The sequence below is a fragment of the Halichoerus grypus genome, chromosome 1, assembly GCF_964656455.1.
Source record: "Halichoerus grypus chromosome 1, mHalGry1.hap1.1, whole genome shotgun sequence".
NCBI classification, from domain to species: Eukaryota; Metazoa; Chordata; class Mammalia; order Carnivora; family Phocidae; genus Halichoerus; species Halichoerus grypus.
This window is the reverse complement of record NC_135712.1, coordinates 144,050,953-144,195,131: the sequence shown is the minus strand read 5'-3', so window position 1 is coordinate 144,195,131 and position 144,179 is coordinate 144,050,953. Positions and strand designations below refer to the sequence as shown.

Genomic DNA, 144,179 nt, shown 5'->3' with positions numbered 1-144,179 from the left:
ACAACTTATTTATTTTATTTTATTTTTTTTAAAGATTTTATTTATTTATTTCAGACAGAGAGAGAGAGAGAGCATGAGTAGGGGAGGGGGCAGAGAGAGAAGAAGGCTCCCGGCTGAGCAGGGAGCCCGATGCGGGGCTCGATCCCAGGACCCTGGAATCATGACCTGAGCTGAAGGCAGATGCTTAACCAACTGAGCCACCCAGGCTCCCCAACAACTGACTAAATTATAACCACACACACCCCCTTTCCCCCACAGGCACATAGAGATGGAGGAGTGTAGACTGCCTTGCCAAGACCAGCCTGGGTGGCTACTGGGGCTCATCTCCAGCAAGAGACACCACCTGGGACCCTGGGTAACTGGTCAGTGTGGGACCCAGTCAGAGAGTCTGACAGTCTACACAGATGGGGTGTGCCCATGGCTGACTTCAAGCTGCCATCTCAGCAGGATTTTGGGGGGAGTTGGGCTGCCACGTCCCTGAAGGTGATGACACCAGTCCTGGACCCACCCGAGCTCCAGTGGCCTGGAGGGTCCCAGCTGGTCTGGGCAGGCTGATGGCGTGAGTGTTGCCTATGGACAGACCCGCGCATGGGTCAGGCGAGCCAGAGACCTGGCACAGGACAAGGATGCGGTAAGACCAGGTCAAGGGAGTGAACGGGCTGTTGGGGGTACAAGTCCCGTGCCTGAGTCCAAGCGCTGCAGTTCAGCAGGGCACTTGTTCCCCCTGAGGCCCGAGCTGGGAGTCTGGACTCCCTTGCCAGGGTGGGGCTCATTGGCTTGTGGTTGGGGGTTGGAGGTGGGGCGGAAGGGCCCCCAGAATAGCACACACCTGGGGGCCCTGATGGCTGGAGAAGCTGGGACCCCCATGAGTCAGCCAAGCGAAAGGGAAACTGCCTGTTGTCCATTTCACTGGGCCGCCTGGGGCTCACAAAGCACCTGCCTCAGTGGGCTCCCTGTGCCCTGAGTCCAAGCAAGCTGGTTGGGATGCTGCTTCCCCACCACCTCCTCACCCTTGCTTGGAGGCCTCTCGCCCCCTGTGGAACCAGGTGTGGACAGTGCCCTGGCACTTGGCAGCAGGTCAGGAGAGCCAGGGAGCCTGGGAGCTGGAACAGGGCAGCTGTAGGGTGAGGCAGGTTGCCAGGAGCCAGGCCTCTGCGGTGAGCCAGCATCTGCCCAGTTCCAAACCTTGTTTGACACCAGTGTGCGTATGTTACCCCTGAAGGCCAGGCTAGAGGAAAGAGGACTACCTTGCCTGGGTGGGGCCTGGGTGAGTAGTCTGGGCTTCCTGCCACAGGAGACACCTGGGGACTTTGGTTGCTCTAGGAGCCAGGGACCCTATGGGGGAGCTAGCTCACAGAGGCCGACTGGGGCCAGCTTATTATAGCTGTGGTTGCAGAAGGAACTTCAGGGGTGGTTTTTGTCTAGCAGAAGGCTATGCAGGTGCTTTGGGAGCTGCCAGGGGTCCCAGGTCCCAGAGGGCCCAGGCTACTGGAGGGGGCTGCCATGCTGCATGCAGACTTAAGGCAGCCTGGCAAGTTCAGGGGAGCCCAGGACATGTACCCTGGCAGATGTGTGGAGAAGCCCTGTGGTGGGATCTGTGTGTGGGTGGTAAAAGACACCTGCCCACTTCCAAGGGCTAATGTACCCATGCACCCTTCCCCCCATAGGTCAACAGAGGTGGAGGAGTGTGGACAGCCTTGCCAGACCAGCCTGGGTGGCTAGTGGGGCTCACCTCCAGTAAGAGACAACAGCTGGGACCCTGGTCAACTGGTCAGCATGGGACCAGGTGAGACAGCCTAGGCAGATGAGGTGTGCCCATGGCCGACTTCAAGCTGCCACCCCAGCAATTTTTGGCCTAGAGAATGATCAGAAGACGCCATCTGGGAGGGATTCTTTTATAGCCCCCATTTTCCAAAATCACTCCCCAAAATAGTCTGAAAAGCAACAGCCTCTGTAGGACACGTGGTAAGGTTGGTGTAGAGAAAACAGTTTCTGTGTTCTCCCAAGAAAGCGTGTGATGTCTCCAGTTTTAATCTGTGACTCCTGCAACATGGGCTAATGAAATAAGACTTTTCCAGCACTAATCAGCAACCAAGATTAAGAGATTATTGTCCTTTTGGCCTGGGACCTCTTATGACAAACTCCTGAGAGCTGGCATGGCTGGATACAGAGAATTTTGCTTGCAACTGCATGTATTGGACCCTCATCCTTTTAGTCTACTTTACAGACCACCAAAGTGCACCCAGCAGGTGCATCCTGCAGGTGGTTGAGACCAGAGAGAATATTTTACTGTTCACAAAGCCAAGCTCATAGGACATAGAAGAAGATAAAAAGAAAAACCTCAGTTGGTTTTCACATAGGGGAAACACAGCAAAATGCGATAGAGTCCAGTCTGATGAGAACTGCTAACTTACCAGTCTGTGAGGCCAGCTCCAACAGCAGGCCAATAGGGCCTATGCCTATGTTCTTCCCATGTGGCAATTCCTTTTTACGAAAAATGACACAAAAGACAATGACAAAGAAAATGTGAGCATCTCTGGGTAGAACAGGACCAGTCAAGCCAAGAGTACTTTATCAAATTTACCAGAGTCGCTAAGCTCAAGGAACCAGTTCCACAAATTATTTTCTCTTACTGATATAAATTTGGAGCCAAAACACCTCTCACCATTCTTGCTTCTATTAGACCTGCAGGCAGAGAGCCGGGGGAGAGGGGGTGTTAGTTAACAGGGTGAAGATTCTTACTTTCTGCCAGCTTTTGTCAGATGTCACAGGATTTCTCAGATGCAGCGGCATCCAGCCAGTAAAGTTTATCCAGCTGTCTATTCCAACTGCTGGGGAGGAAAAATTTGCCTCTATCCGTCAAGGTTCTTCTAGCTGGTCTGAGAATTAAAGTGATATGAAGCAGATTAACAGAAGACAGAAAACAAAATTTAATTATGTGTGAATGGAGGCCTAATGGTAAATTTGAGAACAAAAAGCAAGCAGCTTTTTCACTTTTTAGCCAAAGAAACAACCTTTGAGGAATTGACAGGTCAAAGAAAACTTATGTTTGCAAGCTTCAATTAGTAAGGAAATCTAACAGAATTTGGGCTGGAGAAGCTTTTACTTTTTATGTCCTGGGATGGAGCCCCTCATCAGGCTCCCTGCTCAGCAGAGAGTCTGCTTCTCCCTCTCCCTCTGCCGTGCTTGTTCATGCTCGTTCTCTCTCAAATATATAAATAAAATCTTTTTTAAAAAAAAAGAACTACTAGAAATAATAAGGATCAAAGAAAAGGGCCGTGTATGAAAAGTAAGGAAAATAGGATGTTTTGTTTTGGATAAGGCATGGTATGAAGGACACCAGTGTGTGTGTGTGTGTGTGTGTGTGTGTGCGTGTGTGTGTATCTTTGGGAGGGAGGGGAATAAAAAAAGTAATTTTGTCCTAAAGTAAATTCATTGTTCCAGAATAAGAAGAAAGATAGGACAAACCTAAATAGACATAGAAAGTTGTAGAAGTTTTATGGAAAAAGTATCTTGAGAAAAGAATTTTATATACGGTCAAGTTGGCTAAAAATTATAAGGGTTTTAAAGTTAAGCCTTACTACCAATAATGTACTTATGTAAAACTAAAAATTATCACTTATCTGTTAAAAGAACGAAGTTTTCTTGGACTATTGGTTTGCTTTTGATAAAATATTGTGAAGGGTTTTACCTTTTATTTTTTTTTTAAAGATTTTATTTACTTATTTGACAGAGAGAGACACAGCGAGAGAGGGAACACAAGCAGGGGGAGTGGGAGAGGGAGAAGCAGGCTCCCCGCTGAGCAGGGAGCCCGATGTGGGACTTGATCCCAGGACGCTGGGATCATGACCTGAGCCGAAGGCAGACGCTTAACCAACTGAGCCACCCAGGCACCCAGGTTTTACCTTTTAAAATAATCTAATTAGAAAGCAAATATTTTGTGTTCTATCAAAATAATTTCTTGTACTTCATGTTAATCTTTATCATCATGTCTTTGATTCTCAAGCAAATGAAGTCTTCTGATATTAAGAGAGCTAAGTTTACCTACAATGATGTAACAACCCATTATATTTGCTTTTGAAATCTTTTATTGTCACATTATCAAATAGACAAGTAAATATTGTTTCAAATGGTCTGTGATCCTACTTGGGCAAGTGTCCAAAACCTTTTGATATTTTTGACAAACTTCCCAAAATCAAATTCTAAAATAAAGTCTTTTTGACCTGAAAGTAAATTGGAGAATATAAAAGGGGGATGTTACACTAATTAACATTATTTGGTATGTTATATTACATGGGCAGCATTGTTAAATAAGAACACTAAGCCTCCTCTCTCTCTTTCTCTTACTCTCTCTCAAATAAATAAATCTTTTAAAAAATAAAATTTAAAAAAAGGGGCACCTGAGTGGCTCACTTGGTTGAGTGTCTGAATCTTGGTTTTGGCTCTGGTCATGATCTCATGGATCATGGGATCTGGCCTGTATCAGGCTCCACACTCAGCAGGGAGTCTGCTTGAAGATTCTCTCCCTCTGCCCCTCCCCCCCACTTGTGCACATGCTGTCTCTGTCTCTGTCTCTCTCTCTCTAAAATAAATGAATAAATCTTTAAAATAAAGAATACTAAGACTTCTTTATGTGGTATTTATATATGCATGTATTTTAGAAATTATATCAAATTCCAAAATTTCTAATTTCCTCGTATAATGTTATCAGTCATAATTCTAGTGTTCTTGAGATGTGTGTCACAGAAATAACAAAATTTCTTTGTCAGTGACATAATGAACTCCCCTCAAGTCTCTAACCATTGCTCTTTGCAAGTATCTTGTCAGCGACAAACAATTGTTTCAAGTGCTTCATCTTCAGAGAAATTTGTGAGGAAGACTTTGATCAATTGAAGATCATAGTTTTGGATCAATTGAAGATCACAACACTGAACTCATAAGAATTTCTGAAACTGTAATGGAAAACTGCTTTCATATGCTGTTTCCCAGGGTTAAAGGACCCCTATTCTCCTCTCCTTTAAGCTATCTGTAGCTTAGGGCAATTTGGTAAAGCGGACCTTTACAACAAAGATTGAGACATTTATCTTTTTCTCCCTACCTGAGCCCTCCGTAACTCTGAAACTCTTCTCCACTCTTCTCATTCTTCATGACAATGTATGTATTTGCATCGGTTCTATAAGAATCTGTTCTCCTTGTAACAGAACTCACACTGCACCTGGCCTCTTTTTCTTTGACCCACGGTTGGTAAAAGGAGATACACCTCAATACTGTAAAGGCCTAATTGCTTGTTAAAATAACCATGCTTTGCTTAGAGCAGTCGCCTCACAGCTGCTCCAAGGATATGAAGACCTTCAACATCACACCTTGCAACCCGGGAACTTCATCTACTGGAAAAGACATCTCCAGAAAGACTCTTCAACTCCGCTGGAAAGACCCATCTCAGCTACTCTTAACCAATGCTCGTGCCACCACACTTCAAGGAATAGACACTTGGATTCACTTGTCATATCTAAAGAAAGCACCAAACCCTAACTGGACCTGCACCCCAACTGGTGACCTGAAAGGAAAGATTTCTAAAATTTGAAGTCAATGAAGGAGACAGCTTTCCCAAGACGGCCAGGCCAGACACTGCTGTTTCTTTTTTTTCCCTTCTCACTGTTGAAAACACAGTGCTCTTCTCCACATTTCTCCATCTGGTGCAAAAGAAAGAAACCTCTCTGAATGTTGGATCTGTCACTGGGAACTCCAATCTGTTTATGATGTCGGAGGCCCCTTGGCCTTACCTGTAATTATTTTCTCTTCAGTCCCCAGTGTCACTGCTGATTTACCTGCAAGCCTCTGGAGGTTACCTAGCAGGTTAGGTTGTTAAAACCAGGAGTTCATGCTTGTTTCAACCTTTCCCCAGGCATAACCGTACCAGCTCAGCTAAACACCTCCGCCTCTGGCAATCCTGCTTCCCTCGCTTCCCACCCCCCCTTTCCTTACCTGCATGTAGTCTGTTTCCCTGTACCCAAGGGAAAGACAAACAGGTCTATGCTCCTTTGTGAGGTTTTCAGAAAAGACTCCTTTTGGAAGGGATAATCTCTGCTAGAATGTCACCTCAATGCATCTGACCCATAACTTCAAAGGGTCCGTTAGGACATTCCGCTGATGAATCTATCAGTAACCTTAACTGGAGTCCTCCAGGCTTCACTTGGTTTCGTTTGTGTTTGTGGTAGACAGCATTTCCCAGGGGGGCATACAAATGTTGACAGCTGGCCAACTGGAGGTCAATGCTTACTGGAATATTTCACTGTCCTCGTAACGTGTAATAAATCAAAAGCCCCCGACCGGTCCGCTCCATTGAGCCTCCATGGCTGTCTTAAGTGGGACTTCCGGGAGGCATATATGACTCTGAGTTTTCCTCCCTAGGTAGAGATTTCTCTCATGGATTGGAGTAAATGCCAACAAAGGCAAGATCGGAAATCTCTCCCCAACATTAAGAGAGCTAGCTGACTCCACAGCTAAAACACTAACAACCCAACAACGATCACTTGACTCACTGGCTACAGAAATTCTGGATAATTGCATAGCTCCTGCTTATCTCCTGGCTGAACAAGGAGGCGTTTGTACAGTAGTGAGTGGCACCTGCTTCACATGGGTAAACTCCTCTGGGGAAGTAAATACCTATCTGCATAACATCAGTGAATAAGCACTTTGGCTACAAAGAATTCCACTTCATGATCTGTGAGCCTTGATCTATTTAGCTGGCTACCTTCAGGTTTGGGCTCTTGGTTTAGGACTAGTATGCAAACTGGGTCATAATTCTGCTTTTTGTCTTATTTTGTATAATCAGTTTTAAACTTTGTACCTGTTGTCTGCCAAATCCCTGCATAGCTAATGTACCAAATAGGGAGATGCCGGCTCAGTGCTTCAAGGTATCTCCAATACTTACAACCTCAATAAGACACAGATTTTAGGGATGCCTGGGTGGCTCAGTTGGTTAAGCATCTGCCTTCGGCTCAGGTCATGATCCCAGGGTCCTGGGATTGAGCTCTACGTCGGACTCCCTGCTCATGGGAATCCTGCTTCTCCCTTTCCCTCTGTCCCTGCGCCCCCCACTCATGCTCATGCTCTCTCTCTCTCTCAAATAAATAAAATCTTAAAAAAAAAAAAAAAGACACAGACTTTAGGTGGAAGATGCCTGAGAGTTCTCTCTTCTTCCCTTCCTCGTTACTCAAACGTGGCCTCAGTGGTTTCCAATCAGTGCACTTTCCCCCCAACAGGTGACATGACAACCAGGACAAAACCACTAAATGCACAAAACCTTACTCTGGATCAGCGTTGCTTTTGAGAAAAGCTCTTGATCAAGGGGGGCAAGTGTGAAAATGGGGCAAGGAACTCTCATAAAAAATGGAGTCAGGAAGCCCTGAAGGGGGAGCTCTCGTGTACGAAGCACTCACTGCAGCCTGCACAACTAGGAGGAAGAACGAGGGAGGACACTTTTCCCATAGGAATTGCACATGGGCATACGCACTTCGTGCCCTTTGCCTGACCTGAGCAGCCCGGGCAGTCCAAGGGGCTGATGCCACCGCCAGGCACCAACTCATGCATCGGCTGCGTGTGGAGGGGGCCCACCCCTGCAAATCACTCTTAGGTGGCAGCTGCAGATTGGCCAATCTCAGTCTCCATTTGGACTCGCTGTCTGCAGGGGTCCCAGGCTTCTCCAGGAACCAGGACTCCCGGGTTCCTCTTAACAGGATTATACCCCAGCCAACCCCACCTGGCCAGCATCCGCCAGCCCTGTCTTTGAAGGGAATATGCACACTTTTATAATTTAGAGCTTAAATTGAGGCAGATAATGTCACTGGCAGGACCCCCTGCACTCAGGCCTCACTATCAATTTTATCTTTCAGAAACTAGCAAATTTCTGGAACAGAAAAAGAAAGAAGCTCCACCTGGCCTAGATAAATTGGAGCTCACCCACCAGGGGGCGCCTGCGCAGCTGAGCCATAAGGAGCCGGACAGTTACATGACTTCATGATAATTTTAGGATCCCCGCCCTGTTAGGAACATAAGCCTCATTAACATAACGATGCATGTACCAGTATGTTTTCTAGGCGCCCATGCACAAACCTATGCTTGCCTTTTATGTATAATGATGAAACTCCACCTCTGAAATATTCATCCCAAGCTCCTGATTAACAGAATCCTGTTCATCCCTGCTGAGAGAGTCGTGGCTTGGGAAGTGATTCCCTTAGTTGGTGCAAATGAAGTTTCCTGTGTGTAACAACTCCACCTGGTGTAGTCCATATCTGCAACTTACCATTTTATTTCGGTCACAGATTTTGGCAACCCGGATGGGACACTCATCCTTCTGAGGCTCCATCCTCTGGTTACCTGGTTTCCAAAGAACAGAGCAGTGGGCAGCAGTAGCTCATCCCAGGCTAACCTGTTCATGCTATCAAGGCTGGAACGGATTCCTTGGAGGACTTTCCCTTCTTGGTGCCTGTAATCTCCGCCCCCCTGAATCCGGATGCCTTGTTCCTTGACTGGGAGTCAAACCTGACTTTGGCAGTGAAATCACTGGACCCCTGTAAACCTCTTGGGAGGGGGGAGGGAGTTGGAAGGAAACCCTAAGGAAAAATCCAGAATATGGGGGTAAGGACAGGTTCATCCCCAAGGAGAGCCCCCTGGACTGTATCCTCCATAACTGGAAGGCTTTCCCCCTTAACTTGAAAGCAGACAATCTTCTTCTGTAACACAGCCTGGCCACAATATACCTTAGAAGATGAAGAGAAATGGCTGGAGAATGAAACTTTAAATTTTAATACCATATTGCAATTGGACTTGTTTTGTAGAAGAGCAAGGAAATGGGAAGTGTTATGTTCAGTGCTTTATGACACTAGATCAGAATAAGGGTCTACAGAGGAAAGGTCACATATATAAAATTAAGGTTGAACCTAAAACCCCAAAAATGCTTCCCATATTAAAGGATCCATCTGAGGAAGAACTACTTTAAGCTAGAGAAAACCTAGACCCCTTTCCCCATCTCTAAGTCAGTCACAAGTTCTAAGGGGCCCTTACCTTACTCCCCTGATACTCAGACCCAACTCCTTTGGTCCCATCTGTACCAACTCCTAATCCTTTATTAATGCCCCCACACACACCAACAGTCTCTGATTTCTCCTATATCCCTTTATCCTCCCTTTCCAGATAGCACCACTAGATTAGGGACCAGTTTGAAGCCTGGGACTGGAATATTTCCATGAAGGCAAGTACCTTATGGTGATGGACATCTCATTAATGTGCATGTCTGGTTTACAACTTCAGACTTACACAATTGGGAGGCATCGAAGGGCTGTGGGCTGACCTGGTTGAGGTTGTGAATCTGATGCACGGCATCTTTTCTACACATAATCCAACTTGGGAAGACATCCAGGCTTTGTTAACCACCCTCCTAATGGCAGAAGAAAAGTCTGCCATATTAACAAAAGCCAGAGAAGAGGCTGATAAGGAGTATGAGCCCAGGTCAGGCTCCAGAAGACCAAGTTGAGGAGACAGTACCAGGGGCTGACCCTGAATGGGATCCTAGAAGGGAAGGAGAACTTAGGACATTTCTGGAGTCTGCTTTTGAAAGCTATTCAAAAAGTAAGTAGACCTCCTATACACTGGTCCAAACTAAGGGAGATTTGGAGAGGACAGGTGAAACCCATCAGCTTTCTTAGAAAGGCTGCAGGATTGCCTGAAATGGAATACAAGTTGGAATCCCAAGGCCCAAGGTAGGCATGTGGTCCTCAACACCTAATTCATATCTCAAAGTGCTCCAGATAGCCGTCTGAAACTTCAAAAATTTGCCATAGGTCCTGACACTAACTCCACTCAGCTTATAGAAGTGGCCTTCAGAGTGTTCAATAACAGGGAAATGATGGAGCTCTCCAATCTACACGTGGTAGCCCAGGGGAGGAAAAGAAGACACTGTGAGTGAGTGCCCCTGGCCCCCGCCATGGTACCAGGAGAGTGCCGACAAAGTTAGGGTCTAACCAATGTGCATACTGTAAGCAAGGGGGCATTGGAAATGGGATTGTCCAAATCACACCCAAAAGAGGAAGGGGATAAGCAAAACCAAGTCATTCCTGTTGCCCCTCACTTGAGATGAGATTGATGGGACCATGGGGCTCCTCCACTGTCTCAGGCAATCAGATCCTCATCTCCCATGAGGAGCTCAGGGGAACCTTAGCAATGGAAGGAAAAGGAGGTTGAATTTTTACGTGATACTGGAGCCACTTTCTCTGTATTGAACACCCAAAAGGGTGGCCTTTGTATGGAAAATGTAACCTAAAAGGAGTCTCAGGAAGAGGAGAGACCAACAGATTTCTGGAGCCTTTGACCTGTGAAATAGGGTCCAAGTTACTAAAGTTCTCTTTTCTTTAGGTACCAGAGTGCCCTGTTCCTCTCTTAGGATGAGACATTTTATCCAAATTAGGGGCCTCGATCAGTTGGGAACAGGACACTATAGAAATCCAAGTGAAATAGGGTCCAAGTTACTAAAGTTCTCTTTTCTTTAGGTACCAGAGTGCCCTGTTCCTCTCTTAGGATGAGACATTTTATCCAAATTAGGGGACTCGATCAGTTGGGAACAGGACACTATAGAAATCTAAGTCCCCAGGTACAAGGAGATGAGATTCCACAAAATGTTTTAAGCCAAGTTAATTGAGAGGACTGGGTGCAAGGACGAGTGGGAAGTGCAGTCAGCGTCATGGCTGTGAAGGTAGAATTAAAGCAGCTAGACCACTGGCCCCGGGTAAAGCAATACCCCCCAAAACCAGAAGCTATAAAAGGAATCCTCCCAGTAGCAAATAGGCTCTTCGAGCGAGGGTTCATCAGGCCACGTGGGTCTCCATGCAACATCCCAATTTTACCTGTTAAAAAAGCCAGGGAGTGAGGAATACAGATTTGTTCAAGACCTCTGCGCTGTTAATGAGGGTGTTCCAGACATACATCCTGTAGTACCCAATCTATATACTCTATTAGTCAATTTGCCAATTAATAATACATAGTACACTATGCTAGATTTAAAAGATGCCTTTTTCTGTATCCCATTAAATCTGCATCTCAAGAATTATTTGCCTTGGAGTGGGAAGACCCTGGCTCCCATCATAAACAGCAATACTGCTGGACTGCTTTATCCCAGGGATTCAAAAGTCTCCCCACTGTCTTTGGGGAAATCTTAGGACAAGATCCAAAAGAGTTAAGTCTAGAAAAGAGCACTGGACTACTGGATGTGGATGATACCTCAACAGCCCGCCCCACTCAGGATATTCCTGACAAAAATACTGTATTTACATTAAATTTCCTAGCCAGAAAGGGATCCAAGGTATCAAAAGAAAGGCCCAGATTTCAAAGGAAGATGTACAATACTTGGGGTTTATTATTTCAAAGAGACCAAGAGGCCTTCCTCAAGAAAGAAAAATGGCAATATTGTGGCTAGCCCCACCAGAGACCCTCAAGCAATTGCATGGGTTTTGGGGAATGGCTAGGTTTTACTCTATCTGGATTCCTAATTTGGGGCTAATTGTCCCAAAACCCTTGTCTGATAAACTTCAGGGAGCTGAGACAGATCTGAGTGGGATAAATCATGTGATCAAGTCTTCAATATGCTTAAAGCCCCACTTATGAAAGCCCCGACTGTAGCATTATCAGACCTTGACAAGCCACTGGATTTGCTTGACAAGCATTACCAGACCTTGCATGAGAGACAAGCAATAGCTATAGAGGTCTTAGCCCAAATGCTAGGGGCCTTAAAAAGAAGGGTAGCTTATTTCCCTAAACAACTGGACACGGTGGCTAGGGGTTGGCCTTCCTGCCTGAGAGCCATAACAGTCCCATGCCTCTTGATGAAAGAGGCCAAAAACCTAACCATGGGTCAGCCTCTGACCGTCTCTGGTTTCCTGGTAACCAAGGGCCATCTGTGGCTGTCCCCACACAGAATATTGCAGTATCAAGCCATGCTGATAGATGCCCTTCAGATGCAGCTGAAGCCGTGTCACACTTTAAACCCAGCCACCCTACTTCCTGACCTTGACCAGGCTACCCATAGTTGCCCAGAAGGAACGGATCAGGTTTACTCTAGTCGCAGAGATCTCCCAACTGAACCTCTGTCCAGTGCAGAAGTCTGGTTAAGCGAGGGCAGCAGTTTCACAGAGAACAGGCAAAGAAAGGCAGGTTATGCAGTGGTGTCCTTGAACACCCTCACAGAGGCTAAGAGGCTGGCCCCAGGCAGCTCAGCCCAAAAGGCAGAAGTAATTGCACTAACCAGAGCCTTGGGATTGGGTGAAAACCAAGCGCTAACGATCCACACTGATTCTAAATATGCCCTCTCTGTCATCCATGCCCAGGGAGCTGTATGGAAAGAAAGGATTATTGCACAGGGGAAATCAAGAAATCAAACACAGCAAAGAAATCCACAGCCCACTAGGAAGCAGTGCACAAGCGTGGTGGCAGTGGTCCACGTTAGGGGCCACGAGAGAGGAAATCCAGAGGGAATAAAGGGAAATAAATTGGCTGACCCAGCCACTACCCCCTCTGTGCCTCTGTGTAAGTTTACTCCATGCACTCCTGTGGAGAGACCACCAACAGTCCCTGAGAATCAGAGGACAGACAATCAGAGGACGGACAGTAAACGACAATGGCAAAGTCTGGGCACCTAAGCAAACTGCTTACGGGCTTCTTAAGAGTACACATGACTCAACTCATTATGGCAAAGCAGCTTTATGCCTATGGTTAACAAAGGTTTTAACACTCTGGGGAATAAAAGGGAGAGACTATCGACAAAATAGCAAACCAGTGGGCCTACTGCCAGACAATGTACAAACCAGGCCTCCGGTACCCGCTCCAGCCAAGGCAGCTCAGACTTGTGGAACACTACCGGGGGAAGACTGGCAAATAGATTTTCCTGTCATGTCAGTGGCCCCCGGGGTTTCGAACACCTCTTGGTATTTGTAGATACCTTCACTGGACGGGTGGAAACCCTTCCCTGCAAGACAGAGAGGGCAAATAAATAACAAGGGCCTTATTAAAAGAGACAATTCCCCGACTTGGGGGACCCAGGTCAGCGCTCCAAAATCACTTCTAAGGTGGCCAAAGTTTTGGACATTAAATGGAGGTTACACGTCACCTGGAGACTTTAGGCCTCCAGAAAGACAGAACAGACTCACACAGAACCCTGAAAGAGACCCTGGCCAGAGAAAATGGCTAAAATTATTACTAATAGCTCTCACCAGGATAAGAGCCTCCCGAAAGGGTAAAGTAAAATGTAGTGTGTTTGAGATGACTTCTGGGAGGCCCTTTCCTGAGTTCTCTGCCTCCTCCTCCCCATCACACCCTGTGGCTTCTCTGGCCATCAAACATGTAACTGATCCCCAACACGGGGCGGAGGTGCTCAGCAAGTATAGAAACTTTGGCCTCCTTCTACCTATTGAAATTAACCTGAAATTAATATGGCCCTGGGGACTGGGTGCCCCTCAAAACTTGGAGGAGTGGGTCACCGCAGGACCAGCACACCCAGTAGGGACAGGACTCTGCTTGCTACTATCAGCCACACATTCTCCTTGAAAACTAGAAGGGGTAGCCCCTTGACCCACCGCTCTAGGGTAAACACGGCACCCACACCAACAGCCCGGGAGGAGACGCTACCAGCACCAGCTGACAACAAATACAAATACAACTATGAGCCTTTCACGGACCTGGAACTTCTGCTACAGAGCACTCGCTCTGCTGTCTTGGTTTCTCCAATCCTATTGTCCATTCTGAAGCCCCGTGAGTGGAGGAAATCATTCCTCTGCAGTTATTAGCAGTCAACACTCCAGCTCATTGTTAGTATATAGGAAAACAGCAACTACAGATAGTTTTCTAGTCCTCTTTGCTCGGCCCCCACCACCAACAGCATGGCAACCTAATTTTTGTTTATATTACTGAGGACATACAAAAAAGGATGGAATTTTACTAATTATTGGATTTTCCCAAGCAGCCTGAGATGAGGCATGGGGCTTACACCTCCCTAAGAGGAATACTTGTTCCTCTGGATGAGGTCTTAAGCAGTAAAGTTCATAAATGAAATCCACAGAGTCCCAACCCATTAACAGGTGTCCAATGTCATCTTCAACCCCATTAGGGCCATAGCAAAGGAAGCCAATAAATCTTTGTTTTAGGGCCATTCACATGGTATACCAACATTCCTCCTCAAATAGATTAATCTGTCACTTTAACTGTGAATCTGGTTTCACTAACTCCATCTTCAAACGGGGACTTTCGGTCCCCACTTGGACCAGTTGCTTGATGGTGACCTGGCTTTCTCCAGCCATCAAGACTCTCCCGGGTGTCTCTCATTCCCAAGAACCCCAACATCTTCCTGTGCAACCCCACCCTGCCAGGGCAGTCCAGATTTCTCTACATCTGCCCTGGGGCGGGGGGGTGGGCAGGGGAAATGTGCCCATTAGTGTCGATTGGCCACACGTCACACACATGCCCAGTACCCTCAAGCACCCCCGTGCCCCAATTTCTCCAGACCCTTGCCTTGTTCCAGGTCCCTGGGTCCCCTGAACTTTGGGGCTGGCACATAGGCATCCCTTCAGCCTGCCAAGGACAGTCCGTCCCCTCCAGGTCAGTATAGCTCTGGTTGGGTCCAGAACCCCCTATGTTTCCCCACCATGGAGGAGGAAGCCCACCTCCCAAAACTTCTCCTGAGGAGGCAGGCTTACCTAGGCGACCGGCAGTCCCCATGTGGGTCTGATGGGTCATCCAGGCTCCCAGGTAGCCCTCCAGGCAGGACCACCCAAAGGCAGTCCACACTCCTCCAGCTTTAGTTTCATACGGGAATTCTTGCACAGTTTGTTTTATTGCACTTAGCTTTATTTTGCTGGGGAGATACTGTTTTCTACAAGTATGTTTTGTGTCTGATATATGTCTATCAAGTCTGTGCCATTTTTCTGGGAGCATGGCTCACTTCGTGTTTCTTATTACATTCTGGTAAATTTGCAACATTTCCAACTTTTTCATTAATATTATATTTGTAATGTGATGTGTCATCAGTGATACTAGAACTGGAAGTTCAGATATAGTAACCTTCTTTTTAAGGAATAAAGATTTAATTAAGGGTACCTACCTTGTTTTTTTTTTTTATTTTTTATTTTTTATTTTATTTTTTAATTTTTTAATTTTTTTATTTTTTTTAAAGATTTTATTTATTTATTTGACAGAGAGAGAGATAGTGAGAGCAGGAACACAAGCAGGGGGAGTGGGAGAGGGAGAAGCAGGCTTCCCGCCGAGCAGGGAGCCCGATGTGGGGACTCGATCCCAGGACCCTGGGATCATGACCTGAGCCGAAGGCAGACGCTTAACGACTGAGCCACCCAGGCGCCCCTTGTTTTTTTTTTTTAAACAATGCCATTGCACACTTAAAACACTTCATATATTACAAACATAACTTTTATATATACCTGGAAGCCAAATATGTCATTAGACATCTTTATTAGGATAATTGCTTTATTGTGGTTTTTCTGGAATTGTACCTGCAATGTCTCTGACATAATCTTGGAGTGCTGAAGCCTTTTCTGGTACCCTATTATTCAAGATTCTTATGGTTGCACCTCCAGTTGGCTTAAGCAAAAGGAGATGTACTGGTGCACTTGATTAAAAGGTGTAGAGGTTGAGGTAACCAGATTTAGTTCCTCAGAAGATGTGGGTGAGGATGTGTCTCTATGTTTTGATTGTTTCTTCTTCCCTATAGGCTTCATTCCCAGGCAGTCTGTTCTTCCCATTGTCTCTAAGTGAACCACATGTACTCCACGTTTCTGTGCTATCAGCAAGGTATCCCCAGCAGAGAGGTGCTCTTTCTCAGTAATTTCAGCAGTCCAAAATGAGGGAGCCTTGTATATTTCTAGATTTGACTATATGCTGACATATACAGATATATTTGACTATGTACTGACATATTAAAAAAAAAACTGTTTCTCTACTTACTACGTTTCTGATACCAGATGTGTGAGTGTTTTCCCTCACATCAACAAATTTTCCAAGTCTCCAGACTCCAACTTGGCGTTTTTAAATTTAATTCTATTCTATCATTTCCTATCCATACTTGAGACTCGCTTCAAATACTGGTCACAAGTAATGGGTTCCCAGGCTATCCACCTTCTGTCCAAGTTGGCTACAAAGTCAGGGGTTGGCTCAATCCCAACCCCTCAGGCTTGCTTATTCGCTGCAATGGGTCACAAAACACAAGAGAACATTTAGTATGTTTACCAGTGTATTGTAAAAGATGTAAAGTATATAGATGAACAGCCAGAGGAAGACATACAAAGGACAAGATCTGGAAGGGTCCTAAGTGCAGGAACGTTTGTCCTCATTTTGGGGTGTACCAACCTCCTCCTATGTGGGTGTATTCAGCAACCTGTAAGCTCTCCAATCCCCATATTTTTATGGAGGCTTCATCACAGAGGCCTGACTGATGAACTCAATCTCCAGCCCCTCTACCCTCCAGAGAGGATAGAGGGGGTGGGGCTGAAAGTTCCAAGCTTCTAATCATGGCTTGGTCTTTCTGGTGACCAGCCCCCATCCTGAAGCTATCTAGGAGCCCACCATGCAAAGCTTCATTAATACAAAATGCTCCCCTATCAGGAAATGCTGCAAGATTAAAGAACTCTGTAAAAGACACTTCAGTCACCCCCATCACTCAGGAAATTATAAGGGTTTTAGGAGCTCTGTGTCAGGAGCCGAAGGCAGAGACTACATATTTATTTTATTATGTCACCATATGTATATTTTTGTACATGTATATTTGAATCCCTCCCTCCACATAGATATAATATTACATACTCTACGCATTTTCCATCTCTCTTTTTTGTGTGTAAAATCATGTTTTAGATATCATTTCATAGCCCTTCTAGAAATCTTTCTCATTCCTTTTTATAGCCACATAGCACTCCATCGTGTGGATTTATCATGCCTTCTCTTATAGACATTGGGTGGTTTCTCATCTTTTGTGTTGCAATGAGTAGCTTCATGCATATGTCTGTTCACATTTTTGCCAGAGTATTCTGAGATAGATTCACAGAAGTTGGATTACTGGGTCACAAAGTAAATTCCTGTGCACTTTTACTGGACAAATTTCCCTCCATATGGACTTTACCAGTGTGCATTTCCACCAGCAAGATCTGAGTGCCTGTTTCAGCATAGCCTGGCCAAGAGACTCTGTTGTTAAACCTTTGGATTTTGTCAATATGGGAGATGAGAAATTGTATGTCAGGATCAGTTTAATAATCTCTTGTTACAAACAAGATTGAGCATCTTTTCATATGGTTAGGGGACACTTGCATTTCCTTTTCTTGTCAACCATCTTTTCAAACTTCTAGTGCATTTTTCTATGAGGTTGTTGGTATTTCTACTCTGTGTGTATTTCTTAGATCTGCCTATTCAAAGGGTGTAGAAACAATTAAATGAGCACCCCTAGCACCCAGAGTGTAGTTTTCAAAGACTATTTCCCACCGAGAAATAAAGGTTCTTTGGGGAAATGGTTGCTTTCAACCGTGGGATAGGAAAATACAATGTACAAAATAAGCCTGGAACATCTTGTCAGATGAGCTAGTAAGGAAGTTATCAGAGATTGACATTAAAAGTGTTCAGAAGCCAGGGGCGCCTGGGTGGCTCAGTTGGTTCGCTTGACCTGCCTGGGATGGAGCCCCACCTCAGGCTCCCTGCTCAGCGGGGAGTCTGCTTCTCCCTCTCCCTCTGCCCCTCCCCCGTTCATTCTCAAGTGCTCTCTCTCTCTCTCTCTCAAATAAATAAATAAAATCTTTAAAAAAAGAGTATTCAGAAGCCAACGTGAAGAGGTTGCACTGGTCGAATAGGAGACCATCTGAGCCTTAAAAATTTCAGTGGATCAAAACACATAAATTAAATCCACAAGTCCATAGCGGTGCTCAAAATATTATTTGGAGACTGTTGCAAGGTGTTAGTAAACAAACTCATTTGGAAACCTTGAAAATAGAGATAAAGAATCAGCTATGTATGCTATCTTTCTAGTACCTCTACTTGGGGAAGTGAGGTACATGAGAGGAAGTGTTCTTTACAGAAGTATTCCAGCTAACACATCAAGAAAAAATGACAAGGGGCTCCTGGGTGGCTCAGTCCATTGAGCATCTGCCTTCGGCTCAGGTCATGATATCAGGGTCCTGGGATCGAGCCCCGCATCAGGCTCCTGGCTCTCAGGGAGGCTGCTTCTCCCCCACCCCCACCCCGACTCGTGCTTTTTCTTGCTATCTCTCTCTCGCTCACCTAATAATAAACTCTTTGCAATGACAGAAATATATTTGCACTGACCAGTACAGCAGCTCTTAGTCAACATATTGTGCAGACCAATCTGTGAACCAAGAATGAGCTTTTTCTTTCTCCAAGGCCGGTCCTAGGAAACTCTCCATGAGGCGATGGGTGTGGATTGACGTAGGAGAGTAATGCAGCAGGAGCAGGTGCTGAAGGAGGAACAGGTGTTGACCAAGTCTGAGCCATCTGCTTATATACCTTGTTGATGCCTTCTAGACCCACTCCAATCTGATCTAGTAGAGACCACTACCATTTGAGGATGGATTGACACTGCACATGACTGACCTATCAGAGAGCATCCAGGTCATAGAGTTACTTGATTTCCCATATTCAAGCATTCAGTTTCTATCAGGGCTTAGTAGCAAACCAGAAACTGTTTCCAGAAAGAATAGTTAATAGCAGAAGAGGGCATGGCTTTGCTCCCAAACTGTACCTATCCATGCTATGATGTTCCTATGGTGGCCACTGGAGGCTTTGTCTGGTACTTTTATTTAGCAAAGGACATTCAAGTGTTACATCAAAAGTACCAAGTGGCAGGGGGGCTTGTACCACAGGCTGGGTTTACTGCATAGTGTTTTATTACTTGAGGAACCCACTCAAAACTGGCTTCTTTATGGTCAGTGGGTTGGGGCAGAGCACTAAAACATTGTATAATTTTGCCTTCAAAATCCAAAGAGACTAAAACTATAAAACTCTTAAGAGAAAACGTAGGCATAAATCTTTGGGACCTTGGATTAGGCAAAGATTTCTTAGAAATGACACTTAAAGCACAGCAGCCAAAGGGGTGTGGGGGGGGAAACAGATGCATTTGACTTCATCAAAACTAAAAACTTTTGGGGTGCCTGGGTGGCTCAGTCATTAAGCGTCTGCCTTTGGCTCAGGTCATGATCCCAGGGTCCTGGGATCGAGTCCGGCATCAGGCTCCCTGCTCGGCGGGAAGCCTGCTTCTCCCTCTCCCACTCCCCTGCTTGTGTTCCCTCTCTCGCTGTGTCTCTCTCTGTCAAATAAATATATAAAATCTTTAAAAAAAAAAAAAACTAAAAACTTTCGTGCATGGAAAGACACTCTCAAGAAAATGAAAAGACCACTCACAGAATGGTAGAAAATATTTGCAATCATTTATCTGGGAAAGGTCTAGTATAAAGTTCTAAGAAGTTCTAAAAAATTCAACAATAAAACAACAATAAAAAGGCAACTCAATTTAAAAATGACAAAGCATCTGAACAGAAATTTCTCCAAAGATATCCAAATCCCCCATAAGCACATGAATCATTAGAGAGAGGCAAACCCAAACCATAATGGGATACCTCTTCTTACCCGCTAGGATGGCTCTCTTAAAAAATGGACAAGACAAATGTTGGGGAGGATATGTGGAAACTGGAATCTACGTTTGGAGTGGAAATGTAAATGTTAAATGGGGTAGCCACTTTCAAAAAGGAAGAAAGTACTGATACTCATGACAACATGGATGAGTCTTGAAAACATGCTAAGTGAAAGAAGCCAGTCACAAAGACCACCTGTTGTATAATTCTGTTCATATGATATGTCCTGAATAGCAAATCCATAGATAAAGGAAGTAGATCAGTGGTTGCCAGGTGCTGGCAAGGAGAGAGGGAGGGTGAATGGGGAGTGATGGCTAAGGGGTTTGGGAGTTTCTTCTTGGGGTGATGAAGATGTTCTGGAATCAGATAGTGGTGGTGATGCTTGCACACCCTTGTGAATATACTAAAAGCCACTCAGTTGTACTTCACTCTTCTTTAATCTGAAAACAGTTCTTCAGTCTTTGTCTTTCATGACATTGACATTTTTGAAGAATAGAGGTCAGTTATTTTGAAAACATCCCCCGATCTGAGTATATCTGAAGTTTCTTCATGATTAGATTATGCATCTTGGGAGAAATGATATTGTCTCACTCAGTGCATTGCTTTAGGAGGCACCCAATGTGTTTTCCTGATGTTGGTTTGTCCCAGTATTGGTGATGTTGACTTGGATCACTTGATAAAGTTGGTGTCTTCCAGGTCTTGCCACTGTCAAGTTACTATTCTCCCTTTTATAATTACTATGTAATTTGCAGGGACAACTCTGATACTATGTAAATAACTTATTCCTCTTCAAAACTTTCACTAGTTTTAGCATCCATTCATGGTTTTCTAAATCCTCTGTGGTTTAAAATGAGTTGTTTCTACTCAGACTATAGGCTGTTTAAATATATTATTGTCTTACTCCTAATGCCAATTCCTCTACAAAAAAAAAAAAAGAAGAAGACTTTTTCAAAAAGTTTTGATCACAAGAGAAGCATCCAGGCTGAGGAAAAGTTTGACACAAAGAATTAAAAAGCAGCAGGATGCTCTCTCTTTTCTGTTCCCTTTTGTTTTCAAATGTGAGCTCTGTGTCTAGACATGGAAATAAACACCCAATTGTTCAGTGTAATTATATCTATTGTTTATGGGGCTGAATCAGGCTGGTGGGGGAGGATTGACTAATGAAGGTTAACACTGTTTCTTTCTTCCCACTCTGGCACAGATTAGAACAAGTACAGCTTTGGAAACGTAAAATTATGTGTTCAATATCTTTGTTAAGCCCATCATTTGATTTCCTTTTATTGTGGTCGTGGTGATGGTGGGTACAGATTTATGGTGAATCAAGCGGCTTAGGAGGGATTCTGGAAATAAACTGCTAGAGGAGCAAGTGATGAGGCTCCTCTGATCTCTCATCAGCTTCCTAGCCACCTTCACTTCTGTCCTCTAAAGCCTTGGTTTCCTCATCTGAAAAATGGGAGTGTGGGTAATAACAGGACCCCACTGATTGTGTAGCTGATTAAATGAGATACTACATGTGAAGCACTTACAGGGTTGGCTCCTTGTAAGCACTCTGTCATGTTTGTTTTTATTATCATTATTATTGAGCAGTCTCCAGAAAGAGAAGGAAGTGACAGGTGCCTAAATGCCCGGGTTTAAATCTTACCTCCCAGGAACTGGCAGTGTGAGTTTCATTATTTATATCACTCCTTGATGCTTCAGTTTATCCATTTTTTTAAAAAAAGTAATATTAATAATAGCATTTTTACATGTTGTCCCGTGGGGAATTTTAAAAAGACAACAGCTTCTAGCTTTGTTAAATTCTCAAGAGTTAGAAGCACACAGTTTTCCCTCCCATCCAAGGAGGGCAGCCAGACTTGACTGCAGGGCACACAGGAAACCAGACTCTTAGCAAAGGCAGGTGCTGCTGGTAGATGTAAAATAGATCTGGGTTAACCTGGACGGAGAAGGAGAAATCCCCAGTGGCCTTGATAAGAATGGCCAGTATTTTTTATAGCTCTTACTAAGTGCCAGGCACTGTTTAAATACTTCACAGTGTTAACTCACGACTCTCCGCCAAAGCCTTATGATGTAGGTTATATTATAATCTCTATTCTACAGATGAGACATCTCGGGCACAGAGAAACCACAGCTGGTAAGAGGTGGAGCCGATTCCAACTCAGGCAAGTTCACACTTTTCATCAACAGGTTGGCTTTTAATATCCAGAAATACAAGAAGGGTAGACCCCAACATCACTAGTTAGATCATCGTAGATGGTATTAAAAAGGAGACAATAGGCCGCAATGGAGTCACTTGTGCTAAGCCCACATCACCAAACTGAGACCTACTGCCCAAATCAATTACAGTTTCAGCCTCTTTCTTCCAGGAGTGGAATGTTCAACTGCCAATCTGGAATTACCTGGTCAGCATTAGTGAGGCAATCCACCTGATGGGCCTCTGTTGTCCCCTAAAGGAAGGTGACCTTGCCGCAAACAATCCACTCTTCTTTAATAACGTCCTTGTCCCATCCTCTTTTGCTTATGAAAGTCTTTCACTTTGTACAGCTCCTTGGAGCTCCTGTTTGCTAGATAGGATGCCACCTGATTCATGAATCAGTGAATAAAGCCAATTAGATCTTTAAAATTTACTCGGTTGAATTTTCTTATTTACCAACAGTCAGCAGGCACTTCTGTCTTGGTTTATGGAAACGAACTTCCTACAAGGTCTTGGCATCCTGGGAATTCACTGACTGCTTGTGGAGCTTGTGTAAGCTGGAGCCTCTGTGCAGACATCACCCATCATTGCTTTCTGTGAAGGCTTGTGCACGCAGCGTGAGAAAAAGCTCCTAGTGCTTTCTTTGAAAACAAAAGCTTTAGAAGTCCACAGCTCTGAGTACATTCTCCCAGATGAAAACAAACTCACCTCCATTTGCTAAATGTGGACACCACAGGCAGCAGCTATCCAGCTCTTCTGTCCCACATTCTCTCCCTTGACCTATCTTCTCTTCCAGCGGTTGCTGCAGAAACCTGCTGTGAGCAAGTGTAACCTCCCACCACCGTGCCTTAGCTGCCCTGCGTCCCTCCTGCTTTCTGCCCCTTCACTGAACATAATCAGTTTTATCAAATTTTTTTTCCTGTGGTATGTACTTCTGAGTTTCACTGAAGTCCTTCTCAACATAGACTGTCTCCCACAATTTTTCATTTTTAACTGTATATATTGATTTTCACATCCATCTGGACTTCACTTGTGTATGTGGTACTGATGCAGGCAGGCCAGTCCAAGGACCCAGAGGGGGTCCTGGTGAACCAGCCAAGAGGGTTGCTGGCTTTGCGCAAATCGAGCCAGCCGGAAGTGAGGGAAGTTTACTGAAGATACAGAGAGAGCAGATACAGATGGAGCATCTGGGAGACTCAAAGAGGAAATGGAGGATGAGTCTCATCTTTGCTTGGGGGTCTGGAGTTTTGTCTTTTTTTTAAAGATTTTATTTATTTAGTTGAGAGAGTGAGCAAGAGAAAGAGAGCATGAGCGGGGGAGGGGGGGCAGAGGGAGAGGGAGAAGCAGACTCCCCACTGAGCAGGGAGCCTGACTTGGAGCTCTATCCCAGACCCCCGGGGATCATGACCTGAGCCAAAGGCAGACACTCAACCAACTGAGCCAGCCAGGCGCCCTGGGGGGTCTGCAGTTTTTACTGAAGACTGTGATCTGGTGCACGTGTCCTCCCTGGCATCCAGGAACTGGTTGAACAAGGATGAGTGCTCAGGTGTCCTCCATAAGTCACTTATGCCCTAGAGCCCGGGGTCTTGGTGTTCAAGGTTTTTGGAGTCAGTGGTCTTGAATGTTCATGACCACCACCCCCCACCTTGTCACTCCTTAGATGGTATCTACTGTGCTAGAAGACTCCAAAAAAATCATTAACTCCTTGACCTTTATAAGGAGGACATACACTAAGGCATATGTAAGGCAGGGGTGTAGGTCCTAGCAAGAATAGAAGCAGGAAAAAGAGCAAAGAAAATTAAAAAACTTTTTTTTTTTTTTTTCCATGGAGTCCCTTCAGCTTCCTTGTCCCAGTATTATGGAGGGATCCGATTTTATTTCTCTCCAAAATGGAAGCCATTTTTTCTAAGACCACTCTTTCTCCATTGCTTTGTGATGCCAGAAGGTGCCATGTTTATCATGACTTGGTAGAGCCTCCTTGAGACTATGGACAAGCCAGAAGAAAGCAGAACTGAGGGGAGAGAGTGAGAGAGAGGGATGCTGCAGTTTGTGTTCCAGATATTTTTAAAGCCAGAAATCTCCCCAATACTTTTGTTTTTGCATGGGTTTTTGTCATTTGCAACTGAAATGACTAATACAATCATGATGCCCTAATATAGCTACTATCTAGAAGTTACTTTCATATCCTGCTAAGATTCAAATGATAGTGAGAATTTCAGTCAGCATAATTTATTCTTACTTGTATCAATTAATTGAATCTGTGATTTGTTTACTTGGATTCTTTTGTTCTCTCTGAACCTGTGGCAGAAGAATGTTATGCAGTTGAAAATGTGGTTTTGCTGTCCATTTAAAATTTAAATTTTTTTCCTACTTCCTGTACCAGAGAATGCATCAAATAAAAATATTTTGTTGAGATACTCAGTAATCAATGTTCACTGTGTCTTAATAAATTTGGTCTTGTAAGGTCAGTGACAGGGCTTAAGATTTGAAGACTTGCACTAAGTTATTTTGATTTCAAGACATCAGAAATCCAATCATTTAGCTCTTTATTTCATTAAAAGGATACCCTCAATTAATAATAGCATAAAGTATTTAACTGGCCACTCATTACTGAGTAAAACAAATAAAAAAGGAGGGGGGGCTGACTTTAGAACACTTTTAAAGAAATATAGCCACCTGAGTACAAGTTAACAACTTCCACAAAACAAATGTAGTTTTGTTCTGAGATAATTGGAAAAGATTTTGAGGAACTGACAGTGAAACAGTTCACCAGGAAAACAGAGGGAAAAAAAATCTTTGCGCTAGGCAGAGACTTCTTAGATACAAAACAGAAAACTTAATCCATAATAAAAAGAAATGGGTAAATGAGAGTACCTCAAAATCAAAACCTTTCCCTCTTTGAAAGATACTACTGGGAGAAAGAAAACCTGGAAGAAAATATTTGCAAAACACTTATTTGATAAAGGACTTGTATCCAGAATACATAAAGAACTCTCAAAATGCAATCATAGGAAAACCACTTCCCCAGTCAAAACAGGAGATTTGAACAGACTTCACTAACGAAGATACACAGATGGCAAATAGGCACATTTGAAAAGATGCTCAACGTCATTAGTCACTAGGGAAATTAAGACCACAATGTGATGCTACTAAACATTCATCAGAAGGGCTAAAATAGGGGCGCCTGGGTGGCTCAGTCGTTAAGCGTCTGCCTTCGGCTCAGGTCATGATCCCAGGGTCCTGGGATCGAGCCCCGCATCGGGCTCCCTGCTCCGCGGGAAGCCTGCTTCTCCCTCTCCCACTCCCCCTGCTTGTGTTCCCTCTCTCGCTGTCTCTCTGTCAAATAAATAAATAAAATCTTTAAAAAAAAAAAAAAAAAAGAAGGGCTAAAATAAAAAGATTGATGATGCCAAGTGCTGGTGAAGATGTGGAGCCATCCCGCTCATCACTCTCATACACTACTGGTGTGAGTGTAAAATCACTCACTGGTAACTGTTCAGCCTAAGTTCCCCAAAAGACATTGTATTTGTTTCCTAGGGTGTTCCGGGGAAAAAAAGTACCACGAACTAGGTGGCTTAAAAGAACAGAAACCTATTCTCTCACAGTTCTGGAAGCTAGAAGTCCTAAATCAAGGTGTAGACAGGGTTGGTTCCTTCTGAGGGCTGTGAGGGAGAATCTGTTCCCTGTCTTTCTCTTAGCTTCTGGTAATGGCCGGCAATCCTTAGCTTTCCTTGGGTCACAGATGTATTACTCTAATCTCTGCCTGTGTCTTTTTCACAGGGCCATCTTTTCCCTGTGTGCTCTCTGTGTCTCTCCTCCTCTTCTTACATCCTAATCAAGTATGACCTCATCTTAACTTTGCAGATTACACCTGCAAAGACTTTATTTCCAAATAGGGTCACATTCACAGGAACCAGGGGTTAGTACTTCACATATCTTTTTGGAGGACACCATTCAATCCATAATATACTTGAGCTAGAATATTCATAAAAGGACTATTTGTAATAGCATAAAACTGAAAACTATTCAACTCCTCATCAACAGTCAAACAAATAAATCATGGTATATTCATGCAATGGGATCCCATAAAGCAATGAAAATTCACAATCTATAACTACAGACAACAAAATGGGTGATTTTACAAACATAATGCTGAGCAAAATAAATAAAAAATGAAACTATATATACTGTATGATTCTATTTATATAAAATATAAAACCAGGCAAACTATTCAGTTAGAAGTTAGGAGAGTGGGTATATTGGTGGGGGGCGTTAGTGACTGGAAGGGAGTTTGAGGAAGGCTTTCTGGAGTGCTAGAAATCGTTTCTTGATTTGGGTGCTGGTTACGTGAGTGAGTTTAGTTTGTGAAAATTCATTGAACTGTAAACACTTATATGTCCTCTTATGTCTGTTATACTTTGAATAAAAGACTTTTAAAAGTCATAGTTATGACTTGAGGTTTGCTCTCATATGTCTAGATTTAATTTCTATGCAAAGACTGTTTTCAAAGAAGCCATCAAGCATTGTTAATAAGTCTACAAGGAATCAAGTGACAAATATTTATTGGCATCAACTATGCTTACTTTGTTAACTTTGAAAATTACTAAGAATTCAAAGAGGGAAGTAAAACTTTTACAATTACTATTTATTTTTTGAACAGATAATTCAGATACATGGTACACAATCCAAATGGTCAAAAGGGTATTAAATAACTTTAAAACTATCCTGGGTTCTCTAACAATAACAATCTTTCTGGTTAAGGTGAAGCCTAGGAAACTACAAGTACTACGATGGGCATAAATTTGGCTCACAAGAAAATAATTCTTTTTCACAAGAATTCTTAAGAGTCCTTTGGAGATCCAGAAAGGCCCAGGCCACCATTTTTTGAGGAGATATATACATACATATTTTTAAATGCCCAAACATGGGGCATCTGGGTGGCACAGTCAGTTAAGCATCTAGCTCTTGATTTTGGCTCAGGTTGTGATCTCAGGGTCCTGGGATTGAGCCCCACATTGGGCTACATGCTCCGCATGGAGTTTGTGTGATATTCTCTCTCTCCCTCTCCCTCTGCCCCTGCCCCCCTCCCGCTCTCAAATAAATAAATCTTTAAAATGCCTAAACAGGGTAACAAATATTGTAAGATATATTTTATAATGTATTTTATGTTTTTGCATTTAACAAATTTAATAATTTTAACACAAAGCAATCCCAAACAATATAACAGTGCAATTCACTATAACGTCAAAAGTCCTAACGTACATCCTCCTGACTATGAAAGTACTATCCTGGATTATGTGGACACATTAGAGAACAGAATAGACAAAAATCCCTGCCCTCACAGAGCTTGCCTTCTAGATGGGAGGAGATAGACAATAAACAGTAAATATAATAAATACACTAACTCTACAGTATGGTAGAGGTGAGAAGTTTTCATGAGAAAAAGAGTTGAGCAAGATGAAAATGTTTAGGGGAGAGTGGGGAGGGACTGCAATTTTAATGGGGTGGGCAAGTTAGGACTCCTTGGGAAGGTGCTGGCTGAGTGAAATCTTGAAGAAGAAAAGAGACTGAGCCATCTGGATGTCTGGGGGGAAATCATCTCAAATAGAGGGCACAGATGCTGCAAAGGCCCTAGCATGTAACCACACTGGCATGTTTTAGGAATATAGCAAAGACCAATGTCTGGAGAGGAGTGTGTGCACGGGAGGGTATTGGGAGATGAAGGAAAGAGGTACGGGGCGGGGGAGGCAGATGATACAGAGCCTCTTGGGCACCATAAGGACTATAGCTTTCACTCAGAGGAACGGGAAGTCATTGGAGGGATTTGAGCAGAAGGGTGACTTTAACACGATCACTCTGGCTGCCATGATGAGAATAGATTTTAAGAGGCAAGAATGAAAGTAGTGAAACCAGAAAGGAGCTAATTAAATAATCCATGTGAGAGATTATGGGGGCTTAGGTCAGAATGAGAGCGGCACAAATGGTTAGAAATGGTTGTAGATGGACATATTCTGAGTGCAGAGCCAGCAGGATTTGCTGGCAGACTGGATGGTGATGGAGGCCATATGAGAGAAAGACAAGAATCAAGGAAGATGCCAAACCAAGGACCGAGAGGTGAAAGGTGGAGGCCTGAGTAGGTTTGGAGTACAAGGTAAGGAGCTTGGTTTGAACTTGATAAGACTAAAATGCACTATCAGTCTCAAATACAGATGTCCAGTGGGCAGTTGGGCACAACAGTCTGGAGCTCAGGAAAGAGGTCTCAGTTAGAGATGCTTGGAGAGTCATCAGCAGGCAGTGGTACTGAAAGCTACGAGAGAGGATGAGTTTGCCATGAGAGTGAGTACAGAAAAGAGGAGCGGTCCAAGATCCAAACCCTGGAACCCTCTATTGTTAAAAGGTTTGGAACGTGAGGAAGAACCAGCAAAGGACCAGGGAGAGAACCAAAGGTTGCTGGGGCGGGGGGGGAACCCTGGGCACTGTGGAGTCACAGAAGCCAAGCGAAACAAGTATTTCCAGGATGTAGGAGCAATCAACTGGATCCAAGAAAGGGAAAGACTGAGAATGGCCATTGGGCTGACAATGTGGAGGTCATTGTGACCTTGACAAAGGCAATGTGGTGGGAACAATAATCTATGGGCTTAAAACAGAGTTTAAGAGGGAATGAGGGGAAGAATTGATATCATGCCCTTCTGTAAAGGGGAGCAGGGAATTGGGACAACAGTTGAAGGGGAAGAGTCCTTGAGAGGGATTTTTAAGATGGAGAAATAAGAGCACATCAAATGGGGCACTAGGGCCCTATCCCTCCCTACCCCTATAAGCCTTGTATTAACCTACATTACAGTAAAGATGAAATACTTAGGGAAACTCCACAAATTTTAGATATTCTTGCTATTCAGGTCAGAATCCAGAAAATCTTATGTATTTCAAGTTTCAAGTTTGTTCAGATGGCCAGATTGGGTTTTGAGGGATTTTCTTTGGTAAAAAGCCAAGTCTTATAAAACTGTAACCATGAATTCTTGCTTCAGAATTGGGACCAATTCTGCATTCTTCTGAGGATTTAGGGGAAGAGCCTAATTTCAGTTTAGAGTAATTATTTTAACAGCATACCTTCTTGATTAAGGCTGCTGGGGTTGGAATCCCAGCTCCACCACAAATTAGCAGTGTTATTTGGTATAAATGACACAATCTCTCTGGGCTTCAGGTTCCCCATCCCCTTGATAAAACCAAGGTAGTAATCATACTTAATCCATAGGATTATCATGAGGATTAAATAAAATAAAACGTTAGAACAGAACAGTGCCCAGAATGTGGTCAATAATAAATGTTCTTCACTTCCCATAATTCTGTATTCCCAATGAGCAGTGAGTGAATCGTGTTTTGGCATATTTTAATTACACCTGAGAGGCCATTTACTAAGATACACTTCTGGCATACAAACAAATGACCTCTTAGTCGATCTGTTTAATTTTTAAAAATCTGTCCTTTTCCACAAGGGCCTTCTTGGGAACTATGACAGTCCCCATCACTAGGTGGCACCTGAGTGGCTCTGGGAGATGAAATAAGGAGTCTTCAAGAGCATCGGACCCAGCATCAGCTTACCAGCCTAAGAATCCTAGGTGGATTCTTAGGTGAGGTTAATTTGTCCAGTAAGGAATTCACGGAATGTTTCAAAATATATTTGCCAATATTCAAAAATCAGGAGATTTCCTAGAAAAAACTGATTCCCACCCTCTCAATAAATTGGAAGATCTGGCAAATCCGGGCCTGCAGTGGTGTCTCCTTTAGGGTGGGCTGGTATTCACCGGTCCAGTACAGACCCCACCACCCCAGCCCACCTGCTTCTCTCCTCTGTCTCTCTTTGGCTCCTCCAAGCATTTGAGTTTGTAACCTCTGATTAGTCCAGTCCTTCCCTTTTCACATGTGGAGGCTGAAGTCCTACAGAGAAGTTGAGGATTGGTACTGGAATCCTTACCCTCAGGCCAGGGATCCTTTTCTAAACCTTGTGTTGTTTCTTTTTACATTGGTTGTTTTCAGAGAAGGACTGGAGCTAAAGACAGGTAAGCCATAGTGGGAGAACTGAAATTTGGGGATATGGGGGCACCACTGAGATGATTAAAATGAGGTGTGGGGAAAAGTAGAGGTCATAGGATTCTTTCCTTTTCCTGGTGAAAAATAACTTCATTATATTTTTGGGAAATAATATATGTTCAGTGCAAAAGATTCAAACAATACAGAAAAAATAAAAAGAAGAGGAAAAAGATTCCCCAAGATTCCACTTTCATTTATAACTTCCATTTACATTTTGGTATATATCCTTCCAGCCCTCTCTCTGTGTATTTATAGATATACTTAATATGGGCACTGTATGGGCCAGGGAAGGCCTGGGAATATGGAGCTTTAGAATTCACATATCATCTTTATCAGCTTCCCTCCAACCAATTCTTTAATGCAGCCAATTGGGAGTTTCTTCAGTCATATGAAAGTGCTATGCAAATGCAGCATCAGGCCTATTTCTTCACCCCAACTCCCTTCCAATCAGATTGTTATTCAGCTCACATATATAGAAATTCTACATGGAAATTCCAAAGCTGCCACCGTGCATGTTTGAGATTTTCCTAAATGAGAACATCCAAGTTGTTCTGTAAATTGTTTTTTTTTCCACTAATAGTATTCCTAGAATATCTGTCCCTAGTTTATAGATACTGATTTGAAAAAATAGATCTCTCACCTTCCAGAACATCCTTAGCATCCTCAAGATAAGCTCATTGGTCTCATAAACAGACTTTGTTCCATCTGACTGGTGACTGGAAAGTGGGGGGCACCTAACTGGAATCTGGAGTGCAAATTCTAAAGTCTATGTGATTGTTCACGGTACGCATTAATAAGAACAATTAGTTTCTCAATGATTCTATGGGTCAGGTTTTGATGCAATAATGTTATATAACAAACAACTCCCAAATGTCAGTGATACATAACAACAGACATTTGTTTTTCTCTTACTGGTCTGTGTGCTGCATGTGGGTTGGCCAGGCTTGCCTTGACCTTAGATTCTATTCTGGTCTGCTCCACTTGATTCCCTTCCAGGAGCCAGGCTGAAGGGGTGATGGCCAGAAATGCAGAAGGTTAAGCCAAATTTCACAAACTCACATACAGACATGTGAATGGTCAGGCATGACATATGTTACAACCACACACATTCTTTAGACTAAGTCCAAAGCGAATGAGGTAGAGAACTGCTCTTTATCTGTAGTAAACCATGGCAAAGGTGGAAAAGGAAGAAAGAATCATGAATAAAAAAATACCACCTATCCCAGGGACGAACCAGGATGAAATGAAATTTAGACTGAGACATACTCTTGAGCCTTATAAATGCAGTTTGAACCCATACTGCTTGAGAATCACAACAGTTTTGTCGAGGCTACCCCTAAACAAAGACCCTTTGTCATCAGAGATCCGTAATGAAGGGTCCTCTCTGATCATACTCACTCTGCCTTTACATTTTATATGCTCTATGCTCTTCTATCTATGCTCTTTATGCTGTTTAGAGTTACACACTTGGGTCTTTAACAAAGAAAAAGATTAAACTGCCCTATCACTTTTTGAATGTGGAGAGAACTATTTTCTCCTTTGTCTTTCCCTGCCAAAGTTGTACCAATCAGCAAAAATAAATCTTCCTGTGAATAAAAACAAAGAGTACTGTTGCCAGGCAACAAATAAGAGCATTTTTTAATGTTTTTTTTTTTTTCTTTTTGGAAGGTATGGCATCTTGCTCCACCATTTCCATAGAGAATCCCAACTGTCAAGATTAATCAAATGCTGGAAAATTGAAATTTATGCAAAGAGACTAGCTTAGTAAGCAATTACCTATGCTAAGGGACGAGCAGGAGAAATATTTAGATTAAACTTCTTACCACAAATGAAGCATTATCCCCTGGCATCAACTGACTCAAGTTAATACTTTCATGAGTGTCAACTGTTTTTCTAAAGGTATTGCAATAATATTTCATTAAAATCACAAATTACATGTATACCATTTCCAGTATAAATCACCATGGATGTTTAGAATGCATCAGAATACTGTAAGAAATATAGAAAGCATAGTTGTAAACCAAGGTTTCTCTATTTTGTTAGCATGTGAGCAATGTGTAAATTTCTAAAGTTCTTCCCAATAAATTGATAAGAGAGAATACCCGAGATCATTCAGAAGAAGTAAATGGAGGAAGGGCAAAGTTCAGAGAGTAGTCTTATTAGATATTAAAACATGAAAAATAAAGAGAGAAATGTGTGGCTCTGATGAAAAAAACAGGCAGCCAAATGGAATGGAATAGGTAAGCACGCTTGATAAAAAAAAAAAAAGACATATAATTAATTGGGTAAAGAAGATATACAAAAGACCAGTAAGTACATGCAAAGATGCTCATCACCGTTGTCCATCAAGAAAATCAAAGTCACAATGAGATACCATTTTACACCCACTAGGAAGTTTATAAAAATAAAGATAATGAGTATTGGCAAGGATGTGGATAAAATCATAACACTGTTGGTGGGAATGTAAATGGTGCAGCCTGTTTAGAAAAGAGTCTGGCAGTTCTTCAAAAGTTGAATATAACTGTTTGACCCAGTAATCCACTCCTGGGTATATCCTCAAACGAACTGAAAACATATGTCCACATAAAAACTTGTACACAAGGGGCGCCTGGGTGGCTCAGCCGTTAAGCGTCTGCCTTCGTCTCAGGTCATGATCCCAGGGTCCTGGGATCGAGCCCCACATCGGGCTCCCTGTTCTGCGGAAGCCTGCTTCTCCCTCTCCCACTCCCCCTGCTTGTGTTCCCTCTCTCACTGTGTCTCTCCCTGTCAAATAAATAAAATCTTTAAAAAAAAAAAAAAAACTTGTACACAAATGTTCATAGCAGCATTATTCATAATAACCCAAATATCCATCAACTAATGAATGGATAAATAAAATGTACCATATGTATACAATGGAGTATTATTGGGCTATAAAAAGGAATAAAGTAAATACACTACTAATGCATGCTACCACATAGATGAGCCTTGAAAACATTATGCTAAGTAGAAGGAGCCAGTTATCAAAAAACCACTTATTGTGTGATTCTTACATGAAATGTTCAGAATACACAAATCTATGGAAACAGAAAGTAGATTAGCAGTTGGTTAAGGCTGGGTGGTTGCTCAAGGATACTCAAGGTTGTTCTGGGGGTAATGAAAATGTTCCAAAATTGTGGTAATTGTTGCACAACTCTGTGAATATACTAAAAACCAATGAATTGTACACTTTAAGTATGTGAAGTATATGGCAGGTGAATTATATCTCCATAAAAGTGCTACAAAATAGTAATTGGGAAAAAGAAAGATGTTGCTTTGGAAATGGATTAGCAACTTGAAAATAAAATTAGCTCAGACCTTTAATTAATATTAAACTTGAAAATCATTTCCAGGGATGCCTGGGTGGCTCAGTTGGTTAGGCATCTGACTTCAGCTCAAGTCATGATCCCAGGGTCCTGGGACTGAGTCCCGCATCGGGCTCCCTGCTCAGTGGGGAGCCTGCTTCTCCCTCTGTTTGCCGCTCCCCCTGCTTGTGCTCTCTCTCTGGCAAATAAATAAAATCTTTTAAAAAAAGAAAAGAAAATCATCTCCAAATAAGCCAAAGTTAAAGAAAAATGTTAAAACAAAAAGATAGTTATGGCATGTAAGCCAGCACTAAGGACAGCAGGAAGGAAGATAAGGAGAAGCCTGGACTCTTTGTGACCACAGAATTGCCACACTAGCCCGGAACTACTTAGCTCTGGACTTTTATGTTTAAGCCACTCTTATTTGAGTTTTCTGTAAAATGTGGCCAAATTCTAATCCCAAGTGATAATAGTGTCTTATATAATTTTTAAACTTTTAATTATCTTCAAAACTTTCTTTCCAGAAATTTACAAGAACTCTTAATAAATTGTATTCTAATTCACAATTTTAAAAAAAAAGGTAGAAAAGAAAAACTGGGTATCCACATGCAAAAGAATGAAGCTAGGTCCTTACCTTAATTAAGTCAAAATGGATCAAAGAGCTAAATGAAAGCACTAAAACTATGAAACTCTTAGAAGAAAACATAGTGGAAAGGCTTCATGAAAATTGGTTATAACATCAAAAGCACAAGCAACAAAAGGAAAAAAATAGATAAACTGGACTTCATTAAATTAAAATTTTCATGTATCAAAGGACACTGTCAACAGAGTGAAAAGGCAACCTAATTGAATGTGAGAAAATATTTGTAAATCATATTTGACAGGGGATTAATATCCAGAATATGTAAAGAACCCTACAACTGAACAACATGAAATCCTGATTGATTGATTTTTAATTTTTTTCTTTTTTGTTTATAACTTCTTCCTTCCTTCCTTCCTTTCTTTCTTCCTTCCTTTCTTTCTTCCTTCCTTCCTTCCTTCCTTCCTTTCTTCCTTCCTTTCTTTCTTTTTCTTTCTTTCTTTCTTTCTTTCTTTCTTTTTCTTTCTTTCTTTCTTTCTCTCTTTCTTTCTCTCTTTCTCTCTTTCTTTCTTTTAAAGATTTTATTTATTTATTTGACACAGAGAGAGGGGGTGGAGAGAGCAAGCACAAGCAGGGGGAGTGGCAGACAGAGGGAGAAGCAGACTCCACACTAAGCAAGGAGCTGGATGCAGGACTCGATCCCAGGACCCTGGGTCACGACCCAAGCTGAAGGCAGCTAACCAACTGAGCCACCCAGGTGCCCTGAAATCCTGATTTTAAAATGGGCAAAGGACTTGAATAAACGTTTCTCTAAAGAACATATATGAGCAATAAGCACATGAAAAGATGCTCAATAATATTAATCATTAGGAAAATGCATATTAAAACTACAATATCATACCACTTCACACTCATTAGGATGGCTATTACCAAAAACAAAACAAAACAAAACAGGTAACAAGTGGTGAAGATAAAGAGAAATTGGAACCCTTGTGCATTGCTGGTGAAAATGTAAAATGGTAGAGCTGCTGTGGAAAACAGTATGGTGGTACCTCAAAAAATTAATCATAGAATTATCATATGATTCAGCAATTTCACTTCTGTGTTATCCAAAAGAAATGAAAACAGAGATTTGAAAAAATATTTGTTCACCCATGTTCATAACAACATTACTCACAATAGCCAAAAAATAAAAACAGCCCAAATGTCCATTGATGAATGAGTGAATAAACAAAATATAGTACATCCATACCATGGAATATTATTCAGCCTTAAAAAGGAAGGAAATTCTGACTCATACTATAGCAGGGATGAACCTTGAGGACATTATGCTAAGTAAAATAGCCGGACACAAGAGAACCTGAATATAATTTTTTAAATCCTAAATGCTGCTACTGTGCTATTGCAATTATTTATTACCATCATGGGCTCTTTTTCTTCTAGAGTCAAATTCTCCCCCTGGCAAGCTGCAGATTTTTCTCTTTTATTGGAGTTAAATAACATTTAGAAGGTGAGGTCAGGTAATTATCTGTTTCAAAATTGGAAGGGGTTATGTTGATTGAGACACAAAATCTAATATATCTACGAGAAATATATGTGAACTGAAAAAACAAAAAGGAATCAAGAAGCTGTGTGAGAATGTTCCTGTTCCTGCAAAATGAAAAGGTGTAGTGGCCAAATACTAGCCATGGTAGCTGGCTATGAACCACCAGTGCTTTTGGAAGGAAGTTGCATGAATAAAACCTCCAACTGCAGGTAGCCCTTCTCACTGCTGGGGAGCCACAAGAAAGGGGAATCTACATCAATGTTTGGGTCCTTCTTATGGGAGTCAGTAAGGGCCAATCACTGACAGCAGGCAACACAAAACGTGTTGATCATTCAGGAAGAATGACTCTGTGTGGGTAACATGGCACAATAGCCCAAAGCAAAAAGTGAAATCTTAGATGTTCAGAGGGATCCCCTGATGAAGTAAAAGGAAAGGCTCAGCACTTGACTAACGCAGGACCAGGAGGAACCAGCTATTGATCCCCTCTAAAATACTCCCAGCCACATGTGATGGGCCAGATTCTGCTCTAAAGAAAAGGAGAAAATCGAGACAGGGTGCTAGGTTGTCTCACAATATATGTACTATAGGTTCATTGGAGAAATTTAATGGAAGACTCAGAGGGACTCAAATGACTTTTTTAGACAATTTGCTATTCTTCCACCTGCTGGATACTTCTTGGGCTAAGAAATAAGCACCAAAAAGCCCACTTCTTGGACTAACAAATACTCAGGGCTAAGTGTTTTGGTGGTGGTAGTGAGTTAGTTGTTGATACCACTTTCTGAGGATCAGTTTAACAATTTGTTTTCCTAAAATCGAGTTGCGGTTCAGTGAAGGAATGGGAGTTTTGAAGGGCAAGAAAAAGAAGGTGGAGCAAGAGACAAGAAAATGAGAGGGAGGACAGAAAGATGTTCAGAGAGGAGCATTTGAGAATAGGGCCAGGAAGGAAAGTAGGAAGAAAAGGCAAGATGGGCTATGGAAAGGGTGGGAGAAAAAAGTATATCCACAAGATTTTTGTTCAAATGGACCTGCCTTACAATCCCTACACAGCAAGAATATTATTCAAACCTAGACTTGTGTCCATCACATTAGGCTTACCATACTGTCCAAAGTTGTATCAATACTATAGAAAAAAGGGGCGCCTGGATGGCTCAGTCATTAAGCATCTGCCTTTGGCTCAGGTCATGATCCCAGGGTCCTGGGATCGAGCCCCGCATCTCCCTGCTTCTCCTCTCCCACTCTCCCTGCTTGTGTTCCCTCTCTCGCTGTGTCTCTCTCTCTCTGTCAAAATAAATAAATAAATAAAATCTTTAAAAAAAAATACTATAGAAAATGGATTTCTGTATCTTCTATTTAGACAAATATTTCAGCCCATAAATGTATCGTTTTCACTTATATGATAAAAAAAAAACCCTAAAACAAAAATCTTGTTTGACCTCATATTTTTCCTCATAAAATAAATGTGATTTTCCAAAGATCCAGGCCCCCATAATGGTCTAGAAACTGTCACAAACCTGGATGAAAGAAATTGGCTTTAGAGTAAAAGGGATACATCTACACCAAATAGCTAAAATAATCTTGAAAAAGAAGTACAAAATTGAAGAATTCAAACTTCCTGATTTCAAAACTTACTACAAAAAATACAGTAATCGGGCGCCTGGGTGGCTCAGTTGTTAAGCGTCTGCCTTCGGCTCAGGTCATGATCCCAGGGTCCTGGGATCGAGCCCCGCATCGGGCTCCCTGCTCGGCGGGAACCCTGCTTCTCCCTCTCCCACTCCCCCTGCTTGTGTTCCCTCTCTTGCTGTCTCTCTCTCTGTCAAAAAATAAATAAAATCTTAAAAAAAATAATCAAAATAGTGTGTTATTGGCATAAGGGTAGACAACAGACCAGTGAAATAGAGAATCCAGAAATAAACCTAAACATTTATGGCTAATTGATTTTCAACGAAGTTGTCAAGACCATTCAATGGGGGTAAAGAATAGTCTCTGTAGACCGAATATCCACATGCAAAAGAATGAATATGGATCCCTGTCTCACACCACATACAAAAGTTAACTCCAGATGGGTCCATGACCTAAATGTAAGAGTTAAAACCATAAAACCCTTAAAAGAAAAAAAGGGGTAAATCTTTGTGACCTGGGATTTGGCGATGGATTCTTAAATATGACACCAAAAGCACCAGCAACAATACACTAGATAAATTGGGCTTCACCAAAATTAAAAAAACTTCTGTGCATCAAAGGACATTATCAAGAAAATGAAGGGGCACCTGGATGGCTCAGTTGTTTAAGTATCTGTCTTTGGCCCAGGTCATGATCCCAGGGTCCTGGGATTGAGTCCCGCATCAGGCTCCCTGCTCAGCGGGGAGTCTGCTTCTCCCTCTACCCCTCCCTCCTGCTTGTGCTCTCTCTTGCTCTCTCTCACACTCTCTCTGTTTCTCAAATAAATAAATAAACTCTTTAAAAAATAAAATAAAATAAAATGCTGTGACCTAAGGTGTGATATATCAGGTTGAACCAAGAAAAACTGCAGATATTCAAGTTTTTGTCCTATGAATTTGGCTATTTCATATTGTTAAACCTAGTAACTATATGCATTAGCTTTGATCTACAACACATGGAGGGAGTCAGTAGCCTTAGTCATACCTCAGAAAGGCATTCAATCACTTAATCAGAAAGTCCACACTTACTGAGTTTAGTTTTATATATGTTGGGATGAAAGTACCTGCAGAATATCCAAGTGGATGTTCAGGAGGCCATTGGGTATAAGGCTCTGGAGCTAAGAGAAAGATTTAGGCTGAAGAATAAGTTCTAGAGAAATCAGCGCAGATTTAGTAACTGGAGCTGTGGGATTAGATGAGCTTTTTCAGAGAGAGCCTTCACATGACCCTGTTGAAAAAGAAGGTGAAAAAAAAAACAAACAACCGATTGTCTCTAGATACGCAAATCACCAATTTGGCAAGGCAGTAAACATGATGAGTGACTCATATTTTCTTTGAAATGTTCTTATGCTTTTAATTTCCAATAAACCTAATTGCCTAGGCTACCAAATGGTCCATGTGATAAATTACACATATGTTATTCCGAGTTACCCAAGTGTTAACAGTGACTGTGGCAGAGATTGTTAGGAGCTTCCTGCAATCTTTCTCTTCTTCCTTAGAAATAGGAACCCTGATGTTTAGCTTGGCACATTGGTGCCCAAATTACTAATTCAGTCCTAGTAGAACTATATTATTAGAGTTTTATTCAGATTTTCTATTTCTTCTAGAGCTAGCTTCAATAGTTTGTGTCTTTCCAGGAATTTTTCCATTTCATCTAGGTTATCTTATTTGTTGGATACAATTGTCCATAGAATTTCCAATACTTTTTATTTGTGTTAGGTCTGTAGTAATGTCCTCTCTTTTATTTCTGATTTTAGTAATCTGAGTCTTCTCTTTTTTTCTTAGTCTAAAGAATTGTCAATTTTGTTGATCTTTTCAAAAAACCAACTTTTAGTTTTGGTTATTTTCTATATTATTTTTCTATTCTATTTTTCTAATCTATATTATTTCTGTTTTAATTCTTATTATTTCCCTCCTCCTGCTTGCTTTGGGTTTAATTTGCTCTTCTTTTTCTAGTTTCATAAGATAAGAGGATAGGCAACAGATTTGTTATCTTTCCTTTTTGAAAATGTAAGCATTTACAAGCTATAAATTTCCCTAAGAGCACTGCTTTATCTGAATCATGTAAGTTTTAGAATATTGTGTTTTCATTTTCATTTATCTCAAAGTATTTTCTATTTTCACTAGTGATTTCTTCTTTGATCCTTTATTTATGTTTTTTAATTTCCACATATTTGTGAATTCCACAAGTTCTTCTGTCATTAGATTTAATTTCATTCCATTGTGGTTAGAGAAGATACTTTGTATGATGTCAGACCTTTAAAATTTATTGAGACGTGTTTTATGGCTTAATATATGTTCTATCCTGGAGAATGGTGCATGTGCACTTGAGAAGAATGTGTATTGTGTTGTGGTTGGACAGAGTGTTCTATAGATGTCTATTAGGCCTAGTTGGTTTATAGTGTTAAGTCTTTTACTTTTTTTCCCGACCTTAAGTCTTCTATTTTCTTGTTGATCTTCTGTCTAGTTGTTTTATTCATTATTGAAAGTAAGGTGTTGAAGTCTCCAGCTATTATTGTTAAATTGTCTATTTTCCCCCTTCAATTCTGTCAGTTTTTGGTTCATTTATTTTTTTTGGCCCTGTTGTAAGATGAATACATTTTTATAACCACTACATCTTGAGGGATTGATTCTTTGATCTTTAGAAAATGTCCTTCCTCATTTCTAGTAACAATTTTTATCTTAAAGTCCATTTTGTCTGATATTAGTATAGCCATTGTAGCTTTCTTTTGGTTACTCTGCATGGTGTATCTTTTCCCATCCTTTTGCTTTCAACCTATTTGAGTCTTTGAGTCTAAATTGTCTCTTGCAGATACAACATAGTTGGATCTTTTTCTAAACCATTCTGCCAATCTCTGCCTTTGATTGGAGTATTTAAACCATTTACATTTAATGAAATTATTAGTAAGATAGAATTTAGGTCTGTCATTTTGCCGTTTGTTTCTGATTTGTCTCATGTATTTTTGTTTATTCCTCCTATTGTCTTATCTTGTGCTAAATATTTTTACTGTACCATTTTTATTCCCTTGTAGTTTTTTTTTTTTTAGTATATATATATATATATATATATATATATATATATATATTTAGTTGTTTTATTAGTGGTTGCCTTGGAAACATCTAAACTTCTAATAATCTAGTTTGTACTAGTACCAACTTGATTTCAATGGTATACAGAAACTTTTCTCCATTATAAGTCCATTCCTTCCCTCCTCCTTTGTGCTATTATTGACATACAAAGTACCTTGTTATACATTATATTCCCAATGACACATATTTATAAGTATTGCTTTATGCAGTTGTCTTTTAAATCAGATGGGAGAAGAAAAGGGTTTCAAACAAAACTTACATTTATAGTCTTTTATATTTACCTATGTGTTACCTTCACCAGTGATCTTTATTTCCTCATGTGGGAAGAGGGAAATGTAAATAGGGTAAGTTAAAGTGCCACAAAGCTCATTGTTCTTACCATGATTCAGTGACTTTTCTTGGATAAATGTTTCTTGGATTATTGCAAGTCTTGCATTTATATCCAGCATTCTGAAAAGGACTTTGACAATTTTTGCCTGTGTTCCCATTACTTTTATGGAGGAATGGATTTTTGGAGATCTTTATTTTGCCATTCCCACTGAAGTCACTCTAGTGCCTAGCTAAAAGTTCCCTATCTTTCCTGGTAACTATTGTGACTGTGTGACTAAGTTTTGGCCAATGAGTTATAAAAGGTATTGTGTGGCAGCTTCTGAGGAAACCAACTTAAAAGACAGCTGTCGGGGCACCTGGGTGGTGCAGCCAGTTGAGCCTTCGCCTCTTGGTTTCGGCTCAGGTCATGATCTCAGGGTCTTGGGATCAAGCTCTGCATTGGGCTCCACACTCAGCGCAAAAGTCTGCTAAAGTTTCTCTCTTCCTGTCTCAGCCTCTCCCCCTGCTCTCTTTCTAATAAATAAATCTTAAAAACAAACAAAAAAACAAAAAACAGCTGTCATGTGCCCTTTGCTCCCTTCCTATTCCCTTCCTCCAATCTGCTACCTGGAATAGGAATTTAAGATTAGAGGTCTGGCAGCTATCTTGGACCCTGAGAATGAGGACCACACCTTAAGAAGGGAGAGCTATAAATAGAGACCTCATGATGATTTTGGAGCTACCATACAAGCTCTAGACAGCCTGTTTCCAGATATATTAGATAAATATTTTTCTGTCTTATTATTTTTAATATTTTCCCCTCTGATAATTGCAGCTGAAATTAATTTTGACTCATACAGTACTTACCATTGGATTGTAGAAATATTAGTTGCTTTTACTTTTTAAAATATTTTTTGTATTATCTGGTTTTTCCTTATTAACATTTATTATTTTATGTGAGAAAAAGCTATTTACATGTAAATATATATAGTATATTAATGTATATACTAAAACATACATATATTAATTTAATACATAAATATAGATATAAAAATACATATATGTCACATTTGTGTGTATATCATATATATTAATGGACATACACAAACATACATTTCCATCTTTTTATGTTTTAGAGGGTTGAAAACTGTCTTCTTTTACATGGTCATATATCAGAATGACGCATTTCCAAAATAATTGGAACACAATCAAAACTAGTCAATCAAGTCATCAAGAATTCAATCCCAAGACTTTGTTTCGGTTGTTAGGATTGGGGGGAGGTGAAGATGAGTTAGAGGTGGGGGAGGAGATTACAGTGTGTGGGAGATGGGGGTGGATGGAGACTGGGGAAAGACATGCTAGTAAAATAAGGAACACTGACACACAGCAGCATAGCAAGGTCTGAAACAGCCCCTTCTCCCCCACTCCTGTTTTTGGAGGGAGACAATCCATTAGGATCTAAAGCCTCTAGTGTTATTTCAATGTTCATATAATCTTTACAATAGTGTTTTTCCTGTCTCCTCTGACTACTACATAATTAAAACCAGGTAAGCCAGTTCTCCACCCAGAACCATTACAGAGGAGGCAGCCTGGAGTCACCTTGAAAAAAAAAAAAATATATATATATATATATGATTTAAGCTTAGGTGACTGCCACACTACTTAAAATATAAGGGAAATGGTTTAGATGAGATTAGAAACAAAAGATCAGAATAAGCACTTCTTTAATCTCTTATGAAAACAAGAATTTAAGCTTCTCTCTGGAACTTTCTATGTGATAATATAATGGCTGAGTCTTCCATGTTCTCTTTTCCTGTATTGTTTTTAATCGGCTATATATACATAAATTTTAAAAATAAAATAATATTAAAAAGTTCAAAATCACCACTCCTTGCCCTCCAATCCTACTCTCTAGAACGAACTGCATTCAATACTTTTGTTTATTCTTTTATTAGTTGCCTATTTCTAAACACTATGTTTATTACATTAATATTTATCATATTTAGACATCGTTTATAGCTTTTAGCTTTCTGAATCAATTAGTTTCAAGTTAGAAAAATAAAACCCTCATCAGATTATTTAGTAAAGAAAATGGGATGCAGCTATAAAGGGATTGGAACTGTCATTCTCAATTTGGGGTGATTCTGCCCCCCAGGGAACATTTGACAATGTTCTGACAATGTCTGGAGACATTCTGTTGTCACAGCTGGGTTGAGGCTACTGGTATCTAGTGAACAGTCAGAACATGGATGCTGCTAATCATCTTATAACACACAGGACAGCCCCCACAACAAAGAATCATCCAGCCCAAAATATAAATAGTGTTAAGGTTGAGAAGAAACCTTAGAAGAACTGGAAAGAACTGGGGGAAGGGAGGGCAACCCTAGGATCAGCAACTGCAGAAAGCCACTATCACTTCCAGAGCCAATGGGTCAGTGTGAGAAGGCAGTGCTAACAAAGGCCATCACAGGAAGCAACAAACCTGGTAGGATGGCCTGGCAGTATCAGGAAATGTTCAGAGGAAACTGAGGACATAAAGGAGAAGGAGCTACTACCAGAGATGTTGCCCAAAGCAGAGAGAATGGGAAAGAGAAATACCCTGGCTTCTCCTTGACTCCCACCCTCCAATCTCCTGGCACTTCCCTTGGCTGAACTTAGCAGAAGCCAGTCATCCAGGTCTGGGAAGCATAGCCCTTGCAATAGGAGCCCACGAGGGGAAGGCAGGGTATGAATTAGAGAGCAAATAGGCCAATTCTCAGCACACCTTTCCATTATGGAAGATGGGGATCAAACTCTACTTAATGGCCACTTCCCTCACTACTCTCCTTTCTTCAAATGCATTAGAAAGTCTATCCATTTCCTTTTTTTCTTTTCAGTGATCTCCTTCTTGTAATCCTCTTTCCTTATATATATCCTTTGAATATATTCATAAGTTTCCATATCTTTTCCTTTTAAAGAAATTTTACCTCTTCTTACACTGTCTGTTAGTATTTGTTAATTACATTATTTTCCCTAGTGAGACAGCCACACAATAAATAATCAATCTCTTTCATCTGACCTGTCCCAGAATTAGTGGTAGTCCCAGAATGCTTGTGCCAGTCTAGAGATGAGAAGCCCTGGACTTAGCAAAGCAAATCCAAATATCTTGCCTGTCTTACTGTGGTAGTAGTCGCCATTGTTGGTGTCCTGCCCTGATCCCTTGTACTGTGCTAGTGCCCCATCCTCAGCTATTGTAGTGTTGCTGCTAATGGCTCAAACATATGCCCTTCCCTAGAGAACTATTCTTGGCCAATGAGAGCCACCTTACAGGGAAATGCCTGGGAGGCTATATCTCGCCTCCAGGCAATGTGCAGCCAGTGACTAACTGATATGAGGATACAAAACCCGAGCCCCCTTGCCTCAAAGAGGACAACTCTGTGGTGTCATTCACACTCCAAAACTACCCATGGGATCAGGCTTAAGTTAGACTTCAACTGAAACCTCATCTTTGTTTAGCTACTTCCCCTGCTCTATCTTGCTTCCCTTATGTTCCAAGTTTCTCCTGAAAGCACAATTTCAATGTGTCTCTTGAATAAGAACCCAGCTTCAGTCTCTGTTTCTAGAAACCCAACTGAAGACAATGGTGAACATGAGACATTTTTTGGCTTCCCAGCATGCATTCTCCCTTCCTAATAGCACCAGAGTTTCCTTTGGGAAATGATCTCCCCACCCCTTTTGAACAGTCTTGATGTGACCGAATCTGGGTACATGCTCTGCTGTCATGGAAGCTGCAGAAGCCTGTGAAGGTCCCTTCCATTAAACCCTTCCTCTCACTGCTTTGGTATAGCAGGCCCAGGCATGTGACCTAAATTCAGCCAATTTGACATTCTGTCCTGGGATTATGAATCTTAAGTGAGTAATACAAAGATAGAATGGTTCTTTGGGGTTCATTTATTCCATTACAGACTTCTGCTAGCCTGTTTCTCCTTCTCAACCTTTCTGGGCCTTTTAGTGTCCAAAGCCTTGATTCCTGCCCATTTTCAAGCTACTTGGCTAGCCTTTTGTGAGTGCTCCAAATCCTTCCAGCAATTTCCCTCTTGTGTAAAGTCTCTCACCCAGGTTCTCTTGCCTAACACCAAAAGAATAATAAGTAATGCAGTTATATTACTGTCTTTTGTCTAAGTGCAGAGTGAAAACAGATCTGGGACAGGACCACTGATTCAGAAGAGGACAAACAGAGGGCTTCTGAGCTTGGTGAGGAACAGCCTACCTGGACAACTCTCCTGGCTTCATGAAGAGGTAGGCGTAAACAAAGCATTTCTCAACTGGGTAAATTATACTTTGATCCTATGTGAGATGCTGAATTAGTCTCTTGTCTTAGAAAGCCATTGTCTGGCTTTCAACATCCAAATATACATACACCCCAATCTGAAACCTCCCCTAGTTGACATTTTTCCTTTTCTTATATGTTGATGCATTTTTTCCATTTCTTTTCTTATATGTTCAATCCTGAAAATAGAAGAATTCAATGGTATGAAGACAGCTGTACCCCCTAATAAAAATATCTCCTGGAGGAAAAGTTTTTCTTATGAGTGGAATTTTCCCCCAAAATTGTTCGGGTTTTGGATTATAGGGAAGGAAATGAGCTCAACAGAAAAACCAAAATAGACACACATGATTCCAGAGGAATCTAAAGACAACCCTCTGGTCTGAGTTACCAGGCAACTGTCTCTCCAAGATTGCTATCATTTTGATTTTATAGAATAATCAGGTACTGAATTTCTGATTCAAGAGATCTTGGGATCATAATAAATTTATCTTCGTGATTTTAAAAAAGTATAAGCAGAAACCTCTCTCTTTCTTGGCACACATGTTCTACTGTTGTGTTTTTTTTTTCTTTCACAGTTTCTTTGTTGTGTGCCTTCAAAGTTGTGTGTTAACAGGTTTTCATCTGTTTGGGATGCTTTTGTTGGATCCTGGTGAGAGTAGGGATGAATGGGAGCCCACTCAAGATACTGATTTCTAGTTGCTTCAGATTCTGATCTTATGGTCAGTAACATGTTTTATCCATAAGAAACAAAAGAAAAAATTGCACATAAACATCACCTAAAACAACTATCCTGGGAAACTCAGCTTTATGCCTAGAAACAGGGTCCCTGCACAAAGGTAAACAAACTATTATTGGTTAAAGAGCTAGACAGACACAGGCACATGGAAGAGTGTTTCGTCAGTATTTGAAAGAAATCCTTGCAATGTCACAGTTGTCTGTTCAAGGACGTGCGTATAAAATCTCAGAATTGAGTTTTATTTTTTTTTTAAGATTTCATTTATTATTTGACAGAGAGAGACACAGCAAGAGAGGGAACACAAGCAGGGGGAGTGGGAGAGGGAGAAGCAGGCTTCCCGCTGAGCAGGGAGCCCGATGCGGGCTCCATCCCAGGACCCTGGGACCATGACCTGAGCTGAAGGCAGATGCTTAACAACTGAGCCAACCAGGTACCCCTCAGAATTGAGTTTTAGAAAAAATTCCATACTAATTTTCCATTTTCTTTTTGTCTGTACTATGATATGCTACCTTTTACTCATTTTCTTATTACTAAAAGCCTAATTTGTGCAAGGGTTTCTGCTAGATATGAGTCCACTCCAGTGGAATAGTCCATAGTCCTAGCCTTCAAGGTGTTTCCCTTCTAGAGAAGGAGAGAGACATGTCAACAACTCTTGACCTCCATGATACAGGAGTGATATAGTAGAATCTACTGTGTGTGCCATTACAGTGGCCTGCTCCCTAAGGCCTTTCAGAGCTATGAAATATATGATTCATAATGTGAGCCTGTTGTGTTTTCTCAGGGTTCTTGGCTGCAAACAGTGGAAACTAACTAAAAAGAAAAAGAATGTAGGAGAGGGTGTCAGGGAATCAAGTCTGCATGGCCAGGCATGGAAAAAGTGCAGCCTCAGGGGCTCCAGGGGGCTAGACATCAAGAACCCAGGTGGAGGCCATATGCAGAAGAGTATAGTCAGTAAACACTGCTGCCTGCAAGAAATGACCTCCAAACCATCTACACCTCCAGGTGTCACTGACTCCAAATTCCAAACTCAGGAGAGGGTACCCAGGTGATCTAGAATGTTCAGGCCCTCTGCCTGTATTGGGCCTGATGGGGGAGGGGGGACTGGGCGCTTTGGGAAGCTGCCTTATTTTCTACCAAGACCACACACGTGGGGGAATTCCTTCAAATAGTGATCGGTGAATAGGAAAGTAAGATTCGATTGCTTCAGATTCTGATCTTACAGTCAATAACATGTTTTATCCTTAAACAAAAGAAAAAATTGCACATAAACATCTAGAAACAAAGAAAAAAAGCCAAGTGTCCACTACATGTATTATTTACCATTGACTCTCAAAATCTAGGTACAGTCTAGCCACAATGAGGACAATTCTTAGTTATTAGGGGAGAAAGTATTTATGGAAGATTGGAGGTGAAATCATCTACCTCAAACATTTTATTTTATAGTTAAGGAAACTTATGCCTTAGGTGACTGTGGCCTTCTACTGTCACTCAGCTAGTTCTCCTGGTTCTCAGGTCTTCAGACATGGACTAGAACTACACCACTGGCTTTTCTGAGTCTCTAGCTTGCAGACAACACATCACGGTACTTTTCAGCCTCCAAAATCATGTGAACCAATTCCTTATAATACATTTCTAACTTCAGATATGTATATTGATTCTGTGTCTCTTCACTGTGTTTCTAACTTCAGATATATATCTATAGATAGATATATCTAGATCAATAGATAGATAGATAGATCTAGATAGATAGATAGATAGATAGATAGATAGATAGATAGATAGATGATAGATTCTGTGTCTCTAGAAAACCTTGACTAATACAGCATCCTTGTTTGGCTTCCTCTCCTTCCCTGTCCTGCTTCATTCACTTTCTAAATGGCTTTCCCTGGAAACATTTCCTTAATAAATCACTTCTACATGAATACATACCTCAAAGTCTGCTCTAGGGCACCTGACCATCTAGGATAATTCCCCCAATATCCCCCTTTTCAAGGCCACTCCAGCCCCTCCCATAGGATGTCCCACATCTCCCCATGATCTAGTAACTACAGGGTTAATGCTTGATCCAGCAGGGGTCCTCCTGGACCCTGTTGTTTTTGCTCTGCATAATCATTGCCTGGGCCACAGCAGTAGTTAAGTATTTTGAATACCAACCCCAGAGCCTCTTTAAGTGTGAGGGCTATAAAACATAAAAACTAACCAGAGTGTCTGCTCCATTCGTAACATCTCCTAGTTTTCAGATAGACTTAATATATAGGGGAGGTCCTCCTGGCCATGTTTGAGCCACATGAGCCCGCCATTCTGGCCATGATTGATCAGGCCAAGGATAGACACCTCACCCAAGCTGGGCTAATCAGGTTCTCTCCCCCAGAAACTTGAAACTTGAACTGAGGGACAAAGGGTTGGTATTTGTTGGGGCTGAGTCACCGTAACGGCATCATCACCCTAAGGGGAAGGTCCATGAACACCTGGTCTTGCCCTATCCAAGACTTGAATGCTGAACTCTTCCAGGAGTAGCTTTCCAATACATTTTTGCTAGGGTAGCTTTTTGATTCTTGGAACCAGAAAACTCTTACCTAATATCCTATATTAACATCTGGAATGAGCACTGCTTGTTTGTCTTGTGTATCCAGCACTTAGTGCCTCCAGCACTTAGCATAGTGCCAGCATGGATTAAGCACCAACCTAATACATATTTGCTGCCTCCACACACAGTTCTCTGTTTGGTTATGTATTTTATTATTATTTCTGTAGGAAAGAGAAGAGCACCTTATGTACATGTAAATATACAGGCTTGAAAATGGGAAAATTTCACCATATCCCTTGAGTGTGTGTGATCTCTGGAGGAAAAAACAAATTTAGAGGCGCCTGGGTGGCTCAGTTGGTTAAGCCACTGCCTTCGGCTCAGGTCATGATCCCAGGGTCCTGGGATCGAGCCCCACGTTGGGCTGCCTGCTCAGCAGAGAGCCTGCTTCTCCCTCTCCCTCTGCCACTCCCCCTGCTTGTGCTCTTTCAAATGAATAAATAAAATCTTAAAAAAAAATAAAAATTTAAATAAATAAAAATTTAAAAATAAAAAAAATTTAAATGCTTCCTGCTTGTGTTCGTACTTTTTCTTTGTCAAGTTTTCCTCCAACGAGTTAGCCTATCTCATGGCCTACCTTTGTTTCTTAAATATAACATAGTTAATAAGCTGATCAGTTTTAAAAAGCTTTAAGGTTAAAAATCTTAACTTGAATTTAGGAGGTCTCTGAAATCCCTATCAGGTTGGTGAACATGTACTCACTGCTCTGAAGTAAACCATGCGGGCCCTATCTCTGATTTCCCCAAGTCACTATTCAACCTTACTCCATTTATTTTCTTTCTTTGCTCACTCTATATTCTATACCTCCTGCTTCTCCATTTTCATCTCTGAAGTTAGAAATTGTAGCAACTGCAGGTTAGGAATTTAGAGAAAACAACTGTGCTCAAGATACAGTCTTTTTCACTCTGCTAACATGAACTAGTCCTGCAAGGAAGGAGAAGTAAATTTGGGAATATAAGTTAACAAGTTAACAAGTTAACCATCCATGCTGTTGCTATTCGCATCTTGAGAGAGAAAACCAGAAGTCTCACCTCCAGAAATCAGGTTGTTGTCATCATCATTGCCAAAGAATCAGGCCAGCAAGAGGGTGCTCTCAGGCAGAAAACAACTGGTTTTGCTCCTGGTGGCTTCTGCTGAATCATCAGTAACAGCCAGACAACATGTGGGTGTCGACAGCAGCCATAAAAACAGGCAGAAATATACAGAGGGAAAAAGTTGAGTTCTACCTCTTGCTTGTCAGCAGACCCAGTCTGTCATTAGTTTGAAGGGATTTGAAAGTTCAAGCAAACAGAACTTTAAAAGGATTTGCAGGTATTGTTGGCTTAACTAGGAAGTCTGTGCAAGCCAGAGACTTAGGAATGGAGCACATGGACCCAAAGAAAATGCTTTTTGTGTGTATAGGGCAAGAAAATGGACTTGAACCCATAGGACCTATGAAATATTTTCATTTTCCGCCACTTGAGAAAGATCTGTGACAAAGGTGTCACATGAACCTAGTAACAGAAAAGTCTATGAAATATACCTTAACATCTGAGGGTGTGACAGCTAATAAGAAAGAGGCCTTCTCATCACGATTCCAAAGCATTACTTCACTTTGCCCTAGGGTGACTCAAGTGTATCCATCAAAGCAGAGAAACTGTCTGAACATGGGAGCACACCCACTAAACTGCTGTTTATTAACTTTGGGCCCGTGAAAACAAAGCCAAGTCCTCACCTTGAATATAGAAAAGCTGAAGACAGCAGGCTCTTGTTCAGGTATCTTGGTTCCATCCTTGCAACAGTGAGACATGACACCATTTACGGAAGGCCTACATGTGCCAGGCATTCTGCTAGGCCATCAAACACATTGTGTCACAGAGTCTCCTGGACAACTCAGTAAGGCACGTATTACCTCCACTCTCTGTTTTTCCAAAGAGGAAACTGAGTCTCAGAGAGACTAAATGACTTGCCCATGACCACCTGGTGGGTGGAAAGCAAAGATCAGAATAGAGCTTTGTCTGTTCCAAAAGCCCAGGCTTTTTACTGCGAGGAAATACCTGGAAAAACCCATAGTTGTTTCCTGCCCCTCTGAGCTGCAGAAAGATGTCCATAGCCTGTCCCCCTCCTTCCTTTCAACTTAAGTAGCATTTCCGTGCTAAGTGTGGTCTCCAGACCAGCCTATCAGCTCAGTATCTTCTGGAAGCATCTTAGACATACAGAAACTCAGGCCCTACCCCAGCCCTACTAAGCCAGAATCCACTCTCTAAAGTGGGAAGAGAACTGATCACCTTCCTCACTGGCACCTTTATTACAGGCCTTTAATAACAGACTAATTATTCTGTGGCAAAGAGCAACTCCGAGAAACAGTTTCCGTGCCCTTCATTAAACCTCTGACTTTTGAAATGTGTTCCTTCCGCTGAAAAGGGGGTGTCACTTCTACTGACCCCTTGCCATAGCAGAAATCTCCATCAGACAAGCACAGGAAAGAAGCAAGGGAAGCATTTCAGCAGGTTTTGCTGATAAGGCTGTGGACAGCTGCATTCCCTGGCACCTGTGTAGTACAAGGTAATGCTAAATATTAACACCTAAGAAGATTAGTGGGGATTGCAGGAGGAGAGTCTCACTGGGTTAAAGGTCATTTGCTCACAAATCTCCTCAGTACAAGGGAGCCTCAAATAGTCCTTAGGGAGGAGCCTCACAGTTAAAGCAACAAGGCAGGAGGCCAGGAGGAAGGTCCCTGTTCTAGGGGCCTCCTGCAGGGTATGAATTCTGTTTCTGCAGCGTGGGTGGTAACCAGTTATAGCGACTAGGCTTAAAGGGACTTCTCTTCTATAGAGGAGAGTGGACCTAAGTGAAATAAGTCAGACACAGAAAGACAAATACGGTACGATTTCACTTACATGTAGAATCTGAAAAACAAAGCAAATGAACAAACAAATGGGAAGGGCTTCTTGAGGCTCCAGGGTTTGGATAGAACAAAGGGTTACTAGGCAGAGGAAATTAGTAAGAGAGACAAAAAAAGAAAGAGTTAACTTGAAATAGAGTGAAGAGGTTGGTAAATAAAAGAAGGTAACTCAAGATGGAAGAGAGAGAAGAAATTCTTCACTCCTAGAACCATAAAATAATATCTATTTTTTCACTGAGATCACCTTTTTTTTTTTTTTTGAGGTTTAAATGCCATTAGCTCCAACTCTTGGATCCTCGGAAACCTAAAGCCCTCCCAAAGGTGTCTTCGGGTTACCAGGAGCTCATTTTCTTGTGGGTCCATTAGGTTTACAGTTGCACATCTTTTTTTTTTTTTAAATAATGAATGTGTTTTTATTTCTCTCCTAATTTTTAAAATGTGAACATTCTGGAATTCAGTCACGGCCTTTACTTCCAGGTGACTCCTTCACAGCGTCTCAGTTCCCTCTTAAACAACACACTCTTGTTCCAGAAGGCAGTTAGCTTTTCAGCATTCTTTCTGTCTAGATAATATCCAAGGACAAATCCCACAGGCACGAGTATATGTAACTGGTGGTCACGAGCAATCTGAATTACGTTCATTATGAGTGCTGCAGCCTTGGTGCCAAAAACGACCCCACAACCAGTTTGCACATCTTTCTAATGCTCAAGTCCCTTCTATGAAACACCATAGCAATGATTGCACCCAGCACAATAGTTGGTTATCTTATTCAGTGCATAGAATGATTCTGCCCAGGTAGAATTAAATGCTAATTATTTTATTGATAAGGAAGGATATGGTGGCTCAGAGACATTAAGAAATTAGGCTAAGGATCTTAGCAATATTTTTCTAGATATCTCTCCTCAGGCAAGGGAAACAAAAACAAAATAAACTATTGGGACTACACTAAAATAAAAAGCTTTTGCACAGCAAAGGAAATCAGAAACAAAATGAAAAGGCAACCTACTGAATTGGAGAAGATATTTGCTAATGATATATCTGATAAGGGTTAATATCCAAAATATATAAAGAACTTATAAATCCAACACCCAAAAAACAAATAATCCAATTAACAAATGGTAGACATTTTTCCAAGGAAGACCTACAGATGGCTAATGGACACATGAAAAGCTGCTCAACATCACTCATATCAAAGAAATACAAATCAAAACCACATGAGATATTACCTTACACCTGTCAGAATAGCTAGTATCAAAAAGACAAGAAATAACAAGTGTTGGTAAGGTTGTGGAGAAAAAGGAACTTTCATGATTTGTTGGTGGGAATGTAAATTGGTGCAGCCACTGTGGAAAACAGTATGGAGACTCCTCAAAAACTTGAAAAATAGAAATACCATATGATCCACTAATTCCACTATTGAGTATTCACCCAAAGAAAATGAAAGCACTAATTCAAAAAGATATGTGCAGCCTTATGTTTATTGCAACATTATTTAAAACAGCCTAGACATGGAAGCAACCCAAGTGTCCATCCACAGATGAATGGGTAAAGATGTGGTACACACACACACACACACACACACACACACACACACACACACAGAGGAATAGTACTCTGTCATAAAAAAGAATGAAATCTTGGGGCGCCTGAGTGGCTCAGTCGTTAAGCGTCTGCCTTCGGCTCGGGTCATGATCTCAGGGTCCTGGGATCGAGCCCCGCATTGGGCTCCCTGCTCCGCGGGAAGCCTGCTTCTCCCTCTCCCACTCCCCTTGCTTGTGTTCCTTCTCTCGCTGTGTCTCTCTCTGTCAAATAAATAAATAAAATCTTAAAAAAAAAAAAGAATGAAATCTTGCCATTTGCGACAACATGGATGGACCTAAGTGAAATAAGTCAGATAGAGAAAGACAAATACCATATGATTTCACTTCCATGGGGAATCTGAAAAAAAAAAAAAAGCAAATGAACAAACAAAGCAGAAACACACTATAAACAGAGAAAACAAACTGGTATTTGCTAGAGGGGAGGTAGGTGGGAAGATGGGCAAAAAGGGGTGAGGGGAGTGGGAGATACAGGCTTCCAGTTATAAAGGAATAAGTCACAAGGATAAAAGATACAGGATAGGGAATATAGTCAACGGTATTGTAATAGTGCTGTATGGTGACAGATGGGGAGCTACATGTGTGGCGAGCACAGGATAACATCGAGTTCTCAAATCACTATGTCATACACCTGAAATGAATGTAACATTGTGTGTCAAAACTATATTTCAAAATAAATAAATAAACAAACAAATAAATAAATAAATACAATGTTAGGTGATTAATTTTGAGAATTGTACTTGCTCATATTAAGCTCCTTTGGAAGGTTTGTTTATAGATTCAACTGCCTGTAGCTCAAATATTGATCTGTTTCCTGGATCCTGAATTGGATGGGACAGGACTGTAGTGTTTGGGTTTACAATAGTTAACCTAAAAGCCTTTTTAAAGGTAGCCTGAGAAATTGTTGAGTGGTAAATATCAAGAGCCCTTTAACCATGGAAATGTTTTCATACCTAGTATTGTATGTGTGTGTGTGTGTGTGTGTGTGTGTGTGTGTGTATCATTTGAAATTTGTTATCAATGCCTCTATATTTCAAAATCCAAGAGAGGGGCTAATGCTAAAAAAAAACATAGTGGCCGGGTGCCTGGGTGGCTCAGTTGGTTAAGCAACTGCCTTTGGCTCAGGTCATGATCCCAGAGTCCCCAGGATCGAGTCCCGAGTCGGGCTCCCTGCTCAGCAAGGAGTCTGCTTCTCCCTCTGACCCTACCCCCTCTTGGGCTCTCTCTCTCACTCTCTCTCTCTCTCAAATAAATAAAATCTTAAAAAAAAAAAAAAAAAAGACTGTTCCCTCTTTAAGAAAAAAAGCATAGTGGTAAAATAGAAAAAATGCATAATGATGATGTTGATTTTATTTTTGTATGTTTATTAATATAAGTCCTAGGAAAGGGGAGTGGGGAAGTCTGTCTTTTGTGTCAACTTGAAGCTACTGGACTTGATTTATTTTACAGTTTATAAGATTAAAAAGTAATGCTCACTTGACTTTACAGTCAATGTTTAAATTTAATAAATGTTTTCATATTCAAAATTAAAAAAAGAAAGAAAGAAATGCGGCGCCTGGGTGGCTCAGTCGTTAAGCGTCTGCCTTCGGCTCAGGTCATGACCCCGGGGTCCTGGGATCAAGTCCCACATCAGGCTCCCTGTTCGGCAGGAAGCCTGCTTCTCCCTCTCCCACTCCCCCCTGCTTATATTCCCTCTCTTCTCTGTGTCTCTGTCAAATAAATAAAATCTTAAAAAAAAAAGAAAAGAAAGAAAGAAATCAGGCCAAGGAAATATGGTTAGCAAGCCAAGCAGCCAGGATTTGAACTCACATCCACCTGACTCAGTGGTAATCTGTTACACTGGTGGCCCCAGTGACCCATGCCTTCTGGTATTCATGTCCTGTGTGCTCCCTTCCCTTTGAATCTGGATTGGGCCTGTGACTTGCTTCAGCCAACAGAATGCAGGTAGAGCTCTAGGTCCAAGTTCCTGGGAGCCCTGAGCTGCCATGCAAGAGGGCTGACTGTGCCCCTGAGAGACCACGCAGAGAGGGAAAAGCTCTGACACCACATGGAGAAGCTAAGCACCCAGCAGCCAGAGTTAAGGTGAAACCCCAGACATATGATCCCAATTAAACCATTCCCATCAGCACTCACCCCCCACCCTTGACAGTGATCCTAGTGGAGGCATCAGACATGATGGACACTATGCCCCAGCAGACATCATGTGGAACAGAGATGACAGGGCTTTGCTTTGTTCAAATTCCTGATCAATAGAACTGTGCAAAATGATAAAAATGGTGGTTATTTATTTTTTAGAAGATTTTATTTATTTATTTGACAGAGAGAGACACAGCGAGAGAGGGAACACAAGCAGGGGGAGTGGGAGAGGGAGAAGCAGGCTTCCCGCAGAGCAGGGAGCCCGATGCAGTGCTCGATCCCAGGACCCCGGGATCATGACCCAAGCCAAAGGCAGATGCTTAACGACTGAGCCACACAGGCGCCCCCAAAATGGTGGTTATTTTAAGTCACTAAGTTTTGAGTAGTTTGTTATGTAGCAATAGGTAACCAAGACACACCTCTGCCCTGTGGCTGAGGAGAAAGAGACAGTGATGAACTTATGAAGTCCTTGAACAAGAGAGAAAGATGGGCTGGGAAAGAGTGGGTACAACACAATTGCCAGGGTGGAAAGAAAAAAGACAAAAAGGGCATAATTATGTAGACCCCTAAGTAGGGGAAACAAGAAGTAACAGAATCTTCAGGTCACATACCTTTGCCAGGCAGCATTTCTGCCCCAGAGCAATCCTCACAATAGAATTAATGCAAGGAAAATAAAAAGGCAAGATCCAGAACCGCCTGTTTTCAACAAGAAGGTTATAGACCAAAATGTTCATAGCAGCTTTCTCTGGGTGGTGGTATCACAAAAAAAGCCTTAATAAGTTAGCTTTTTGCTCTCTTCCAGTTCTTCCATATTCCCTACAATGATTGTTTTCAACTTAATTTTTTCAAAATCTTAATATCAAAGAGATAAAAGTACATGAATTTTAAAAATCCCCCCCTCAACTGCCACAGAAAAGCACTTAACTATCCATCCCCTACTTCTCCCCATCTTGCACCCCACAGGCAACCCCTTTAACTATTTCTAGTTTTAGTTCTTTGAGTGGTTAGGTTCACATCCTTAAATAATATGCTTATACTTCCATTACTTGGTTTATTAACCTGAGGCATCTATAGGTTCCCTGTTACCAAAGTCTTATTATTTTATTGAACAAATGCATTGAATACCTACTATGTACTAACACCATTCAGGTACTGGTGACAGGGAAGAGAATAATAAAGAGAGGGTTCCTGCCCTTTTATGGCACATATTCTAGTAAAGGGAGATGGCCAATCAAAAGCAAAGAAATAATATCCAACAATAAAAAGTACTATGGAGAAAACCACATAGAGTATAGGACAGTATGGTTGAATATATTTTCCAAAAATTGGCCACAATGGTATCTTCCATCCCACATGTTCATCTAGAATCTTACCATTCACTTATCAAGAAGTAGAGCATATTTTCCTTACCTTTAAATCTGGGTGGTTTGGTGAGTTACTTGTAACCAGTAGAACACAGTAGAAGCAATGCTTGTGATTTCCAAGGCTAGTTCATAAAAGGTGATCAAATTTCTCCTGTTTGCTGGAATACTCTCTTGAAACTTTCGTTGCCATAGAAAACAGTCCAGCTGCCCTGCAATTGCCATGCTGTGAGGAAACTCAAACTAGCACACAGAAAGGAACCACATAGAGAGGCCCTAAAACTACAAGAAGAGAGAGGGGTAACTAGCCAGCTCCCAAGTGTTCCAGCCCCCAGCCTGCCCCCTTAAGCCTCCACCTCACAGCTGAGTCTTGAATGGTGAGAGAGCCAGCCTTGCAAAAATCTGGAGGCAAAGTAGTCCAGGTAGAGGAAACTGCAAGTAAAAATAACCTGAGTCTTCATTATGGGGATGCCTGGCTGGCTTAGTCAGTGGAGCATGTGACTCTTGATCTCAGGGTTGTGAGTTCAAGCCCCACATTGGGCATAGAGCTTATTTTTAAAAAATTAAAAATTAAAAGAGAAAGAGAGAGAGAGCACAAGCAGGGGGAGAGGCAGAGGGAGAAGCAGGCTCACTGCTGAGCAGGGAGCCCGACACGGGACTCGATCCCAGGACCCTGGGATCATGACCTGAGCCGAAGGCAGACACTTAACCAACTGAACCACCCAGGTACCCCTCCCTGTATGTATTTTATACCTCAATTTAAAAAAATCAACTTCTTATACTGGAAGAACAGGAAGGAGGTAATGTTCATTTAGTTCAGCTTTTCTACCTCTTCCTCATCACTGATTACCTTTGCAACTTTAAATAATATACTTAAACCTCTGGTTTTTGTTCCACCAACTTCTATCAGTAGTTCTTGCTTCTACAAGTAAGATGAACATATTGGGGCTACTATGTTTACTCACCCCTCTTTCTCCTCCCAGTTGTTTTCAGCTGTCCTTTACATTCCTCAGATCAGTAAGAGTTACATTCTGTTCTGTAACCATAATGTAGTCTTCTGGGTTTTAAGTTATTCCTAAATGTTGAAGTTCAAAAAACAAAGTTTACATTATTGTGATGACATAAATATTGTTCCTGGCTGAGTCAAGTGGGATGAATAGAAATACATTTTCTTGACAACAGCGCCAATGTCATGCCCTCTTTATCACTTGAAGAAGAATACTCTTAACATCTAAGGCAAATAAATACTCTTTTATTTATGTATTAGTTAGCTATTGCTGCATAACAAATCACTCCTAAACTTAGTCTTTTAAAACAATAATGATCCCTTATTTCTTATGAGAGTATAGGTCAGTTAAGTGGTTCTGTTCATCTGACTGGACTTGGCCAATCTACAGTGGACTCACTGTCATGGCTGTATTTGGTTGCTGGATTAGGCTGTGAGCTGGTTGGTCTAGAATTGCCTTGGCTTTAACAACTTAGTTTTCTTCTATGTGTTTTTCATATCCTTCTAACAGATTAACCCATGTTTGTTCTCATGGTCGTGGCAGGGTTTCAAGAGAGAGAGCTAAAACATGCAGTACTTTTTCATGTTTTCTTCTTGGATCATTTGCTACTGTGCTATTAGCTAAATCAAGTCCTGTGTCCCAGAATCAGGGTGTTGGTAGGGAGTCTACAGAAAGTGTGGATACAGGATAGCCATTATTAATTGGCCATTAATGCAAGTCACTAAGTCTGCTACACTTACATCATCAGTGCCTCAAAATTATACCACATTTTCCTTTGCTTCATTTGTACATTTATTTTCTAGTGTTTCCAATTGGTTCTTTTTTTGCTATTGGAAGAAGAAACATATGCTTTCTTCACCACATGACTAATATTATTTAACTTCTTATTCCTTTTTCCTATTATTCCATGCTTCTTAAAAACATTCTTGTGAAAGCTCACTGAGTTTTTAGTCTAATGTGAACTGATTGTGTTTAGGCTGGTTAAACAGTTGATATGCTAGAATGTCTTTTTACAGCACTCCTTGGGGATTTCCACTGTGTCATATATACCACATCTTCTTTCTGCAGAAAGGATACTTGAGATACAAAGTGTCTAAGCCCTTTCATGTCTGATAATAAGTTTGATGCCTTAATCTTGTTCCTTTATTGAGGACCTGCTGTTTCTTACCCTCCTAGGAAACTTGTAGGTTCTTTTCTTAATCCATGAAATTCTAAAGTTTCATTCTAGACATGGGTCTTTTTAAAACACTTATTATACCAGGCACTCAGAAGGCCCTTTCAAACTAAGGACTTCTATTTTTATAGAAAATGTTGTTCCATATTTCTTTAATAACTTCCTTCCTTTGGTTTCCAAATTCTTTCTTCACTGACCTCCTATTATTTAGAGATTAAACCTTGTAGAGTGGTTTTCTATGTTCACTAACTCTTCTATTTTCCATTTCTTTGATTTTGTTCCATTTCCTAGATTATTTCCTTTCTCCCTCCCAAGCTCTCTATTGATTTTTTTTGTAACTGCCATTATGCTTCCAAAGATTTTCCTTGTGCTCCTGTTTTCCCCGACAGTATTCTGTTCTTGTTTTATAAATGTAATAGCTTCTCAAATCTCTTTGAAGTCACTTAAGTTTTGTTGTTGTTTTGTTGTTGTTTATGTATTTGATCCTGCTTCCTTCCGTTCTTTGATTTATCTCCATTTCCTCTGGGGTTAATTTTTCCTTTGATTTGGTATTTCTTTTTCATGATTCAAATTTTCTTAATATTTTTGATAGTCCTTTGTTAACTGTACATACCTAAGATTAAGAGACTGGATAGGTTTTTTCAAGATAGTTGATACTGATTTTCTCTGGTAGTGTATGTAGTGGTGTCTTTCTTTTGGCCTATCAACTGAGAGTTCTGCTTAGGTGGCCAGGGCTTATTTATGAGCAGACTTTGCTTTAGAACGAATAAGAAGGGAGTAGGTTTGAGGTTATAAGATCCAAAGATGCCAGAATGGGGAAGGCTTCATTTCTGGAGCCCTCCAGGCAGTTTGTTTAGTTTCTTTAGAGAGTTTATGGTAGATTGTTAAAAGTATGGTTCCCAATGAATCACATCTCCCTGTGCCCATGCCCCTTTAACAATGGCTTTGCAGAAACCCCATCAAAGGTGAAGTCTATTTCTCATCTCTTAAATCTGGTCTGGCCTGTGACTTGCTTTGGCTGATGGAATGCTGGAGAAGTGACAATATGCAAGTTCTAGAGCCTTGGTTTCAAGAGGCCTTGCAGCTTCTTCCTTCCTTGTCTTAGAATATTCCCACCACAATATAAGAAAGACTGAGCTGGATGACTGAATGATGAGAGACCATGTGGAGAGGGGCTCAGATGATAGTCAGAACTAAGGCCCCAGGACATCTTAGACTCTCCAGACCCAATGAAGCTGCCAATTGACTGCAGCTGCATATGTGACTCTAGGTGAGAGCCCAGCCAACCTATAAAGTTGCGAGAAATAATAAACAATTTTTTAATTTTCAGCCACTAAAATCTGGAGTGGTTTGTCATGCATTGTGATAACTGATGCAGAGCTTTTAAAATTCTGTTTTTGTTTTTGTCTGGATTGCCTGTGTTCTGCATGTGTGAGGTACATGCAAAGTAGAGATCTAATTGGTTCAGTTATTTCAAAAACGTAAATTCAACTAACCCCTGTTTTCTGTCCTTCTCATTCCACCCCTCACACCAAATATCTCTAACCCTTGAATCTTTCTTGGTAAGGTAGAGATTGCTGGTCACCTGACCCAACAGCCATTCTCCCCTACCTACTTAGTAACACAACTCTGATTTTAGCAATGCATCCAGCTAAGACAGTATATTCCTTTATTTTTAAAGATTTTATTTATTTATTTGAGAAAGAGAGAGAGAGAGCATGAATGGGGGGAGGTGCAGCAGGAGAGGGAGAAGCAGACTCCCTGCTGAGTGTGAGGCTCATTCCTAGGACACTGAGATCATGACCTGAGCCAAAGTCAGACATTTAACTGACTGAGGCACCCAGGCACCCCAAGACAGTATATTTCTAAGCCTTGCAGCTAGGGGCTCCCACATGAAGAAGTTCTAAGCAATGAGATCTAAGTGGTAGAGTTCTGTAGGATTTCCAGACACATTGCTTAAATGGAATTAACCTGCTAGGAAGGGTCCCTTTTTGCTCTTCTGTTCTTCCTTCTGTGTGCTGCCTGGAATGTGGATGTAATGGCTGGAGCTCTAGCTGCCACCTTGGCGACTCTAGCTGCCACCTATGAACTTAGAGGCTGAAAGTTATACACAAAGAGTAGTACAGCTGAAGAGGAGACTGAATCTCTGATGACAGAGTGGAGCTGCCCTTTCAGCTATGCACTGCCTATCTCCAGATTTCTTTTGCATGAGACAAGAATAAGCTTTTCTCTTGTTTAAGGTACTGCTAATTACCCCCACCCCCCGACACACACACCCTGTTTTATGTATCTGAACTTAATCTTAACTACAATAATATAGCCTCTGCCTGTCACCCTGGGATCCTCCTCCACTGCATCCATCACCCATGTGTATCTTGGGTTGCTTCTATTTCTAGAAGCTCCACTGGGCTTTAGAGTATCTTCCATGTCTCATCTTAATGTGTTCAATTTTTCCTCTATCTTTTTGAAAATATAGAATACAGTTATAATAATGGTTTTAACGTCCTTGTCTGCTAATTCTAATATCTGTATCAGTTTGTGTCTACTCCACTAACTGAAGTTTCCCTTTTTAGGATTTCCTACAATTAATTCTGAAAGGGCTACATTGCCTTAGGTTGGGCTCCCCTAGAAGCAGACACTGATACAAGGATTTGAGTTGGGGGTGATGCCAGACTGGGAGGGGAGTAGGAAAGTGAGACAGGGAAGGAAAATGAACTCAGTACAGAATGTGATAATGAGCAGGTTATTGCCGTGGGCATCTGGGACCTAATTCCACTGGGAACCTGGTGAGATGGTATAGAACAAAGATGTCCTACCCAAGGGACAAGGAAATAGGGATATTTAAACACTGACTCCCATAGATCATTGGTTGAGCATTGCTTCAGAAGGTATCTTCTTGCTCTTCTAGGCTGCCTGTCCAGATGGGCCTGAACAAGGCTCCTTTAGCCAGTGAAAGCCCTCAGGGAAAACTTCTCAGGTGCGTGCAGTAGGAAGCGGTTGACATATCTGGGAATGCTATGTGCTGAGGGAATATGAGCAGGACTCTGACAATGTCTGTAATATACATCATTCCTGGAGCCCCAGTATCCATTCAACAAACAAGGAAAGAACTATCCGCTCTCTCAAAAGTGCTTTGCCTTTCCCAGTGTGGGTTTCATTGACTTGTTCTGATTCAATGGACTGTGTTCCTTCCGGTTTATTTTTGTTCGTAGGCACTTCACCAACCCTTGTGGTTCTTCCAAATGTAGGAAGAGATATTTTATCCTATTATGTGTAATCAGCTGATGGGGAAGGCAGTGCTCTTTCAGGCTCCCAAGCACCAGAAGAACATAGCCTCACTTCTGGCTGGGCAGCTAGCCGTCTGGCCATTCCATTTTCAGTGCCATGATGTAATTTAATTTCTAAAAACAACCCAAGTCTGGAGCCTGATGGCCTGGCCAAATCTAGCAAATCTTTGCGACTCAGTTTCCTTATCTGAAAAACAACAAAGAGGGTGTGGGCGGAGGTTATCTCTAGGGTTCCTGCAAGCTTAAGGACTCTGATCTGTATGTTGGCAGGCCTGGTCTGCAACTCCACAGCCAAGGAAAGTCATCTTCATATGTCACAGATTTCCACCAGGGACTGCTGTTAGGAAGCTTCCCCTCAACTCTGTCCTTAGACTTCTGGTCTCATTCCCATTTGACTCTATAATCCCACACCTGAGAGAATACCCCAAAGAAATACCCAGAGGTCAAGTGGTCAGCACAAAGGTGTTCACCACAAATTCATAGAAGAATGGCCAATGGTTTATAGCCTATCCAGGTGATGGAATATAATTCAGATGACAGAAACATTTTGAAGAATTATCAGTGACATACAGAATCATACAGCCCATGATACACTGTATGAAAAACAGATACCAAATCATATACGTAGAAGGATCCCAACCGGTTCCAATATATGATTATATTATAAAAGGTCTGGATTGTAATTACATTTTTATAAGTTAATCCATTTTGTTTACTTATTTGTAAAAGATTGGAACATGGAATTACAGTAGATTTTTCTCTTCTTTACCTTTTCCTGTATTTTCTAAGTTTTCTACAATTACCAGAAGTATATATTATTTTTATGAACAAAAAGAAAACAAAAGTGTTTTCTCTCTTCAGAAGAATTAAAACAACATATTTGAGCCTTCTTCTTTGTCTGCAAGAGCTCTAATATGGGCACTGGCACTCTGTTGGGCATCCTTTCCTCACTGGATTTAATTGTCATGGCCATCATAGGTATTTAACACGGTTACAAGCATTGTCTACATATAGATGATGGAGTCTGAGCCCCTGTTCTTTCCTGTGTCTTGCAAATGCTGCTGTCTCAGTTTTCAGCTGAGTGTCAACGGCATCATCTTCTGCCCAGACTTGTGCTGACTCTACAGGGAGAGGGTGACCTCATTTGCTCTGGGTACAGTTGTAGAAGGGGGTTGGGAATTGCAAATGGTGAAGGCTTCAGTTCCAATTTGTTTTTTTTTTTTTTAAGATTTTATTTATTTATTTGACAGAGAGAGACACAGCGAGAGAGGGAACACAAGCAGGGGGAGTGGGAGAGGGAGAAGCAGGTTTCCCTCAGAGCAGGGAGCCCGATGCGGGGCTCAATCCCAGGACCCTGGGATCATGACCTGAGCCGAAGGCAGATGCTTAACGACTGAGCCACCCAGGCGCCCCTCCAATTTGCTTTTGCTTCACAGCCAATGGCTACAGCTGGATTTTCTGCTACTTTACTTTAAAGGCAAACAGATCCTGCAAGGCAAAAAATGGGTCTTTCAAAAGACTATATTGTATATTTTAAGTAAGGAACACACAGCCCATTTATGAATCTGACTCTGACTCTTGTAGCAGAGTCTGTCAGTGCCCCACCCCTCTGTCCTTTGCCTCCCTGGAGGACTGCCCATGTCTGTTCGAGGACATTTTCTGACCTTGGGGAGTGGGCATTGTTGGGACCACGCTAGGACAGGCCAGAAGTGTCAGAGAGCTAACACCCTGGAGCAACCTAAGACACTGAGGGATAAATGTATAAATACCCCCACTCTATCACCGTCAGTGGGACAGTTTGGAGGCACGTCCCAGCACACTCTCAGATAGGCCTGGGCAGGATTAAGCCCCAGCTGCTGACAACAGAAATCTGCTGATTAACATCTGTCTTATGGCCTCTCCACCCTTTCCTTCTTCCTTCCCTCACTATGGTCCTGAATAAACTACTTGCACCAGAATCCTTGCCTCGGGGTCCGCTTTTGGCGGAATCCAAACTAAGGAAAATTCACCCTTTGTGTACCTGACAATGCTCTGGGCCATTTGGAACAAAAGACACCATTCTGATCCCCCCCAAAACCAAAGTGGAATTAAGGATATAAGTTTATCTACTGCATAGGCTATAAAGCATAAGGGTGCCCTAAATTCCTACAGTCTGAAGGTCTCTAAGTTGGCTATGTTTAGGTGCCAGTAAGCAGTGCACTGTTTCCTTTTACTACAAAGAAAGAACTCATTCTGGACGCTGGCTGCAAAAGAAAAGACAGAACCCACTTCGTTTCCCTAAAGCATTGAAGACATTTCCCCCCAGGCCAGCAAGAGCTTTTAAATTACTGTGCCCTAAAAATAACATTCTCACTCCTGCATGGGTTATAAAAACTGAAATGGTGGGTTATTTCCATCCACCTCCAGAGCAGCTGTTCAGGAGCTCTGAGTGTTGAGAGGGATTATGTAATGACTTTGTGCTATCTTCGACTGGGCAAAGCAAATCACTCTTCTGTGATGGGCCTTCAAGGTAATACAACAGGACATTTGCGGATCTACACAGCAGGGAAGGAAATGGGTGAAGAGGGAAGAGAGGAGTAGAAAGTCTGGATCACAGAAGGGCCTGCCTACCTCCCTGCTTGCGTTGGAGAGCCTCCTGCACTCCCCACCAGCACCATGCTCCAGAAGGCCCTGATCCTCTCTGTCTGGTTCTTCCTGGCTGGGAATTTCCCCACACTATGTCTGGAACTGACTGCTGACCTAGACTTAACCACTGACCTGGAGTTCACCACTGACCTAGAGTCAACTGCTGATAAGTATCTGAACACACAGGCTTTCAAAATGTCTACTGATAGGGAATCACTCTCAACTTTGTGGAAGAAGCCAGAGGCCACAGGTGATTCCAATTCAATTCATACCAAGAGTTTTTTGAGTGTCAGTTATATAGCTGTCACTGCTGTTTATCATGACTGGAGCACCAGACCAGACCAGCATCTCCATAGGAAGTAAGGCCTTCTCGGTACTTGTTTAAAATGAAACACATTGCCAGGACACCTGGGTGGCTCAGTCGTTAAGCGTCTGCCTTCGGCTCAGGTCATGATCCCAGGGTCCTGGGATCGAGTCCCACATCAGCCTCCCTGCTCAGCGGGAAGCCTGCTTCTCCCTCTCCCACTCCCCCTGCTTGTGTTCCCTCTCTCGCTGTCTCTCTGTTGAAAAATAAATAAAATCTTAAAAAAAAAAAAATTTTAATGAAACACATTGCCATTAGCTGTGACCATCACTCTGCTATCCATCACTTTCTAAAAAGATTCTGAGCTTCTGAACAAGACTGCCATTACATTTTAAGACTACACAATTACAGGCTGCATAACTGTAGAAAACTAGGGGACATACGATGTACCCAACTGAGGAGAAACAGCAGGGTGAAGGGAATTGTACACAGATGGAGGAGGGGCACTTATAACCACGTCCCATTTAATATGGGCTTGATAAATGTTCGTTTGAATTAAAAAGAAAAAAGAAAAAAGAAAATCTAGATAGAACTACAGCTTTCTGAGTCCCTGAGAATACGATGACCCAAGATTGAGCAAATTTACACCTGTCATCCCAGTGTAACTTTTAAAAGCATCCCCTTTCACTCTCAAAAGTGTCCTGGTTTGGAATAAATTGTATGGACACTCAACCTAAGAATGATAGTTCAAAGAGGCAACTGACTTATTTGGTGCTATCCATATATGTATCTCTGGGATAGCTTCTATTGCTCATTGCCCAACTCTGTGAACCATCCAGAAATTGCTCATCCTTCTTATTCCTGGTGCCTTGCAAATGATGGATAAAGATGTTGGTTGAAGGAATGAATGAATGGAAGGAGGCCCTACCTGCTGATGGTAATTGGGACCTGGAATCACTGAGTTAGAATGGGAAGAGACCTTCAAACTCATCTTATTTTGTAGGTGAGGAAGCTCAGTCTTAGAACTGGAAAGTAGCAGATGCCTGGGTAGCTCAGTTGGTTAAGGGTCTGCCTTGGGCTCAGGTCATGGTCCTAGGGTCCTGGGATCGAGTCCCATATCAGGCTCCCCGCTCAGCAGGGAGCCTGCTTCTCCCTCTACCTGCCGTTCCCCCTGCTTGCTTGCTCTCTCACTCTCACTCACTGACAAATAAATAAAATCTTAAAAAAAAAACAAAAAAACCCAACAACAACCTGTAAAGTAGCTTGCTGACTTGAAATCTCAAGATTATTACTATTCAAAGTGTAGTGGGTAGACTAGTAGCAACAGAAGTACCTTATCAGAAAGGCAGAATCTCAGGTCCCACCCAAAACTCCTATCAAGGTCTGTGAAGGATTGGAGGTTTTACCCTACTCTCAAGCTAATAAATGAGTTTGTTACTGTCTCATGGAAACTGACAGAGGACACAAGACTCCTGAGTCAAAGGATTTTATTACTCACAGCATAGCCAGCAGCATGAGCATGCTGTTGGTTTGCATCGGTTCTCCTTGCCCCTCCAAGGCCCACAGGGGAGACATGGAGAGGCCCACGTGACACTGTTTGCATGATAGCTAAGGAATACTTAGCTTAGGGAATTCTCTGCTTTTAGAGTGAACAGTAAGCAAGCCTGCTTTTTGTTCTTTTGGGGGTTTCCGGAGGAGTGTTACCTTATCCCTCGCTATAAAAACAACCTTAAGAAATGGCCCAGGTAACAAGGAGTCAAGGCCCTTGCATTTTTAGCATACCCAGCAAGAACACGCAGGGGCACTCAGGGCCCATGGCACCTTACTTGTCCCAACAACCTATTGAATCGAACACTGCATTTGAACCAGAGCCCTTGGTGATTTATTTGTATATTAAAATTTGAGAAGTGTTTCTCTAGACTGCTTGTCCAGAGCATCTGGAGTTTCCTAATCAAGCCACTCTTATAAGTGCAATCAGCCTAAGACTCATCACCATTGTTAGAATCTGTGGCTCTTCCTCTCTTGCCATTTGGTTACTAATTCCTCAGTTATGTCTGCCTTCATCATATGGTTTCATCAGGACTGATCTTATAGTATAACAATATTGGGTAAGGTAGAGGGGGAAAGAGTAAAGAATGGAGAAGAAAAAGTGGAGCTCAAAGAGTAAGTCCCAAATAAGGAATTATTTTTCTCAAATATCAGGAAGTCCAAAGGTAGGTAGTTCAAGCCTAATATGACAAATCTACAATGCTATTAGGAACCCAGATCTCTTTCAACTTTCTGCCCTTCCAACCCTGGCATTTGACTTTTATACTCTTGATGGCAAAATGACTATTATACCACCAGGCCAGCACATCAGTATTCAAAGAAGGAAACTAGAAGGCAAAATCCACATGCCAGATGAGTCTCTCTCTTTCTATCATTAAAATAATAATATTCCTGAAGCCCCATCCAGCAGACTTCTTTCCAAATCCTATTAGCCAGGAATGGGTCACATGGCCTATCTCAAGTGTAAGGGAGACTGGGAGACTACATATTTTAACTGGCATGTTGATCCTCAGGCAAAATTGCAGTTTTGTTGGTGAGGAAGAAGAGAGGCCTGGACAGAGGATCATAGGGGAAGAGAGGAAAAAATGAAACAAGATGAAACCAGAGAGGGAGACAAACCATAAGAGACTCTTAATCTCAGGAAACAAACTGAGGGTTGCTGGAGTGGTGGGGGATGGGAGGGATCGGGTGGCTGGGTGATAGACATTGGGGAGGGCATGTGCTATGGTGAGCCCTGTGAATTGTGTAAGATGGATGAATCACAGACCTGTACCTCTGAAACAAATAATACATTATATGTTAATAAAAAAAAAAAAAGAAGAAGAAGAGAGGCCTGGATATCTAATAGACAATTAGTAACTCATGCCACAGAGCCCACCTAAGCACACTGGGAATGGGGAGGGAGGGTGGGTATCTGGCCCCAAAGCTGCCCAAGGCTTATCATAAGGAGCAACAAGGGCCACTGGCTTTGGCCTCACAGTCACAAGGGGCCTCAACTTTTGTCTTTTGACCTCATATATGTTCAATCATTGCATTTTGTATACAATTGACCCTTGAACAACATGGGTTTGAACTGTGCAGGTCCACTCATATGGTGATTATCTACAGTACAATAAATGTACTTTCTCTTATGATTTTTTTAACCCTTTCTAGTCTCTAGTTTACTTTGTTGAAAGAATACAACATATAATACACATAACATACAAAATATGTGTTAATCAACTGTTTATGTTATTGGTAAGTCTTCCTATCAACAGTAAGCTATTAATAGTTAAGTTTTTGGGGAGTCAAAAGTTATACGTGTTTTTTCAACTGTGTGTGGGGGGGTCAGTGCCTCTAACCCTTATGTTGTTCAAGGGTTAACTATGTTAAAAATCTGACTTTATTAAAAATAAATAAGATAAATAGTATATTTTTTACAATTCTCTTTTGAGTTTTCTTCACACACAAAAAAGTGTTGCCAGGAGTTTAAAATATAGAATTATTCCTGATGTCTCACATTTTCTGGCTCTGTTGCATTGGCTTAACTAGTAATAATGGGCAGTTGATCGAGATATGGGCCCCCACATATAACAGAAAGAACTACCTTATGTGATCTGGAGAAGTCTGTTTGGGCTAAGTGGGAGAAAGGCAGAGCAAGGGATATTTGATGTTGTAGTTTTGGTCTCTCCCATGGGTGGTGAAATGTGGATATTCATTTTGATGGCCTTGACCCTATCCAAGGGACTTCCATAGACACTTCCCAAGGCAGTGCAAAATTAAATTCCTGCTTTGGTCTAGCCATGGTCTGTTCTCTTAGGCAGGCAATAGATAATAAGCTGAATTCTGAGTCAAGACCATGACATCCAGGGTGCCCACTTTCCCCCAACAGCTCTCTCCCCTCCATCTTCCTCAGTTCTTTCCTTTAGGGAATTTCAATCTGTCTGCTTACAGGGCAGATGCTCTGAATGTAAAAGTCACTGTAGTAGGTTCAGTTAAAGCAAACTGTGCATTCAGCTTTAGCCAGTTCTTACTCCAAATCCGGACACCAAAATCACCCTAGCTGATGGATCCCCATGTAATACCCTGGTTGCATCAGCTGTTGTCCTCCAATTGTTAGAGAAAACACCAACAATTTTAGGAACAATGCTTTAGGCTCTTCTACCCAAAGTGTGGGCCATAGACCAGCATCATCTGGGAGCTTACTAGAAATGCAGAATTTCCATCCTGACCTCTAATATTCTGAATAAGAATCTGAATTTTAACAAGATCCCTGGTGATCCAAGTTCACAGTGAAGTTTGAGAAGCCCAGCCTTAAATGTTAGCACCTTAAATCACAGGTCATAAATCTAGCCTCTCTGCTCATTCATTCAGCCACCTTATAATTACAATTTGGCTGCTGCAGTGGAGATGTCTGCCCAAACATCATTTTTCTTGCCTCTTTAATAAAAGAACTTCAATTTTACTTGGGGAAGCAATGTGCCTTCCTAAAAGACCATACTTCCCAACTGCTCTTGCAGCTAGAGGAGGCCATGAAACTAGATTCTCACCAATGACATGCAAGGGGAAATGTTTCTGGGCCTAATGGGAAGTCTAAAAAACAGGTGATATATGATTCTTTCTTCTTTCCTCCTAACTGCTGCTGGCACATGGACATCATGATTGGCCTTTAGCAGTCCTTTGGGGCGTGAGGTGATCTTGAGCATGGAAGGCACAGGCTGAGGAAGGCAGAATAAAAAGATAAAAGCTTACATCCCAGATGACACACTGAAACTACCATGTCAACCTAGAGTTGCATATGTGCAGACTTCTTTTATGGGAAAGAGAAACTCTATCTTGTTTAAGTCACTGTACTTTAGGATTTTCTGTTGCTGTTACTTGTGTAAGTGTCTAGAACTTACTGCCAAAGAGAGAAGGAAAAAAAAAAAAGGCAAATGTTCGGCCCCTCAGCAGTTAGCTCTCTCCTTGTAAATTAATACAATGAGATTCTGCTTTATATACCAGTCTCTCTGAACTCTGACAATGTGACTTTGTCCCTGAGAAATCATCTGGTGACTGAGAGTTGAGGGCAGGGCCATAAGGGTGCCAGTCGAGGAGGAGCACCAGGTGGCCAGCTGGTCCTCTTCCAGATAGCACCCCTCTCTCTCGCCTTCATTTTCCTCTAATTTTAATAGGTACTATTAGCAAGAAAAAGAAGGAGAAATAAAAGGCCTAAATAATTCCAGACTGAAAAATCCACTATTTAAGAATCCATGTATTTATAAACTGTTTTCTGGGTTATGAAGAGTTAATTGGTTTTTGTATATACCTCGGTGTTCTAGACAGAACTACTGCTCTATTCTTATTATTAATCCTGGAGAATTTCACTGTAATTTTGATATCTTATTTTCCAAACTACAGTGATGATAATATTTGTTTTATGCTTTCTACCTTACAAAGCCCATTCACATACTTAGTTTTACTTAATCTTCAACAGCTCTGTAAGAAGGTATTTGATCCACACATTTATAGGCGAGGAAACTAAGACTCAGAGAGGTAAAGTAATGTGCCCAAAGATACACAGCTAGGAAGTGATAGTTATCTCATCAGGCTCCTTGCCACAGTGCCTTGTACTCTAATCCTATGCAGGGACTCGGTGAGGCCAGAGGATAGGGGCAGGAGATATACTGGGAAAGTGGAGAAAGGCTCCTCTTCAATAACCCCATATAGACTTTGCATATTTATATACACTGTATACTATATACCACCGGCTGCAAGCTGGTTTAATTTTTCCTTTCTTCCGGAGTTGGAAGGGACATGAGATTATCTATTACACAACTCATTCCTCAGATGGAGACTCCAAAGCCCAGAAAAATGAAAATAATTTACCTTAGATCTTAGAGGTAGTTAGATACAGGTCCTAACTATGACACAAAACTCCTTACCTCCAGGAAAGTGAATGCTCCTCCAAAAACATCCCCATGATGCTCGGTAAATTCTGCGGAGATCATGTTATCACAGCAATGTTTTGGCCAAAATAAAGAAGTGTGCTTGGTTTAGTTTATCAAGATGCAACTCTGGTTGCTTGCTAAATCTGGCCCAGACTTGGACTGATTAACACCAAAATGAATCATTCGCTGTTCTGGGACACGCATATTAGTATGGGAATTAGTCCACTTGGAAGCCGCAGCTTGCACAGCAGCTATGGTCTTAAATCAGCACATGATTACCTTTGTTTTGTTTTGTTTTTAAAGATTTTATTTATTTATTTTTGAGAGAGAGAGTTTACGAGCAGGGAATAGGGTCAGAGGAAGAAGCAGGCTTCCCGCCGAGCAGGGAGACCAATGCGGGCCTTGACACCAGGATCCTGGGATCATGACCTGAGCTGAAGGCAGATGCTTAACCGTCTGAGCCACCCAGGCACCCACATGATCACCTTTGAACTACCTTGAGTTTATATTTGAAAAATGCCTAAAACCAATCACTACATAGCTTTAGTCATAAATATTGCTTTAGGGGTGCCTAGGTGGCTCAGTTATTAGGCGTCTGCCTTCAACTTGGGTCGTGATCCCAGGGTCCTGGGATTGAGCCCTGCATCAGGCTCCCTGCTCGGCGGGAAGCCTGCTTCTCCCTCTCCCACTCCCCCTGCTTGTGTTCCCTCTCTCACTGTATCTCTCTCTGTCAAAGAAATAAAATCTTTAAAAAATAATAAATATTTCTCTACAGAGATATAGATACAAAACCAGTTTTCTATGTAAGCCCCCAAACAGCCAACTTTTCTTGCAGTGTAGGAACATCCAGCTGTTTCTTCAACCGAACACCAGATGAGGAAGCTGACTTGCAATTAGGCTTCACATTGCAGGAAAAGAAATCCATACCTTTAGATACCGGAAGCATCTTCAGTGTGGCCAGATGTCCCCACTATAAGAGGCAGGTTAAGTAGTGATGTGCTGGTCAGCCAGCTATCTAAAATAAAGCATCCCCAGGGCACCTGAGTGGCTCAGTCGGTTAAGCGTCTGCCTTCAGTTCAGGTCATGATCTCTGGGTCCTAAGATCGAGCCCCTGCGCATCGGGCTTCCTGCTTAGCAAGGGGTCTGCTTCTCTCTCTCTCTCTCCCTCTGCCCCTCCTCACCGCTCATTCTCTCTCTCTCTCAAATAAATAAAATCTTTTTTAAAAAAATAAAAAATAAATCATCCCCATTTGTAGCATTTGCTGAGATACAGCCAGTTTCAAGCTACTAACATAATATCACTGAACACCAAGTTGGGAAGAGGTGCGCACATTTGCTCCAGCACCGAGAGGGAAGGACCAAGACAGACTGGGAAATCAGTCACTTCTCTCTCATTCCAGGGCATATGTTCCATGGCCAGATTATCAGACACAATTGGCTACACTATTTAACATATTTGTTCTTTTTGTGTTTTGTTTTTTGGTCAAATTCATTTAATTGAGTCAATGCAAGTGAAATGTACTTCTGATCTTTCTCTCCCTTAGTTGAGTACAGGTAAAATCCTTTACACTCTCATGCTCAAAGTTGACCACTTAGATGATATTCACCCAGGTCACTGGGGGACCGAAGGCCCCTTAATGGCCAGGCTGAACTTACGAAACACAGAAGAATGTGCTCTCCCATCTCCACCTCAACCTCTGCAATACTCCTAGATTCCTTACTACCTTGGTCTCTGCAGGTAAACAGAATATGGAGTCAGGTTCATGATGGCAGCAATTTTAGTATTCCCTACCTGTGCAAATGTGTGGATGTTAAAACTATTTTCCATCACTTTTTATTATGTTGGTGGATATTATTTATGCAAGGCAATAAAAAGAAATATTAGCTGAGTGACTGGGTACGTTTTTATTTGCAGGTTACTGTGTGCAGTAACTTCTCACATTTGCTTTTTAAGAATGCCTTAATGGAGGAGGGGCAAGATGGCGGAGGAGTAGGAGACCTAAATTTTGTCTGGTCCCAGGAATTCAGCTAGATAGGGATCAAACCATTCTGAACACCTACGAACTCAATACGAGATCGAAGAAAAGAATAGCAACAACTCTCTGAACAGAAAAGCGACCACTTTCTGGAAGGTAGGACGTGCGGAGAAGTGAATCCGAGGTGATATTAGGGAGGATAGACGGCGGGGGAGGGGGCCTCTGTCAGCCGCTTCTGGCAAGTGATAGAGCCTCTGAGCACAAAATCGGAACTTTTAGAAGTTGGCTCCACTGAGGGACGTCGCTCCAGTGGCTAAGCAGGGGGTGGAACCCTCATGGGGACAGTGTGGTCTCAGGACCCTCGGGGTCACAGAAAGACCGGGGGTGCGTGAGTGCGGCAGAGCTCTCAGGTATCGGAGCGGGGAAGCCGGCTGCAGAGACAGAGCGGAGGCGTGGGCTCTCAGCTCGGGGTTGCCATAAACCGTGATCCGCAGCACAGTTGGGCCACTGCTCCTCCAGCAGGGACCCAACAAGCGGCAGATCCGGGGAGACTCCCCTTCCTCCCCTGGGAGGAGCGGCATGGGAGTGCACCGCAGGGATCTGTGGGGTTTGGAGACTCAACACAGGGTCGGGTGCCAGAGATAGAAACACTCGGTCACAGGCCGGGAGAGCACGGAGTGCAGCCGGAGACCAGGGAGATGGGAGTGACTGACTGCTTTTCTCTGGGGGCACACTGAGGAGCGGGGCCCCGAGTTCTCGGCTCCTCCGGGGTGGAGATTGGGAAGCCGCCATTTTCACTCTCATCCTCCAAAGCTTTACGGAAAGCTTGCAGGGAACAAAAGCTCCCGAGAGCAAACCCAAGCAGATTACTTATCCCGGACCGGGCAAGGGCGGGGTAATTCCGCCTCTGGCAAAGACATTTGGGAACCACGGCAACAGGCCCCTCCCCCAGAAGATCAGCAAAAACAGCCAGCCAAGACCAAGTTTACCGATCAATGAGAACAGCAGAACTCCAGTGCCAGGGGAATACTGCACATGGAATTCATGGCTTTTTCCCCATGATTCTTTAGTCTTTGAAAGTTAATTTTTTAAATTTTCTTTTTTTTTCTATTTTTTTTTTTTTTAATTTTTCTTTTTCCCTTTTTCAACCAACATCTCATCAATCCCTTTTCTAAAAATCTTTTTCAGGGGCGCCTGGGTGGCTCAGTCGTTAAGCGTCTGCCTTCGGCTCAGGTCATGATCCCAGTGTCCTGGGATCGTGCCCCGCATCAGGCTCCCTGCTCAGCGGGAAGCCTGCTTCTCCCTCTCCCACTCCCCCTGCTGTGTTCCCTCTCTCGTTGTCTCTCTCTCTGTGTCAAATAAATAAATAAAATCTTTTTTAAAAAATCTTTTTTATTTTTCATTTTTAGAGTCATATTCTATCCCTTCATTGTAGTTAACCTTATTTTTGGTATATATATAAGTTGTTCTCTATTTAAAATTTTGGGATACAGTTTCTTCTAACAGACCAAAATATATCCTAAATCTCTAGTGTATGGCTTTGTTCTAGTCTCCTGCCTGATCACATTCTCTCCCCCCCCTTTTTTTTTAATTTCTCTTCTTTCTTTTTTCAACCAACTTCTTATCTTATCAATTCCTTTAAAATCTTTTATAATTTTCATCTTTACAGTCATATTCCATCCCTTCATCATATTTACCCTTATTTTTGTATATATATAAGTTTTTCTTTCTTTAAACTTTTGGGAGGCAGTTTCTTCTAACAGACCCAAATACGCCCAAAATCTAGTGTGTGGCACTGATCTATTCACCAGCCTGATCATATTTGATCATATTCTTTTTTTTTTCCTTTTCCTTTTTTTTTTTTAATCTTTTCTTTCTCTCCTCTCTTTTCCCCCAGTTTTAGGTCTCTTCTGATTTGTTTAGTGTATATTTTTCTGGGGTCGTTGTTACCCTTTTAGCATTTTGTTCTCTCATTCATCTCTTCTCCTCTGGACAAAATGACAAGACGGAAAAACTCACCTCAAAAAAAGGAACAAGAGGCAGTACCGACTGCCAGGGACCTAATCAATACGGACATTAGTAAGATGTCAGAACTAGAGTTCAGAATGACGATTATGAAGAAACTAGCTGGGCTTGAAAAAAGCATGGAAGATACTAGAGAAATCCTTTCTGGAGAAATAAAAGAACTAAAATCTAACCAAGTCGAAATAAAAAAGGCTATTAATGAGGTGCAATAAAAAATGGGGGCTCTAACTGCTAGGATAAATGAGGCAGAAGAGAGAATTAGCGATATAGAAGACCAAATGATGGAAAATAAAGAAGCTGAGAAAAAGAGAGATAAACAACTACTGGATCACGAGGGCAGAATTCGAGAGATAAGCGATACCATAAGACGAAACAGCATTAGAATAATTGGGATCCCAGGAGAAGAAGAAAGAGAGAGGGGGGCAGAAGGTATATTGGAGCAAATTATAGCAGAGAACTTCCCTAATTTGGCGAAAGAAACAGGCATCAAAATCCAGGAGGCACAGAGAACCCTCCTCAAAATCAATAAAAATAGGTCAACACCCCGACATCTAATAGTAAAACTTACAAGTTCAGAGACAAAGAATAAGTCCTAAAAGCAGCTTGGGACAAGAGGTCTGTAACCTACCATGGGAGAAACATTAGACTGGCAACAGACCTATCCACAGAGACCTGGCAGGCCAGAAAGGACTGGCGTGATATATTCAGAGCATTAAACAAGAAAAATATGCAGCCAAGAATACTATATCCAGCCAGGCTGTCATTGAAAATAGAAGGAGAGATAAAAAGCTTCCAGGACAAACAAAAACTAAAAGAATTTGCAAACACGAAACCAGCCCTACAAGAAATATTGAAAGGGGTCCTTTAAGCAAAGAGAGAGCCTAAAAGTAACATAGACTAGAAAGGAACAGAGACAATATACAGTAACAGTCACCTTACAGGCAATACAATGGCACTAAATTCATATCTTTCAATAGTTACCCTGAATGTAAATGGGCTAAATGCCCCAATCAAAAGACACAGGGTATCACATTGGATAAAGAAACAAGATCCATCAGTATACTGTCTGCAAGAGACTCATTTTTGACCCAAAGACACCTCCAGATTGAAAGTGAGGAGGTGGAAAACCATTTACCATGCTAATGGACATCAAAAGAAAGCTGGGGTGGCAATCCTTATATCAGACAAATTAGATTTTAAACCAAAGACTATGATAAGAGATGAGGAGGGGCACTATATCCTACTTAAAGGGTCTAACCTACCAGAAGATCTAACAATTGTAAATATCTATGCCCCTAACATGGGAGCAGCCAATTATATAAGCCAATTAATAACAAAAGCAAAGAAACACATCGACAACAATACAATAATAGTGGGGGACTTTAACACCCCCCTCACTGAAATGGACAGATCGTCTAAGCAAAAGATCAACAAGGAAATAAAGACTTTAAATGACACACTGGACCAAATGGACTTCACAGATATATTCAGAACATTCCATCCCAAAGCAACGGAATACACATTCTTCTCTAGTGCCCATGGAACATTCTCCAGAATAGATCACATCCTAGGTCACAAATCGGGTCTCAACTGGTACCAAAAGATTGGGATCATTCCCTGCATATTTTTGGACCACAGTGCTTTGAAACTAGAACTCAATCACAAGAGGAAAATCAGAAAGAACTCAAATACATGGAGGCTAAAGAGCATCCTACTAAAGAATGAATGGCTCAACCAGGAAATTAAAGAAGAATTTAAAAAATTCATGGAAACCAATGAAAATGAAAACACAACTGCTCAAAATCTTTGGGATGCAGCAAAGGCAGTCCTAAGAGGAAAGTATATAGCCATACAAGCCTTTCTCAAGAAACAAGAAAGGTCTCAAATATACAACCTAACCCTACACCTAAAGGAGCTCGAGAAAGAACAGCAAATAAAGCCTAAACCCAGCAGGAGAAGAGAAATAGTAAAGATCAGAGCAGAAATCAATGAAATAGAAACCAAAAGAACAGTAGAACAGATCAACAAAACTAAACCCAGCAGGAGAAGAAAAATAGTAAAGATCAGAGCAGAAATCAATAAAATAGAAACCAAAAGAACAGTAGAACAGATCAACAAAAGTAAGAGCTGGTTCTTTGAAAGAATAAGGTTGATAAACCCCTGGCCAGACTTATCAAAAAGAAAAGAGAAATGACCCAAATAAATAAAATAATGAATGAAAGAAGAGAGATCACAACCAACACCAAAGAAACACAAACAATTATAAGAACATATTATGAGCAACTCCATGCCAGCAAATTAGATGATCTGGAAGAAATGGATGCATTCCTAGAGATATATAAACTACCAAAACTGAACCAGAAAGAAATAGAAAACCTGAACAGACCTATAACCACTAAGGAAATTGAAGCAGTCATCAAAAATCTCCCAACAAACAAGAGCCCAGGGCCAGATGGCTTCCCAGGGGAATTCTACCAAACATTTAAAGAAGAATTAATACCTATTCTTCTGAAACTGTTCAAAAAAATAGAAATGGAAGGAAAACTTCCAAACTCATTTTATGAGGCCACCATTACCTTGATCCCAAAACCAGACAAAGACCCCATCAAAAAGGAGAATTACAGACCAATATCCCTGATGAACATGGGTGCAAAAATTCTCACCAAAATACTACCCAATAGGATCCAACAGAACATTAAAAGGATTATTCACCACGACCAAGTGGGATTTATTCCTGAGCTGCAAGGGTGGTTCAACATCTGCAAATCAATCAATGTGATACAATACATTAATAAAAGAAAGAACAAGAACCATATGATCCTCTCAATAGATGCAGAAAAAGCATTTGACAAAGTACAGCATCCTTTCTTGATCAAAACTCTTCAGAGTATAGGGATAGAGGGCACATACCTCAATATCATAAAAGCCATCTATGAAAAACCCACAGCGAATATCATTCTCAATGGGGAAAAACTGAGAGCTTTCCCCCTAAGGTCACACAGCAGGGATGGCCACTATCACCAGTGCTATTCAACATAGTACTAGAAGTCCTAGCCACAGCAATCAGACAACAAAAAGAAATAAAAGGCATCCGAATCAGCAAAGAAGAAGTCAAACTCTCACTCTTTGCAGATGATATGATACTTTATGTGGAAAATCCCAAAGACTCCACCCCAAAACTGCTAGAACTCATACAGGAATTCAGTAAAGTGGCAGGATATAAAATCAAAGCACAGAAATCAGTTGCATTTCTATACACCAACAACAAGACAGAAGAAAGAGAAATTAAGGAGTCGATCCCATTTACAATTGCACCCAAAACCATAAGATATCTAGGAATAAATCTAACCAAACAGGCAAAGAATCCGTACTCAGAGAACTATAAAATACTCATGAAAGAAATTGAGGAAGACACAAAGAAATGGAAAAACGTTCCATGCTCATGGATTAGAAGAAAAAATATTGTGAAGATGTCAATGCTACCTAGAGCAATCTACACATTTAATGCAATCCCTATCAAAATACCATCCACTGTTTTCAAAGAAATGGAACAAATAATCCTAAAATTTGTATGGAACCAGAAAAGACCCCAAATAGCCAAAGGAATGTTGAAAAAGAAAAGCAAAGCTCGTGGCATCACAATTCCAGACTTCAAGCTCTATTACAAAGCTGTCATCATCAAGACAGTATGGTACTGGCACAAAAACAGACACATAGATCAATGGAATAGAATAGAGAGCCCAGAAATGGACCCTCAACTCTATGGTCAACTAATCTTTGACAAAGTAGGAAAGAATGTCCAAAGGAAAAAAGACAGTCTCTTCAACAAATGGTGTTGGGAAAATTGGACAGCCACATGCAAAACAATGAAACTGGACCATTTACTTACACAACACACAGAAATAGACTCAAAATGGTTGAAAGACCTCAATGTGAGACAGGAGTCCATCAAAATCCTAGAGGAGAACACAGGTAGCAACCTCTTTGACCTCAGCCGCAGCAACTTCCTCCTAGAAACATCGCCAAAGGCAAGGGAAGCAAGGGCAAAAATGAACTATTGGGACTTCATCAAGATAAAAAGCTTACACAACAAAAGAAACAGTCAACAAAACCAAAAGACAACCAACAGAATGGGAGAAGATATTTGCAAATGACATATCAGATAAAGGGCTAGTATCCAAAATCTATAAAGAACTTATCAAACTCCACACCCAAAGAACAAATAATCCAATCAAGAAATGGGCAGAAGACATGAACAGACATTTTTCCAAAGAAGACATCCAAATGGCCAACAGACACATGAAAAAGTGCTCAACATCGCTCGGCATCAGGGAAATCTAAGTCAAAACCTCAATGAGATACCACCTCACACCAGTCAGAATGGCTAATATTAACAAGTCAGGAAACGACAGATGTTGGCAGGGATGCAGAGAAAGGGGAACCCTCCTACACTGTTGGTGGGAATGCAAGCTGGTTCAGCCACTCTGGAAAACAGTATGGAGGTTCCTCAGAAAGTTGAAAATAGAGCTACCATACGACCCAGCAATTGCACTACTGGGTATTTACCCCAAAGATAGAAATGTAGGGATCCAAAGGGGTATGTACACCCCAATGTTTATTGCAGCAATGTCCACAATATCCAAACTATGGAAAGAGCCTAGATGTCCATCAACAGATGACTGGATAAAGAAGATGTGGTATATATATATATATATATATATATATATATATATATATATATATATTATGGAATATTATGCAGCCATCAAAAGGAACGAAATCTTGCCATTTGCAACGATGTGGATGGAACTAGAGGGTATTATGCTAAGCGAAATAAGTCAATCAGAGAAAGACTTGTATCATATGATCTCACTGATATGAGGAATTCTTAATCTCAGGAAACAAACTGAGGGTTGCTGGAGTGGTGGGGCATGGGAGGGATGGGGTGGCTGGGTGATAGACATTGGGAAGGATATGTGTTATGGTGAGTGCTGTGAATTGTGTAAGAGTTATGAATCACAGACCTGTACCTTTGAAACAAATAATACATTATATGTTAAAAAAAAAAAAAGAAGATAGTAGGAAGGGAAAAATGAAGGGGGGGAATCAGAGGGGGGAGATGAACCATGAGAGACTATGGACTCTGAGAAACAAACTGAGGGTTCTAGAGGGGAGGGGGGTGGGGGATGGTGATGGGTATTAAAGAGGGCACATATTGAATGGAGCACTGGGTGTTATATGCAAACAATGAATCATGGAACACTACACCAAATACTAATGATGTAATGTATGGTGATTAACATAACATAATAAAATAAAATTTAAAATAAATATTAGCTGTATCACACTAAAAATAAAAATCAGAATTAGTAAAAAAATCAGAATTAGTATAAACGCATTTAAATTTTATTTTTGGCAAGAAGCATATTCTTGACCTTTTTAATAAGGTTCATATGCATATGTATGTATAATGTACATTACTCTTAAATGTACAGCTTGATGAATTTTCACCTAGGTACACACACATAACTACCATACAGATCAAGAACTAGAACATTCCCAGCATCTCCCTCATGTTCTTTCCCAGTCAATATGCACCCCTTCCATCAACCCCAGGTAATTTAGTGTTTTGTTGGTTTGGCTTTTTTTTTTAAAGATAGTTCCTAATCATGGACTCACAAACTGGTAGAACTGATTAAAAATGCTTACTATGCTAATGACACAATGGAAACTCAGAGGTCAAGTGATCCTCCCAGGGTGATTAATTTGTTGTCTGGGCTCATTCTAGAACTTAGGGCCTAAATTCTAGTCCAGTGTCCAGGCCAGCAGGACAACATCACATGAAAACTAGTTAGAAATGCAAATTCTTGGGGCACCTGGGTGGCTCAGTCGGTTAAGCATCTGCCTTTGGCTCAGGTCATGATCCCAGGGGGTCCTGGGATTGAGCCCCAGGTTGGGCTCCCTGCTGAGAGGAGGGAGCTTCTCCCTCTGCCTCTCCCCCTGCTCATGCTCTTCCTCTCTCTCTCTCTCTCTCAAATAAAATCTTTTTAAAAAACTTTTTAAATAAAAATTTTAAAAATTAAGAAAAAAAGAAATGCAAATTCTTATCTACCCCTCACTCCCACCCATTGAATCAGAAACTCTGGGGTGGGGCTCAGTAAACTGTCTGAATATGCTCTCTAGATGACTCTCATGCTCACTCAAGTTTGGGATACTGGACTACACCAAAGTCTGTAAATCAAATATTAGAGTTCATCAAGTTCTTGTTAACTGTGAAATTTTATGTAATATCAGACATAGACTAGTTTTAAGGGATACATAGGAAGTATGGACACCTACCTATACTAGTTAATCAATTAAAAAATACCCAGCAGTAGAATGGTGTGGAAAAGAATATAAAATTAGTTCTGCCATTCATTAGCTCTATAGCTTGGGCAAGACATTCTATCTCTGTGAGCTGTGGCTGTTTCCAATTATAAAATGACTCTAGTATGTTAGCCCCTAGATTGAATCTAGACTGCACTTTTATTTTGTTTGATCTGCCCAGAGATTTTGCTGGTTTGTCTGCTTGTTTTGAATTAATTGTTATGAGAGGAGCAGTGAGCAGTCATCAAATATCCAACTTCTCCCCTTCATTTCCCTGCCTTCTTTGGAATCAAGCAACTCCATCTGATCAATGGACTGTGAAACGAAATGATGTGTATCATTTCCTGGCCAAAGCACTTAAGAGCTGGTGTGCATCTTTATCTCTTTCTTCCTCTGCAGTGGTGACCTTGGGAACCATAGGTTGAGGTGGCAGCAGATGAAGGAGAATCCTGCTCACCTGCATACATCACCTGTATGATGTACTAAACCAATGATATTTTGGGTGGTTGGTGACATTTAAAAATTGGGAAATTTTACATGAAAAAAATCTGGATTCTTGACTTGTCTAAGGAAAGAGAAGATCTGGCAATGCTGGGCTTCAATTCCTAAATGGCAATAATTGTCTAGAGTGGAGCGATGCCTCCCCATCTTTTACTCTTTATTTCACCACTGTCCTTGCCATTTCCTGTAGAATACACTTCCTTTCATAAGCCCCAATGATACAGCTGAATGTCAGTTGCCACTTGACATCACTCTTGTGGACTCATTTTCTTTTATCAAGAGGAAAGTGAAATATCTCTGTATGCATATCCCTAACAAAAATGGGAAAATTAAATATAATAATTTAATTAAATTAAATATATGGGAAAATTAAAAATAGCCAAATTAAATATGGCTATGTATTTAAATAAAATTAAAAGAGAGCAGTGTTATTTGTGGAAGAGAAGAATATTTCTAAGTGTTTAGTGTGCAAAGTGTGTCCATGTTGAAAGAAGGCAATTTAATGGGCTATTCTGAAGTGGCCCATAGGAAAAGCTGGGTGTAGAGAAAAATGCCTGCTGAAAATTTATTAACTAAAAAATGGGGCTTAAATTTCAACAGGGGTTCTTTTTGATTGAGAATAAAATAAAATAAATGGTACTTCTGTGAAATACATATGAAGTGAGAAAATTATATCCCACCTGCTTCACTCATTTGCCTGCCTAGTCCCTAAAGGCATTTGATTTTGAGGATTGAAGGGGACAACATATGAAGAATATTTAACATGGTATAAAGAATATACAGCCTGATGCCTGGCATGTAGCTGACTCCAAAAATGTTAGTTTCCTTTCACTTAGTTTTTTCATCTTGATCACAGAAAAGTATATTGGAATCTATTTCCAACTTTATCCTAAAGCCCAACAGTTCAATATGTACATGTAATCAAGAAGACCAACAAACTGGGTCATTTCCAACAAGGCAGGGAGATTAGAGGGGAAAGCAAAGCAGGAAGAGTGACTTCTTTATCAGGGAAGAAGAAAGAGATTTGAATTCCTCAGTCTGAAAAAACAAAGGCTGAGAAGAGACATGATCAAAACTATGAAGTCTTAGATGGAAGGTAGGGGAAGTAAGGCTATTGTTCAGCATAACTCCCCCACTTTCCCTGCCCACCTCCATAGGAAAATAGTACTTCCCTATCCCTTGGATGTTGGACTTGGCCACGTGGCTTGTTTTGGCCAATGGAATGTGGCCTCTGGAAGCTTCTGACCTCCACCAGGAGAAGAACATGGTCCAGGTGGCCACTAGCCCTCAGTCTGGACCACTGAATAAACCCCATAGAGCAGATGCACAGTCTAGAACCAGTTCCCGCTGACCTGCAGACCCACAGCAATAAATATGTGCCTAGTGTTGTATACCACTGAGTTTGGGGGTACCTTTTTATGCTGCATTATTGCATTATTGCTTGCCACTATGGAAGGTATATATGGTGAAGAACTTTTCCAATCCCCCAAATGCCAGAACTAGGTATCTAGACATTGTTCTATGTAAAACTTCAAAAGATAAAACATTTCTATTTGGTACCTCTTCTTCAAAGCCCCCAGAGTTACTCTAGATGCCCCTTCCCTTCATTGCCCCCACCTGTTTAGTTTCAGTCATACACTGTAGGTAGATTTTCCCTGTCTGGTTATTCCTGTCCTTTGGGCCATTCTTTAGGGTTTTGCTTTCGGTCTAATGATTGTAATAATTAAGGCTAAGAATAAATAGTACTTTCTATGTGGCACGCACTGTTTTAAGTGCTTGACAAAATTGAACTCGGTCAATCTTCACAGCCACCCTATGTGGTAAGTACTATTAATATCTCTATTTCATAGATGAATAAACTGAGGCACACAGCAGTTAAGTAACGGCCCCAAATAAGTGAGTTAGTAAGTGGAAGAGGGAAGTTCAACTTAGGTGGTTTGCCCTTAGGCTCTAAGCTCTTGCCCCATTGTCTTCTCCTTTTTCCATAGCGATGAGTTAAAGGGTAAAATAATATGCATTAACATTAATTTGTTATCTAATATTGGTTTATTACTTCCCCAGCTAATGTAAAGCCATAATTCATTACGTGTGTAGAGGGCCCCGAGGAAATGAATCTAATGATGGAATTTTGTCCTTATGACAAACCATTAAAGAGATAATTTGAGGATGATGTTTTTTTCTCATGCTCCTCAGATCACAAATACTTTAATTTCAACGAAAGCCATAAAATCAGCAAACTCAAAACTTGAAAGAAGAAATCTGAGGGGGAATGTACATGAATCCTGTCTTTTGACAGTGTTTGAGGAACACGCAGCTCAGGTGCTGTCAATGAAAACCCAAATATCACTTAGGAGCTTTCCTACCCTAAAAGGATGAGGAAACTTGGCTTAGATTCTCCTTCTGAAGGCTGGGCAGTCCCTCTCCAGGATTTCAGAATCCACCTCCTCATGCTTGAGTCCTGGCTTCAGTGGTTACAAGGCAGCTTCAGGCCTACTGTCCCTGCCATCATGTCTTTAGATGTTCCTGCAAAAATATCAATGAGACCAAGCATGTGATTGTTTTCATTTTTACTAAAAACTTGTTAGGACACAGAGGAAGGGATCACATCACAGATTACGCAGCCATCTGTCATCTCATGAAGCCCCAACAAGTTCTGCTGGTCACACGCCTTTCGAAAACCCTTCCATCCTCCATGAGGGAGCTTTTGGTGGGCAGTCCCCCAGCTCTGGCTGCTTCTCTCAAGGGAAACAGCCCCACCAACCCATCTGTTTCTCTAGCTTTCAACAGCTCTTTCCCCTAGAATTCTGAATAATCCAAAAATCTCCATCCTTTACAGTAAAAAATAAGGAAAACAGTGAGCTAAGATAACCTGAATCCCCACAGGAAAATCTATTTATAGATAAGCTATTGGAATAAGAGTTCAGCAAAACTGGTGGATATAGGATTGATACATAAAGATCAATAGCATGCCCACACATATATAACCAACAATTACATAACCTTACTTTATTATTATTCTAATAAATAATAAATGAATCAATATATATTTACAAAGATGCCATTCAGCCTATTTGCAAAAACTATAGGGCACCTAGTGATAACTCTTAACAACAGATGTCTAATAGAACAACCTAACTGTTCCTCTGAGGGACAGTGAATTAATTAAAAAACTGTGGCTTAGTCATACAGTACAATTGTATATGGCAATTAAAATGAAATTTAAAACCCACCTATGTATATCTACATGGCTCAATCTTGAAAATATAACACTGAATGAAAAAAGCGATTTGCAAAATGTACATGTAGTATATAATAATGTAAAAATTGAAAACACACAAAACAATTGACTGTATGAATAGACATCTGCATGAGAATTAAGTTCACCTATTTTTAAGACAAAGACTAACTCTAATGAAGAAAGGATTGGAAAAGTATGCGAGTAGAGTGGGCTTTCTTCAAAAAATTCTAAGAGGATTATACACTTTATATCTATGTTATATGTCATATATATTCAATAAAAGAAAATTCTAAGAGGGGAAAACTTTCCTTGGTGCTATTACATTAATTTTATATAATGTGTATATTATTGATGCATATTAATAGCAATATATTTTTGATATGTATATACCTGAAATATTTTATAATTAGAAATTAAAATGGAAATTTCATGAGTTCAAGGAAGATTTCAGTGAGATAACATTGAAAAGCCTTTCATCTTCTTTAATAACTTTATTTTTACTCTAATAGTGTGTATTTTTAAATGTCCAAACCAAGAAAGAAAGTTTGGGCCTTAGCAGGAAGTTAGAGACTAACCAAATGCTGTAAAATAAGGATCAAACTCCTTGACTGAAATTTCATCATCACACAAAGGTCAGATTAGATGTGCAATAATCGCCTGTTTCTTGAAAAGTTTAGTCCCTTAACACTCCTGCCTGTTTTCATATCTAGTGGCTGAACCGTGAAATCCCTTCCAGCTCTAAGGTTTTTTGTGAGAGCCTAGACCTCAGATCCGCTGGTCAGGAGTGCCCTGCTCCTAGCTAAAGTGAAAAGCAGTTGTTCCCTCCTCAGCTAGAAAGAATTAAGCAGGGAAGCCTCAGAATACAGAGGACAATGTGGAGCAGAAATCGACACCTAGACTTGGCAGACCAATTAGGACCCAGAGGGAGCTCTGAGAGGAGGGATGCTGAGAAGGTCAGTCCTGTAGATGAGACAATGATTGTTCTGCCTCCTTTGACAATAGCAATGGTTAGGGAACAAGTGTATTTACTCTGTTCTTAAGTGTTGGGCTATTTTGAATTCTACTTTAACATGTATATCTTATTGTCTGTAGTAAAAATTGTATGGCAATTTAAATATAAATTCAATAGTTGCATTTTTGTTTGAAATGATTATTATAACGGTATTATAGTGGTTTTGTGTGTGTGTGTGTGTGTGTTTAAGAAAAAGAATCCTTATTTTTAAAGATATATATTGAGGGGCAGCACCTGGGTGGCTCAGTTGGTTGAGTGTCTGATTCTTGATTTTGGCTCAGGTCATGATCTCAGGATCATGAGCTCCAGCCCCGAGTTGGGCTCTGTTTGAAATTCTCTTCCTCTCCCTCTGCCCCTCCACCCCTCAAATAAATAAATACATAAATACATAAATACATAAATAAATAAATCTTTAAGATATATATTGAAATATTTATGGATGTAATAATGCCTTATTTTGGATTTGCTTTAAAATAACTCAGAGATGGAGGAAGATGGCGAGAGTCAAACTAAAAGACTGGCTATGTGCTAGTAACTACTGAAGCTTAGTAATGGGTATATGGGGTTCATTAAACCTCTCTATTGTGATATATGCTTTTAATTTTTCATACTAAAAAAAGTAAAAGTCATACTAGTAAGATACAATCCTTCATGAGCTAGCTTTTCTCAGTTACCTACACTTGCAGAAATTCTATCCACTGTAACTTTAAACCCACTATTTGCCTGGGGCAATTTCCCAATCTGTTCCCACAACATCTGGTATGAATTGATTTGCTTGCCATGTAATGACAAACTTTTAAAACAATGTTGATGTTGATTTCATAATAATAGAATTCTAATTAAGTTTTCAAAGAAAATTGGAATTTTCAGCTCTTTCAGGAAGGGAAACTATCAGTCTCCCATACTAGAGGGACCACTAAAGCATTTCATATGAACTGAATTTAGATTTGTGAGCACCTATAATATTCCAGGTGTTGTGTGAATACATTATTTTTTATTTAAATGAAGACTGATTTAATTAGAAATGCATATTATTCTTTCCATCTCAGATATGAGGAAGCTTGACATTGCCAAGGTCATATTGCTACCATGCGTGGAGCCAGAATTCCAGTCCACGGATGGATAAATCCAAAGCCTGTGTTTTTTCTCCTACATGCCCTTGGTTTGTGATCCAGCAATAAGGATACCAACCTGGAAGTTTGTTGGAGATGCAGGCTCACAGGCCCCACCCCAGGCTTACTAAACTAGAATCTACATTTTAACAAGGTTTCTGGGGAATTGCGGAACATTTAAACCATTTGAACAGAGAAACTCTTCTCTATAAAACACTTTATATCTCAAATAAGAGTAAATATTCCTGCTAACATTTATGGAGTCCTCACTATATGTCAGATTTTGTTTGTTTACTCTTCATGACAATTCTATTAGAGTTGAGCAAACTGAGGCTTCAAAGTTTAAACAACTTCAAGGTCACACTGTTAGTAAGTGGCAGAGTCGAGATGTGAACTCAGATTGGTCTGATTCTGGAGCCTGGACTGTGACCCATTAGCCTGTGTGCCTCACTCCAAATACTGAGTCCAAATGTTTTATTTCATCTAAATGATGCAAATTAGCTGTCTATTATCACTCGATTTATAACTAACATTGTTTAATCTACTACTTAGGTTTGATGGTATGGATAGAGTCTAAAATGTCAGACTCAATATGATATTGCTATTTAAAATTTTAAACCATGAGATCATATGGTTAATACACTTCTTAGACTAGAGCTGGTATATGAAAAAAAATGTATATATGTGTGTGTATACACACACACACACACACACACACATATATCAAGGTGCAAATTCTAATGGGTTATCTGGCTATTCCTCATTTACCAATGGATGAACTGAAATATAAGATGAAGTTGAATGAGACTTATTGAGAAAGGATCAGAAGGACGTTCTGCTTCTTGATTTCACTTTTACATTACTAGGCAACTCTATGTTTCCTACTAGTAAAAAGTTTAGGGTCATTAGACTCTCCTTAAACACCTTCAAATAAACAACTCTTTGATCTTATATAGTGTCAAATAACTGATTCATTTTGCTTAAAAGAAATCTCCCACTGAGCAACTCTTTCATCCTCTGCCATGTGGGGAAAAAAAGAAACATATATAACGCTTTTGTTGGTGCACAATATAATAGGTTATAATTCTAGGCATACTTTTAGTAAAAGCAATGAGACCATAATTAGCTCTAGACTAAAGCATAGTAAATTGTTACGAATGTGATATCACCTGCAGTTACAAAAGATAGCACATTTCTAAAAATACCAGGGAATTTCATATTTTTTTTCTATTTTGCCTCATGTACAGCACCCAAAGCAGAAAAACTTAATGACCTTTGTGACCTAATGTTTGCAGATCTCAATCTATAAAATCAGTTAATAGTTATCTTCTCTTTTAGGAAGGGGAGTGGCAGAGTAACACCGGAAATCTAAGAAGTAAGTGACATTAAAATCACTATTTTTTTTAAAAAGGTATGGACTTTCGGGGCACTTGGGTGGTTCAGCCAGTTAATGATCCCAGGGTCCTGGGATAGAGCCCCGCATAGGGCTCCCTGCTCAGTAGGGTGTCTGCTTCTCCCTTGCCCTCTGCCGCACCCCTCCTCATGTTCTCTCTCTCAAATAAATAAAATCTTAAAAAAAAAAAAGGAAATGGACTTGAATTTCAGAGTATTTAATTACAAGGAAATGAGATTTTCCAAAAATCTACGAAATAAATATCCAACTAATTATAATTAGTGAACCTTTCTTTCTTCTTGTCAGTGGTAAAGAACAGATTAAAACAATGACAACTAAGCATTCTAAAAATCCTATCTATTCTGTATTTAAAAATGTGTAAGTAGATAATTACAACACTTAGATGAAAAAGAAACATTCTTCTAGCCTAAAAAATAAGTCTCTTTGTTTTCTCTGTGCATTGCACTATCTGTGAACATGAATTGATTTATAAGCTATTCCTCTTTCATTCATCACCCATTTTCCAGGAATGGATACAGAGATCGTGGTTAGGAGCTGATTCTGAAATGAAAAGGTAATTCTAACTATTACCCTATCCTGGAATTTTAAAAATATTCAGGAGGTATTCTTTTTCAATGATACCATTTCTAAGCAAATGAAAAAAAATTTTTTTTAGACCTAGAAATAGAGGAGATTCTCTTCCTAGTGTTTTCTATGAAGGAAAAACAAAAATACCAAGAAAGTCTATTTCTCCTGTTGGGTATTTATTTCCCCAACTCTTTGTTTAAGATATGAAGTTCTGTGAGGGCTAACCTGATAAAAATCCTAGGTGAGTAGTAAGAGAGAGGACAGGTCTGTAATTCAAGGGACTGGTGACTGAAAAATGAATTAGATACCCATCATTTCATTCATTCTACATAGGTACTTAGAATGAGATAAACATGACTCAAAGGAAAGGAAAAACAAGCAACACTGGGCATCTGTTTTTCCTCTAATTGGATCCCTGGATCTACTGCTGGGAGAGTTCGTAAGCAAGGAATCTGCCAATTCTAACATTACCATTTTGTTACACACACACACACAAACACATATATTGAGTAGTGGATGGGGACTATTTAATCAGGAAGTTCTCCTGAAGTTCTTTCCAACACTATTTTATTATTTGAGTTGCTCACAGAGTCAAACTTCTAGGGTCCACTCATCTTGCTTATTTTTCTTTTCTTTTTTTTATTTTGGCTTTTCAGATGGCATTTATATCAACTGTGATTGCCAGGATTTGGCACAGTGGGTGAAGCAGGTCTTATTTGAAAATCTGTTGGAGGCAGCCTGTGGGAGCTGGTACAACAGGAAGCAGCTCAAGGGGTAGCTGCCTTGTCCCAGTTCTCAAACACAGAGGAAGGCGTCCCCAACAAAAAGAGGAAGTGGCCTGTATCGCCTCACCTCAGCCCCACAGAAGGTTCCCTCCCGAACTGGTTTTCTTCAGAGCTCTTGGGTCTGCCAAACGATCCCTTTCCTCGAGATGAAGGATATCCAACTGTGGCCTTTAAGAAGTTGATAATTGAGCAGGAGATGATGGTCAACAGAGAGAAAAGAGGCATGTAGCTCCCAGGAGACAGAAAGCTGGAGAAAGAAGGAGCTGTCTCTCTTCTGGCCTGTGTTCCATTTCCCACTTCCAGGCCCCAGGGCTCAGCTGAATTAGAAATCAGACTAAAGAAGACATCTGTGGTATACCTCAGGGGCATCTCAGTAGGATCTAAGCACTTCCTCATACAAACACAAGGTACTGTTATTGATGAAATTAATGAAGTCCACAGCCTCCAAGAAAAGGTAAATTTGTATTCACATAACCCGTTAAAGCAAGAGAATGTGTAAGACATTTTAGGATTTATATAAAAAAATAATTAAAATATTGTAAAAGAGAGGTCCTGCTTTCAAGTGTTGGAGTGAAGAATGTTTTTGTGCCCTCTTCACACACACATATCGTACATATACATCATCATCATCCTGAAATTTTAGAACCCTGGTGACAAGGAGTACGTCTGTTCATTTATTCATACCTTCAACAACTCTTTGCTGAATGTCTACTATATTCTAGGCACAAAGCGCTTATGGTTCATTAATGAAGCCCTTAAAGTTCTGATATGTTCTGATAAATAAGTAAATTCTATACTATGTTAGGAGATAATAATAAGCAAATGTTATACTATCTTGGAAGGTAGTGTTATGGTAAACAGAAAGGCAAGCAAGGTAAGAAAAATCTGAAATTGCAGGGGTGAAGGTTCAAATTGTAGTGTTACATGGGGAAGTCACGGTGGACCTCACTGAGAAGCTGAGATCTGAACAAAGACTTGCAGGAGGAGTGGGAGTTGGCTAAGTGGCTGTCTGCGGGAAGATACTGGCTTGGGCGGCTCCTTACATCCTTCAAGGCAGAGGACACAGCTAAAGCAAAGGGATACACAGTAAGTTTAAGGAATAGCAGTGGGGCCAATGTGGCTAGATGTGAGAAATCGATGGACAGAATGGAGCAGAAAAGTTCAAAGAGGCAGTAGGGGCCAGATCCTGTACAGCCTATTGGGTTACTGTAAGGACATTGGCTTTTACTCTGATTAAAGTAAGGAGCCACTATAGGATTTTGAGTAGAGGAGTGGCATGATCTGGCTTATATATATGTGCATATGTGTATATATATATATTTTAAGATTTTATTTATTTATTTGAGAGAGAGAGCACGAGCGGGGGGTGGGGAAGGGCAGAGGGAGAGAGAGAAGCAGATTCCCTGCTGAGCAGGGAGCGCAATGCGGGGCTCGATCCCAGGCAGATGCTTAACCGACTGAGCCACCCAGGTGCCCCTAAGTATTGATCTGGCTTATATATATATATATTTTAAAGATTTTATTTATTTTTTGACAGAGAGACAGCGAGAGAGGGAACACAAGCAGGGGGAGTGGGAGAGGGAGAAGCAGGCTTCCCTCTGAGCAAGGAGCCCGATGTGGGGCTAGATCCCAGGATCCTGGGATCATGACCTGAGCCGAAGGCAGACGCTTAATGATTGAGCCACCCAGGCGCCCCAATCTGGCTTATAAAGGATCCCTCTAGATGCCATGATGAAGAGCTTTTTAAAGTAATTTAGGCAAAGACGATAGCTTAGCCCAAGGTGGCATCAGTGGATGAGTGATAAGAAGTTGGATTGTGGGTATATTTGGAAGGTAGGGACTACAGGATTCCTAATGGATTCAATGTGGGGTGTGAGAAAAATAGAGAAGTCAAGAATGACTCAGGCAAAAAGGAGTTGCTACCCAGTGGGAAGGTCTTGGGGTTGAGGAGCCTTTTCTTGGGAAGGTCAGAATATCAGCTTGGAACACGTTGAGTTTGAAACGTGCTATTAGATATCCAAGTGGAGATGTGGAATAAGCAGTTGGATATATTAATATGGAGTTCCACATGGAGCTCTGGGCTAGAGAGATAAATCTGGGAGTTTTTATCATACATTTGAGATTTAAAGTAATGAGACTGGATGAGATCACCAAGGGAGTATAGATGGAGAAGAGGAACAAAGACCTAGCCCTGCAGTCCTTTAGCATTAAGTGGTCAGGAAAATGAGGAAATGGTGAAGACTGAGAAGGAGCAGCTAGTGAGGCAGGGAAAGAACCAGGAGAACATGCTGACCTGGAAGCCATGTGAAGACAGATATCCACAAGGAGTACCATGTGCTGCTGATGGGTTAAGAAAGACAAGGATGGAGAATTTACCACTGGATTTAGCAAAAAGGAGGTTATTGACCACAGGTATAAAAGCAGTCTCTGTGGAGTCAGAGGGGTAAAAGTGATTGAAGTGGGTTATAAGGGTAAGGGGAAGGAGGAATTGAAGACACCAAATAAAGACAACTATTTTAAAGAGTTTTGCTGTATGGGGCACCTGGGTGGCTCAGTTGTTAAGCGTCTGCCTTCGGCTCAGTACACGATCCCGGGGTCCTGGGATCAAGCCCCGCATCGGGTTCCCTGCTCAGCGGGGAGCCTGCTTCTCCCTCTCCCACTCCCCCCGCTTGTGTTCCCTCTCTTACTGTGTCTCTCTCTGTCAAAATAAATAAATAAAATCTTTAAAAAAAAAAAAAAGAGTTTTGCTGTCAAAGAGAGGAAAGAAATGTAGCAGTAGCTGGTGAAGAAGTAGGATTAAGAGAGATTTCTTTTTTTTTTTTTTAATGGGAGAATAGCATGTTGGTATGCAAGGGAAATGATCTAGTGGAGATCAATAAATGATTATATAAAGAAAGGGGGGAGAATTGTTGGAGCAATGTCCTAGAGTTGAGGAGAAGAGATGGAATCTAATGTGTAAGTGGAAAGATTGCTTTAGTTTAAGAGTATAGATTATTCTTCTGTGATAATTGGGAGGAAAATTGGTATGAAACTACAGATGGGGGGAGGGGTAAATGTGTTAGTGAAAATCTGTGGAAGTTCTAGAGGCCTCCAAAGAGGGGAAAAGAAGAACATATAACAAAAGATTAGGAATCATAATGTCTTTGAATTTCTCAGTGGCAATATTAGAATCCAGCAGACAAGGGGTCAAGGTAAAAACCTAAGGGAAGGGGCGCCTGGGTGGCTCAGACAGTTAAGCGTCTGCCTTTGGCTCGGGTCATGATCTCGGGGTCCTGGGATCGAGCCCCACATCGGGCTCCCTGCTCAGCGGAGAGTCTGCTTCTTCCTCTCCCACTCCTCCTGCTTGTGCTCTCTCTCTCTCATAAATAAAAATTAAAAACAAACAAACAAACAAAAAACCTAAGGGAAGATAATCTGCAACATAAGAACTCTATACTCAGCCAAACTATCACTGAGTATAGACTAAATGTATTTTCAAACATGTAATGTGTGCTGGATATCTTCCATTTGCCCCTCCAGATCTACTTTCCATTCTTCTCTATCCTTCTTTGTGCTCTGGGAGGTAGACCTGCATGGACTGCTTCACTTGAATTCTCTTGTCCTCCAGCTTCTGGCTGGGTTTGGCCAACATGAGACACTGGCAAGATACCAGGGGGCAGAAAGAGAGAAGCCAGTGCTGTGTTCCTTTACTGAAGTCACAGACCTTATTGAGAAATTCTTTCCTACAACTGCAACTCTTTCTGGATTCTAGTAGACACTCCTTCCTCTTTCCCCTTCAGGTCTAAATCTTCCTGGTCTTCCTAGCCCCATCTCAATACTGTTCACACCTTTGTAAATCGTTATTGAGCTTTCATCTCGCACTGCCTCAAGAATGCTATTTTTTCCCTAGCTAGACCCTGGCTGGATATCTCCAAAAATGTAACCATACACCCTTTTTCACAAAACTATTTGAGGAAGTTCTCCACTAAAATAAGAGAAGGCACAGGAATGAGGCAAAGGAAATCCCCCAGAACAATGGTGAGAGAAGATCCCATGATGACAGTTCTGTATTAGGCACACAGAACAACCAATTCAAATTGAAGCAGAAAGAAATTTCTTAAAGATGTGTTTAAGATGAAATTGTTCAAATACCTAATGAGAGGTTTTAAACAACTGGGACAAGAATTTGAGACTGAATGAGAATTAAGGGCATAGAAATCTAAGCAAATGAAAAACCAAGACAGTTGTTAATTTTGGATGTAACAAAAAGTTGGGGAAGAAAGAAAAGTAATCATAGTATAGGAAATAGCTCAATTGTAAGTAGCATTTATATAACAAAAATTCCAAGGGATTGCTGGAATCTTTCCTTATAGATTTCCTTATACTACAAATGTTCTCTATTTTTGTTATGTAGAGATTTCTATAGAAGATATTTACCATAACAGTATCAAAAGTTGCCAGGACATTTATTCTAATGTAATTTGACCTAGGCCCTTTGACAGGTTAGAAAGTCAAAATCTCAATTTATCTACTTTTAACCTGTAGGGTAAATTACTTAATTTCGCTGATTCTTTACAAAATATGAGGATTACAAACCATAACATACAGTGTGCCTGACACTTAGTAGGTATCATAAATAACCACTTTTGTCAGCCATCTTAATAGAACAATGCTGGATAGGGAATATTATAAAACCACAAGTAATACAACTTTGACCTCGGTATAAGTGGGTAGCTGGACATCTAAAAGTCATGGGGCATTAGAAGCCATTATAAAGTTAATACTTCCCAGGTTAAGTAAATATAATAATGGAACTAACAACTCTGCATACAAACAAAATTGGGGAAAACAATGCTCTGACAAGAAAAGATGACTGAGGGAGTAAAGTACAGAGTGAATCAACTCTCAGAGGGGGGCCCAGGGCAGTAAACAGCTCTCCTTTATAGCAGTGACTTAAATACCCAGGTTCCCCCAGAAGTCCCTATTCCGCGTGTCACCAAAGAAAGCCTGGGATCCCAAGACTGGGTTCTGGTTCCTTTCCTAACCATATAAATAAACTAACAGAAAATGAAGAGTTTTAGCTGCAGGAGTTCATTAGGCCTATCAATTCTAGGGGTTGGTCAGATATGAATGGTTTGAACGGTAAAGGAAAACATTAGTCATTAAAAATAAACGTGTATCAAGCACTCAAGATTTGTCAGTCACTGTTCTAAGCCATTTTACACGAATCATCCCATGTAATCTCCATAAAAATTCTGGGTCCTTTTATCCCCATCTTACAGATAAGGAAACTGAGACTCAGGAGAGGTTAAGGAAATGGTCTATGGTTGCTGATAGAGCTGAATCTCAACTCAGATTTGCCAGCCTCCAAAGCCTTCTAGGCTTCTACCTGCACTGTTAACCTGTAAAAAAACACAGTCTTTAGCTATGGATTTTCTCACTAGCCTAACAGCAATGATCAGATCACATATTAGCAAGTGATCTTCAAATACGACAGCAATAATGTACAAAAGGACACACTATTTTAAGCAAAGGCTCTGACAAGATGCACTAGGACAAGCCTTAAAACCATCAACTCTTGGGGCACCTGGGTGGCTCAGCCGGTCAAGCATCTGCCTTCAGCTCAGGTCATGATCCTAGGGTCCTGGGATCCAGCCCCGCATCGGGCTCCCTGCTCAATGGGGAGCCTGCTTCTCCCTCTCCCTCTGTCTGCTGTTTCTCCTGCTTGTGCTCTCTCTGTCAAATAAATAAAATCTAAAAACAAAAACAAAAACAAAAACCATCAACTCTTTCTGGAGGTGGGGCTCAGACATTCAAATCAATTTAACCAGTCAAGTTTTGATAGAAAAAGAGTTATTTTAGGGCTACTTTAGGTTCTTTTCCATTTGTGTATGCCCAGTGACAACTGTGCCTGCCATAGTAAGTGCTGAATAAACGGATGTATGGATGACTCACCTAGAGGGACTTGTCAAATCTCACGCGGGGCATCTCATACGAAAATACAGAGGCTATTATTAAAGCAAGCCCCGTCGATACTTTTTCTGTCACGCAGCTACTTAGGGTCCGGGGGAACCTGCTTCAGATGTGGGGCCAAGACTGAGGAACACGGCGCCACGTAAGAATGCAAAGTAGAGAGCCCAGAAATCCCGGGACCCCAGTAACACTCCGGACTCGAGCTGCACAAAGCCTCTTTTGCAGCGGGGCGGCCCATTTCCATCTTGGCGCGGGTGAAGTGCCGGTGTAGGCGGGGGACCGCCGCCGCTCAGCCTGAATGGGGGTGGGGGGGTGGGACGGCAATGAGAGTGCAGGAATTCCACGCCGATTGCGGGGTTTGTAGACCCGAATGAAGAGTGGGAGGGAGCACTGCTCACCTGACACACCCCAACCCGCTCTGCTGCAGCCCAAGGCTGCGGGTGGAGGGGGCAAAAGACTTCTCAAACTGAGTCCTGTAGAACCGGGAACACAGCACAACCGCCTGCGGGGCTGCCCGCGCACGCGCATTCCTTACGCGCGGTCGACGGACAGCAGCGCACGCGCGGTGCGTCCTCCCTCATTCCGTCAGTCCCCTCAGAGCCCGCGGCTCTGCCCCCGCAGACCACGCCCCGCTCCCGTGTGCCGAATGCTCCATATCCGGGTTCCCGCCGCCGCCACCGCCGCCGCCGCCGCCGCCGTCGCCGCCTCGCTCATTCAGCTTTGCCGGGAGTGGTGTGATTCCCGACCAAGATGGCGGCTGTGGGGCGAGTTGGCTCCTTCGGTTCCTCTCCGCCGGGATTAGCCTCGACTTACACAGGGGGCCCCTTGGCTAACGAGCTAACATCGGGCAACGGCGGCGCCGCGGCGGGAGACGACGAGGATGGGCAGAACCTTTGGTAACGACCCCACCCTTCCCTGGGTCCCCGCTGACACTCCCGGCCCTGCGGACACCTCGGGATCCCTTGCCGAGGCCACTACGTTCTCGGCAGCCCCCGCCCAAGCGCGCCGAGGCCGGGTCGGTCCCTCCCGCGGTGGGGCCCCGGTCCCCCGCCTCAGCGTGCGCCTTTGCTCCCCGCTAGGTCCTGCATCCTCAGCGAGGTCTCCACCCGCTCGCGCTCCAAGCTCCCCGCGGGGAAGAACGTACTGCTGCTGGGTAAGTGTCCCCTGCCTCGCTCCGCCCCGCTCGGCCCCCACCCCGGTCCCGGTCAGGGTCCGCCCGCCCGCTCGCTTTGTGCGGACAGCCGGGCCTGGCCCCGCCCCGCCGCCGGACCTTCGCTGACAGCTGGGGCAGAAGGGGAACGGGGACCCCGGCCCCGGTACCTGTGGGGACCCGCCTTCCCCAGAGCCCTTTCTCCCCAGGATGTGGAGGTGGCCCTGACAGTCTCCCATGGGTAGGACAGAATGCGGTAGCCCATCTGAGGGATTCTAGAGGCTTGAGGTTTACCTAGAAAAAAAGGACGGTTTTTCTTTCATAACAAAAATTGCTAGCAGGAGGCTCTTTGCAAGAGCTCCAGTGCAAATGGCATGCCATTAATATTTAATAGCTGATTCTTTGTATAATTGACAGAGAAGCTAGAAATTGAGACCGGGTAATCGTGACAAATGTTCTTATTTGATTCAGCTTTTTCGGGTACAATGGACTCGTGTTGCAAATGCCTTTTATAATTCTGAAATTTGTAAAGGACAGTAGAACACCTTACTAGTCCAGTCCCTTCAGCCAAATGATTGTAATAAGGAGAAATGGTCCAGTGTCTCAATTCTGTTCTGTAGCTCCTCTGCTCTCTGGAAGTTAGGTATGTTTCTTTACTGATTCTGAGGGTGTATTGGACATGGAGGGAGAATAAATCACAGATTCACATTTTTGCAGGCTTAGCTCCTGAGTCATTTACAGAAGACATTTCTTTCATATTCTTTAAATGCGAGATATTGACGTGTGCTTATAAAATGAAGGTTAAATTTTAAAACTTTGGTATTGGTGTCTCAAGACTATTTTTATGTACATGTAAAAACAGGAAAAGGAAACAAAGAAGTCCAATGCTACATGACAGGGTCTGCTTTTAATAAAAATGTTTAGATAGAGAAGAATTACCTATTTTTATAAATTGCTGCCAATCTAGTATATATAGGATTCTTGATGTTCTTTATTACATGGAGCTCGTTGAAAAATTAGTTTTTTCCTCATTTTTAATGTGACTGAAAGTCCCTACTGCATATTAACCTGGGTTCAGTCACGGCCCTATGATCTTAAACAGGTTCCTCGATACCTATAAACCTTAGTTTCTTCATCTTCAGAGTGGATATTATAGAAATAATAATGCCTCCCTTCTAGAGTTATGGGGAGGACTGATGAGATAATACTTGTAAAGTGATAACAGCACGGTGACTTTTTGTGATGGATTTCTCTTAACTGAATTAGAAAATGTTTTATTAGAATTCTCTTTTTGAAAATTGAATTAGTGTCCACATAAGTGATATTTATAGGGCAGAGATGGATTAGGATCCAAATGCAAAAAAAAAAAAAAAATCCCAGAAAATGTTTTAAGTTTACTAATTTAAACAAATTACTCTTAATTGCTAAACTAAAAGGGACTTAATGTGACCTCATTGAAGCGGATTATTTTTTAATGACTCTAAAAAAGACTTCAAATACTGCCATTATAAGGTTAAGATTCCTGAACTTTGTTTTCATTTTGTAAGTTCCTCCCAGTTATTTCTATGCATTAGATATTACTTAGATGGTTCTGTTTGTAGTGAAACAAAAGTGACAGTTTTGTTCATTTTTGATGTCCCTGATGTGCTGAGGTTGCACCATGCTTTTTTTTTTTTTAACCCTTTTTTGACCCTGCTTATGACACTGGATCAATGTATGTGACTGAGTGTACTTAGAGGCCCCAGACACTTCTATCCTTCCATACTTAGAATAGATTAAGTTTCCTCCTTTATGAGCTTAATAGTTTGTAAGGCTCCATCTAGTATCAAGTGATACAAGCTTGAAATTTAAAATTTTTCTTTGAGTACTACTGGGATTTTCATCAAAGTCCTTTTTAGCTTTGGAAGAAGAGATTTTTATACTGATTACATAAATAGGATTAATTTTTTAAAATATCTCTAAAGATTTCTTAAAGACATTTTACCATCACATGTTATGGCAGCATTCAGTCTGTGCTGGTGGAGGGAAGAAATATATAAATAGGTATAACTCAAAGAAAACTTTGTTATGAGTTTGAGGGTGCTAAGCAGGAGGATGCTTGGCCTTAATGTGTCTTCATGAATTATGGTGATCTCTGGAGTCCTGTATTTAAAAAACAAAATCTGAGACTGTAATAAGGTTTTACATTTCCAGAAACAACCTAAAATAGGAACAATGACCAAGGCTTGCTTATGTACCCCAACACAGATTGCAGTTTAACCTTAGCTTGCTACATGGCCTCCCCTCCCACTGCCTATGGGAGAAGAGGATGAGGACCAGTAATGTATACATGTGTATGAGCCATTCTCAAAGCATTTTCATATAAATCCTAGTTTATCTCCTCTGCTGCCCTCCTTCTTTCACCACCTCCAAATCTGAGAGGTAGATGTTAGCACCAATTTATAGATGAGATAATGAATTTTAGAGACCTGTTAAGTGAGTTTTCCAAGGTCACACAGCTATTAAGATCCTCTGTTCTGTCACTCTGGCTTGGCTTTCCAACTTGATATAGTCCCTTGCAAGGGAGAGAGTGCCACGTATTCTTCCTACTGCGTAACTTTTTAAAAAGGCTATCTTTGAGTAAAAATACTAGTAATTATTTTAAAGTAAAATCCAAATATTTGTTGGATTCTAGGATGCAGCTTATTGAGGGACACCACTGTGGCCATGGCAGTCGTGTTTAAGCAGTCATTTAATCTACCTAGGACTGACCCATAGTGAAATCCAGAAACACTGTGACATTAGTGCTTAACCATTTTCTTTCTTGAAAGATTTTGAGAATGGACTTCAGTAAAGTTTGTTTTTAATATTAAAGGTAAAACTCGTGCACGTATTTTAAGTAGGATTTAACTTATAAATTGCCCTTTGAAGAACTATTTTTTCCTCTCTACCCTTTATATTTAATCAACTTTTACTACAGTGATTGTAATTATATTTTAATAGCTGCTTTTTAAAGGGCACTTTCTCCATATCTTGGTTACTTTCTTCTGTTTTGTTAAGAAAACTCCCTAAGGAAAATAATAGTGCCTAACATTTATAGAGCACGTACATGTACCAGCCATGAAAGGATTGTTTACAGAATTTGATTATCCCCTTAAAGATTAGGAAACAAACACGGAGCTGTTAAGTAAATTGCTGTAGGGTTATACAGCCAGAAAGAGTCAACATCAGGAGTCTAAAATGTGTAGCCTACCTCCAGAGCCAGTATACTTAACATATACACTGGACTGCCTCCCTAAAGGAAAAGAGAGTTCTCTTTGTAGGAAAAGTAAGGTGTTTAACAGTTTATATTAAGGAATTTTATCTGATTCTCCTGATGTGTCTGTTTCATTGCAAAAAATCTCACTGATTTAGATTAAATGAATTCATTATTTACTAAGACTCATATATAATCTTGGCCCCCAGCACACTGGCTTATAAATAGAATGTCAATATAACTTTCTGATTTGAGGCCAACATAAATTAATGAAAACTAGTTGGCCCTTTGGTAAATCATGTAAGCCTCATCTTTCTCATCTGTAAGTTAAGATATTTGGATTTAGTGATCTCTGAAGTCTTGTCTGATCCCACATTCTTTAATTTGTTTAAATTCTAAAGCTTGTGGGCTATAAAATATTTTTGAAGAGGTATTTTGAGGACATATTGCAGTTGGACTGAAATAAAGAAAGTATTTCCTTGTAGATGTGGGCTCTTTGATTCTACCCAGGGAAGAAATCTAGAGTCTATATTTTTCCTTGAAGGCACTAGTCCAGGATTATGTACAGCCAGCAAAGCCCCACAAAATGCTGAGCATCTTCAGGAAGTATGTTTGAAACAGTCTTTCTTATTCAGGAATAAAACTAGCTTCTATTTATGCTTGAATTATTGGTAGGAAACCTCAAGATACATAGCAAAACTAAATATATAATGGAACTAGAGATCTGTTCACAGAATTAACTTCTATGTGAGGACGGACTTTGAAAATAATGAGACTGTTCACTCTGAAACTGTTACCTTGTGAGGAGCTAGCTGGGATTAAAGATTATCAAGGTTTCATGACTTCTGGAAAACACTAGTTTTTATCAGTTGAAGTATGTTAATGCTGTTTTCTGAAATGATTGGTTATGGGAATATGCTACAAGGAATGGAATGTTACCACATATTGGATATGGATGTGAGTTTTCCAAGGTCACACAGCTATTGGTAGTTGATATTGGATTGGTTGATATTAGATTGGTAATTTTCAAAGAATAACAAAATTATTTACTGCATGTTAGGTGTTGCCACTATTAAAAATATATCATGTGTAGTGTTTTGAGACTCCAGTGACATATTGGTATTTTATATTGGTCAGTCAGTGACCTATTATGTAAAGGGCCAGATAGTAAATAATTTAGGCTTTGTGAGCTATATGGTCTCTGTTGTAAATACTCAACTCTCCCCTTGTAGCCCCCAAACAGCCATAGACAGTACATAGATGAATGGGTATGGCATTGTTTAACAAAACTTTATTTACAAAAACAGGCAGCAGACCAGATTTGTGTGCTGGTTTGTGGACCCTTTAGGGTATAATGGACATCAATTTTACCAATAAGCACAGATGCCAGTTAATAGAGTTTTCTGGCTAATGGAGTATGATGCTTGGTGCATAATAGGGGCTCAGTAAATAAATGCTGAATGAATGATGACGAGCTTTTACTTAAAGTATCATTGTTATTCCAGCTAGAGTTATAGTCTGAGTATAGATTTAAGTGGTGTTAAGAGGAGTTCATATATTTCTTCCAGTGCTGAGAGAGAGCTTGAGCATGAGTGAACAAGGGCACAGCTTGAGTTAGGAAAAAGAAAGGACTCAGTAAGTGAGTGACCATGAACCAATCTTTTTGGGCCTTCTTTTACTTATAAAATCAGGGAGTAGCTGTTAGAAAGACCTCACAGATTATCTCTTTATTCATTTGTTCATCAAAAATTTATTGGAACATGCTGTGCATAAAATGCTTTGCTGAATCATCTGTGGAAACCAGAAGTAAATAGGACTCCGTCCCTGCCCTCTAGGAGCTTATAAACTCCTGTGGGAAAAGACTCAAAGTAGTAAAATCAAATGTGTCAGTATGAAATAATTGCTAAATAGGTCACATAAGATTTTGCAGAAAAGGTGGTATCTGAGTAAAATTTTGCTAAGTAAGATGGGGAGGAGAACACTGTGGCTGCCGCCTAAGGGAGCATGTTGCAGTAGCTAAAAAACTAGTGGAAAGGCCAGGGCAGCTCAGGTGTGGTGGGATCCTTACCTACAGGCACCAAGTCTGGGAGTCAGCCCTTCCTACCGTTTGAAGCTGTGGGATTGTGGGTGAATTACAACCTCCTGATCTGTTAACTGAGATTCTTTCATACTTACTGGGATTAAAAGAACTAAAAGAAATTATGTCTTAAAGCACTTTCCTCTCAAAATTGGAAGTCACTATTTTAAATTGTAATACATGTAATACATGTTTCTTGTCAGAGTGAGAGAAAATATTATGAAGATAAGACAATGAAAACACATGATCCCACCACCTAGAGATACCAGTGTTCATTTTTTCTATGTGTCTCTGTTTATTTGTTTTTTTTTTAAAGGTCTGGGCTTTTTTTTTTTTAAGATTTTAAATTTATTTATTTGTCAGAGAGAGAGAGAGCGAGCAAAAGCAGGGGGAGAGGCAGGCAGAGGGAGAAGCTCTCAGCAAGGAGCCTGATGTGGGACTCGATCCCCGGACCCTGGGATCATGACGTGAGCCGAAGGCAGACGCTTAACTGACTAAGCCACCCAGGTGTCCCTGTATTTGTTCTTTAAACAAATAGGCTCATACCTTATATACTATTTTGAAATCATATTTTTTTTTTTTAAATTCATCAGGGTTGGGTTTTTTTTTTTCCCATGATAATAGATATAGTTTCCTCCCTTTTAGTGACTGAATAATATGTATAGTTACGCCATAATTGTAATCGATGGGTAGACAGATTATTGTTGTATTTAATTTTCCACTTGCCCAATATTATCTTCGGGATAAATTCCTGTAAGTTGAATGGCTGGATCAAAAGTATGTATCTTTAGGGTCTTTCTATATATTACCAAACAGTCTTTTAGGAAAGTTGTGCCATTTTACATTCCTACCATCAGTATGTGAGAGTACTTGTTTACCTAGCACCATTACTAACACTAAGGATTATTCACTTTAATCTTTACCTGTCTGGTAGATAGGTTAAAAATTGGCATCCTAATTTAAAGGCAGTTGAACTGTAGAATATATACTGTATTTATTGATTAAAAACTGTTACTTTAGTGTAACTTTGACCTACTGGAGCATAGGAACTGTTAATAACCATTGGGATTAGCATTTATTGGCTATGATAAATCTTTATTTAATTAAACTCAGTGGTTTTCAGTTCATGTCTAGTCAGTCTGAGAGAGTGAAGGAAATGATAAAGGATAAATTCTGTTTTTTAATGTGAATTAATGAATGATGATATTCAAAGGTAGAGCTTTGGCCAACAGATGGGATGGGAACATCGTGTGTTATGCGTGTTGCTTGGAGGTTCTACTTTATTATATAGCATGTTCACTCTTTTACAGAAGAGGGTTTTGAGCCCCAGGTTACACAGCAGAACTGGGATTCAAAATTGAGTTTGTCTAACTTTCCACTGTACAGGTACTCCTTGACATACTAGAGGGATCTAGTCTTAACAGCCTGCGTACATGTTTACTTAGAACCACGGGGTGCAGATGCTGCAGCTGATTAACAGCCTCTCCCTGTTCTTGCCAGCTGAGGCAAGGGAGGAGATGCTCTTTGTGAGATGGGGAGCAAACCAAAAGCCCCCACCCTGCCTGGGTCATCCAGATAACCTATGGAAGGCCACATAGCAGGTATGAGCCCCAAAGTAGTTCCAGTGAAGACCCCTCATGGCTCTTGTCACCAGAGCTTTCAGATAAAATAGGTAAGTTATTTTACATCATGTCAGGCCAAATAAAAAATGTCAACTTCACAATGTTGGTATCTCACTTGGATAAAGAAGGAATATGGAAGGCTAGAATTCTTTCTATTCTGATTATCATGATGCTGTAGGCCATAATGTATCCGATATAGCTGTGGAGATGTGAATCAAAGCTCTACACAGAAAGCAGGTATCAGGCACACAAATCTGTGCAAAGCAAGAAGAGCACAGTGTCTCAGCCTTCCACCACAACAGGAGAGGAACCTGGGAGAAAAGGGAGGCAGAGTACAGCTTAATTTTACCTTTTGTCATCCCTGTTTATCTCAAGTGAAGACTAGAAGCTGCTCCAAGTACAATGGCAATGTCTGTAGTGTTTAGAAGCATTGCTGGATTCTAATCCTGACCCTTCTTTAGCAAATTGCTTAATCTTTCAGATTATACTATTTACCTTTTAGGATTATCATGTGGATTATAGGAGATGATGTTTGTAAAACACTTATAACAGTGGCATACACTGGAAGTGTTCAAGATAGCTATTATTAATATATTATGAGTACTTAAGTGTTTTGCTTTGACTGCTCGTTTTCATGTGATTTTTGTTTTTTTTTTTTTTTAAGATTTTATTTATTTATTTGGGAGAGAGAGAGAGCAGAGATAGCGAGAGAGAGCACAAGCAGGGAGGAGAGGGAGAAGCAGGCTCCCAGCTGAGCAGGGAGCCTGATGCGGGGCTCGATCCCAGGACCCTGGGATCATGATGAGACCCAAAGGTAGACGCTTAACTGACTGAGCCACCCAGGCGCCTGTGATTCTTGTTTTTATGTTACATTTTTAAAACACTGTTGATATCTTATAAAAGAATTTTACTTGTGGTGTCTCACTGACCAAGAAGTAATGAATTGATAATAGTCATAGAACTTTAAGTCCATCACCATAAATTTTGTCTGCTTTTACCCCCCTCTACTTAGAACATGGGGAGCAAATGGAAATACTTGACTTTCCAGGTTTATACAACTAATTGTGATACTGTTACAGTAAGAAATCACATCTTCTGAATGTTCCTATTTCTAAATCTGTTAATTAAATTATCACATAAAGTTTATGGACATTACCTGTGGTGTTGAATTAGAGATCTGTTGGGGTGATAAAACAGTATCATGAGCATACCTTTACCCCTCTATTGTTTTGGTGGAATTTACAGAAACTTTGTTTTGTAATCAATTTTATTTTCAAAATTGAGGTGAAAAGAAGTAAGAATTGATGGTTATTATTGCTTTATGCTAAAACTGAAGTTCTTTTGGGGCACCTGGCTGGCTCAGTCGGTAGAGTATGCGACTCTTGATCTCGGGGTTGTAGGTTCGAGTCCCACATTAGATGTAGAGATTACTTAAAAATAAAATCTTTAAAAAAATTAAAATAAAACTGAAGTTCTTTTAAGTGCTTGGATCTTATACTTGGCTTACAGAGAGTGACTTATTTGAACAGTACTCAGACAAATAATTTGGAATACAGGCTTATTTGCTGTGAGGAATTTCACTATAATCTGATCAACAAGTCTTTCCTCTGGTCCATCCACTAAGAGGGTTTGGCCTGTAGACTATTTTTGTATGGCCAGCAAGCCAAGAATGGGGTTGATTTGTTTATATTTTTAAAGATTTGGGGGTTAAAAAAAAATCAAAGATGAATATGTGACAGAGACCTTATGTGAACTGCAAAACCTAAAATATTTACTATTTAGTCCTTTTACATAAAAAGTTTCCTGGCACCTGGATGAGGACATGAAAACAGCCCTATTAGAATATAATTTGATCTAATGAAATATTTCAGTTTGTTTTACAAACATCTGTAAAATATGCCCTCTTTAAGAAAATCTAATATAAAATGAAAATTTAGATAAAATATTTAGAGAATAACTTTAGCATCATCATTAAAGGGTTCTTTATAGAAGGACTTTCATCTTAGTCTGTTTCAACAGGAGCTCTCAGTACTTGTGTAAATCTATGTTTACAGATCATTAACTATTTGGCTGGCATACTTAAAGCTAGTATGTCTGTTTCACTGCCAGCTGAAGGCCGAGGAACCGAAGGTAAAGCTTTCTTACAGTTTATACATGACAGGTAGATGAATTCTTCCAACATTTTTTGAAGCCACACAGGCCACATTGCCTTATTTGCCACTTTAAAGCTATATTAATTGTATAGAATGAAGTATATCTATAGTTATTTTTCTTTTATATTACTGCTCAAACCATTAGGCTCTATGTTTTCTTCAAAAATAACTTGGAATTTGGTGATTTTTGTTTCCTGAGTGGTTTGGTCGTTAGAGATGGTTTTTATTTTGTTTGTTTATTTTTCTCCATGCTCTCCGTGGTTCTTTGTGGTTTTGATAACATAGGAGAATTTTAAGATCTCACTCTAAGTGATTCTAAGAAGTGTTTATGTGATTTTAATAGTTTGTATCATTGATTGATGTATTGTAATGCCACTTAGTGTCATAAAAGTCACCCAAATATTCCTATATTTCTGGGGGGGGGTTGTCTTTGCTCCTTTTATTTATGTATTTGGCATTGAATACTTTCTTTTTTTTAATTTTACTTTTTGACAGCCTTCACCCATCCCTGCAACCACTAATCTGTTCTCTATTAGATCTATAAGCTTGGGGGTTTTTTTGTTTTTTTTTTTTTTAGATGCCACACATAAGAGAGATCATACTGCATTTGTCTTTGTCTGACTAATTTCACTTAGCATAGTGCCCTCAAAGTCCATCTGTGTTGTCACAAACGGCAAGATTTCATTCTTTCTTATGGCTGAACAGTGTGTATCTAACATCATCTTTATCCATTCATCAGTGGACACTTAGGTTGTTTTCTTATCTGGGCTTTTATAAATAATGCTGCAATGAACATGAGGGTACATGTATCTTTTCAAGTTAGTGTTTTCATTTTCTTTGAATAAGTTACCCAAAAAATGGAGTTGCTGGATCATATGGTCAAAATATGATCAAAATTTTTAGTTTTTTGGGAAACCTTATACTGTTTTCATCAATGGCTGCACCAGTTTAGACTCCTACCGGCAGGGCACAGAGGTTCCTTTTCTCCATATCCTCTCCAGCGTTTGTTTTTTCTTGTCTTTTTGATATTAGCCATTCTAACAGATGTGAGGTGATATTTCATAGTGGTTTTGATTTGCATTTCCCTAATGATTAGTGATGTTGAACATCTTTTCATGTGCCTGTTGGGCATCTGTGTGTCTTTGGAGAAATGTCTGTTCATATCTTCTACCCATTTTTGAATTGTATTGTTTGGTTTTTTGCTAGTTGAATTGTATGAATTCTTTATGTATTTTGCATTTTAACTCCTTATCAGATATAATGATTTGCAAATATTTTCTTCCATTCAGTAGTTTGCCTTTTTATTTTGTTGATGGTTTCCCATGTTGTACAGAAGCTTTTTAGTGTGATGTAGTCCCACTTGTTTACTTTTGCTTTTGTTGCTTTTGCTTTTGGAGTCAGATTTTAAAAAATCATCGCCAAGACCTATGTCAAGGAGCTTACCACCTATGTTTACTTCTGGGAGCTTTATGGTTTCAGATCTTATGTTCAAGTCTTCAGTCCATTTTGAATTAATTTCTGTGTGTGGTGTAAGATAGTGGTCTAGTTTCATTTTGTATATGGCTGTCGAATTTTCCCAACATCATTTATTGAGGAGACTGTCCTTTACCTATTGTATATTTTTGGCTCCTTTGTCATAAATTAATTGACCATATATGCTTGGGTTTATTTTTGGGCTCTCTATTCTGTTCCATTGATATATGTGTCTATTTTTATGCCAGTACCATACTGTTTTAATGACTGTAACTTGTAATAGAATTTGAAATCAGGGAGCATGATGCCTCCAGCTTTGTTCTTCTTTCTCAAGTTTGCTTTTACGTATCCAGAGTCTTCTGTGGTTCCATACACATTTTAGGATTTTTTGTTTTATTTCTGTGAAAAATACCACTGGAATTTTGATAGGGATTGCATTGAATCTGTAGATTACTTTGGGTTTGAAACCACATAAGCCCCATTGCCCTGCTTGCCACTTTAAAGATATATTAATTGCTTAGAATTAAGTATGTATATAGCTATTTTTCTTTTGTTCTGTTTTTTTTCAGAAATAATTTGGAATTTAGTGACTTCTGTTTCTTGAGTGGTTTGGCCAGTAAAGATGGTTTTTAAATGTCTGTCAATGCCAAATATAGGTATCCTGCATTTTAATATTTTTTAATCCTTCTAATTGCATAATTGAATAAAGAGATGGGGTTCATGATGGACTTTTTAGTATTGTCAAGCATATTAATCTTGGCTGTGGCAGGGAGCTGAGTACTGACAAATCAGTCCAAGCTTTTCTAAGTTTAGTGAAAGAGGTATGTATTATGAGCTTACACAATTAATTGATCTGTTATTGATGAGAGGTAGCCATTTGAGTTTTACAGATATGAATGGATTTTAATCTATTTTAATAGATTGTGGGGAAAGGCCCAGGACAAGTGATTACAGATGAGGTATAGTTACGAAAATAGAGACTGTAGTTGTGATTAAGAGGTAATGAACATTGGTAAAGGATCTTCTGACTATAGCATGGGCGCTCTAGGGTGAATGTGTACCTTCCAAATTAGTATGTTTAAATCCTACCCCACAGTGATGGCATTAGGACATGTGGTCTTTTGTAGATGATTAGATCATGAGGACAGAGGCCTCATGAATGGGATTGGCCCTTATAAAAGAGACACCAGAGAGCTCTCTCACCCCTTCTGCCATGTGAGGACACAGTGAGCAGACAGCTGTTTCTGATCCTGAAACAAGCCCTCATTAGATGTCACATCTGCCAATGCCTTCATCTTGAACTTCCCAGCCTCCAGAACTGTGAGAAATAAATTCTGGTGTTTAAAAGCCATCTAGCCTATGGTGTTTTGTTATAACAGCCCAAAAAGACTAAGACAACATGGTTTCTGTTTTTGTTGAGCAAGCAGGGACAGTGTCTGTTAAGAATAGGGTAATTTCTTATCTCTAAGTACCTTAAAAGCAAGGACTTTATATCCTGCTTACTGTTAAGAGAACTTGCCCAAAGAATATTTGTTGAATGAAGGAGGACAGACTTGACAGACTTACATTCTGCTGAAGGAAACCCATAAATGAGCTGACACACTACACCGAAGTGTCTTAAGTGTACAGTGTGTTGTTGGGAGTGCGCTTAACCAGACTTAAGGGGCAAAGAAAGCTTTCTAGAGCAAACTAAACTGAGACCAGGATAAGCTGCGGTTCTCCCACATGTGAGGGGCAGGGAAGAAATACTCCAGAAAGAAATGGCAGCATGTGTGAAGATTCAGAGTTGGGAGAGACCACCCTCTCTAATGCTCTGCAAGACGTTGTGAATGGCTGGAGCCTAGCATGTGGTTTGTGGGACATGGTGGGAGAGGGGCAGAAAAATTAGGTGGCTTTTGTAAGGAACAGTGGGCTTTATAGTTTGCACTTTATGGCAAGAGCAGCAGGAAGACCCTGAGGGTTTTTCCTGACATCTTATGAAACTTCCAAACATGTTAAAGGAATTTTACAGTGAATATTCATATACCCAAACCTAGATTCTACTGTTAAACTTAACTGTATATGCTTTATCACATAAGCAGTTCACTGTCCCACCCCTTTTTTTATGCATTAGAAGTAAGTTGCTGATACTACTTTACTTCACTCTAAATACTTCAGCTTTTGTATATCATTAACTAGAATACCCCGAAGGGTCTTAAGAAGGAGAAGTGGCATGAGGAGATTGTTGCAGGAAGATCGCTCAGGATGGGGAATGGATTGGTGTGTGATACAAATTTAGTGGATGTTCACTTTTGAGGAGCATGTTTGTATAGTGAGAAGAGAACCAGGCAGAGGCCATGGGTTAAGTGCCTGAAGACATAAAAAGAGAAGAAAATAGTCTAACAAATAATGTGATTAGAAGATGTATATAACAGTAGAACAAAACTGCATCTTTGTAATACCAACAGCATTTTTCACAGAACTAGAATAAACCATCCTAAAATTTGTATGGAACCACAAAAGACCCTGAATAGCCAAAGCAATCTTGAAAAAGAAAAACAACACTGGAGGTATCACAATTCCGGACTTAAGTTATATTACAAAGCTGTAGTAATCAAGACAGTAGGTACTGGCACAAAAATAGACACAAAGATCAATGGAATAGAATGGGATACCCAGAAATAAACCTACAACTATATAGTCAATTAATCTTGACAAAGCAGGAAGGAATATGACAGTCTCTTCAACAAATGGTGTTGGGAAAACTGGAAAGCAACATGCAAAAGCATGAAACTGGACCACTTTCTTACACCATACACCAAAATAAACTCAAAATGGATTAAAGACCTAAATGTGAGACCTGAAACCGTAAATATCCTAGAAGAGAACACAGGCAATAATGTCTCTGACATCAGCCGTAGCAACATTTTTCTAGATTTATTTCCTAATGCAAGGGAAGTAAAAGCAAAAATAAACTTTGGGACCACCTCAAAATAAAAAGCTTCTGCACAGTGAAGGAAATAATCAACAAAACTAAAAGGTAACCTACTGAATGGGAGAAGATATTTGCAAATGACATATCTGGTAAAGGGTTGGTATCCAAAATATATAAAGACCTGATACAACTCAACACCCCCCCAAAAATAAAAATAATAATAATACTCCAATTGAAAAGTGGGCAGAAGACCAAAAAAAAAAAAGGCCAGAGGACATAAACAGACATTTCTCCAAAGAAGACTTACAAATGGCCAGACACATGACTGATCATCAGGGAAATGCAAATCAAAACTACAGTGAGATATCACATCTCACCTGTTAGAATGGCTAAAATCAACAACACAAGAAACAACAAGTGTTGGCAAGGATGTGGAGAAAAAGGAGCCCTCCGGAATGTAAACTGGTGCAGTCACTGTGGAAAACAGTATGGAGGTTCCTCACAAAGTTAAAAATGGAACTACCTTACCGTCCAGTAATCACACTACTGGGTATTTACCCAAAAATACAAAAGTACTCATTCAAAGGAATACAGACATCCCTGTGTTTATCGCAGCATTATTTATAATAGCCAAACTATGGAAGCAGCCCAAGTGCCCATCGATAGATGAATGGATAAAGAAGATGTGGTATATATATATACAATGGAATATTATTCAGCCATAAAAGAATGAAATCTTGCCATTTGCAACAACATGGATGGAGCTAGAGAGTATAATGCTAAGCAAAGTCAGTCAGTCAGAAAAAGACAAATACCATACGATTTCATTCCTATGTGGAATTTAAGAAACTAAACAAGCAAAGGGAAAAAACGAGAGAGACAAACCAAGAAACAGGTTCTTAACTATAGAGGAGAAACGGGTGATTACCAGAGGGGAAAGTGGGGCAGATGGGTGAAATAGATGAAGGGGATTAAGCGTACACATTTATCATGATGAGCACTGAATAATGTATAGAATTGTTGAATCACTCTGTTGTACACCTGAAACTTAATATAACACTGTGTGTTAACTATACTGAAATTAAAATAAAGAACTTAATAAAAAATATTAATAACAAGAAATTATGCAATTTAAACTTGGCACAAGTTATAAGGCACCTGGGTGGCTCAGTCAGTTAAGTGTCTGCCTTCAGTTCAGGTTATGATCCCCGGGGTCCTGGGATCGCGGTCCTGGGATGGAGCCCTGCATTGGGCTCCCTCCTCTGCTTCTCCCTCTGCCCCTCCCCCTGCTGGTGTGCTCTCAAGCTCTCTCTTTCTCTCTCTCAAATAAATAAAATCTTTTTAAAAAATAAGTAAACTTGGCACAAGTTTAAAAACTTTAAAACTAGGCTAGCTATTCAGTGTTTTGGTAAGGATTTTTTTAATATTGTAAATCTTTGTAAATACTACATATTATTGTCTCATGAACTTAGTTACTAGCAATATCATGTTAATACTTATAATAAAGGTGAGTTGAGTTTCTTAGATCTAGGGACTTATTCCTAGAGAATATTCATGAGTTCTCTGAAAATTTTAAAATTGTTTTCATTTTCATGTTAAACTTAAAAAAAAATGATATATATCTTGGATCTTCTGAATGACCATCTTTGGATCTAACTGCTGCCACAAGATTACAGTACTCACTTCTGCATAGGTGTTTATAGTCCTGGTGGTGACAAGCTGAGGCCACGTAATGCAGACAGAACAGAGAGAGGACACACAAATCTCAGGCTCAAAGGAAGTATCCCAGAGCAGTTAGTATTATATTTGGTTGTATTGGCCAGACTGGTTCTTTTTATGAACTGTTTTCCAACATTTCATAGCAATAAGTATCACCTTGAATAGGCAATAAAGAACTTGTCATTAAATAAGTACTTCTTTTTCAGGGCTATTTTTGCAGTGTACTATTAAAGTGGACCAATAAAATAATAGATTGGGTTGAAAATAGTAATATCTATGATAATTGACAATGAGTATTTCCATGATGATCCATCGTGCTTAAAGTGGAAATAATGAAATTAACTAGTAAAAAATACATAAATGCTTCTATTAAACCCAATACTGGCATTTAATTTCAGCAAAACATCATTTGTTATATTGATTGCTAATTTGAATTTTATCAATTCTATAATTTTTATGGCATTTAATATATAATGTCTTCAAGTAGTTATTCAAGAACTGTAAACAAGGGACGCCTGGGTGGCTCAGTCGTTAAGTTAAGCACCTACCTTCGGCTCAGGTCATGATCCCAGGGTCCTGGGATCCAGCCCCACATCGGGCTCCCTGCCCGGCGGGAAGCCTGCTTCTCCCTCTCCCACTCCCCCTGCTTGTATTCCCTCTCATGCTGTGTCTCTCTCTGTGAAATAAATAAATAAAATCTTTAAAAAAAAAACTGTAGGGCACCTGGGTGGCTCAGTTAGTTAAGCGACTGCCTTCGGCTCAGGTCATGATCCTGGAGTCCCAGGATCGAGTCCCACATCGGGCTCCCTGCTCGGCAGGGAGTCTCCTTCTCCCTCTGACCCTCCCCCCTCTCATGCTCTCTCTCTCTCATTCTCTCTCTCAAATAAATAAATAAAATCTTTTAAAAAAGTAAATAAATAAAAATAAAAAACTAAAAATAAAAAAACTGTAAACAAAAAGAATTTAAAGCATTTATATCTAGTCACCTCAGTATTCAGGAGCACTGGACATAAGAATAATTTAAATCACCATGTGAGGAGATCTGTGAAAACTTTCCTTTAAAGAGTCTGAATAGGCAAAGCAGAGGATTTTTAGGGCAGTGAAACTATTCTGTATGATACTGTAATGGCAGCTACATGTCATTATACCCATATAATGTAGAACACCAAGAATGAACGCTCACCTAAACAGTGGACTTTGGGTGATAATGATATGTCAATGTCAGTTCACTGATTGTAATAAATGTACTTCTGTGTCCAGAGTCTGGGAGGTTGTATAGATGTGGGGATAGGATATTCAGAAATTCTCTGAATTTCTCACTCAGTTTTGCTGTGAACCTAAAACTCCTCTAAAAAACAAAGTTTATTGGGGCACCTAGGAGACTCAGTTATTTGAATGTCTGACTCTTTTTTAAGATTTTATTTATTTATTTGACAGAGAGACAGCGAGAGAGGGAACACAAGCAGGGGGAGTGGGAGAGGGAGAAGCAGGCTTCCCGCGGAGCAGGGAGCCCGATGCGGGGCTCGATCCCAGGACCTGGAATCATGACCTGAGCCGAAGGCAGACGCTTAACGACTGAGCCACCCAGGCGCCCCTTGAATGTCTGACTCTTGATTTTGGCTCAGGTCATGATCTCAGGGTCGTGAGATCAAGCCCTGTCTTGGGCTCTGCGCTGAGCATGGAATCTGCTTGTGATTCTCTCTCTCCCTTTCCCTCTGCTTCCTCCCCCACCACTTGCACATGTGTGCTCTCTCTCTCTCTCTAAAAAATAAATTTAAAAGTCCCAAAGTTTATTAATTTAAAAAATCTGAGTCTATTCTAGAACTAGAAAGAAAAGAATCGACATTTCTCTTATGACAGACTACTTTCCTGAAAGGAGTCTTCTAAGTTAAATTGACATCAACTGAAAACTGATTATCCCACAGAAACAATGTTACATATTATAGGCAAAAACTTAGTGCCCAGACTTGTAATAGAAGCTTAAATCAACAATAAAATGCCTAATTTTCTAAAGTATATATGCATCCATAAAAATAGGTGGTAATCAGATAAAACTTCATTTTTTTAAACCCAGGATTTATCTTTTCTCTTTAATTCCTAGTTTAGATGTTAGAAAATAAAAAGATACCTTAAAAAAGGGTCAGAATCAGATCAGTTTATTTCAACTTCTTTTTAGTATTCCAAATGACTTAAATATAAAGGTTTCTGAATTAAAAAACGTACACTTGTAGATAAGCATAAGCAAAAGACCCAAAACTATAATAATATCACCTAGAAATAGTCACTGATTTGGTTATCTCTAGTGGTGATATTATGGAGTGGTTCTTCAGGGCAGAGGATCAAAGGAGAAGGGAGGGAAAATTGAATGGGAAGTAATCAGAGAGGGAGACAAACCATGAGAGACTCTTAACTCTGGGAAACCAACTGAGGGTTGCTGGAGGGGAGGTGGGTGGGGGGATGGGGTAACTGGGTGATGGGCATTAAGGAGGGCATGTGATATGATGAGCACAGGGTGTTGTATGCAACTGATGAATTATTAAATTCTACATCTGAAACTAATGATGTAATATATGTTGGCTAATTGAATTTTAAAGAAAAAAATATTATGGAGTGATTCTTTAAATAACAAGTTTGTATCTTCCTTTTAGTTTATCTAATTCTAATTGTAAAGGTTTAAATCCATAGGCTCCAAATAGGTTTTGAACCCAAATTCATGACATCAACAATACAGTCAATCTTAACTACATATGCTCTATTTTAAATCCTTGTAGCCATCACTAGAGCATGGCTGTTTCCTTTTCCTGAGAACTGAAGTTGAAGAGTTCTCCCCTACTTACGAGACCAGAGTTTATTCCTCTGAGTAAATGTCCATCATTCATTTCACTGGACTAATGATTCTCAAATGTGCCACACTCACCTGGGGATGCTTAATAAACACATTGCTGGGCCTCCCTCCTGGATTTCTGGGGCGGGGTCTAAGAATCTGCATCTCTAACAAGTAACCAGTGTTGCTGATGCTGCTAGTGTAGGTACCACACTTTGAGAACCATCGCATTAGACATTTACTACACTGAGCACTAGGAATACAAAGATCCTTATATCAAAGCCACTGTCCTCTAGGAGGCTCATAAACTGGAGAGGGAAAACAAACAGGAGATAATTTCAAGATACTGTCATTAGGACTACGCTGGAGATAAGCAACAAACCAGGAAGCCAGCCCTAAGGAAATACTCTGGTTTTGCCTGGAAGTCAGAAAGGGCTTTGTAGAGACGGTAGGTAACACTTTAGCCAAATCTTGTAGTGTTTAATGAGCCATGGACAGTTAGTCATTCCAGGCAGTAAGGAAAGCATATACAGAGGCCTGGAGGCAAAGAAGTGTCTTTCTACAAAGGACAAATAATTTGAATGCATGAGCTTTAGGATGTGAGGGGGAAAAGGAGTTGGAAAGTGAGAACAAGTACGGCATGCCAGATCATGAAGGGCATCTTTTGCCAGGACAAGAAGGTCAGACTTTATCCTGAAGATAATGGGGAGCCACTGGCAGTGTTTAGGTATTGTAGAAAGACTGCTATGGCAGAAGTGTGGAAGACTGACTGACAAGGATAAATTTAGGAGTAAGAAAACTAGGTAACTCGATATTAATGGAGTCCTAGCAAGAAATGAGGTAGGCCTGAACTAAGGTATTAGCTAGTAGGGGGGACAGCTGTACTCAAGGCAGACTTGGTTGGGAGCTGGCAGAGAGAGGAGGAGGAAGACTCAAAAGTCAGAGAAGGCTCTCCCTTGCCATTGCTTCAGTAACATCCCCCTCTCCTACTCTACCACTGACCTCTGAGGTGGCTGGTCCCTAGTCTTCCTTGCAGGCTGCTTTTCCATCCCCACCCAACGTTTGTGTTGCCCAGGGTTTCTTTCTCAGACTTCTGCTCTTCTCACTCTGAATGTAATTCCGGGCGCAGCTCCACACACAACTTCAACACCACCTATACCAGTGACCCACAGATTTCCTTCCAGCCTCAGCCTCTCCTGAACTGCTTACTGGTCATCACTACTTGGATGTCCCATAAATACCTCACGTTTCAATATGCACAAAAACAGTATCATTCTCTTGCTACCTTACCCGCACTCACTTATATAATTATTAATGTAAGATTCCAACTTCAAAGACTTTCTATATGTTTGTTCCCTCTACCTAGAACATGTTCTCTCTAGAAACCTCTGTGTTGCCTAAACTTCTACCTTCTCTCAAATATCACTTCCTTGGGTAGGCCGTTCCTAACCACCTCATTTAAAATCTCAACCTCCCTTACATTCCTATTCCTTCTCATCTTATTTTTCTCCCTTGAACTTAACTAACATGGTATGGATTTTACTTAGTCACCCCCTACCCTCAAAAGGTCCAGCGGAACAGGCATTTTTGTTTTTTGTTTACTGCTGTATCCCCAGTACCCAGAAAGTACCTGTGACTGCAGTGCCTGTTAAGTCTGCACTTTCCATGGGGAAGTATACATTCCCAAGCCTCTTACAGGGCAGCCACTGATACATCTGGTCTCAAACAACAAAAATTGCCCCAAAATATTAATGAATTTCACAAATCCCTGAATGAAGGTATAAATTTTGTTCCCTTAATCTACTTTGGGATTATTTTAAAACTTTATTGTGTATTAATGAGTTTGAAATACAAAAGCCTAAGAAGTTAGGACAGAAAAAGGATAAAATTTCAAGTCTGTCGATGTGTTTCTATATAACAAAAAACAAAGGATTGTTAACTGCTCCCTTTGTCCATATCCTAGTCAGATGGAGCCATCAGTGGCTTCTGTTTCTATCTCCATAGCAGGAGCTGCAATCCTTTCCAGAGTGCCCTCTGCCTTCATTTAGGCAACAGTAATTGTAACATAACCCTGAATGGGGAACTGTGATTATCTCCCATTTGGCAGATGATGATACTGGAGCTCAGAACTGCCAAAGATAAGTATCTTATTCAAAGTTTCATGGGAAATGACAGGGGCAAGATCTAAATTCATATAAATTTAAGTTCGAAGCACACTCTTTCCAATATGCAACAGTGCTGCTATTTTAGAGGCCATTAAAATAATACTGTTTATTATTTTTACATTATGACTCATAAGAGAAAAAGGTATTTCTGCTCCCAGGAGTCATTTCTATTTTCAGAAGAAGAAGAAAATGATTTAATGCATTCTTTGTGGGCTGCCTCTGAGTGACAGGTGGTTATATTCCTATTCTCTTGATTTTACCTTTCAGGACTGGGAATAAAGTTTGTTTTATTATACTAGTAACTTCTTCTCTCCTGAAATTTTAAACGATGATAGTTGTGCCTCTTAATATTCAGCACCTTGGAGATCCATTTTAAGATAAATCTTACAACATTAATTTTGAAAAAGAGTATACTATCAAATAAATGTAATATGGTAAATACGGTAGTTTGAGATTTTTTTTCCCTACCCTGCGATTTCAGAATTTCTCACTTCTGGTAACAAATTGGAAGTGTTCACATTGAGAATACAGAACATTTCATAGACACACGCAGGCTATAAGGAAATCTAATGAACTCCTCTCTACTTAGAGATGAGAAAATTGGGACCAGGCTAGTCACAAAGATTGTGGGAGCATGGTAATAATTCAAGCCTTGCAAGAGAATCCAAGTCAGCCTTCTCAAGAGTGTGACTCTTGTTTACTCTCAGGAGAAAATGAAATGAAGGCAAAAACAGCAGAATATCTATTCCCAAGAATATTCTAACATAGTGCTTGGCACAGAGAAGATTCTCAAGATGTCTGAAGAAGCACTTTGCTAACTGAAACAGAATTTTTCTGGGAGCAAAACTTCTATCCACTACTCCTCTCTTCTTCAGCTTTAACAACATTTGGAAGCTACAGTTGGTTGAAAATTGAACATTCATATTTTACACACGTTTTAAGCCCATTTCTTCTTTTCATAAGTCTTAAGCCTCCATTAAAATGACCAATTTCTGCAGCTGTCACTTTTTCTACATCTAAATGAACTCTGACGTGATTTGTCTTGATGGCAAATGCAGACATCTGAAAATAAACCTGTTTCATAAAACATCTGAGAAGGCCAATGAAGACATATTCTGCAGACAAACTCTCATGTGTTACCTACCATTTCTATCTGAGGTATTTATAAAGATGCAGGGTTTTTTTCTTTTTCTTTTTCTTTTCTTTCTTTTTCCAAGATTTTATTCAAATTCAGTTTAGTTAACATATACCGTAGTTCTATTTCAGGAGTAGAATTTAGCGATTCCTCATGTACATATAACACCCAGTGCTTATCACAACACATGCCCTCCTTCATACCCATCACCTATTTAGCTCATCCCCACACCCAGCTCCCCATTTTTTTCTTTTAAGTTTTTTATTTAATTAAAAATTTTTTTTAAGTAGGCTCCACACTGGGCGTGGAGCCCAACTCCTGGCTTGAACTCATGACCGTGAGATCAAGACCTGAGCCGAGATCAAGAGTCAGATGCTTAACCAACTGAACCACCCAGGAGCCCCAAGTTTTTTATTTTAATTCCAGTATAGTCAACATACAGTGTTATATTAGTTTCAGATGTACAATGGAGTGACTCAACAATTCTACACATCATTCAGTGCTCATCATGATAAATGTGTACGCTTAATCCCCTTCATCTATTTCACCCATCCTCCCCACATCCCCTCTGGTGATCACCTGTTTGTTCTCTATAGTTAAGAATCTGTTTCTTGGTTTGTCTCTCTCTTGTTTTTTCCCTTTGCTTGTTTAGTTTCTTAAATTCCACATAGGAATGAAATCGTATGGTATTTGTCTTTTTCTGACTGACTGACTTTGCTTAGCATTATACTCTCTAGCTCCATCTATGTTGTTGCAAATGGCAAGATTTCATTCTTTTATGGCTGAATAATATTCCATTGTATATATATACCACATCTTCTTTATCCATTCATCTGTCGATGGGCACTTGGGCTGCTTCCACAGTTTGGCTATTATAAATAATGCTGCGATAAACACAGGGATGTCTGTATTCCTTTGAATGAGTGCTTTTGTATTTTTGGGTAAATACCCAGTAGTGGGATTACTGGACGGTAAGGTAGTTCCATTTTTAACTTTGTGAGGAACCTCCATACTGTTTTCCACAGTGACTGCACCAGTTTGCATTCCCACCAACAGTGCCAGAGGGCTCCTTTTTCTCCACATTCTTGCTAACACTTGATTTTTGTGTTTTTGCTATTAATATTTTTTAAGTCTACATTTTATTTTTGTTTGTTCTACATTCTTTCTACTCTTGTTCAATATATTACCCCCACCTCTCTCCTTTACTATTATTTCTTATGACTTCATGGTTTTGGTGAGGCTACAGCCAGAATTCCCTGCCCTGGTCAGTTTTGATGTACCATCCATCCTCCATGAGTGTGGCCCGTGGGTGGGTACATGACCCAAACTGGGCCAGTTAAGAGTCTTTATCTGAGGTGCTTCAGACTGAAAGCCAGTAGGGAGAGTCTTTTGTTCCTTGTATATTAAACTGGGATGACATAAGAGTTGAACTTCCAGAAAAGTACCCACAGACGAAGCCATTTGTAATAGGGTAGAACCAGACTTAACAGGAAGGGCTGAGACACCAGGACAAAGAATCTTGGAGGTGAAGTCTGCATCTTTAGCTGTATAATTACCTAGATCTCTTCCATCAAATTACCCTTTTGGTTGCAGTTACAGTTGGGTTTTTCAGTTGACATTAGAAAGCATCCTTAAATAATCTATATTATAATTAAAAAGAGTTGTCCTCTTTTACAGGTGAAGATGGAGCTGGAAAAACAAGCTTAATAAGAAAAATTCAGGGAATAGAAGAGTACAAGAAAGGAAGAGGCTTGGAATATTTGTACTTAAATGTTCATGATGAAGACAGGGAAGGTGAGTGTCATTTATATGTAAAACAAGTTTCCTGAGGCCATTCTGAGTTGCACTGCTGCTCATACTAGTCTTTGACTTTTCTTAGTGTGTCATTTTTCACTAGGAGTCCTAGTCTGTCATGCTAGTCAGTGAGTAGTTCTGTGTGGGCATACTTTTATTGGTTTGGGATTGGGATTCATAGAGTGATATTTTTTAACATCTTAAGGTATTCTGGTGTGCAGACTAGGTTTCTTGCTGGCCTTGAAGAATCTCAGTGCTTCAGTTCACTTCTCCCTCAGAGAGTGGAATAATAGTATCCTAGGCTTCTTTTGTTGACTCCCTTTTCACCTTCTCATTTTTGACACAAAAATGTCATCTACTCCCCTGCTTTTTTCAATATGATCAGCCATTTTTTTCTTGTATACATCACTTGTCTTCTCATTTTTGTGTATAATATCTTGAATATGCATGGCTATCTCTGCTGATAAGAAGAGAGAGAGAGATCCTGATGGTAAGAATAGAAACATGTAATTCATGTTGGTGATTTGGGATTTAGAAATAAAAAGTAGAGGCTGCTGGTGTTCTGTGTTGGCAGTTAAATCATTTTCCTGAATGTTTGTTAGGCCTTTACTAAATTGATAGATGTGGCCTACCTAAATAGTTGAACCTTGTCAAAGGAGACCTCTCCTGTGGAGGTGCCCTAAGATACCAAGTAGGTGTTGTTAGTTGGATAATGAAATAACTTAATCCTATTGCCTTGGTAACTTTCTTTTGTCTATTATAGATCAAACAAGATGTAACGTATGGATCTTAGATGGAGACCTGTATCACAAGGGCCTCCTTAAATTTTCACTGGATGCCATTTCTCTGAAGGACACTCTAGTTATGCTGGTTGTGGATATGTCAAAGCCTTGGACTGCTTTGGATTCTCTACAGAAATGGGCAAGTGTTGTTAGAGAACATATTGACAAATTGAAAATTCCTCCTGAAGAAATGAAAGAAATGGAACAAAAGTGTGAGTAGTCTAGAAATACTAATATAGATTTCAAACACCTATGTCCTAGCTATCGTAATTGTAGGAATTTTTTACTTTTAATAAGGTTTAATGAAGGATACATAATGTGACTACTGCTTTTGAAATTCAATTTGATGTGCTAGGTTTTAATGTAGTTTTAAATTGGAAACCTATACATAATGGCAGACTCTTTAATAGAGGTGTCTTTTCTCCTTTGCTGAAAGGCCATAAATGTTCATTTTGAGAAGTAGGTTTCAGGATTAAAAAAAAAAATTGAATCTTTCTTCAGCTGTTCATTTTCAGCACTTTCATTTCTTAATAAGTAGAGCAATCTTACCAACCTTGTCAAAATGAAATGTGCCCCAAAAACGTTAACAACATAAAGATGGTAAGCTGGTTTTATGATTTACAAAGTATGTATTTTGTATATACCCATGTAAATTGGAAATTTTCAAGTAAATTATGAAAACGTTACAGGTCATTTCTTACAAATTGTAAGCCAGTTGTCACAGTTCTTAATTTCACTGAGAGCTCTTCATTTGCCAGTGTTGTACTTTGCTTAAGAAAATACACAGATGAATGCTGCTTTTCTTTGTTATTGTTAGCTGATTATAACTTCTAGGAGAAAATTGACAGCTTACTGGAATTTATATGCTAGGAAATAGTAGAGATTTAGGAGAATGTATGTCCTAAATCACTGAAAAAAATGTGTAACTGCTTTTAGTCTATACCTGTGTTTCCCTCTTGGCCATTGTCTGTGGGTCTTTTTTTCCCCAAAAGTTTATACTGTAGCACTGGTTCTCAATTTGTGGGTCCTAGGACCCTGTCCTGTATCAGTACAGCTGGGAACTTGTCAGAAATACAAGCTGGGAACTTGTCAGAAATACACATTCTTAGGCTCTACCCCAAACTCAATCAGTTACTCTGGTGCATGCTAAAACTTGAGAACCACTGTTAGATTTCAGCTTCTGATTTGAAGGGTAAAAGCTACCAGATCTGCTAGGGTTGTATGCATTCCCCTATGTTCCTAGAGGAACTACACTCAACCAACCATTCAAGGTTCCCTCTTCCTTGACCCCATCTTAGTTTAAGACAGTTTTCCTCCTTTATGGCTTTGTATAGAATTCCCTTATATACTGTTTTAATCCTATGCTGTGGATTTGTTTCCAGATGCGTTATTTTGCTTTTAAACATGGAAAGCAGCCTTATGTAGACATCCTGCATCACTGATTATTTCCTTGAGAATTACTCAAAGAGTAATCATTGAGTCAAAGTATACATTGTTAAAGCTCTTAATACATTCACATTAACTTTTTGTTAAATGGAGGTTTTGACAGACTTGCAAATGAGTTCTAAAAATTTATCAGCATTGGTAATATCTCATTAGTTCTTACCAGAATTACAGAGTGAATTGCACCTAGATTGCACCTAGGTAAAAAGGAGAAGACCTGAGTAAAGGGTTTAGAGAAAGGAAAGTAATGTTAGAAAGTCATCTAGGTCTGACGTTCATTCATTCATTCACTCATTTATGATTTTATTTATTTATTTGAGAGAGAGAGTGTGAGAGAGCACAAGCAGAGGGAGGGGCAGAGGGAGGAAGCAGGCTCCCCCGAGCAGGGAGCCCGATGCGGAGCTTGATCCCAGGACCCTGGGATCATGACCTGAGCCGAAGGCAGATGCTTAACCGACTGAGCCGAAGGCAGATGCTTAACCGACTGAGCCACCCAGGCACCCGTAGGTCTGACTTTTAAATTGTGGAACATTCCCCTCCCCTCCCCTCCCCCCACACACATATCTATGTTTTATCCTCTCAGTGCCCTTTGTGAATTAGAGAATGTAGAGAAGCAAAGCTAGATTGTGACTTACCCGAAGTAATTTGCACAGACAGAACTGGGCTTACATTGAACCCCACTCTTTGAAGCCACTCAGTGTTGTATTCTGCCTCCTCATAATTAATGTGGGTCTAGTGTTTCTGTCCTGTCTTTGAAACAGATTTCTCAAACTTTTTGTTTCTTCTCTTATGCAAGACTAAGTATAAAGTCTCATAAAATACATATTTAGATTATGGCAGAAAAAGCTACCTGCTGAAATAAAGCAATTTCTAAACTATGTATTAAATTATTTACTTTGATTTTCAGTGATTAGAGACTTCCAAGAATATGTAGAGCCGGGAGAAGATTTCCCAGCCTCTCCTCAGAGAAGAAATACTGGGTCACAGGAAGACAAAGACGACAGTGTGGTTTTACCTCTGGGTGCGGACACACTTACACATAACTTGGGCATCCCAGTACTAGTAGTTTGCACAAAGGTTAGCTTCCTTCCTAGAGATTCTACTACTGCTATTAACCAAGGATAAACAGCTGTTTTGTTTTTCCAGCCTCCTTTTGGAGGAGATTTCCTAGCTTTCCTAGATATTTTTTCTTAACAAATAGAAATAATAGTTTAAAATATTGAATGATAATCACATGTTGGTTTTGTGATCTTAGTCCTAGTTTCTTTGAAAGAAAACATTACTTCAAATATTCTGTTCTTGATTGAATTTCATATTCCTAATTTCAATTAGACTTCATTGTCCAGTCAGTTGACTAGAAATACTACAGGTAAGATGATAACTTCGGTATTAATTTTTATAAAATACTTTCCACAATAAATTGTGATACACTAATATCCTAATATCAGAAGATTATGCCCTTAAAATAGACTTAAACACCTACCAGCACTCATTATGTAAAGCTGATACGCAGTTATCAAGGGCTTTTTATTTATTTACTAAAGAGGTTCTGATAGGATTGCTATTACCAAATTCTGTTAATTTAGTTCCATCACTGTGCACACTTTATAATAAAATCACATTCCCCTTAAAAATAATTTCTAGTTCAAGTTCATCTTCTTTCCATTTGGTCTTGAGTAGTATGTCTTTATTGTTTATAGATCATGGAATATTAAGGAAATGACAGAACATACAAACCTTTTTGAGATCTAAAATTATTAATGTTTTCCATAACATGTAAAAACTTGCACATGTAATTGAAGGGAGGTATGGCACTTACTCATCTGTGGAATAAAAATGATAAAAAATATTTTTAAGTTTTATTTTAAACTCTACAAAAATTATCAATAACAAAGGGTGGGGGTAGCATTTAAAATAATTAAATCAAAATCTGGTATCTGCTTTTCAAGTAGTGATTGTTGTGTAGTTGTTACTTACACCTTTTCTCTAAAACTGTTTTTAAACTCTCACACTAGAATCCTTCTGTGTGTGGTTTGTTTTTGCTTTATTTTGTTTGACAGAGAGCTGTTTGTTGGCAGATACTTCCCTGTTTTATAGCACAACTTGCCTCTTATAAAAACCTCTTATTTTCAAAGGAAAATTGTTAAGCTTAAAGGGACCTGAATTAGTATCAAATGAGTCAGAGTCATAAGATTTTTAAGCCAAAAGAGATTATCTACTGTATTTCACAGACTCTAAGACAATCTTCAGTTTTGTATTAGCTTAGGAGCTTTTAAAATGTGTAGGGGGGAGTGGGAGAGGTGTCTCAGGACAGAGAAATAATGGCGGTTTAACTCTTCTTAAAGACTCTGGAAAATGAGATTCAGAGAGACTAAGTGTCTTGCCTTAGGTCCAGATCCTCTTATTGCATTTAAATATGTTCCACCAAAAGTATCGTAAGTCAACAATACAATAATTATAAATATCTTTAGTAATTTGAAGTAATTACTCTGTGTTCTATAAAATGGACAAACATGCTGTATCATGATTATACAAAGACTATGTTGTATGACGTATATATGCATAACAAAAAATTGCATGTCAGATTTGATCTCAAACTAATATTAGGTATAATGAACATTATTATTACAGGGTTATTTTTAGATTTCATACCTTCAGTTCCAGGAGGTTTTGGTGAAGTAATTTGGATATCATGTTTATTTTTTTGTAACATTTTTCTGTAGCAAGCAGAATTCAGAATCGTCTCAGTGACCGTACAGGTGACACTTCAAAAATAGCCTGTAATTCGCCTTTTTTTCTTGCTGTTGGTAAGATTGTAGTAAGAGTCAACAGAAGAACCAGAAAAGAAATGAAGGTCATTTAAGAGTTATCAGATAAAGAGAGGAGCAAAGAGGAAATAGGGAAGGGTGCAGACTCCCAGATATACAGTGTTTTATAGAACTAGAATAGAGTTTAGAACTTAAAAACTTCGTTTAAGTCAAAAGGAGTTGTTGAGTCAGCAAATATGAGCAACCATCTGCTTGTCCTGTTACTCTTCATTCCTTTATGTACTGAAACTTTTTCTTTGGTGTTTTCAACATTCAATAGAACATGGACATTAATACTTTTTAAGGAAATTATTCCTTAGTCTTGATTCTAACTAAAAGAACCTAGACATATAAGAGTAATGGATACTCTAATAGTCTGATGTTCAGTCACCATATCAGAGTGGTAGGTTTGTGAAATTCCCCCATTTCATTCCAAAACTGTTTAAATCATTATATTTAACTTTGATTAAAGTTAATATTATTGTTTTTCTTAATTATTTTAACTCAACAGTGTGATGCCATTAGTGTATTGGAGAAAGAACATGACTACAGAGATGAACATTTTGATTTTATTCAGTCACATATCCGGAAGTTTTGTTTACAGTGTATCCTTTTCCTGCATTCATCAGTGCAATGTACCTTACCTGTTTGTTTGCTTTTTTATTTTTTTATATTTTTAAATTTTTTTTTTTTTTTTTAAGATTTTTATTTATTTATTTGACAGAGAGGGAACACAAGCAGGGGGAGTGGGAGAGGGAGAAGCAGGCTTCCCATGGAGCAGGGAGCCTTGATCCCAGGACCCCGGGATCATGACCTAAGCCAAAAGCAGACGCTTAATGACTGAGCCACCCTGGCACCCCTGCTTTTTTTAATTAATGGAATTAAATTGATGGACTTCAGAAATTCCATAAACTTTTTTTCCTCCTGCTTCTGGTTAGAAATTTCATTTTAGCTCCCAAATCATTTATATCTGGGTAGTTTGAGCTATAAAAGCAAGTTTTGAAATATGTAATTTTGATTTGCTGTGTTTTAAAGGATTATGCCTGAGAAAAATCATTTATCAAGTATCAGTCTTTTTGGAAAATTCTAATGAGTTGACATTGTAAACATTCTGATTATAAAGCAGTATTCATTTATTGGGAGTGGTGTTGGGGCAAGATCAATATTTAGGTTTGTGTATTCCCATTTTTAACATGTTCACTATGTTACCATCTCTACATATAGTCTAATGCAATGGTTTCAAAATCTGGGTGTGCCCAGCTAAGGCTTGCTGAATTGGAACATTTCAAGGTGAGGCTGAAGAATCTCTACTTTTAGAAAGCTTTCTGGGTGATTTTGATAATCACAAGGTTAGAAAACCTATTACAAGGAATCTTGTCTAGGTTGCAAGGATTGGAGGAACCACTGAATAACATTCAGAGCTAAAAGAAGGATAAAATGAGGGTTGCACATGAATGCTTTTAAGAGAATTTGCTATTGAAAACTTTGTCACAGCTTGAGTGCACTGAGGAGAGCTGTTCTCACCCACCCCTCTTGGATTAGAGAGTCTGTGGTTGCATTCCCTAACCAAAGCTTTTGTGTCTGAAAAGTGAAGAAATGATGACATTAGCAGTAGGTAGGAATCATAAGTAATATATACATGTTTATAGTGTCTGTAGTTTTTCATTTTCATTAATGGACATTTAATTTAAGGACCACTTACAAGAAGCCTAGATGAATAATGAATAAGATCACTTGATACTAGCAGCTTCCCTTTCCCCTTTTCTCCTCAGTACTTCGTCCTCTCTGTGGCCCTTTCTTTTCTCCTGTCACATAATGGTTGACTTGGTTGAATTGAAGGGCATTTGTCTACATAAGAGACTTTAAAAAGAAGACAAAAAGTGGGAGTAATTGGGGGCGCCTGGGTGGCTCAGTCGTTAAGCGTCAAGTGTCTGCCTTCGGCTCAGGTCATGGTCCTAGGGTCCTGGGATCGAGCCCCACGTTGGGCTCCCTGCTCAGCAGGAAGCCTGCTTCTCCCTCTCCCACTCCCCCTGCTTGTGTTCCCTCTCTCGCTATCTCTCTCTGTCAAATAAATAAAAATCTTTAAAAAAAAAAAAAAAGTGGGAGTAATTGAAGTAGATGTCTATAGACTTTTTGTTATCTTTGAAGATTAGCAAATTTGGGAACAAGCAGTCTCTTTAAACATTTAATTAATACTGTTCTTGAAAATGTACATACAGAAATGTAATCAAGAAGGAGACTGTCCACTGAAATAATTACAGACCTCTAGTAGAGCCCACTGATTTTAAAAGAATACAAACTGAGAAGTCACTTCAAGATAGTGAGGCACACACGTGTATGTGTGTGTGTATGTGAAGGCAACAGTTCAAAATCATTATTTTTATTATTATGTTAATCATCATACATTACATCATTAGTTTTTGATGTAGTGTTATTTATTTATTTTAAGATTTTATTTATTTATTTGTCAGAAGGAAAGAGAGAGAGCACAAGCAGGGAAGCGACAGACAGAGCAGGCAGAGGGAGAAGCAGGCTTCCCACGGAGCGCGGAGCACGGAGCCCGATGCGGGGCTCCATCCCAGGACCCTGGGATCATGACCTGAGCCAAAGGCAGCCGCTTAAAATCATCTTCCAAGTTTTTTAAATGTTAGTTTTAATACAAATTTTTCAGCTATATCATAAGTTGGTTCTCATGAGAAAAGATCACTCATTAATGAAAAGTTCACATAATTTTTACTTAAAATGATAATGTTTGTTTCTATCAAGTTAAGTTTTATGAGAAGTCCTATTTAGCAATACCACTTTTAGGTTCATAAGCTTCAGTTCATGCACTAATAAATATGAGTATCTCAATCCAGAAGTAGAAGTTTGACCATTCCCAGCCTTTCCCCTTGGTCTAAGTTGTCATCTCAGGACACAGTGGGCAGTGCTAGAGCATGGTCCTTAGCAGTGGCCATAGAATTTCTGATAGTCACTCTGACCACATCATCTGTTAGTAGTCACATTGCCCCTTTTCCACAGGCCTCTCTTGATCTTTGGATCTACCATATCATTTGGTAGGGTCTGCCTTAATTAACACATCCTCTGGTGAGGTTGTGTTACCTCAAGTTTTGGTCATGAAATCAACTTTTGCCTTGAATTATGCCTCAAAGTTTCCTGATGATACCTATTGGTTCATCTCTCTTCAGTAGGTCTCCTGAGCTTTGCTCCTGAAGTTCTAATTCCTGGGGCTAGTGAAAACCACAAGAGATACTAGTATACACCTTTTTTTTTTTTTTAAACACAAGCAAAATAGTTGTTGATAAATAATATCCCTCCTTCATGAAGTTTAGGAAGGTCAAAAACAAAGCCAGTTACCTCTTCTTGTGCTTTAAATGGAGAGGTAGTAGCAGTATCAGTATTATTAAATTTACCTTTACTTTCTTGGTTTCATGAGACTTTTGCCCTCCTAAATGAAGTTGATAATGTAAAGATAGTTTTATTTGCATTTTAGCCTATATGTATTTTATACTTTTGAAATTCTTGACTATCCTATAATGTATCTTTCGGAATTATTTTTGAAAGTGCTGTGCATATAACTGTTAAGCTGAGAACACAGAATTTTATGGTACCTGATGTTCATGGAATTTGTCCAAAAGTTTCTTTAACAGTATTATTCAGATGGTGCAGCACTTATTTACACTTCAGTAAAAGAAAACAAAAATATAGATTTAGTATATAAATATATCGTTCAGAAACTGTATGGATTTCCCTATAAGATTCCTGCTGTTGTTGTGGAAAAAGATGCAGTATTTATGTAAGTATCCTCTTCAGTGTATTATTTTATTGTGTGTTATTGCTGCAATTTGATGGTGAATCCTCGTTTTCGGTTTTGAGGTGAGACCAGTAGACCTTTCCACGATGAGTAGGTGAGAATCTCTTCTAGATTGTTTTGTTTATAACCTGCTGTGATCCATTTATCTTTGCCTGTTAGATTTATTGCTGGCCTGAGCCCCTTTTGGAAAGCCTTGCTATTATATATAGCTAAACCGTTGAGTGCATATATCAGTGTATTTACTTACTTTTTGATTGATACTCATTTATTGATTGGTTTGATACATAAAGGACCCAGTATATAATCTAGACATGCTTTCAAAAAGTTATGTGAATACACTAAGAGGTAATAATAATTAACCAGACACCCCCCCGAAAGGACCCCCCAAACTGTGCATTTTTAAAATCAGGAAGATTAAGAACCTTTTTAAGTAGTAATTAGTAAACTATAACTTGAGCATTATAATAAAAAATCTGATTAGTTTTGGTGTGGTTTTTTTTTAAGATTTTATTTATTTATTTGAGATAGTGCCAGTGAGCACGAACAGGATGGGGGGAGGGGCAAGGGGAGGGGCAGAGGGCGAGAAGAGGCAGACTCCTCGCTGATCTGGGACTGAGCTCCGTCCCAGGACTCCCATGATCATGACCTGCCGAAGGCAGATGCTTAACCGATTGATCCACCCAATCTAATAAATAAAAGCTTATTAGTTGTTCATAATTGGTCAGATTTGTTCCCTTTAATATGATCATGGATTTAATGAAAGAATGACTGTATAAATGCTTGAGATTTATCATGTGCATTTCTTTCCAGTCCAGCAGGGTGGGATAATGATAAGAAAATAGGAATATTACATGAAAATTTTCAAACATTAAAAGCAGAAGATAATTTTGAAGACATTATAACTAAACCACCTGTCCGAAAGGTAACAGTTTTAGTATATATAGTCTCAATATTTAGCCTTTTAAACTGAGGGGGGAGTCCATAACTTTAAGATTATAGTTAGAAAGGTAAGGGAGTCCTTTCCTATCAAGGGGTTTTCTAAGTATAATTTGGGTGTTGCTAATGTCAATTCAAAATAAAAATCTGTGTTATCAAAATATAAACCAGCTGTTCAGTTACTGAATTCTTACTTAGCCTTTGGCATATTTATATTAGAAAATATTAGTGTGGATTCCATAGTCTAATGGAAATAATGAATTGGTAGGAGTGAATGTATGGATATTGAAGAGAGTAGGTTGAAGCTGTGAACTTTCCATCCTAGAACTCAGCCAAAAGCCAAGAAAATATAGGTAGAATAAATGTGTTAGCTTCTCTCTGTTGAGGTAGATCTGGAGTCTTCTCCACAGTCACTAGTTACCCATGCTAGCCCACAGCTATCCAGGAGCTTCCAGTTTAAACTGTTATATGTCATTCGTATGCCTATTTAATCTGCTTCCAGAAAGTACTCTTCTTTCACATATTTTGATTTCATGTTAAGTAATATATCATGTTCTATAGTTAGATGTTACAGATGTTTCTAGAAAGTTGTATAAAAAGCATTTACATATAGTACTTCTCAGTGACTTTTAAGTGGACATGCTTTAGGAAAAATAATTTTGATTTAACATAAAATAAGATTCTTACTTAAAAATCCAAACAAAAAAAAAATCCAAACATTGATATTGAGCATCTGTCTTATGTTTGTGGGTAATTAGAAAAAAGAAAGTTAATGACAAATGAAAAATCAGTTGGCATGGTATTTGGTTTGGATGTCTATTAAAAGAAGTGCAGACATCAGGGGGGAAAAAAAGCAACAGTTTTTCCCATTCTCTTTTACCAACAAAATTGTGCTGTAAGTTGTCTTTTATTCATCCCACTAATACCTCCTGGGCCACTGTTTAGGCACTAGGTGCTAAATAGGACGATGATGCAGTAGTAAATCGGTGCGCATGCCAGTGCTCAAGTGCTGATAAGTGCTGTGGCCGTAAAGCCCAGTGAGGGAGGGTGGGGGAGAGCAGGGGCGCGGGGAGGGTTACTGTTTTAGGAGTGGTTAGGGAATGACTCTGATAAGAAGGGAGAGTGTTGCATGCTGAGGGAGCAGAAAGTGCACCTGCCCTGAGGCAGGAATGTAGAAGGAGGGCAAAGAGCCTGGAAAAAAGTGAAGAGGAGGGCCAGATTGATAGGAGATGGAAGGCGGAGTTAAGATCTTGTGGGGCCTTCTCATGCAGTTGGAGTCGGGACTTTGAATTTCATTGAGTGGAATGGAAAGCGCCTGGAGGGGGAGTTTGAGCAGAGGAGTGATGTAATCTGCTTGACCTTTTGAAAGGATCACTCTGGCTGCTGGTGGAAAATAGTCCCATAGCGTGCATTGTACAGAAATAGTAGAAGCAGGAGATGGTTGCTGCTTCTTTTTGCCTAATTACTCAGCAGGTAGAAGAGCCATTATATTTTTATTTCAGAGAAACCAGGGGTAAGTTGCTTTTCACTCACCTGGGGTATTATTGGCCCTTTTAAAACACCTAACTGTTGGGTAACAGAAGCATGATTAATATACCTATTGACTCTAAGGTTGTGCTGTCCAATATCATGGCTACTAGTCACATATGGCTTTTAAACATATTAAGTAAAACTAAATAAAATTAAATTTTCAGCACCTGAGTCACAGTAGCCACATTTCTTTTTCTTTTTTTGAGAGAGAGGGTACGAGGCGGGGGAGGGCAGAGAGAAAGGGAGAGAGAGAATCTCAGGCAGGCTCCATGCTCAGTGCAGAGCTGGATGCAGGGCTCAGTCTCCCAACCCCAAGATCACAACCTGAGCAGAAGTCAGGACTCAGATGCTTAAACGACTGAGTTACCCAGGCGCACCATAGCCACATTTCAGATGCTCAATAGCTACAGGTGGCTGGTGGCTACAGTATTGGACAGGACAGCTATCAAAGATTCATACTATTGCAGATGGTTATTGGACAGCTCTGCTGTAGGGGCTTGGGTCGGGCAGTTCACTTGTGTAAGTATAGGTAATGTTTGTATTGAATTTTTTTTAATTAGTCTAATCTAGAGAGTATGTTATTAATGGTTTTAGCGCAATATATTAGACTTGCTCATTTATGCATTGCTCATTTCAGTTTGTACATGAGAAGGAAATTGTGGCAGAAGATGACCAAGTGTTTCTTATGAAGCTACAGGTATGAAATTATATCAGAAGCAGATTTAGTATGGTTAATGGGTAAACTGTTCTTACGTATTTTTTAAAATACAGCAGTACATGCTATGAGTGTCTGACCTAGAACTCTTTTGTGTTTTTCAGTCCCTTTTAGCAAAGCAACCACCAACTGCAGCTGGAAGGCCTGTGGTCAGTATTGCAGATTTTGACAAAATTATTAAAGTGCCGTACATTATTGGTTTAGTTCCCTTTTTTCTTAATCGTATACATGTCTCCTGTGGGTGTGCTTTGATATAAACTTGAATTAAAAATTATTCTGGAATTTGTGACATTTTAAACTTCACTCCTTTTTAGAATATTTAAATCCTAGAGATCCATTTTGCCTTGTTTGTCATGCATGAGTTACTGTGTGGAACCATTTTTATATGGTTCCTTACCATTTATATAAATCCTTAAACAACAGCCCTGTGGGTTGGCAGGTACTACCAGCCCCATTCTGCAGGTGGGGAAACGGAGGCTTTGGAGGACCTTATAGTTTGCCTGAGATTTTATAGATAGTAGGATGCAAGTCCTACTTGGAACTCAGATCTGACTCCCATGCTTATGCTCGTAATCACACCCCATTATTCAATATGTTCTTTTCCCATTGAAGGGGAATTTGTATTCTAAAATGTGATGGGTCTCGTGGTATTTTCTGATAATGAGGACACAATTGCTAAACATGCAATGGCTTGCAGTGTAAATGTACCAGTAGAACAGATGGGACAGTTAAAAAGTAATTTCTTTTTATAATAACTTTGGTGAAGTTGGAAGTTTCCTGTTTTGATAGTTACGGCTTTCCTATTTTTACATAGGATGCCTCACCAAGAGTCCCAGGAGGCTCCCCTCGAACACCAAACCGATCCGTGTCATCCAATGTTGCCAGCGTGTCACCCATCCCTGCAGGGTCAAAAAAAATTGATCCAAACATGAAAGGTACATTTCTCTCTTTTCCTAGAGAAAACAACACAATACATTTCACACTAAAAAGAAATCTACCTAGCTTCCTGCCTTTTTTCCATAGCTGTTTACATTTTTGTGCAATAGCTTCTAACCTTTGTCTCTGTCTCTAACCTATAATCTCATAGTTAATCAGACTTCACACCGTTTTATAGTATAGCCTTAGTATATGATATCTATGGTGTGAGCTTTATGAAAGTTTTGTGTTACATTTGAACTTCTCCTAAGGTAGGTCATTGAAGAAATTCATATGTTAATAGGTTATCTGCAGTTAACATAAAGAGGAAAGCTATATGCATAATAGCTATTTCAGTAGGAATAATTGCCATAAATGGGATTAGTAGGTGAGAGTTTGTACATTTTTATGCCTTTTGATAATATGTTTCAAATAGCTTATTCAATTTACAAGTCATCAACATAGAGTGTTGCAATTTTGCCACAACCTAATCAGCATTCTTTAAATACTAGCAAGAGCGTTGTCCCTGGTATTTCCTATTTGTTTCTCTTCTGTGAATTGTTTCTTGTTATCCTTTACCCATTTATCTCTTGGAACTGGTTTTCACACAGGATTAGGTAGCTTTTTGTAATACTTGAGGCAAACATTTCTCAACAGTTACATTTTTGAAGAAACTTTTTCAGAAGGGAGGTATAGTAGCATCTAATACCTGTTTTAAATGCTTTTGGTTTTTTAAAAATAACATTCTAATTTTTTAATAATTATCTTACACTCTTAAAGTTTACTCATATTTTGTCTTACACATGACTAGATTAGAGATAAGTTACCCAGGCTCAAAAGATCAAACTAGACTTGAATTTGGAATACACAGCTCTTAAATTTTAAATATTAATTGCTCTCTGTGATTACTGTAATAATAATGTATAGAAGAATCTAATGTTTTGAGTGAAAGTTTTTTGGTTTTTGTTTTTTTAATAGCTGGAGCTACAAGTGAAGGTGTCCTGGCAAATTTCTTCAATAGTTTGCTGAGTAAAAAGACTGGCTCTCCAGGAGGCCCTGGTGTTGGCAGTGGTAGCCCTGGAGGTGGGGCTGGAGCTGGAAGCAGTGGTTTACCGCCATCTGCCAAGAAATCAGGTAATGTTCGTAGAGCTTTTTTTTTTAATAGCTTTATTGAGATAAAATTTACATACCATGAAGTTCACTCATTTAAAGTATAAATTCAGTATTATAGTATTTTTACAGAGTTATGCAAACCATCATAATCTAATTTTGAAACATTTTAATCAATAATGTTTTCAAGGTCCATCCACATTGTAGCATGTATCATTATTATTACTGAATAAAATTCCATTGTACATATGCCACATTTTGTCTACTCATCAGTTGATGGACATTTAGATTGTTTCCATTTTTGGCCATTATCAATAGATCCACTGTGAACATGTGTTTTTGACAGATGTTTGACAAATGATTTATGTTTTCATTTCTCTTGGGTATATACCCAGGAGTGGCATTGTTGGGTCATGTGGTAACTCTATGTTTAAAGTTTTTGAAGAACTGGCAAACTGTTTTGCAAAACGCTGCACCTTTTTATATTTCCAGCAGCAGGGAATGAGGGTCCCAATTTCTCCACATCCTCTCCAACATTTGTTTTTGTCCATCTTTTTGATTAGAGCCATCCTAGTGACTGTGAAGTCATATCTCATTGTGGTTTTGATTTCCATATCCTTGATGGCTAATGATGTTGAGAATCTTTTCATCTGTTTATTGACCATTTGTAGATCTTTGGGAAATGTCTATTCAAGTCCTTTGCCCATTTTTAAGTTGGGGTGTCTTTTTGTTGTTGAATTTTAAGTGTTCTTTATATATTCTGTGTCCTAGACCCTTGTCAGATGTAGGATTTGCAGATGTTTTCTCCCCTTGTGTTGGTTGTCCTTTCGCTTCTTGATGGTGTCCTCTGAAGCACAGAAGTGTTTAATTTTTATGAAGTCCAGTCTATTTTTCTTTTGTTGCTTGTGTAAGGGCCCTTTAAACAGACTTTTTAACCCATTTTCCTTTTTAATCCCATCTTTTTGCCACCCTTTTCACAAAAATCATTGTGCAGCTACCATTTTTGTAACCTTTTACAGGTTTCTGGATATAAACTGAATTACTTCTTGGCTTTTCCCACTGCCAGTGTAGAAGATTAAGCTTTCCCGAGACTGCTAATATAGTTACTACTCATTCATATTCTTTCTACATTCCAAAATTTTGTTGCTATTTTCTGTTTTACTGTTCTTACTGTCCTACGCCTTTTTAAAAAATATCTTTATGAGATTAAGTGATAGGTGCTAGTTTTACTTCCATTTGGTAACAGACCCCATAATGTAAAATGAGCGGATTTATTTTTAAATTAAGGATGTTTATATAACTTAGTATGCTAGATAAAGTTAATGAAACTGTTGGCAGCTTTTAAATGAAGAGACATTGGTGTAAAAGATACTTTGACTTCTATCTAAATCTTGTTTCTTTTCCTTCAATGTAGGCCAGAAGCCTGTCCTATCAGATGTTCATGCAGAACTAGACAGAATTGCACGCAAACCAGTTACGGTTTCTCCTACAACACCTACATCTCCTACGGAAGGAGAAGCTTCTTGAAGATACCAAATAAAGCCATTTATTCAGTTTTTTGGGATAATGTAAACTGGTCTCTGCCTTCTCCTTGAAAAGTGGAATTAGGGAACTGGAGTGCTTTTTCAGATGGACTAAATTTCTTTCTTTTTTTTTTTTTGTGGTTGCCCATTTTTATAAAAGGAAGCTATACAGAAGAAAAATTATTCTACACTATGTAGGATTGCTGTTTGCATTGCCACTTTGCATAAGGAAATAATTTTGGATTTTGAAAAACTCAAAATTTATAGATCTGAAATACAGCCATGTGATCATACTCTAAAGGCTCTTTAAAACATAAGAGGGTTTAGGAAAGGGCATAAAATAATATGGTTTGGGCATTTGACTGACTTGGAAGTCCAAGCTTATTTTAGTTAAGACTATTAAAATCATTTGAAAAATTATGTGTTAGTTTTGCTGGAAAAGAGTAAATGGTCAATTGTCAGATTTTCCACACCAACGTAAATATAACACCACACATGGAATATACTGAGAAAACTATCAGATAGCATTTTATACACTAGTCATTGTCTCAACCCACGATCCTGTAAGTTCTCATCAAGATATGATTTCGAAATATTGGCCAAGATTCATTTCTTTAACTGAGAAGAAAAGAAAAGCACACTGCCTAGATGCATAAAAGAAAAATGCAGAGGTTATTAAAACATAAAGAGGTAACAGTCTTTGGATTTGTCTATCTATATCTGTATCAATATATAGATATAGATATATATATGGCTCTGCCTTAATATACCCCTTTTTTGTTTGTGACTTTCAACTGTAATCAGTTAATAAAGTATTTATTCTCTGCATTCAGGTTCAAATAACTTGTTGCATTCTCTTATACATAATTTGTATTTATTGGACAGTGAATGATTCATTAGTATTTTGAGGTGTTTGACTTAATAGGATTATTAAGCATTCTGATCTTCTTTGTAAGAGACAAGTGAATACATGAGATTCACTAACCTGTAAGTTTCCTTAAGTTGGGAGTTTACCTTGATCAACACAACTTCCCCACAAGCATGTCTTGAACTACAGAATCTTATGTCAGCATTTCTAGTAGATAAAATGTAGCCTTTTACCATTATTTATTGGGCAGAAGCTATTTTAAAAGCTTGGCAAATGCACTGACACATAGGTCCTCTCTTACAGGTGAGAACACCTGTTAGTAGTTCCACCTGAATTTTCAGTACTGTTTTTAAATGCTTGTTTTAGAACCTTCATAAGAACAATTTGACTTCTTGGTGAAGTTCAACTAGAGAACACATGCACATTTAACTTATTGAATCATTACAGATAACTGGGGAAAAAATGGCTACTGCCCTTTACGTTGGCCTTTGTTATTACTTTAAAATATATATTCCAAAGAGTTTTTTTCTTCAGCAAAATGTTTGAGGACAGTACTTCTACTATCTAACATAATCCTTTCATTAAAACTTTAAAATCTTTACTTTTAAACAGTATTTGTCTCCTAACAGTTGAATATAAATGCTAAAAATACATGAGACGGTAATAATTAGTTTCAAGGTGGGAAAAACTTAGGTTGTTCCTGGGAACAGAAAAATGAATTTGTAAAGACATTTTGCTTGAGGAAATACGAGATGAAAAATGCCACTGGTAGAATCTTTAGTCTGGAATGGGTTCTGCAGTCATGGTGTTGTAAAGACCAGTTTTTCTAAAGTAGTACCTGATGAAATAAGGGAGACTTATGAAAGAAAATCACTGACTGGGCATCGTGGTATACTTTGATATGTCTGCTGTGTTTGCATGTCTAGGCCAACTCGTTCTTTTCTGTGTGACATTGGAGACGTACTAGAAAATCCTTGAAATTAATTGAGTCATTAGCGGAAATAACTATAATTGTTCACTTTATAGGGTATTCAGTTTTAACTAATCTAAAACCTTGTGTTTACCATGTTTAAACCTTAAACCCAATTTTTGTCCCTATTTTTTGTAAGGAAATTTGTTTTTAAAACTACCTAAAACTTTTTGTTTTTAAGCACTTTTTATTCAAGTACACATTAAAGAAAAGTATACACATTACAGGTTATAATGTTTGAAAGACCACTAATCACCACCAAGGTCAAGAAAGACATTACTGGCATCCCATATGCTTCCTATGTGCCCCCCTCATCAGCACTCCTACCCAAGTGACCACTGTCCCAACTTCCACAGCCATATATAAGTTTTATTTATTTTTAAGTTTTATATAAATGGGATCTGAGAGTTTATATTCTTTTTGTGCAAGGCTTCTTTTCAATATTCGTTCTGTAACACATCAACAAATCCATGTAGCAATAATTATATCTTTTCATTGCACCATAATATACCACCTTGCAAATATGCTGTAATTTATCCATTATGCTATTGATGGATGTATATTAGTTTCGTATTGCTGCTGTAACAAGTTACCACAATTTAGTGGCTTAAAACAATACAAATTTATGATCTTACCATTCTGGGGGTCAGAATTCCAAAATCAGTCTTCCTGGGCTGAAATTAAGGTGTCAGCAGTGCTGATTTCTTTTGGAGGCTCCAGGGAGCATCTGTTTCCTTCCTTTCCAGCTTCTAGAGGCTGCTTGCATTCCTTGGGTTCCTGGCCCCTTCTCCATCTTTGAGGTCAACCGCACAGCATCTTCAGCTGGGTGCTTCCATCACATGGCTTCTCACTCTGAACTCGCTGCCTCCCTCGTGTCAGCATCCATGTGATTAACTTGGACCCACCTGAGCAATCCAATGTAAGCTCCCTCAACACCTCACTCTCCTTGCTAGCATGGTTTCTGAAGAGAAATTGGGCATCATTCTTTGCTCCTCCATAGGTTCCCCCCACTTTGGCTTCTTTCAAGGTTTTTTATCTTTGATTTTATGCAGTTTGATATGTTATGCCTAGGTGTAGTTTTTTGGAATTTATCCTTCGTGTTTTGTGAATTTTCTGGATCTGTGGTTTAGTGTATTGACATTAATTTGGGGGAAATTCTCAGTCATTATTGCTTCAAATACTTCTTCTGTTCCTTTCTTCTGGTATTTCCATTATATATATGTTACATCTTTGTAGCCCTACAGTTTTAGGATATTCTGTTCCTTGCCCCCTCCCCCTCCGGTCTTTTTCTCTTTGCTTTTTAGTTCTGGAAGTTTCTATTGTCACACATATTGTCACCCAGAGACTCTTGACACAGCCATATCCTGTCAACTAGCCCATGGAAAGCACTGTTCATTTCTGTTACAGTTTTTTTTTTAACTCTAGCATTTCTTTTTTATTCTTAGAATTTCCATCTCTCTGCTCATTATTGCCCATCTGTTCTTGCCTGTTGCCTACTTTTTCTGTTAGAGCCCTTAGCATATTAATCATAGATGTTTTAAATTCATGGCCTGATAATTCATCATCTTTGCCATATCTGAATCTGATTCTGATGCTTCGTCTCTCTCTTCAAAATGCTTTTTGCCTTTTACTGTGCTTTGTAATTTTCTGTTGATAGCTGGACATGATGCACTGGGTATAAAGAACTCCAGTGAATAGACCGTTAGTAAAGTGGTAAGGTGTTGCAGGGAGGGAAAGCATTCCCTAGTACTGTAATTAGGTCTCAGTGAGCCTGCACCCGTGGGCTGTGAACTTCACAAGTCTTTCCCAGACCCCATCTCCACCCCCAAGCCCTTACACCTTAGGTGGGACAGGATGGCTAGATGGGGAACACCAGGGGATTTTTCTCTGATTTTTCCCTTTGAGATCCTGGTAGAGCTTCTGGAGGTAAAACTCACAAAAGTGTGGGGGAACCGCCTGTGAGTAGGGGTTTTTAACTCACAGACTTGCCTACTCTGAGTCTCCAGCAACTTGTCAATTACAGTTCAGACTTTCTTACCCCAGAACTGTTTCCGTCAGAGGTTTCTGCTTGGGAGTTTCTAGTTAAGCAAGTTGTTATTCTGTGTCCACTTGCCAGTCTCCAATTCTGGGAACAGGAGTTGGTCCTGGGACCTCACTTCTCTGACAAATGGAGTTGATTTTTCAGTTCAGCCTTTTACTTGTTAGGGTAGAGAGATGACTTCCAAACTCCTTACTTGATGGCTTCGAAACTGGAAGTCTCATTTCTCCCTCTCAAAATCTAAGCACATCTACAAAGTCCCTTTGCCAAACAAGGTAACCTTCCCAGGTCCCCAGGGATTAGGATATGGACACCTTAGTAGGATCATCATTAAGCCTCCCTACAAGATGTTAGCAACTTTAAGCTTTTCAATTGCTATTATGAATTGTGCTGTTACGAACACTCTCAAATGCGTCTGGTGGGAAGTACATTCTAATTTCTATTGAGTATATATGTAGATGTGGATTGCTGGGTCCATAGGCTAAGTGTATATTCAGCTTTAGTAGATGCCAAATGGTTTTTCCAAAAAGGCTATAAGAATTTCCATTCCTGGGAGAAGATATTTGCAAATGATATATCTAATAAGTCTAGTATCCAGATTATATAAGGAATTATTACAACTCAAGACAAGTAACCTAAAGTTAAAATGGCCAAAGGATTTGAATAGACATTTCTCAAAAAAAAAAAACAAAACACAAATGACAAGTGCAAGGAAAGATGCTTATTCTCATTTGTAGTTGGGGAAATGCAAACCAAACCACAATGAAATACCACTTCACAACCAAAATTAAAAATGAGTGTTGGCAAAGATGTGGAGAAATGAGAACCCCATACATTGCTGGTGGGAATATAAAATGTAAAATGGCAACCACTTTGGGGAACAATGTGGTGGTTCCTCATAAGGGTATACACATAGTTACCATATGACCCAGCAATGCCACTCCTAGATAAATACCCCACAGAATGAGGACATATGTCCTCACAGAAACTCGTATACAAATGGTTATAAGCAGCATTATTCATAATAGCGACAAGATGCAAAGAACCCAAACATCTACCAACAGACAAATGGATAAACAAAATGTGGCATATCTTACAATGGAATATTTTTCAGCTATAAAAAGGAATGAGGTATTGATACATGCTACAACATGGATAAACCTTGAAAAAATGTTAAGTGAAAGAAGCTAGTCAATAAAGTCACGATACAGGATTCCATTTATGCAAAATTTCCAGAATGGGCAAATGCATTGAGACAAAGTAGATTAGTAGTCTGTCTTTCATTTTAGACATGCTGGCAGGTATACAGTAGGATTTTCTAGTGGTTTTAATTGTATTTCCTTGATAACTAATAAAATTAAGCATGTTTCATGTTTATTGGCCATATAGATCCCCTCTTTTGTAGAGTACCTGTTGAGGAGTCTTAGGAGTCTTGTCCCTTTTATTTTCTTTTTCTTTTTGGGGGGAGGAGAGGGGTGGGAGGAAGGTGAGGGGGAAACTATCTGACTTTTTCTTACTGACTTACTCTTTACATATTCATGATGCTAGTCCTTGTCAGTATGTATTGTAAATATCATCTCTCATTTTGTGGTTTGCCTTTTCACCCTCTTATTGGTATCTTTTGATGAATAGGAGTTATTGATTTTAATGTTCCACCTGTCAGCTTTTCTTTATGGTTTTTGCTTTTATGACCTATTTTAAAGAAATCTTTGCCTTCAAGGTGATGATATTCTATGATTTTTTTTTTTTCTAAAAGATTTATTGTTTCACTTTTCTACAATCCTGGGATTGATTTCTATGCATGGTGTGAATTAGGGAACAAGATTCTTTTTTTTTTTTTTCTTTACCATGGGTATTTAATTAGTTCAGTAGCATTGTTGGGAAAATCATCCTTTTTCACCTCACTGCAGTGCCGCTTTGGTCATAATTTGTCCATTTATGTGTACTTCTGTTTCTGGACTTTCTATTCTCTTCCATTTGCCAGTTTGCCTATAATATACCAATACTACAGTCTCAGTTTCTGTCCTTTATCTGGTAATCAAGTCTTCCAGTGTTGTTTTTCCTTAAGATTGTTTTTGCTATTCTTGACTCTTTGCATTTCCATATAAACTTGAGAATTAACTGGTCCATTGACACACACACACACACACACACACCCTGCATTTTGATTGAGATTGCATTGAATTTATATATCAATTTGGGGTTCATTTGTCATCTTTAAAACATCTTCCAAACTATGCACAGGAATATCCTTCCACTTACGTAGATTTTCTTTAGTTTCTCCTGGCAATATTTATATTTTTCAATGTATCATCTTGCACCTCCTGTTGGTAGATTATTTTTTTCAGTGAATTTTTTGATGCTATCATAAATGACATCCTTTTAAAATTTCATTTTATTTGTTGCTGGTGTATAGAAACACATCTTTTTCATATTATCCAGAAACCTTATTCAAATCCCTTTATTAATGTAATATTTCATGTATAATTTATTATGGATTTTTCTACATAGAATTATGTCATCTGCAAATAATTAGTTTTATTTCCTCCTTTTTAATGTTGTCTTGGTTTATGACACCTGTACACCAATATAGAATACTATAGAACCGATGAGAGGAAGCATCTTTATCTTGTTCCCCATCTCAGAGTGAAAGCTTTTAATATTCCACTATTAAGTGTATTTGCTGCATGTTTTTTTGTAGATACTCTATCAAAGAAAGAAAGTTCTCTTCTTTCCTAGTTACTTCGTATCATGAGTTTTATCATGAATGAGTGTTGAATTTTATAAACTGTTTTTTCTTTATTGAGATAATCATTTTTTTTCTGTTAATGGTATCATTTACATTACCTTTTAAGAATATTAAGCGAACTTTGTATTCCTGAAATAAATCTAACTTGATCTTGATGTATTAGTTTTATTATATTGCTGGATTTGGTTTGCTAACATTTTGTTAGGATTTTGCATTATGCACCCGAGAAAGATTGGCCTGTAATTTTTATTTCTCATCATGTTTTTGTCAGTGTTTGATATCAAGATTATGTTGACCTCATAAATCAAGTTGGGAAGTATTCTCTTTTTGTATTCTTTGTAAAGAGTTTGTGAAAGATTGGTGTAAATCTTGTCAATTTGTTTCTTTAAAACTATCCAACATCAATTTATAAGGCCCTTTGTGGAAATTAACAATAACCCAAATGGTAATATCCATTACAGTTTTCTTATTTGGGCTTCATTTTTCAGAGAAATTACTTTTTCAGTTTGCAAAATGCCAGAATATGGGAATTCCTCCTTCATATAGCACCTCATTAACGTCTGTACCAAACAGTTGTTCCCTATGCTGAAATAGGATGACAGTTGACATCAGGGAATTCTTGCTGAATGTGTAAGTCTTCTCACATGATCATAGTTATTTTAGGGAATTTTGGGGAAAATTATAATCCATACATACAATAAAAAATACAAAGTAATGTGAAGAAGTACATGGATTCAAGAATATTTTTAAATATACAGCTCAATCCTATAACTAGAGAATAGATGGATATGATCATACTTAGAGAAATAATAGTTGTTACTATCCATTTTTTTTTAAAGATTTTATTTATTTGAGAGAGAGGATGAGAGGAGAGAGAGAGAGCACATGAGAGGGGGGAGGGTCAGAGGGAGAAGCAGACTCCCTGCTAAGCAGGGAGGCTGATGCGGGACTCGATCCCGGGACTCCAGGATCATGACCTGAGCTGAAGGCAGTTGCTCAACCAACTGAGCCACCCAGGCACCCTGTTACTATCCATTTTCTAGAAGTATGGAGGCATAGAGGCATATACACACACATATGTACACGCTCACACACACATTGGGGGCAGAGTAGTACCTTGAACCCATTGTATCACCAAAATCTTAGAATTAGCTGGCGACAATTCTTTCCTGTCTTCTCTTGGGTTAAGATTTTTTCTAAAATTCAAATACCACGATTCTCCAATTTTTTGTCATGGGACTCCTTTATACTTGCGCTTAATAAGGAGACTCCAAAGAATTAATTACGTGGGTCATATTTAAAAAATAATAGTAATATGGGTCATATTTATCTATATTTGCCATATGATAAATAAAAGCTGAAATTTTTAAAATATTCATTTATAAATAACAATAGTAAGTCTATTACATGTTAAATAACATTTTTTATAGAAAATAACTTTTACAAAACAAATGTATTGAGAAGAGTGTCATTGTTTTATGTTTTTACAAATTTTTTTAATGTCTAGCTTAATAGAAGACAGCTGGATTCTAATACCTGCTGTATTACATCTGATGTCATATGTTGTTTGGTTGAATTCTATGAAGAAAATGCAGCCTCACAAATATATAGGTGGAAAAGGTGGGGGTATTTTAATAGCTCTTCCAGATAATTGTAGATTTTCTTTTTGTTTCTAAAACTCAACAAGTTGTTTTATAAAGGTCAGTTGCAGTGTGGAATGCGTCGATCTGTCTTCCACTTTGAATGGATTTTTCCCCTATGTGATTTTATAACATTATTCATTGATCTTTAGAAAATACCAGTTCACTGAGTTAGAGTTCTTCCAAGTATTGACATGTCCTATAAAATATCAAACAAATCACATTTTTAGTATTATTACTGATCTCTTTAGAAAAGTTTAAGACATGGGGCGCCTGAAAGATGTCCATCAACAGATGAATGGATAAAGAAGATGTGGTATATATATACAATGGAATATTATGCAGCCATCAAAAGGAATGAGATCTTGCCATTTGCAACGACGTGGATGGAACTGGAGGGTATTATGCTGAGCGAAATAAGTCAAACAGAGAAAGACATGTATCATATGACCTCATTGATATGAGGAATTCTTAATCTCAGGAAACAAACTGAGGGTTGCTGGAGTGGGGGGTGGGGTGGGAGGGATGGGGTGACTGGGTGATGGACACTGGGGAGGGTATGTGCTCTGGTAAGTGCTGTGAATTGTGCATGACTGTTGAATCTCAGATCTGTACCTCTGAAACAAATGATGCAATATATGTTAAGAAAGAAAAAAAAAGAAGAATGTAGCAGGAGGGGAAGAATGAAGGGGGGGAAATCGGAG

At 39.9% G+C, this 144,179-nt stretch overlaps 1 protein-coding gene, 1 long non-coding RNA gene and 1 pseudogene across 2 annotated transcripts; 1 reads left to right on the top strand and 2 right to left on the bottom strand.

Moving 5' to 3' along the window:
• Positions 1-51,309: 51,309 nt before the first annotated feature.
• On the bottom strand, positions 51,310-51,667 carry LOC118528094 (NADH dehydrogenase [ubiquinone] 1 beta subcomplex subunit 1 pseudogene; annotated as a pseudogene).
• Positions 51,668-52,451: 784 nt separating this feature from the next.
• On the bottom strand, positions 52,452-89,892 carry LOC118528095 (uncharacterized). The gene is made up of 6 exons (XR_013448088.1): positions 89,490-89,892; positions 83,658-83,817; positions 57,038-57,147; positions 56,122-56,284; positions 52,890-52,915; positions 52,452-52,779 (listed from the first exon to the last, which is right to left on the bottom strand). It is a non-coding gene; the product is annotated as an uncharacterized LOC118528095 (long non-coding RNA).
• A 6,118-nt stretch (positions 89,893-96,010) lies between these two features.
• Positions 96,011-142,190, top strand: DYNC1LI1 (dynein cytoplasmic 1 light intermediate chain 1). Its single transcript, XM_078072795.1, has 13 exons — positions 96,011-96,270; positions 96,454-96,527; positions 119,519-119,635; positions 120,399-120,629; positions 122,768-122,937; positions 125,179-125,272; positions 128,328-128,463; positions 129,292-129,403; positions 131,585-131,644; positions 131,767-131,811; positions 132,477-132,597; positions 133,556-133,711; positions 135,102-142,190. The coding sequence occupies exons 1-13, from the start codon at positions 96,125-96,127 to the stop codon at positions 135,212-135,214; spliced, it is 1,575 nt and encodes a 524-aa protein (XP_077928921.1). The 5' UTR covers positions 96,011-96,124; the 3' UTR covers positions 135,215-142,190.
• Positions 142,191-144,179: the final 1,989 nt, after the last annotated feature.

Bases quoted from the DNA above. Each gene is read 5' to 3' on its own strand.
- DYNC1LI1 (XM_078072795.1), top strand. From the start codon at position 96,125: ATGGCGGCTGTGGGGCGAGTTGGCTCCTTCGGTTCCTCTCCGCCGGGA. The intron at 96,528-119,518 runs GTAAGTGTCCCC...CCTCTTTTACAG, and splicing joins GAAGAACGTACTGCTGCTGG to GTGAAGATGGAGCTGGAAAA. The intron at 122,938-125,178 runs GTTAGCTTCCTT...TTAACTCAACAG, and splicing joins TACTAGTAGTTTGCACAAAG to TGTGATGCCATTAGTGTATT.